At 45.7% G+C, this 111,113-nt stretch overlaps 2 protein-coding genes across 6 annotated transcripts; one reads left to right on the top strand and one right to left on the bottom strand.

Annotated features, from left to right (window-relative positions):
* Positions 1-46,476: 46,476 nt before the first annotated feature.
* NEK6 (NIMA related kinase 6) lies at positions 46,477-89,791 on the top strand. 5 transcript variants are annotated; one of them, XM_083876077.1, is made up of 10 exons: positions 46,477-46,564; positions 62,773-62,894; positions 69,638-69,778; positions 70,664-70,726; positions 71,828-71,938; positions 75,089-75,197; positions 76,445-76,552; positions 83,249-83,343; positions 85,586-85,699; positions 88,355-89,791. In XM_083876077.1, the coding sequence occupies exons 2-10, from the start codon at positions 62,802-62,804 to the stop codon at positions 88,463-88,465; spliced, it is 945 nt and encodes a 314-aa protein (XP_083732203.1). In that variant the 5' UTR covers positions 46,477-46,564; positions 62,773-62,801; the 3' UTR covers positions 88,466-89,791. The 5 variants fall into 5 exon arrangements, with proteins under 5 accessions (XP_083732203.1, XP_083732204.1, XP_083732205.1 ...); XM_083876078.1 differs by having other exon boundaries at positions 46,478-46,564; positions 62,770-62,894; XM_083876079.1 differs by lacking the exon at positions 46,477-46,564 and adding an exon at positions 54,007-54,022.
* A 1,085-nt stretch (positions 89,792-90,876) lies between these two features.
* PSMB7 (proteasome 20S subunit beta 7) lies at positions 90,877-110,621 on the bottom strand. The gene is made up of 8 exons (XM_083876080.1): positions 110,508-110,621; positions 110,295-110,388; positions 110,028-110,125; positions 109,600-109,740; positions 108,950-109,065; positions 102,834-102,892; positions 91,534-91,685; positions 90,877-91,045 (listed from the first exon to the last, which is right to left on the bottom strand). The coding sequence occupies exons 1-8, from the start codon at positions 110,567-110,569 to the stop codon at positions 90,934-90,936; spliced, it is 834 nt and encodes a 277-aa protein (XP_083732206.1). The 5' UTR covers positions 110,570-110,621; the 3' UTR covers positions 90,877-90,933.
* Between the last annotated feature and the right edge of the window lie 492 nt (positions 110,622-111,113).

Below are 111,113 nucleotides of genomic sequence, written 5' to 3'. Positions count from 1 at the left end.
TGCTTTTTTGGAGTGTTTCCCCAGGATTCAGATCATTGTGGCTGAAGGTGCCTGTTCTCTGGAGATGGAAGGAGGAGCACTACCCCAAAGCAACCCTCTGAGGAGGGGTTGTATTTCTGTTTTTCCTCCTTTCTTGGGCAGAGATCCTGGTACAGGTTAATCCTTGAGCTGGGCACTTCCACCCTTTGTGTTTTATTGTCGGCCGTGCACTTTGCAAGCCAAATTGATTAGTGTTCACCAAGGTAAGAGCCCAAGTCTCTTGGCCTCTGCAACAGGCCTTCCCTGACATTCAGACAGCCTCAGGGCATTTACTATCCTTCTAAACACTTTCCTTCTCTCCTGTAGAGCTGCCTTATTACAGCAATAAAAATAACAAGGTCCCTGCAGACCTCTTTATAAAGAACAATTTAGAGCCAGGAGTAAGTGTGAGGATTGGGATGAAAATAGGCTATCACAGTGCTAATGTGATATACAGGTACGATCCGTGTGTTATATTGGCACAGGGAAGTTGTGTGTCTTGGGAAGCAGGGACTCAATATGGGACTGGTTTAGGTGGCTGCAGACAGACAGAAACTGTGGGTTTGACACCCACCCTATGGGAAGAGCCTATCACAGCCTGGAGTGACTGTGACAGGTTCTGTCAAATGTAGGGAATGCAAACACCATAAAGACAATATTAATGTTTAGATATGTTAGATTGGAACAACAAATACAATATGAAATCCTGGATCCCATGTTACTCCCTCATTTCTGTGGGCATTTTCAAGTCCTTTTCATGGCCTCCATCAGAAGCAGCTAGGTTGAAGAGAGATGTACAAAACAAAGGCAAAAAGGTGAAACCACTCCAGATCCCACCTCCTACCTCAAGTTTTGCTGGGTCTGCCCCTCTGATCTGTGTTGCTTCAGATAGCTGAGGAGACACAGGCACAAAGCAATGGCATATCAGTTACTGAGCTTGCCCAGGGCAAAGCAGAGGGTTAAATGGCTTGCAGGGGTGGCAAGAAAAGGTAATTGAAGCTTTTGCTGGTGATCTGGGGGAAGAGGAAAGGAGAATGGAGTGCTGCCCCTTATGGAAGAAGTTTTTCTGAACTGAGAACCTGCTGGTGGTGGAACTGCTATTTTCTTCCAAAGGTCAAAAATCCCAACTGGTACACGGAGTGAAAGAAAGGGCTCAGCTGCAGCAGGGGCAAGGGCAGCCACACCATGGAGACAAAAGGCAAGAACTGCAGAAAATGAAAGGATTTTATTCCCATCTCCTGCTTCATTTCAAATGGAGGGTAAAGACAAAACAGGCTAAGATTCCTAAGGAGGATTTCAGGTGTCTCCATTGCGTGCACTTCTGTCAGGAGGGTAGCAGTTTGAAGGATGACTTGTGTTACTGGCACCAGCACAATATTACTGTATTATCTTTACTTTTGTTAAAAAACACCCTGTATGCATTGCAAGATGTGTGAAAACACAGCAGCTCCAGACATCAGTGAGGTGGAGCAGATAGAAATATAAAGGCTTATTAACAAAAGGTTGATATATGAATCACAGCCACATGTTTTTGTCCTCCTGCTCTACACACTTTTTTTTTTTTTTTTTTTTTTTTTTTTTTTTAATTTTATGTTGTTTTTCAGAGGAAGTGAGGTGTTCCTCTGCTTACACAGAAATTTTGAATACCTGCTGCAGGGCTGTTTTATTCTGTGATCCTTTCATCCAGAGTGGTTGCCTTCCAGTACCTCTCAATCTGAAAGGCTCCTGCTCTGCCTGGCAGCTGGAGCAGAAAGTGCTCCAAGCACGGGAGCCCCGACAAGGGGGCTCTTCTACTGACTTCCACTGAGGTGTGCTAGATTCCAGTGTTTGCTCTGCAGCTCAGGAGAGCAGGCTCTGCTGGGCAGGAGGAGCTGCCCAGCGCTGGGATTTCCTGTGCGACATCTGCCCTGCCGGCAGTTTGAAACACAGCAAGATGAAGGTCCTGGAAAACCCAGAAAGGCTTTACCTGGAAACCTCATTAAAGGGAAATGAAATTGCTTTTGCTCTAACCACACTCAGTGATAGCTGTAGCAGCTTGGCCTGTCACTTCCTGTTCCTACCCTGCTCTTGGCTCAAGAGCTTGCAATGCTGTGAGACTGCACCCAGAACCTTGGATGTTTACCTGTCCTGCATCTTCTACATCCAGGTGATTCAAAGCCAATTCTAGTGTTGCAGCTGCGTGGACATAGGAGAGGATTGAAGCCTGTTGCTTTAATTTTAAAAGTGTAACGAGAAATTACAATTCACACCAAGGAATTCAAAGCTGAAACTGCACTTTTCAAGGGGTGCTGTAACTCCTGGTGATCGCAGCGGGAACTCTTGGCCCAGCACAAGAGCCAGAGTCTCAAATAGACCCTGGAGGCATTGCATAACTTTATAATAAAAAAGATTGATGTGAAAAAGTGTTTTTGTCACTCAGGGAGAAAAATCCGATGACAGAGGAGGTGCAGTTTGCCATTGTCTGGTGGGACTCACAGAGCCACGCGCTCTGTGAGTGAACGTCTGGCCTCAAGGCTGTTGTGGGGATGGAGGAGGGAGCAGGAGGGGAGTGCAGTGAAGCAGCAGGATAAGGCTTTGTCTGAAGACTTTGAAATACAGGTGTACATAATGCTGAAAAAGCAGAATGAATGGTAACCTATTTTGTGGCTTTTTGATGTCTAACTTAGCTGCCAGTTCTGGTAACAGCTTTGTCAGTAGCTGTCTTACAACAGAAGGTGTGTTGTCCTGCTCGTGCTCGAGCTGGGAAGAGGGCTTGCTCTGGCCATGATGGCTGAAAAGCAGAGACCCCTGTCTCATCCAGTGACCCCCAGCACCAGCCTCAGAAGCTAGGGGTGAGTTAGAGCCTTTCTTTCAGCAGCAGACTACGTGTCTCACAGACCTCCTGCTCAGAAGTGCCCCACAGGGCTGAACTTCAGCTGAATGGCCGGAGGGAAGGGATGGTTTAGCTGTGGGCTTGCCAGTGTTTGCCAGGGGAACAGCTCTGCTGGTGCTGAGCTCCACTGTGGCAACAGGCTCTGCCCTGCTGACTGGGCAAGTGAGATGGGCACATCTTTCACAGGTCTTGTCCTCCTGGTCCCACCATTGGCCATGTACCTGGGCAGCTGAGGCCAGGGGGAACAGAGTCCTGATTTTGTTTGGCTCAGTACCACTCCATTCCATCCTCTTGTTTTTGTCCTGGCTCATTCCTTGGCTCCTCTAAGATGTAACTTGGCAGGAGCACAATGCCCAGTGCACACACTTGGCAGCCCAGCTCTTGCTCCATGGCTTGAGGGTTGCTAAATGAATGATGCAACTGACTTCTGAATCCAGGCCTCTCTTGCATATTGAGTTACTGTTGCCTCCTCAATATGTTTTTCTGTACTACAGGCAAGTCCCCCTGGTATTTCTTTCTGCTTTAGTGAGGATTATCTGCCCCATATAAAAAGCCTACCAGAGCTGTCCAACATTTGTGCTGGTCCCAAAGAAACTTAAGGACCCACAGGGCACTGTTTAAAAAATATAAAACAATGTCTTTCTATGCTATCGTCTACAAAACCTCCTGCTGACCAGCTGACTTGTACTCCAGGCAGTCACCCTACAGCCCCCAGCTCTCCCACTCCTCCTCAGCAGGACATGTAACACGCCAGGCTGTGGCCAGCAACACCTCATTTGTCCATAGCTGGAGGGGAGCGTGCAGCTCTGCTCTGTGCCTGCCCTGGGAAGGGGCGGATGCCGGGAGCCCCCCTGGCAGAGTCTCCTCCTCGACTCATTCGAGGCTTGCGAGCACGAGATTGCTGTAATATTGAGCAAGGTTTTCCAACACATGCTTTTCTCTGGCAAATCGCCACCCACAGAGCCGTGTGCCAACATAACACTTTGACTTAAAGAGGGAAAACTGCCAGATAAATGTTTTAGTTGCAGGCCTGTTTCATTGTTGAATTCTAAAATCTTGGCGACAGCCTTTGCCAGTGGATGGGGAAGCAGCCTTGCTGTCGATGCTGGTGAATAGGGACTAAAGCAAATGTGTTCAGGGATGACATTTGGTGGACATCACCCGCCAGCTAATTACGTTCTGTTCCCTGTTTCTGCACCAAAGGCATGCAGAGTGGATCAGGGACAATGGAGTGAGGCACCCTTTAGTTGTCCAGTGGTCACCAAGCGCAAGATTTCTTGTGATTTTGAGGAATATAGCAGTGATTTGGGAGCACTTTCTGGGCCGGCAGATTGCTTGCTCACGAGATGCTGGTCTTTCATGGTTAGGGGGATGCATCCCTGGGATCAAGCAGCACTTCACCAGGGCAGAACAGTACTAGACTAAAGGAAAATTTTCATTGCATTTGAGTTCCTGGAACAGGGGTGGAACACAGCTCTGCTCCCTCTGTTCCGTGCTGGAACCCACCTGCTGGGGTATTGCCATTCCTGGGCTCTGTTAGCCACATGCAGCCTCTCCAGCTACCCTGGACACAGAGAAAACGGGGTGTGGCTGCACAATCCAGGCACAATGTCATCAGTAGATCCTTCTGGAACAACAAGGATTAATATTACTTTGTTTCCCTCTGCCTGGATCTACAAGCACAGATGTGTCAGAACAATGTGTGCTCTTCTGCCCCAGACACAGAGAACCAGACATTAGCAAAATGTCAGAGTTAAGCAATAGGAAGGAAAAGGCTGAACTTCCCTGTGAAAGCATTACTTACAATAGAAAAAAACTACAGTAATTGTTATTTTCTAAAGAAACCCATGTTTGCATGGCCTATGTCTTCCAGGGTAGCCACCTACACAGCTTTTCTTCATCAGGGATCATTTATTTTGTTTTCAGATCATTGTCTACAGTAATTGTCTTAAACAAGAGTAACTTCCTTTCTCTTTATTCCCTGGTGGTCTTGATAGGTTTTAATTACCTTTAGGTGGTTCCCTGTATAATTGCACATCAAGTTCATTAATGATCACAATATGTTCACCTAATAGGTTTCCATTAAAATCCAATGGGTTCCCATCAAAATGAGTAATGGGAACTGACAGAAAACTCACTAAAATCCCAGTGTCTTTAGTTACAGTGAATTAAACATTGTGTCTATTAAGAAAGATAAAAACAAATGTCAAGACAAAAAAAAAAAGAATAATCTCACAAATTGATAAATTTATATGTACAGAGTTCTGCAGAAACTAGCAAAAGGCTCTTACTGCTTTAGGTCCAGTTAAGCAGTGAAGTTTTGCCACGTTGGCCATATCATTAAAGCTCAGCTAAATGAGCAGGAAAGAAAAAGCTAACTTCTTTGCCATGCATTCCAATTTTGGAGGAGCAGAGGAGTCTGGATCCCGTGGTGATCTCAGTTCAGTCCCTTTCCCAGCTGCTCCCCACGGCTCCTGGGGAGCCCCGGAGAGCGCACGGGGCTGGGTGTGCTTGGGGTGAGGAGTGAGAGCAGGCAAGGGGCAGCTGGGGTGAGGAGGGTAAGGCCAGAGTGCATGGCTAGAGCCGTTCCGGGCCCTCCTACCCCTGCACCTTCCACTACAAGCAGCTTCTGCCTCTCTCATTTGCTCCATCCCCTCTCACTTCCCCTCACTCTCAGCTGCAATAACCTCCTGAGGCCCTGCAGCAAACTGGAGGAGCTATTTTTCCATTCTGCTCTCTTGACCCTTGATCTCTTCAGTGACTGGCAGCCCAGGTGCTTTCCAGGGACTGTTGGAAAGGAGAGGTCATTCCTGCATTTTAACTAGGAATGTCTGGAGGCTGTGAGGTGGTGTCAGCCCTGGGGCTGTTTGTATCCTCTCATTCCATCTGGATCTTGTAGGATAAGAGCATCTTTGAGCTGACAAAGTGCCCAGGACAAACCTTTTCATCTGTACCTGAGCTGCCCTTGCAGTGTTGAGCTCCATTGAGTGATTCTGCTGCTACATGTGGGCTTCTGCTACAGCAAGCAGGACTTTGGAGAAAAAAATCAAACTGCTCTAAATTCCAGTAAGCAAATCTGTGACTCTTCATGGCAACTCCGCATTATTCCCAGGTTGTTTGCTATTTTCTCTGTTCTTCCTTCCCTGCTGCCTTCATTATCACACTGAATATCACCAGGGCAGCATGACAAGAATCTAGAGAGACACATTATTAGGACAGCTGTGTTCGTACCTCTGAACTGCAGCGTTTGTTAACAATTCTGAGCTTGAAGAGGGGGAGGATGGCAAAATCTGCTTTTCCAAATTAGAAAGATGTATTTTAACAGTGTGTCTGAGCGAGTTACATATTCCAGTGGCTAATAGTGACCACTCAGGGATCTCTCTATTGCTCTGGCACATAGAAGACCCCTTGGAGTGGCACAGACCTGGCAGGGGAGTGTCAGATGTGCCCCTCCAGAGCATCTGTCTGAAGTGTGACCCTTGCCTGGTCTTTGCACTGTAGGTCCAGTTTCCTATGCCCAGGCAGCCCTGGCCCCACAGAGCAGTGACAGGGCGTTGTAGAGCTCTGTGTACTCAGAGGCAGGACAGTGACTGGCAAACACAACTTCAGCAGCACTGACCAACAGGCTCTTTAAAACAAAGGGCAAACTTGGAGTGCAGCAGCCCCTGCTCTGGGCCACACTGGCAGACCAGGGGCAGGACGACAACTGCAACTTTAGGTAGGGGTGTCCAAGGCTGGGACGTGACATGCCAAAGGACTTGATTTGTGGTGAGTTCAGCCTTCATTTTGTTGCCACAGAGGTTGTGTGCCTTTTAACATTAGTTTGCAAGAAGGCTGCTGTGGGTGCAGAGGGCAGTACCTGCCCGTGTGCACAGACAGCTTCGGTGTGGGATCAGACTGCCTCATGCTGGCCCTTGAGGGACATCGGCTTGAGAAACAGAGCTCAGGACAGGAAATCTGGGCTTTACTTTTCCTCTTTTAATTCCCTTGTGTGTCTAAGTTAGGGATGCAGAGCTGCCGGACACAGACCTTTCCTTTCCTGTTCCAGCCAAGTGCCAGCAGCCTTTCAGGAGTTCCCAATACCCTCAGCAGGACACAGAAAGTGAACGGAACTGGCTTCCTGGCACAGAAAAGCTTTTGTGCCTGTTTCAGGCAGCTTCCTATAGTTCCATTGGTGCCAAGAGGGGAACCAGAGGAAGTTCCTACAGACAGAAATGTGTTATTACTATTTCCTGTTATGAAAAGCCACCAGTGTAACAAATCTTAGTGGTTTCATTTGTTTATGTCAAAATGAACTAAGAAACTTAATTTTTTTTTGTCATGTGTAATTAACTTATGATTTTTCTCTGCAGTTGCTGGAGGTAATTTTAATTAGCTCTAAGCTACAAACACATGCCTGACCTTAGAAAGAAACAAAAAACTGTTTTCTGGCAGTTGCAAGTAAATAAAATAGTCCTCTTCTCCTCTTGCCACTATCTTTTATTTAGTGCTACTAAAAGGTACCAGAATGTCAACCTTGGAGATTGATTCTCCTTCCTAGCCTGGAGACCCTGTCTGTTCCCGAAGAGCTGTTGCTGTTGCTGAAGTGCAGTAGGTTCCTGTGCCATGCTGATCTCATCTGCTTGTTACACTCAGTCACAGCTAAATAAGCATCTGCAAGAGAATGCAGTGAGGGCAGGACACAGAGGGCAGCCTGAGGTTTGCAGAGCTGCCTTCTCCCCTCCTCATTCCTCCTTTTTTTTCCATGCCCTTCCCTCATTCTTTGGCTGCAGATGTTTTCAAGCCATCCCGATTGCACTGGTCTCCAGTTGGTCACATTTTTTGTTGACTGGCTTTTTTTTTCTTTCCAGGAACACATGTGCTTTGCTTTCTCTCCAACTCTGTCACTTTTTATTAACTCAAACAGAATGTAGGGAAGCAAACACCTCTTTGAAAATACTTTCAGTCATTTGATATGATACTGTCTGAGAAATGCTGAAACCATTCCAGGGCTCGAAGAGAGCAGACTGTGGTGGTGTCAAGGAGAGTTCTCCAGCACGTGCAGCTGGGTGGAGAGCTCCTGTTACAGCCTGTCAAGGCTGGTGTGTCCAGCCCTGCTCTGCTCGCAGCGCTGCCGCTGGGTGTTCCAGCAGGGATTGCAGAGCAGCGCCTGCTGCCGCCTTTCAGGCCCTGGGACAAGGCGTGCACATCACGCCATTGCTTGCCCAGCCTGCCTTCCTGATAATCCCTGTCCTATTCAAGCCATCCCATCTCAGCTTGCGTGCAGTATTTTATACATTCGAAACACTAATATGGGCCAGACAGTGAACAGCTCCACAGTGTCCTTGCCAAAGCTGGGATCAGAGCAGCAGTGTGAGTGTGTGGCTCCAGCTGACCTCAGTGCAGTCCGGCTCATTTACATCAGCTGAGAGTCTGGAGTACTTGGAAGTACAGTGGGCTTGGCTTCAAAACTGAGGAATGGGGACACGGAGATCTGGACTTGCAGGATTTGCGGTTTCAGTGAACATAAGGCACCTCCTGGCTGCAACAGGAGTTGTGAATGCTCAGCACTTCTTAAAACCAGACCTGATATCTGGCTTAACACACCCAGTTACACAGGTGTGTGTCCTGCTCTGTGGGAAACTGCGCTCAGCTTTGGCATGGCTGAAGAGAGACAAAATATTTAACATTAGGAAGAATATTATTTTGTCAAGAGAGACCACTTTGCAGCACAGGCCAAACTAGGTAGGTGTGAAAACCACACACAGGAAGGCTGAGCTGTGCTGCAGAGCCTGACTTCTCCTGATGCTGCACGAGAAGGGAAAGCTGTACAACATGTGTGTGGAGCCCCAGCACTGCTCCATTTTTTATGGAAAAGCTCAGGTGTTGTCCAAGATCAGACATGAGATGTTGTTTGACACATATGACTGCCAGACCAGAGAGGAAAGAGTATGTTTTCATATTAACAGTTCTTGGCAAGCTCCAGATTTTTCAGCTTTTCATAGTTTGCAGAAGTGCCAAGAGCGGAGGCAAAAAGGGTGAAAAATATTTCATTCACCTTGTGAACTGTGAGTTCAGGGACACCCGTTATTAATTGAGTCAAGTGCAGAGCTCTGGATCCAACCCTGGGCAGGAATGCTCTCTTTTGAGACCTGCCTTCTTTGGATCTTTGAAAAGAAGAAGAATGCGTTCTGCATGTGAAAGCAGTAAGTGGGATGGAGCAAATGCAGGGACAATTTAGTGAAACTCTGCTTTCTTATCAAATTGAGCAGAAGATGTTAGTTTGTACATAGCAGAACTGAAAGGCACTTGCACTCTGGAAAACAGTTCATAAATTTCCTTGTGCTCCACACCCTCTCTGTAATGTCAACAGCAGAGAACCCCTTTTTATTGCCAAGGGAGACATATGCCCAAGGAAAGTTTTAAGGAGTCATAGCTACCTCGTGAATCTTCATTAACCTTCCGCATTTCAGCACTGCAGTGGTTTCCACTACTGTGACAAGTCTTGCAGAGAGACAATGTTCTGCAAAGCAGGAGTCTTAAGATAACAAAAAAGAGAGTCTTCTTTATACAAATTATACTTTGAATTCAGAGGTCAAAAACTTACCAGGGCAAAAAAAAAGTATTTGGCATCTCTGTCTGGATTGTCTCATTGCTCCTGTAGAATACTGAGTTTACTCGGTGGTTGTGGGTACCCAAACCTGGCTGCTCGGGCACCAATTGCTGCAGGGTCAGAGGAGTCCACACCGCGGGCAGCACCCGGGGCAGCACCATCGGCTCTTCTCTCCCCGGCAGCGATGGGGGAGCTCCGACCTCTGGGGAATTCTGGACGAGGGCACCACAGGCTTAAGCAACACTTTTCATTGTTGTAACATCCAGCAGTATAAGAGCTTTGTTTGGCTTGAAAGGCACAGGTGCAAACTGATGGGGACTTCAAGCCTTTGTGAGCAAAATACTTCTTCCTCTTCCAGCCTTGATATATCAGAGTTCCAGCTTTCAAAAGCAAAAGGTATCAACAAGCACGAACTGCACCCAGGCACAGAAGTGGCTTTGCTGAGCAGTGTGTTTCAGTGGAGTGATTTAGGGAATCTCTCTATGTACAACTTGTGAACTCTGGCTGAGGTTATGGAACTGCTGCATGAATGTTTCAAAGTATGTTGTTCCACATGTCACATATCTTTCAGATCAAGCATAATGGAGGTCCCTTATGTGTGAATAGGTCCCACTAATATGACAAAAAGGAGGGTTGCAGCCTCGGAAATGCCTCAGATGATTCTGTCTGAGAGCTGGAAGAACTGGAGAGCCAAACAGGGTGTAATGCTAGGCTTAAACACAGCAGAATCTGAGAAGTTAAGGAAGAATTCACACTCCCTCCTGCACAGAGGAAGGGTGATAAGGAGCACAGTGGAGAGATCATGCTTTCATCTGATGGAGAATGGTGTGTCCTTTATGACCCTTGGGTCAGTCACATTAAAGGATAACATTTACATAGGAGAGGAAGAAAGAACTAAAGATATTTCACTGTCCTTTGGAATGAAGAGCTATTTTCTGCTGTCTCCAAACACTATTTCTCAAGCATGCCTTCTGATGGCTTTCAACAAGCCACTGAGTTATTTTACACACTTTAAAAGCATTCCCGATGGCCACTTTTCAGTTGCACACATCATTTTTGAGTTGATTTAGTTTCAGCAGGCTCATGATAGGCTACTATGGGCACAGAGAGCTTCAAGTGGCAAGGTGTTGAAGAAGCAGACTGGTTTCTCTGAAGGAAACACAGTGCTTGAAGTACTTCAGTTCTGAAAGCCTCTCTTATCCAGTGGTAAGTACTGCTGGGAGTAATCAGCAGAGCTAATAGCATGTGCACAGGGAAAGATTTTGCCCGAGTTTCCCTATGCCCATGTAAATCCAGGTCCAGCTGATAACAGAAGATGAACACACTGTATGGAATGAGCTCCCCAGGTGCAAATGGCAAAATGGGTGTTCCCAGGACAGGTAACACTCACACAAAGTGAAGGCAAGCACAGACATTCAGGGCTCTTTGCAGAGCCCCTCTCCAGAAAACAGACCTATCTGATTTCTATTATGGGAAGGAAACCAGGTGGCAAGAGCTCAGCTGGCCACTGGAGAATGACCAGTATGCACAGGCAGTATGTCTCTGTAGTGTGCAGGAATGCAGCCAGGACATTCAGTTTGGGATGCCAGCTCTGGGAATGGGCACTTCCCAGCCAGAGCAGTGTGGTGCAAGGCTGTGCAGTGCAGAGCCATCTCTGAGTGCTCACACTGGAGGAACCTGTTCTTTGTGCCCTGCTGGGGCTCAGTGAGGGCAGACCCCAGCTGAGGAGCTGGGTAAACACAAGGGGCTGAGCACCACCACGCTCTGAGTGCAGCAGCTGCACAGAACTGGGCTGTTAAATCCTGCCCAGCACTCCTGCCACTGAGCCCACTTAGTCACGGCAGTGACTGCAGTGTAGGCAAGCCCCATTAGAAATAATGCATAAAGGTTAATGAAATACTTGTAGCTATTTTAATAAGTGATTAATCTTTTATTACATACTGTTATACAGTCCAGCAGAGCAATAGATTGCTTTTAATTGTAGCTTATCATTACCTATGGTAACTTGCACTGATGTGCTGGTAACCATTTTGAACACATGCTGCTTATATATATAACAGGCCAACCACTCCAATTCATTATTTATTAATGCCTTTTGAGCAGTGTAAAACTGGGACTGTAACATGGAGCATAATCAGGGCAGGTTTGCAAAGTATCTGTGATATTGCAAGACTGGCTGGGAATGCCTAGAAAGATAGCAGTGCTTGCTAAGGACTCTCACAGGTGGCTGCAGGGGAGTGTGAGCAGTGGGGCTGGGGGCATTGTAGCACTGTGGGAAATCAGGAATGCTGCCATGCTTATGTGGGAAATTCCAGCTCAACCCGATGAGTCTTTCCCTGCAGGAACCCCTAAATGAGCAGCTGACCTGGGTCAGCCCTAACACACAGTGCCCTAACTTTAACCCTGCTGTAGGCATCTGTTTTTGGCTGCTGCTGGAGATGGGACACTGGCTCCATGAACCTCTGCTGTGGGCACACACAGCTCTGTACCTCTGTCAAAACCTGCCAGTGCAACGAGTGTCTGTTGAGGCTCCTGCAAGCATCCTGCTGGGTCTCTGTCATGGTGTACTGTGTGTTTCCAACTGCAGTGGCAGTTCAAGGATGTGTGACACAAAAGGAGCCCATCTGCCAGTGCAATAAGGGACTCTCCCTTATGCTTGTGGTTGGATGCAGGCTCCCACTCTTCTGCTTTCAGTGGTGCCTGAAATTTGCCTAGCAGCCCCTTTAGTTTTAAAATGTAGATCAGTGATTTGGATTTACACACTGCCTGGGGTTTGTGTGGCTGTTCTTGCAGTGTGAACATGTGTGTTCCGTTTTGAGGTCTCTGTGCACAGAGAGCAGTTCTCATTGTTAGCTCTGCTTAAATAAAAGCTTGTGAAGAAACCTCTGAGCATGAGTCACTGTCCCACTCTCTGGGTCTTGAAGTTACTTCTTAGAAAATGAAATGGGGAGATACTGTTGCATCCCTCTGACAATTGTCAGCAAAGAGGGCGATGTGAGTAATGATCTAATTTTATCATGTTGTGGTTTGAAGAGGCATCAGCCTGGTTGCAGGTCTGCAGCTAGAGTTGGCACAGGGTATCTGACAGGCCTCACTGGGTCTGAGGCAAGATGGAAAACAGAACATGAAGGGGACACTCAGTTCAGGGTGCTTCTTGAGCCATCAGAGAAATGCTGGGTGTTCCAGGGCCAAGCAATCTGGTCATTAGCTCTTAGGAGAATTCCCAGTTTTCAAAGCAGTGTTGCTCTGAGTGGTCCTTTTCCCTGTGTGACCTTGTGGATACATGGACAGCTGTCTCAAACTGACTCCCCTTCCCAGGTATTCTTCAGCTTTGGTATTATACCTGGCTGGATGGGCTGGAATTTACCACATGATCCTTAAAAGCACTGAAGAAATGACACAAAGGACGGGATTCATGCCAGTTTATCCATCAGGATTACTTCCATCTGTTTGTTCCAAGCCCAGTTTCTGCTACTTTGCAAATCCCAAGGAGTTGTGGACATGAAGATTCCTGTGGAGCGGGTAGCCCTCACCCTGTTGAAGAGCCTGTTTTAACAGCAAAAATTTTCTTGAAATAGCAACATCAGTGGGCAGAAAAATGTACAAGAGGTTTGGTTTGCCGTGGCTTTCCTGAGGAACAAGGATGTGAGTCATCTGTAAATAAAGTATTTATAGGGATGGTCACCTTGGGGCAAATGTCCTGCCTAAGGATGCTGAGCTGGGACAGGTGGGGACAGCAGAGTGAGGAATAAAGACACTGGAACCTGCACAACCAAATTACAGCTCTGCCTTAAGAGCAGCATGGCTAACACATTCCTTTTTCTTCTGACTGACTCCAGGTCACACAACCCTTCTGCTTCTGCAGCAGTTTGATGAGTGTGTTTGTTACTAATCCCATCTCAGCGTGTTCTTTTTCCTTATGTCATCCTGCAATTTACTGCTTCTGAGAAACCACTGACTGATGTGGTGCTAAAAACAAGGGCAACACCTTGGATGACAAGAGTGTGCCAAGAAAAAGATTTCCTTTTTTTTCTGGAGCTGGAAAGAAAGCAGCTGCAGTTCAGCAAGCAAAAAACACTTTGGATCTCGGAGAACAAAATGCGAAACAAGTTTTTGTTATTTCAGGATCATGGACCCAGTCCTAGACCTTGTCTGAACATCTGCTGAGGCGTAAATTATCCTAGGAAGCCTTTCCTGTTGATCCTGGGTCCCATCAGGCAGTCCTCACAGTTACCCCAAACATCTTTGTTTAATGTTTCATTCGATATCCGTAGATAGGTCTCATTTTCACGCTGGAAGGTGGAGGACAGAAAATGGAAGCATACATAGAGAAAATGACCTCTCAAACATGCCCCCACCACTCTTCTCAGTTGGGCCTTAGGGTTTAGGTGCAAATGAGAAGCACCAGGGTCTCACTACCCTCTCCAAGTAACATTAAGTATCAATAATGGAAGTGCTTACAGATACCCTGTACAATTCAACCCTTATCTTTTATTTATAGCTGACAAAGCTCAGAGAAGGAAAAAATATCATCATACTTTAAATAATAGAAGGTAGAGGTATTAAAACTACCCAGGCAGTTACAGTAGTTGCAGAAATGTCTCCCAGCAGACCTGAGTGTGTGTACACTGACTGCATTTTTAATTTTTAAAACATATTTCTTTCAAAATTATTCAGCAATACAAGAAAGCCACTTTTATGGGGTGATAAATTACTGTAATAAAGTGTCTTTTGTCCAAACATACAGACAGAAAGCCATTGCAGGCAGCAGAGACAGGCGTTAGCCCCCAGAGAGCCCAGACCCATAAGCAGAGGAGCATGTTGATTTGTCTCACATGTTTTTAATTATTTTTAGAGCATTCTAGCTGGTTTTTAACTGCAATTTTGCTCTCAGTTAACATTTATATGAAGGTTTGATTTCTCTGTGAGTTTTGAATGCAGTATTAGACCTTTGCACTGGTTCTGGGGAGCTCTGCAGCCCAAGATAAATGACTTGGTACCTGTCATTTACGTGCAATTAGAAATAATTTCATAAGATCTATATTCCTTTAGAATGCTAAACTTTAGAAACTTCTTACAAGTATTAACTGAAAAAGAAATCATGAGTGATAATTAGGGGTCTGATCCAGCTCCCTTCAGGCCAGTGTGTTTTTATCACCACTATGTCCATCACTGTAGCAGGCTGCTGATATTGCAGACACAGATGGAGTCACCTGGCTCTCAGTGGACTTAGGCACCAGTGGACACAGGACTTTTCCTTGTCCCTCTGGAGAGGAGTGTCAATCTCACACCCTTTGCATCTTGATCAATCACCAGCATTGTTACTTCGTAAACCCAAGCAAAGTATCTTTAACCCCAGTCTTATATATCCCTTATCCATGTTCTGCACGTAATTCTTGCCCCCAAAGCTATGGCGTTTGAACTTCACAGAATAAAGTACATTTAATTGGACCTATTATTTTCTTGCAGAGGCAAAGCCTTTCAGATCAGGCTTCAGCCTCTCTGTGCCAATGAAAATACACATGCCTAATTATTTCCATTTTTCAAAGAACCTCAAAGGCAGCTGATGAAAGGAACCTTTTGCAAAAGCTCACAGCAAACAGAGTGAAGTCACCCAATGTGAAGCAGAGGAAGCAGTGATCTCCTCCTGTGTGCACGGGGCCAGCGACGCTCAGCAGCGCCTTGAAAGAGGGTGTCTCGCTGTTGCTTTGGAAAGGAAGATTGCTGGGAAATGGCTGAATTTATGTCACCAAAGAGGGTTTTTTTGAGTTTAGAGCTTTTAGGGTATCAAGTCTTTTGAGACAGGACAAAATGTTTTACCCTGCTGCTGACACCTGCGCTCACAAGGCGCACAGTGCACTGCCCAGATTATTTAGGTGTGTTTCTCCCTCAGTTTGAGAACAATTCTCTTCAATTGTAATTTTTATCCTGAGGTCTTTGCCTTCACTGACAATGTATTTTCCTTCTCTAGGTGTTGTGTATGTAGTGAGTAAGAATTTGCTGTTGGTTGCTGTTGGCTTGAAAGGCTCATGATTTAACGAGCAGCTCTGTTATCAGCTCACACTGTTATCAGTGGGAGCACTGGTTCTGCAGAGTTCCTCCCTCTTGTCCCAGTATTGCCCACTGGAGCCCAGCAGCCCCAGACTCCCCAGGCAGTCCAAGGGTCTGGTACCCTCAGCTGGCATCTGTTGGCCTTGGCACGTGTATGAGCTGAGGCTCCATCCTTTTCTCTTAAAAGGTAACACAAGTTTCCTCCATTTAACCGAGGTTGAAAATCATTCCCTATCGTTTTTATCCTACTCAGCTTTTAACATACTCCTGTCTCTTCAAGCATGGCATTTACTGGGCCATGGTCCCACCCAGGCAAGTCCCCAAGCCCTTCCCCGTTTCCGTGGACTGGAGGTGGGTCAGACAGACAGACAGGCAGGCAGGCAGACAGACAGACAGGCATGGGCAGAGAGGAGCCCTCCCGGCTCTCCCCCTCCTGAGACGTGGATTGAGTGCCCTGATGGTCTGTAAGGCGCTGTCACTGATCAGTGAGCTGGGAAATCTGCAGCAGCCTGACAAGACACTGCGGCGCTCCGAGGCCTCCCGGCCGCCCGGCGGGTCACGGCTCCCCGTGTGCGGGGCCCAGGGCAGCCCCGAGGCAGCCCCTCCTGCAAGGGGACTGCCTTCCCCCGGCCTGGAGAGGAGAGACACTCTCCCTGGGAGAGCTGCAGGCCTTTCTCCACTGCTCTGAGCAATGGGAGTGTGCCCGAGCCAGGAGGGTGGGCAGGGAGGGGGATCTCATGGAGCGCTGGATGCTGCCCGGCTCAGAGGGAGAAGGGAGCAGGTGGGAACTCAGGCTCCTCCTGCATTTTTTCATACAAAACAAAGAGCAGCTCCTCTTCAGCTCTCCACAGACACCAGTTTGCTCCATTTGGCTTCTGCTGGTGTTTCTTGTAGCTGCTCTCTCTCTGGCTGTCAATGGAAGATTGATGCAGCCACAAAGCTTTTGTCTCCCATCCTTCAAGGAGAGTGTTTATTATGAATTTATCAGCCTTGGAGAGCTTTATTTAGGCACAGACAAAGAGGTTTGTAACAACGGGACTAACTTGAAACAAAGACTGAACTTAGATTAAAATTATTATGGGTTTTTTGCTCAGTCTGCAATAATTTACTCAACTTTTACTGACTTTGCCTTGTCTATCAGAGGACATTTTTTCATCTGGACTTAAGCCCAGCTGGACTTAAGTACATGCTCAAAGCTAAATATGAGTTAAATTACTGTGCTGAATCAGGGCTTTTCTACTTTCTGAGTTATTTTGCTGTGAATGCATTTTTGGCGCACATGAATATCAACTGTAGCTGTTATGCTAATAAAGTTGAACCTCCTGATTTTAATATTCTATATTTCTTTTCATTCTACATGGAGACGGTGATGACTTCTTTTGTATCTGAGATTTACATGCAGTCCCATATTTTAACAGTGACACATAATTTACATGTGATTAGATCAAAGTATTTACTTCCACGAGTTTTAAAACAACAAAATCTGATATTGAATATGCCTATTTTTCGCACCTTTTAAGTGAATACAGAATAGAAATAGCAGCTTGAAGCAGCAGAAATTTGAAGAGATCTGAGTTAAAGAGAGAAATTTCACTGCACTCTTCTCCTTTCAACTGCTGCTGTCATGGCTGGGGAGTGAAAGTGGCAATGTTTTTAGAAATGTTTCATGAAATATTTTATAAGTGCAGTTTAAATTATTTCTAAGTTGGGTAATCTGCCAAAGCTTTACATTGTTAACAGAGAAGGAGAAATTACTGCAGAACGGAGTGGTGCGCTCTGGAAATGGAAAAGCAACTCCTGCCGAGAACCCACTGTGCTTCCCAGAGAGTGTATTCCAGCATCTCTCGGCTGTGTCCAGGAGCAGCACGACGTGGAACAGATGAGCATGTTTTCCGAGTGGCACGGGAAATCTGCAAGGAAATGAACCCAGACCAAGTGCCCTCCCAAACGGGATCCACGTTCCTTTGGCAGAATTACTGCTGAGCCATGGGTGTCGTGTACTGTCCATTTCCAATCAAATTCAACTGCAGAAATTCAGCATTCCTGAACCTGCTTTTTCCAAAACTCTGTACTTAAGCCCTCTTTCTGCCAGGTGGGTGAATTGTCCTGGTGGTTTGTATCAAGTCCTGTGTGTATCTTTCGTTCAGTGCTGGCCGATGAGTCCTGCAGGGATGGCTGCACCTCGTACCAGCTGCGGGGCTGCAGAGCTCACCGGCTGCACTGCAGCCTCCTTGCTCCTTTTTGGTTTGGACGGGGATGAGCAGAGCTCAGCCACTGCCTCCTGCTTCCCGAGCTCTGTCCTTGCAGGGAGCTGTGCAAGCAGCACCTTCACCGCGGGCCCGTCAGCACCTCAGACCAGTTCTGCTGCCGGGGCTGAAGAGCAGGGCCGGCGGCTCCGGGGCTGTCCTGCAGACTCAGCTGGTCGGGAAGATTGGTCTGGGCAGTGTCAGGCCCTCGCAGGAACGACCCTTCCTTGTTTCAGCACAGCTCGGGAGTGCGGACACGCGCAGGACTCCGCACACCTTGTGCAGGCCTGAGCCGTGCCGGGCTGGGCCAGGATTCACTTCGAACACTGAGCGAGCCCTAATTCGTTTGTCTTATAATTCCTCTCTTAACACAAGGGAATCGTCTCTCTCCACTCTCTGCCCGGGCACAAAGAGCAGATAATTAATTCTCTGGAGTAGGGATGAGGCTCTGGAGAGGCTCCAGACGCAGAGTCCTGCCCTTGGAGAGGCAGGAACAGCTGCACTGGCCCTCCTGGTTGGGGATTTTTTTTTCAGCTTACCCAGATAATAAGATCCTTTCTCCTCTTAACCTCTTACCTAGAGTGCAATTAGGGGTAAACTGAGCCGGCTGCTCTGTAAAGAAAGATGTGTCCTTAACCTGGTAAGAACAACTCCTTAATTATTAAGCCAGCGGTGGGAAGAGTAGTCTGAGTCTGTCTGAGCCAGGTGAGCAGGGGAGCCCGTGAGACTCACCTGGCTCAGTGTGAATGCCACACAGTGCTTTGATGAGATTTCATCTGCTCAACAGGCTCTGTGAAGCAACAAGCTCAGCGAAATGAGAACTGGCCAGAACACAGAGCCCATCCCTCCCTGCAGAGCTACTCCTAGAGCCCATTAGTGCAGTCCGTGCTGGTGCCCAGAGCCTGCTGGCAGTGCCACACATCCTGTCCTGCCCTGCCCAGGGCTGCTGGTGTGAGCACGTTCCACCCTGTGCATGTGCATGGTCATGCTGGTTAACCAAATCCAGCAGTCTCTGTGGTGTTCTCGTGGGAGCAGGTACAGTTAAATGGATCACAGGACACTTCCCACCTCTATTATCTGATTTCCCCTGAATGCATTTGTTCAGGCTCTGCTGCTGTTGTTTGGTGACAGCTGTGCTCACCGAACCATTTTCTAAAAGCAGAGTGCATCCAGTTAACCACTTCACCTGGTACAGTGGTGCTGAGGCTTGGGCTGGGGAGCTCCTGGGAGCTGCCTCAGTGGGAATTACCGTGGGAGCACAGGGTAAGGCTGGTACTGAGGGATCAGAGGGACCTTGCAGCACCATCATTCCAGTGCTGTGGTCCTGGGGCTTTTCTGTGCAGGCTTTTTGTGAGTTTTCTTTTTTTTTTTTCCCACAGGCAAGTAGCAGACAAGATAAGCTGCTACTGCAGCAGATGACTTACATAAATGTTAATGAGCATCTAATGTGTACATAATTTTCCTGCAAAAGGTGATCAAAGGTAGGAGAGTTTTGACAGGCCTCATTCCAGGGAGCAAAGTGAGGCAATCTCAGCCCAGGGGCCAGAGCTCAGCACTGGAAATGGTGCCTCCAAATGCAGCTGCATTCTGGCTCCATTTGCCTCTTTCAGGCTCCCTTTTTAATCTCTGTTTCAGCTGCCTTTCAAGTGAGCAGGGTTTTTTTTTTTCCCCATGAAATAAATACTACTCTCTGAGGCTCATTTTTACAGTGTGTTGCTGCTAGAGCAGCACCAGCCGATTCCCATCTCCTGCTGCACCACCCACCTGCCTGGATGCCATGAGGACCAGCAGCACGTGGGAACACACGTGTCCCTGTTCATGCCATCTCTCCCCTCCTGAGGCAAGCTGGGTGGCTGAAATGAAGCCCTTTGCTGTCAGACAGAGCACAGGGAGGATGTGAGAGACATCCTTAATTTTTGTGGAGGAGTGAAGGTGTCTTCAGCACAGCATCCAGCTATTCCCACAGACCATCACTGCTTTGTTGTGGGCAGTGTCAGCAAGTCCATGGACTAGTGAGGCTTTGGGTGCTGAGCTCCTCCAGCACATCACAGGGCAGGGTTAATGCCTGGCTTGGCTTCTCTAAACCCTGCTGGTGCCCTGTCTGTTGTGCCTGACTCCTCCCTGCCCACAAGCCTGCTCAAGACACGCTGTCTGCTTACTGATCTTACACCTTATCTGGGTGTCTCCTTAGCCTTCAGTAGAGCTGAAACTTCCCCACGCCCACCCGTTGTAAATCCAGACCTGGGGGCTGAATTGGATGACATTTCAGTTCAGGGCTGCAGCTTCCTGCTGAACTACTCCAGATGATAAATACTGGTTGGGCTGACATCTGTAAAGGCTTTACAGCTCCTTCTTAGCTGAAAGCAGGGCTTTTCCTCCTGATTTGCTGAGTCCTGGTCCCTGGAAAGAAAGGGAAAGAAAAGGGGACCCTGCTGAGCCCCGAGAGCACCCAAGCCCTGCCTGTCCCCTCTGGACACACCAGACTTGGGGCAGGAGTCCCTGAGTCAACCCAGCTGGTACAGATGATTAAAGGGACTCAAATGATTTAAACATCCCATTTCCCATTTCAAGACATCCATGACCCTGTAAGACAAGATCTGGGAGATTAATTATTGCAGATACTGTTGTCAGCAAATTATGCCTCTTTCTCTGTTGTCCCTGATCAGATCATGATAATTACATTTACGCTTTGAAATGACTGAGGTAGTAATGAGGAGCTCTTGGTCTGCAGTTTGTTTGTGACAGGAAGCTGCCAGCCTGTACAATTGAAGTTTGCATTGCTCTGGTTTGACATCCAGTGCACGTGATAGCATTTCCCTTCCCAAACCAGGGGAGCATAACTCATGGCATCAGGTGCAAAAGCTGGTTTATGAGCCCATAATTCCCTTTATGGAACATTCTTTCAGGGTGGTTTAGGACTTGCTGGGCTGTGATCATTCCTACCAGTAAACCGGCATTCCTGGGCTGTTCGCTGCAGGCTAATGTCAGAAGAACATTTTATCCCTCAAATAACAGCCTCTACATGGTTTAAAAACTTTCCTCTGTAATGAAAAAAGTAACAGTGAAAAAACTGAAGCATTAGGCCTTTTTCTTAACAAAGACACTTGGAACATTTCCACTAAAAACATTCCCTAAGAAAATGAACATTTTCATTCTAGCCCTCTGATAAGCACATTTTGCACTGACAGTACTTCTCATTTCCTACTCACTTTATGACCAGTCCTGGGTCTGATTCATTCCTGTCCATCCCACCTGGTCACTGGTTTCTGGTAAGAAAACAGGCTGCTAGATATGGGAATGGCTAATTTTTCTCTCCAGAGGGTGGAGAGAAAGTTCTTTGCTGCTTTTTATTGAAACATAAATAGCCTTGAACAGCTCTGCTCTCCTGGAGGCTGACAACTGACTGTAGGGGGACAATGTTATTGTTTCTCCGTAGGTATTTGAGCAGACACCTTGCAGCCTGAGCAGGAAGGAGGATCCAGGGGTATGTATGAGCATGGACAGCTCAGTCATCTCTGCTGTTAGCTCTGAAATTGAGTTCTGGCAGGAGAGCAGGAATGTATGACTAAAGAGAAGGAAGTTGTATCTGATAAAAGGCCAGGCATGGAAAGAGATGGCAATAGAGAGGATGTTTGGTGAGGAGACAGCCCCTGCCTTCTCCTGCCTGCCACACAACCCCCTGTGCTCCCTGTGGAAGCAGGGGCAGGGCTGCCCCCTCCTCCCCATCTTGTGTGTGGAGGCAGCAGATTGGTTTCCCTCCTGGTGCTTCCTCGAGCAGCTCTCATGTGGCAGCCTGCCTCGTGCAAATGAGCTGAGCTGCAGCTGGGCAACCAAAAGAGGTCCCAGTTTCCTCCGACAGAGCAGATCTGGCTTGCAGGTGGCCTGCACTGAGTGCCAGCATGCTGGAAACTGCTACCAGGAGCAGGGTGGCAGCCGGAGCTCGCTGGACCTGCGGTAGCAGCTCTGTTATCCGGCGCTTTGGAGCCAACTCTGCTCCTCTCAGTTCCCAGGCACTGTGACATATGCTGTCTTAATGCCTCTGGCAAATTGGAATCAGCTTGGCTTTTTCAAAAGCCCTTTCATACAAAGGGCTGACATTTTCTGTGCTTTATTCTGGAGCTGGTTTAGGTTGTTAAAAATTATACCCAGTGGGTAAGAGCTGCCATACCTCCAACTGCTTAGTAGTGTGGCTACTCTGTATTTTATGATTCTCTTTTTTAAAATTTTATGTTGGTGTAAGGAGAGGGGAACATTGTTTTGAAACAAGTCTGTAACAAGATGTTGAAATAGATCTGGAAAAGTGCAAGTGGTAAATACCTGTCTGAAGAACAAATCACCCTGGCTCCTCAAGGACGAGGCCTCCAGCTGTTCAGTTATTCTGCCTGGATCACGGGCTCCAGCTGTAATTTCTGTTTCACTAGCTTAATTCTACACTTTTTAAATACTGGCTTTTGAAAAATGCATATTTATTCTCTCTCTGCCGTTCCCCATTAGCTGTAAATGCCTTTCAGTGGGTCACACTCTCAAGTGCACTTGTCTTTCCAAAGCTGTGCATGGTGCTGCTTAGGGACACTGAAGAGCAGAGAGGGAAGTAGGAGAGAGACACCCAGCATGGACTCGAGTCCAGTCACAATGCTAAGCCCAAATGGAGCAAACAGAGGAAACAGCAAAGCTCTCTTGTCCTGTCTGAATGTCAGCACACACAGAGGCACAGACACACCCTCCTAACAGCAACAAGTGCACTGCAGGTCTTCATACTCATCTTCCAACATACCCTGGAAATGCAGGAGGTGCTGCCTGCCTTCTCCTTGGATCTTCATCCACCGTTTTTTCTCTCCCTTAGTGGAGCAACTCCTCTTCACAAACCTTGTGGCAAGGCTGCTGTGGTCATTTTCACAGCAGAGAAACCAAGCAAGGCTGTGGAAAGAGATGTGGGGGGAAAGTGTGAATGGAACCCTCTTAGCAAGTCAGGACAGGTGTGTTCACAGGGTTTCAAAGTGGAGAAGTGGTAGAAATAGAGTGGAATTGGGAGAAACCGCATTGGGCTGGGAAGTGGGGTGTGCACTAGAATTGGAATAATTTTTCCCAGAAAGTGGCATTGTTTCAGCCCTGTGACTCTGCACTGGCCAGAGCACGAGCACAGCAGTGACTGATCTCCTCTTTCTCTGTGCCTGTTCCTGGAACACAATGCAGTGTCACAGCAGGGCTTTCACTCCTATTCTGCAACAACTATTTCAGACTCTCTGATTCCATATATTGATCACAGATATTCCAGACTGCAGCTCTGCCCTTTTGGGCTGAGGGTGACATTGGCCACAGGCTTGCTCCTGGTGCTTAGACTGGAAGAGCCTGTAAGCAGTGCCCGTCTGAAGTGCCTTGTGTGGGAGGGGCAGGTTGGGCTGGTGAATGAGTGATGCTGACTCAGGTGACTTTGAAAATTTCTTTTCCGATTCACTTATGCCAGAGACTGCTCCCCAAAGTCAGTCAAATAAATGCAGAGCTGCCCCAGAGGGACGAGTCAAAGGGAATGTGAACTGCCCTGACTGGTGACTGTATTGTGGAGCACAGAGTAACCTGGGTCTGGGCTGTGGGGCTGTCTCTGTCCTGAGCACCCACAGCCTCAGCTGAAAACAGTCCTGTCCCTTCCCTGGGCCAGGGAAACTGTGCCACATGCTCCTTAAACTCCTTCCTTATCAGATGCCATGTGGAAAATCCCTTTCCCCTGCTACCTTCACCACAGAGCCCCCCTAACTGTGGTTCCCTGCCACCATGTCCCCTCAGTGTCCCTCTGTCTTGCTTGCAGGGAAGCATTCTGTCCCCAGGGGAAGGCAGCTCCTGTCATTAAGAGACTGCATCCTTGGTTTCCTGTTTGCCTAGTTCTTGCATTAGCTCAGTCCCATGGGCCATGTAGAGGACCTGAAGCTAGAAGGGGTTGATTTGTCTTGTTCTTGCATAGTCTAATGACTGTTGCCTATTTATACCATGCTCTCGAGCTTTAGTGAGTCCACTCCGGTCCATTAGATCACCTCACTGAACTGGAGAAAATGAAACATGTCCTTTCTTTGGCAGTGGCTCTGCAAACAGTAAGAAAAGAAGAGAATTAAGCCTTCCCCAGCAGGGAAGATTGCTCTCACAATTATTTACTTTGAGCAGGCATATCTATATTAATTTGCTTTGGGTTTGCTTGGTTTTCTTGATGAAGATTACAGAAGACGAGTTTTAGAGGAAAGCAAATTGCTTAATTGCCGTTCAATACTGGGGGTATGTCTTGGCTTTCTGCATTTGCAGAGGTTTTTAATAGAAATACTAAGTTTGGGATGAACGAAATATGGTTGGAAGTGTGTGTGTATCTGTGGGTATGTGACTAAGCAGCAGCTTATAATTAAGCCCATCATTAAGTGAGTTAGCGAGGAGGGCTGAGTTGCTCCACCAGCCTACTCCTCCCTTTCACAGGCATGCATGAGTGTGTATTTGCAAGGCTTTGGTTGCAATTTCCTAATGAACAGTGGGAAAGAAATTATCACACACTGTGCAAAAAGCATTTGGGGTGTTTCTACCTGCAGCAATCCACAGGATTATGGCAGTTCAGTTGCATTTCTGAAGGCAAAAGATTTTTTTTGTATTTCCTCTTTTAACTTGAGATTGGAAAACCTTAAATGGAATATCTTCCAGTGATTGTTTGTGTTAGTGTGATTCTGGCAATGCACAGATTTCTGTGGTCTTGTTTTTTTCTTTTCAATGTTCTGCTGCTGAGCATACAAAGCAATAACTTGTTATTGACTCCTTTGGTAAATTTAATAACTATTAATGAGACTCAATGAGAGTTTTGTGGGGTTTCATTTCAACTTTCAATAGAACTTCAGAAGTACCTTTACATTAAGCTTAAATTTTAGACTGTCCTTCAAATTCTGATTTTCATTAGAGAACAGTTTAAATGGGGGCAGGTCGAACAGAAGCCTCAGTGAGTGTCACAGCCCTACATGAACAGGGGCACACTCAGAGCCAGTGCCCAGGTCCCAGCCTGGTCTCAGTGTGGGGTGCAGAGCAAAGCGGGGAAAGGCAGCATGTGCCAGTCTTAGCTGTGGGAGCTCTCAGCTCCACAAGTCTGACACTGGAGATGAGGCAGAGTTCATTTTTTCCACGCCTGGGCCAGAGCCCAGCTGCCCTCCTGGGTGTCACTCAGCCCTGACTGGCACTACCTTGCAGTTTTTCTGACTTGACTAAAAATAGGCAGTCCAGGAACCTCCTGAGAGAGCTGGCTCTGCAGAAGTCTCTCACTGAGCTTTACAGAGCAGCAAATGCTGGGATATTTTTGTTTAGAATCTTCAAATGGAAAGAACTACCTTAGCCTGTGGGATTTCCCCCTTCAATGCCCAGAGTAAAACATCTCCTGCCCTAGTCATCCCTGGGCATCTTGCAGAGCCTCCTTATCTGGGACCACGTGGCAGCTCTTGCAGCTTTGGTTGTTAAGACTGAGCACAGCAGATGAGCGTTGGACCAGGGATTCCACTGTCCTGTGGATCAGGGACCCAACTGTCCCATGGCCCTGGGGCTCACCAAGGGGATTGTCAGCACGTTCCTCACTCTGCACAAGGTTTTGTGACTGAACCTCCCTTGGTGCTGCCTCCACCCCACTAGATCAGCTCTGCAAAATGCCTAAATGCATGCTTCAAAGCTTGATAACAGGGTGATAGGTGTTCTAGAATTACAAAACTGAACCCCTTTATTTTGCCCTGTAAGCTGGAATAGACACAGATAATTTCAGCATTTCATAGTGTCATCTTCAGTTTAATACACAAATTACTTAATGTGGAGTTGTGACTGCAGGAACACATTGCTGTTTCCTGTCCTGGTCTTAGCAATATTGAATTTCCCCAGCCCTACCAGGACTCAGCTCCTCATGCCAATCACAGAGATTGGTCATTAAAAATGGGAGACAAGAAAACAAGGAGCTGTTCCTGTAAGCTGTGTGCTGCAGCTGATGGGAAAGGCAGGAAGGAGGAGATGGGCTTTGCTGCTAATCAGCCAGAGATGCTGCACAGTGCAGAGACAAACCTCACTGTGCTCGAGACAGCTTGAGCCACAGCCCTTGCTGACGCTGGCCCTGGAACTGTGTGTGTCCTTGCTCAGGAGCAATCCTGACATGTTGCTGACACATTTTCCTTCTCTGCCCACAGATCTCCCACTCCCCGGGGTGGCTGCCCTGTCCCAGGCTCAGCAGAGGCACAGGGAAGGTTGGACAGCAGACTGGCCCCTGGGGTGGGGGAAGATGTTTCTTTGGAGTTTAGGGAAAGCTTTTTGTTCCATAGGCAGGAAAGCAGCCATGAGCCATGTGCTGTGCCAGGGCTGTGCCCTGATCTCCCAAGGGGCTGTGGGGTCACAGCCAGGGCCTGTGTGCCCAAGTGCCATAACACAGCTCTACTGCAGCAGCACAAACACTCAGCCCGGGGCCCCTCTAGCAGGTTGTGGGAGCACAGCAGGCGCTGCTCCACTTTGACAAGCACAAGGAGTGATTAATGAGCCAGGGAAAACAGGGTGACACATGCAAATACTAGAGATCTACAGAGGAAATTCTGAGGATCAAGTCCACCTTTGTAAACAGAAATATCTCTATTATTGTGGAAGACAAGAAGGGAGCAGAGAAGCTCCGTGACTTCCCCAGACAGTCTCTAATGATACTTTCTGCAGTTTGCATCAATCCAGATTAAGCTTTGGGCTGACACAGACGGGTCTTAACTAGGCTCTCCTCCAATGGAGTTGCGTGTTCCCTGTCTCCCGCTTTCCCTGCTGCTGAGCTGGGCTCCACGCCTGACACACAGTATCTGCACATCCCCTTGAGCAGCTAACCCTGCTCCCCTGATTGCTCTGCCAAATGAGGCTCTGGTTTCACTGTGATCAGGAGTGCTGCATTGATGAGGACAGCCTGTGTGAGGGAGGAAGTGGGTTTGGTCTGTAACTTCAGTTGTTCCAGGCAGAAATTGGAGCAGCTCAGAGAACTGCTGAAGGAGGCATTCTTGGTCTCCCAGGGTACCTCTGCCAGTGTAAGGCCACTGACATTGCCAGCCCCCGAGAACTACTGCTTCATTGTGGACTAAGCCTTAAAAACACCTCCCAGTGTGTGAAACAAATCAAAGCAGAGTTGTGGGAAATGGGAAATGCCACTGTAGCAGCCTGGGATGTGCTGAGCCAGGGTGGGATGAATGGTGCACAGCAGTGCTCCTTCCACTGCTGTGCTGAGAGCAGGGAATGTGGCTCCTGTTCTCTCCTAGCCTAGAGAAGTTCACATCAGGTTCTGCAGGAGCTGCACGGTGCACGGACTGGCCCTGTTAGTGCAAACCTGGGCATTTGGCAGTCTCAGCAGTGCTCTGCAGGCACCACTCACTAACAACTGCTGCTTCTCAGAACATCACCAAGATCTGTATTCTCTTTTGCAAGGAGATTTCATTGAGGCCTCCAAAGAGGAGAGCAGCAATTATTCCTCTGCTCTCCATCTGGGGAGGAAAGCCTTGACCTCCTGGCACATAGTCAGATACTGGAAACAGTTTCCTGCCAATACAAACTTCTGAAAATTTCCCAAGTCGCATGAGAGGGGAGATGCTTTCGTATGAGATTGCGGAGCTGTTTTGGAGTCCATTTTCTTTGGATAGCAAATATTAATTAAATATCTGTACTTTGGTGCAAATAAGGTTGAATAAACAGGAAGTCCTTGACCCATACTGCAGTTTACTGGGACTCATCCACAGACAGTTGTGGATTCTTTTGCATCAACCTGAGTCTTCTCTCCCTGTGCCTGCTGCTCATACAAGTTGTCCCAGGACTCTGTGGACGCCACAGAGCTGTACAAAAGCAGGATCTCAGCACGGCCTGGCAAACCTGGAGAATTGTTCTGGAGCAAGTGGGGACATGAGGAACATAGTTAAACATGCCATGTGTCAGTCAAGGATGCTATACCTTTAGCAGATAAGGGAACAAGGTAATTGACTTTTCCAGGCTTGTGTTACCTGGAAACTTTCTCCCAGCTGGTGAGAGTCTGCAGTAACACCGAAGTGTTGGTAATTGCGATCAGCACGGTGCACATGCTGCTAAGGTGAAGCCTTCTACTTCTTGAGAAGGCGTGAGCTTGGAAGGGTTCTGGGCTTGATTGTCATTCTAGACAAGTGTATCCTGACATCCTTTCCTTTTTACTATAAATCAGAAGCAAAATGAATAAATTAGTTATTGAAGTTCCTTGTGGGCTTCATTGATGCGATTGCAGGTGGAAAAGACAGGTAACATAACCAGAGGGAATTGGTGTCAAGGCTGCTCCTTACAGACCCAGATTATGTCACCAATCAGCTGGTGAAATAAAGAGATTTCCCGTGTATATTTAGTAAATCAACATGACAATGTCATATACAATCGGAGTTAATTAGGCAAACCTTCTTGCTGTGTATAGCGTATCTCATGCCTTAGAGGTAGAGAGGCTTCCGTCAATGCTGCAGCTCTGGAAGTGTCGGGGGAGCGGGCTGGGTGCAGCTTGGTGTTGGGAGGCCCCTCACCACCCTCCTCCTCCTCCTCCCTGGGTAATGCTGAGGGTGAGCTGGGGCTGGGCAGTTTCATGTCAGCAGCCCTGAGAACGTAGAGGCCTGGCCTGTAGCACAGGGTGCTGTTGGCAGGGGCACCGCTGGGGTTTGACAAACAGACAGGAATCACCATGGAAGCCTCGTGTTCCATCGGATCTGGGCACTCCCCAGGCGTCCTTAGCACCCCGGGGCTGTGAGCTGCTGTATTGGCAGAAGCCCCTCGTGTCCCTCAAGACCACACTCTGCAGGATGTATTCTGGCCTCGGGGTCAGGGAGGGACACAACCGACACGAGCCCCTGCCCTACTGGAACTGCTCACAGCTTGCTCATGGCTGCAGGGAAAGGCTTTCCATCCCCGAGGGCCTTTCCTCTCCCTGCCCCGGGGAGGAGAGGCTGAGTGTAGGGCAATGGAGGCTTGCCCAAGGTCAAGCCGTGTCAGGGCCAGGAGCCCTGCACCATTTCCTCCTTCTGACCGTGGGACTCCCATCTGGTTTGATTCAGCTGTCAACCCTGGAGCAGAGAGTGGCAGTAACAAAAGGCTTTTTCAGACATAATCCCACTAAACGGAGACAATCCTGTTATGTTTCCAGGCGACAGGAATTGAGACTTTAGTGCCAGAGTATGAGGACTCTGCCCTAAGGGCTTTGTTTCAGGACTTAACGTCAGGTGATCTCAGGGCCAGCCTGGTCTTTGTGCCCTAAAGCAGCACAGATTAAGCCCTAAACATGTATTTTTAACTGAGAAAAGCCCAAGAGGTGTGATAGACAATCTGGGATGGGGGGGAAGCACCAGACCAGCATCCCAGTAAGGGGGATTAGTCTGGCCAGGACAATAGAAGCCGTGAATCTCCGAGGGGCATGGCCTGATGTGCCAGCTGAGGGCTGGGCTGCCCTCCCCATGCCAGCTACACCAGCCTGCCAAAGTTCAAATGTCTGACAAGCATCACACTGCAGCTCCTGTATTCCCAGCCCATGTGTCCCTGATCCCCAGCAGAGGCCAGTTAATACCCAATTAACAGGACTCTTTCTAATGAACTGAGCCTTAACTCCAAGCCACTTCATCCTTTAATCTCTCCCAGCCGAGGGGAAGGGCTTGGCAGGTGTCACTTCAGGCTGGGGTGACAGGGCAGATCTGGCCTGCCAAAGCACAGCCGCATGTCCCCTGTCCCCTCACCGGGGCCTCCTCCCCGCGACACCATTTACCCCAGGCTCTAGAGAGAACGACCCTGTTTCCATGGGCCCTGCAGCTCTGGAGTTCATCTCTCCTTGTCCCTGGAGCTAGGATCTGTTACTTCCCTGGCCAGGGCAGGTATCCCAGTTTATCTCAAATGACTGTCTTGGTCAGTCACACTCTGTCAAAGCTGTTCTTTTTTTTCCCTGTTCTCTCTTCCCCTTTTTTAGCCATGCTCAGTGTGAAGGACCCAGTGGCACTCTGTGCGCCCAGGCAGCCTCTTCATGGCATTTGGTCCCCCAAAGGCATCAGTCAGCAGTCCCTTGTGAAAGGCTCAAGGATGCAAGGAAAAATGGACCTCACAAAGTGGGAAATAGAGAGCAGGAATGCATTAAACGTTGGCTTCTGTCTCTATCAGGTGCATGCAAGAAGCTGGGCCAAAAAGTATTTGCTTAAAGTCCAGAGCAAATGGCTGGAGCAGATCACGGACTCTGTGCCCCAGCCTTTGGTTTCCTCAGCCACAAGACAGCTCCATCCCCATGACTGGGACAGGAGACAGTGGGAGAAGAATATGATTTCCTAGATCACAGCACCTCTCCAGATTTTTGGGGAACTACTGGCACAGCCCAGATGCTGTGGCACAAGCTGCTGGCACTCCTGGTGAGCCTAGGCACTCCTCTAGCCTGGGCTGAATTGTGTCCGTTGCCCTGATGGGACACAGAGCCAGGCAGTTCCTGCTGTGTGACACTGCTGTACCCCAGCCTGGCACAGAAAGGTTGGAGCTGTTCACTCACTTGTTTTCTAGAGCTGAGGAAGCAGACTGGATCCTGAGGGGTTGCTGAGGATCCTGTGGGATCTATGCAAACATATTGCCAGAGCAGCTTGTGCAGGTCCCCCCACTTTGCAGCCAACAGTGTCAAACAGCAGAATTGAGTGTGAAACAGCTTCCCCGCAGACCCCATTAGCCTGAGCTGGAATTGCCAACATAAGGCCAGGCCCCGCAGCCCTGGAGAGATGCTTGAGCTGAATGCTGCATCCTGTCAGAGCTTCCCAAAGCAGGAGGGAGTGAGACTCTGAGCAATGGCAGTGCCCTTTTGCTTTTAGGCACAGGGCCACCACTTGCCCTTTGCTTCCAAGCAAAGCCCTGGTCCCTGCCCTGTGCCAGCAGGATTCCCTGAAGGAGCAGGCTGCACTGAGGGTGTCCTGCCTCTGGTGGGGTGGGGCTTCTCTCTGCCTTAATTTTCTCCCCGATGAATTTCTCCTGTGCCTCTAATTAAGCTTCCTCTTCGGCTTAGGACTGTGGACAGTCTGAGCATTTGTAAATTAGCCATCCACCAGACAGGCTTTGTCCAGCTCTCAGCCCTCTAATTACTCTGCTCAGCCCCCAGAGAGGAGAGATCTGCAGCAGACAGACTGAGCAGAGCAGATCAGGTGCGACAGACCCTGCCTGCTTGTACAGCAGCCCTGGGAAACATGGTGCTGCCGCCCAGCACAAAGAGCAGCGGGGACACAGCCTGAGCCTGGGCCGAGCAGAGCTCCATGCTTGTACGTTGGGAAGAAGAAAACTCTTTACTTGCATATCTGGGCTGTGTCAGAGCTCCCCGGGCTGTGTGTGCCACAAGCTGGTGCTCCCCCATGGCACAAAGTCCTGCCAAAGCACAGAGCTGATGGCAGGTGCCCCTGGGCTGTGCCCAGCCAGCTCTGAGCCGATGTGCCAATGTGCCACTGTGACTCTCTGATCCCAAGGAAAAGGAGATGACTGTCCCTGACTGAGGAGGTGACCAGCAGCTGGAAGCACCAGAATAGGTGACTCCAGTTTGCTGTCTTACCTCAGAGAGCTCACTGGGGCAGGACAGCACCGTGAATGAGTGCAGCAGGCTGCTTTGGGAGAGTTTGGACATTTAAATAACACAGCCTATGAGATTCAGTTCAGCATCTGAAGGAGACACACTGCAAGTCATTTGCAATCTCCTCTGCAGCTTCTTCACCAGCAGAGCTTGAGCAGTCCTTACTTGAGTGTTTGGATTTGTTTACAGAAAGTGTTTGGACAATGCGGCAATTCTGCGTTTTCTGTTATTTTAAAAACAAACATGCAGCCAGAAGAGTTGGGCTCATACACTGGGCTTTGCAAGACAAGGACTAAAGAAACTTGTCTAGCTGGGCTTGACTGGGGAGGCACTGGGAGCACAGAGCCCAGTGACTGCTGCTGCAGGTAGAGGCCCAGGCAGCCCTGCCCAGTGCCTGGCACTCACTGCCACAGACACAGCGGAGGAGAGGGGCATCTTTGGGGGCAGCAGTGTGTTTGCCCTGTCCCCCTCGGGGCAGGGCAGCTGCTGCAGGATCACTCTTTATGCAAAGATTAAAAGAAAAAAATGCTCTTCTCTGAGCTTGCTGCTTTGTCTAAGTCTTGAATGATTTTCTGTCACTAGGTATCAAACTGCAGTTGAAAGGATTTCCCGTTGACATTTAGCAGTATTAAATTACAAAATAACCACAAGTCAGCCACTCAGTATGATATAAACAGTGGGATTTGACAGAGCTTTTTCTTGCCTTGGGGACCAATTTACTCATTTTTACAGTCCCAACTCCAGTCATCCACTGGTAATGCACAGCGCCTTTTGGACACCACCTATTTGGAATTAGAGACACATATGGCAGAGTGTAATTACCTATTTACTCTGCTGCTGAATCAGCAAACTGAGGCTAGTTAACATTACAGCTCATAAGCCCCTTTCATAAACATGGGTCAGTGCTGGAACTGAGCAAAATTAATTCAAAAGAAAGAAAGAATTTCTCTCGAAAGGGAAGCCAAAAAAATCGGATGATTTAACCGGGAAAAAATGGACCCTCAATGCTTTCTGTAAAGGAAGAAATCTGAGGAACCCCGGCCAGGCTTCTGGGAGGAGGGGCCTGGACCATCGCTTATTCCCACTGGTGTAAATCGGGAGTAGCTGTGGAAATGTCTTGCTGAAAATCTAAAATAAATGAGAGGGAAATCAGGCACATTGGCCAGAGCTCCGGCTCAGCTCCCTGAGGAAACAGGCAGCTGGTCTGAGCTCTGGGCTCTGCATCCTGCCACCCCATGGGGTCCAGCTCCAGCCAGGCTTTGTGCTGGCTTTTGGGGCTGGGCTCTGAGTCCCACTTGTTTGTACCGAGAATTTTTTAGCCCCTCGTCACCAGCTGTGACGCTGGGGCTGGATGTGCCCGGGGCCTGGGTGAGCACCCCCCGCTCCTGGCTCGCCTTCTGCCCCCCGCCACAGCCCTGCCCCGGTTAACAACCAGCGGCAGGAAGAGCTTGGCGACACCGTGAAGCTCAAACATTTCCTGGTGAGTAAATGCGGCACAGCCAAGCTGGGGAGCGCTGCCCGGGCAGGAGAGGTTCTGCTTGGCTGGCACAGCACAGGGGCTTCCCCAGCCTGCAGCCACGGAGAGTCCCAGCCTGCGGCACCCGGAGAGCCCCGGAGCGCCCGGAGAGCCCCAGCCTGCAGAGGAGGCACTGGTGGCGTGTGGAGGAAAGGGTTAACTTCACCAGTACCAGCCGCTCCCAGCAAGAAGCAAGGAGCAGTGTCCTGCCCTCTGGGCAGAGCAGCCGAGGGGAATCTGTCCAAGGGTAACTGGATCTCCCAACCGTGTCTCAAGGGCGCTGAAGGCTGCTCTGTTCCTGTTAAGTGGTTCATGTGTGGCACTCCGTGGAATTTCAGCACCCATCCACTCCTGGCTGCAAGATCTAATAAATTCTGTCTTAATCCAGGCACTGGCATGTGGGTGTGGGTGTCTTTGTTCCTGGCGTTTGCGTATTTACAGTCTCCGAATACGAAGCATCACAACAACAGAGCTTTGTGTCCAGCAGAGCTCTGTGGGACACGACTGGCAATGTTGTGGAGTAGAAAAATGTCCCTGCCAGCCTGGGATGTGGGAGAAGTGCTCCAGGCTTCAGTAAAGTTTGCCAAGTTGCAGTATGACCTGTGGGGCTGGTGGCTGAGGAGTGGGGAAAGGTGACCCTTGGGAGGGCAGGGAGGGAACTGAGCACCTCGGATGTGGAGCTGGGTCTCTGCAAGGGCAATGAGAGCCCCTTGTTCCTCTGGGCACTGCAGTGGTGAGCCAGGCTTGGCAACAGCACAGCCGGTCAAGGGCAGGGGAAGGAGGCAGCTTCCCCTCCTCTCCAGATGTGTCAGACAAAATAATGGGAATCTAAGCTGCCAGCAGAAAAGCGAGAGACGCTTCTGGAAAGCACCATCTGAAGCTGTAGGAACATGTTTCTCCTCCCACTGACTTTCAGAGCTTTGCAGTGATTAAGACACATTGCTGCCAGGACTCCTGTGTAAAGCTGCTCTTAGGTGGTTTCCCTGTGGGACAGGGTGAGGTACAGGACTTGACAGGGATCTGAAGCGAGATAGGAGACAAAGTGTTGGTGCCTGGCTCCATCCACAGCTGGTCCTGGCTGGGGTGTTTCTCCCATGGGGAGCTCCGTGGTCCTGGTGTGGAAAGCACCGTGAGCTGTGCTCTTCACAGGGCGGGTGGTGGCACGTTGCTACCCCTGGCCTAATTTGAGTCTCACTTGTCTCCTGCTATTCCAAAATGGAAAGGAGCCATTTTAATTTCCTCTCTCTACGTTAAATTTGCCATGGTGACCAGTCACTGCCACTAACAGAAGGAGGGAACTGAGCCTGTCGGGAAACAGTTTTGTTTCTTGGTTTGGTTTGGTTTGGTTTGGTTTGGTTTGGTTTGGTTTGGTTGGAGGGGAGGAGACCAAAACGAGCAAATGACAAGGACTTGGGAAGAACAGCTTGTTCTGGGTGAGGTACTGCCCAATAGGAGCAACAATGCCTTAGAGGTAGCTGGTGAAACTGTCCCAGGACTGACTGACCTGTCCCTCTCACTGAGCTGAGGCCTCATTTGTAAGAATGAGGGAATGCTGGGGAAGCTTCTCTGTGGCTGCTGGTTGGACCTCTCCTGCCTAGTGTGTGTGCAAGGCCAACCCCATGGTGCATCTCCAGTTGTAGAGGCCTTGTTTGGTACAAGCAGAAAATAACACAAGATTTCTTCCTTTTTGCCGCATCCTCCCTGCACAGGGACTGAGGAGGAGGAGGAGGAGGAGGCTCAGACCATAAAGCTGAGCAGCAGGACTTGCATGTCCTTAGTCTTCCCTCTGCTAATATTCTCTCTGCTTTTCTACTTGAAGCATTAATTTCCCAATCTGTAAAACAGAGATGGAAACTAGAAGCCTTGCAGGAATATTCTACACATGTCAGATGGAGTTTGTCTCATCTGAATTCACATCTCCCTGCCTTGTCCCCCCAGCCTTCTATCTTTTTCTTTCTCTGTGATTTCAGATACAGTCTTATAAATCTTGTTCCAGGCTTAAATTAAATGACTGCTCAGAAGTCAAATCCCATCTGTGGCATGCCCTGTGACCTGGCAATCTTCCTTTCCATCGCATGAAGCTGGCAACATCCCAGGGTCTCAGGAAAGTTCTGCAGAAGGATTGTCAGCCTTCTGGGATTTAGTTTAGATCAGTATTTCCACCCCCAAAACCTGTTTTGGGGGGAAGGGAGAGAAGAAAGCAGTTTGATACAGAGTTCTAAATGGGCCATGTAAAGTCCATACACTTAAACTGTGAGGAAGTCTGTTTTATGTTGGAATTTGTTGGATCCTCTTAAAGGCTGTGGAAACTTAACTACAAGAAGTCCTGTTTCTCCCACACTTGCTTTCCCTGGGTTCTGTGTTCTCTGAGCATCCTGCCCTGGTGTGCTGCAGCCACTGGCAGTGGCGGGGAAGGGGCTGCAGTTTGAAATCTTGAAACTGTGAGAAGTCTCATTTTTACCTCGAGTGAGTGTTTTTTGTTTTATTTAATCCCAGCGCTTTGAAGTGTTTGAGCACTGCACAAAATGTACCTGAAGAATGTGGAGGAACAGAAATAACAACAGGAGGCTGTTACAAGAGCAGCAGGAGCTGTGATTGCACTAGGGCAGGATCAGGCTCTGGCCCCACTGCACCCCAGTAGGAGTGCCAGCAGCATCCCCACACAGGGAGACAGGGTTGGGACCCACTCCAGGACTTTTCCATGGGAATTCAGCAAGACCTATTTTCTGATGAAGCTGAAGTTGGCAGCACATGTAACCAAGCCAAGGAGTTCACTCCAGAACATGGTGATTTTTAATAAAGTCGCAATTGCTGCTCTGTGCTAAATGAGTCATTTTAAAGTCAGTCCCTCATAAAACAATCGCTTCCTGATTTCTGATCCCAGATCCTGCTTCCTTCTATACATGTCTCACCAGCCCAGCATACTTTTGTGGCATAAACACCACCTTCGCTCATATTGCTGCTCAACAGTTACTGCTTGTTCTCAGCGATTCCTCAGCAGTGAAATCCAGGCCGTGCACGATGCCAGGGAACGGCGTGCTCAGAGGAAGGGCCAGCAGCATCTCACATCCAGCCCCAGCGGTGTGAGCCGCCGTTCCGGTGACAAGTGCCCTGACATGTGCGTGTGACACCGCCCTGCTGGGCACAACGGGTCCCCTGTTCCCTGGGGTCTGGGCCATGCCTCCTGGCCATGTGCGTGGCCGGCCTGCAGGGCTCAGCACAGACACTCTTTCTAGCCCACTGGTCTTTTACAAACTTTGGCAAACTGAATTCGGTGTTGGAGCCTCCTTCAACTGCCTGCCAGATTACATAAAATTATTTAAAATTGGCCAGTGAGCTAAAAAGATGGGGGTGGAGGAGGTGGGGGAGATGACAGATGGATGGTGTGAATGCAGGAGTCTTGCGTCCTTAGGAAGCCAGGCTTAAAACATTCAGGAAACTGAAGAGGTCTCTGATCCATGAACCCTTTTGTTCCGAGGCACTAATCTATCCAACCAACCAAGCTGTTGAAATGCAGCATGGTTTAGTTTTCTTTGTTTATTTGCTTTTTGAGGAAGTGTGGGCCAAAATGATGGTTGAGAGTATGGCACGTCTCACATTATTGACTGCGGATCGCAACCTTGTAAAACAGCATTTTTGTAAAATACACTGTGAGCATTTGTAACCTGAACGCAAACTGCCAAACACACGTTCACACAACTCTGGAATTTGGTTTAATATGTATATATTTTCTTTTACAATTTGGACCTAATGAAAAACATGTGGTTTGTGCAGAGTAAAAGGAATAATAGAACTTTGTGTCGGCTGCGTCGGTTCCTGCTGGGCATTACCGACCGCATGTGCTCTCTTGCTGGCTTGTGACTCCAGATAACTGCGGAATGACTTGAACATGTTCCTCATCCCCACCCAAACCTGAACATTGCGGTTTTCAAAAACACTGTTGTCTTGGCGACCTTCCAGATCCTTTCTGGGCATTTAAATTTTGGCTGAAACTAGTGGAGCAAAAGCACATTCCAAGTGTTTTCCCAGGCCTCTAGCACAACACCTGACTGCAACACCGCTTTCCTCCCAATACTTGATTGCTTCAGTTGTCTTTGCTCTTCTTTCAGCGGCAGTGGCACCCCTGTGGTACCTCCCTGTTTCCTTCCGGTTTAAAAGAAAGCCCCATATCTGCCCAGCATTTGAGCCAAGGGCACCAAAACGTTTTTGTTCTGTGGTTATTCACATCTGAAAACTGCAAACAGCGAGGACAGAGATGCTTCATGGGCTCTCCAGAGAGCTGAGTCAGCACTTTCAACTTCCTGAGTGGTACAGACTTACGAGGGCATGAAACAGGGTTGCTGCTTTAGAAATGGCACAGAAACCCTGCAAATGCAGAAAACTGCTCAAAGAAATGTAAATTTGAATGAGAGCCATTGAAACACACAGGAAAATCCTTCATTGTGAATGTAAATTTAAACAAAATCGTCTACCTCCTGCCTCCCCACACAAAGGAAACCTGCTGCCTCTTCCCTAGGAGAGTGTTTTACCAAGCTCATGTGAAACTCTTTTTACAACATCCCTTTGTCTCTCTTGGAACCTGACCAAGAACTATAAGCCTTTAAAGAGTGCTTTTTGCTTGTTCAGGCCCAAGGGGAGTAGCTGAGTATAAATAATAGATTGGCCTCTTCTGTCTCCAGTGTTTCTGTTCTGCTGCTCCTCACAGGCACAACCTGGGAAAGGTGTGGCAGTGCCTGCAGCAACACGAGAGCAGTTATCTGGTCTCCCTTGAAGGAGCACGATGATAAAGTGAGAAACAGCTGACAGGACCAGAGCTGGTATGTGCAGCCCAGCGGACGTGACGTTCCAATTTTGGAAAACTACAACTGGAGAGACTCGCTCACTTGCTGGACCTTGCTGCTGTTTTCCATACAGGGAGCCTCGGGAGAGTAATGTCTTATCTGTCCAGCCTGCTCAGCAGAAACAGCCCCTCATCCAGGCAGCTGATGGTTAGCAATTAATACCTTTGGAGCATACACCTAGCTAGGGAAAAGTGTTAGGGATTTGCAATATACAGGCGGGCAACATGAATTTGTTTTTCCAAGGTGAACAGCTCTACATGTTATCCTAGAAAGTCACAGTTGTCCCTTGTTTTCAGTTTTGCCAGCGTTGCATTTTCCATGTCCCCCTTGCCTGTGAGCAGCAGTGTTGTAACCCCAGGGGTCTAAGCTGTCCTGCTTCTCACCCGCCCTACTCCCACCTAGCCCTGCCTTTCTTCTCCTTTTATCTTGTGCCTCCTCAACTGTTAAACCCACCTCCCCACCTTTCCTAACAGCTACCCTTTAACAGTTGTCTCTTCTCCCCCAGTGTCAGATTCTGCCTTGAATTGTCAAATTGACACTGGCAGTTTGTCAGAACCCCAGTTCCCACCCGCTCCCTCTCCATTGCCGTGGGTTGTGGGGAAGGGAGCTAGGTGCTGTTGTATAGTCTCAAAAGGAAAGTCTGTATTTATCTCTTGGCAAGCAGAATTAGGAAATTGAGGGAGAGTATACAAGCTTCTGCTTTCTCCTACTCCTCAGTTCTCTTCTTGGTCTCTCTGGGCAGATTAAGGCTTTTGTGCTGTTTTTACCAAGGTCAGTGATCTATTCTATTGTATTCGCTGTTCTCCACTCAATTAGTTGAGGGCATTTAACATGGATTTTTCATATTTGCATCGCAAATTCCAAATGATCCATGAAAGGCAGCTGTTAAGAAACTTCTGAATTCATTATCCCCAGTCTCAAAAGAAACTTTGCCAGCCATTTGACTGGGGCCCTGTGTAGTCAGTATGATAGGAAACTGTCAGTCATTTGTAGTCTGCATTGAAGAATTAATGTGATGCTGTGGCATCTGGTTTCCATTTTACATTCCCTGCAGCCTCTTCTTTATCTGACTTGCCATTTACTGATAGTTGTGTTGACCTATCAGCAGTTGGAGCCCTGTGCAACAGCACCCCAAGGCCTTTGTGGTCACAGTCCTTCCACATCTCAGTTCTGTGCATCTGCCCCTGCACTGTGGAGAACAGCCCACAGCACCCTCCCAACTCCCAGGGACATGGCTGGGACTGGCTACAGGACGCACAGGGGACAGCTGGAGACCACTCCTTGTGTTCTGTGTGACACACGCATGTGCAAACACACTCCACAATCACATGCACAGAGCTCCCAGCTCTGCATTTCCACCCCGTGTCTCAGCTGCATTCCTTGCTGCAGGAACAGCATGGCTCAGAGCCAGAACCTGCTCTTGCTTTCTCTGCTCTTTCCTTCCTTCCTTCCTTGGGCTTCCTGGGTGTAACAGGCTGAACACAGTTGTTTATTGCTTTTGTTTCCCCATCTAATCAGATCTCTTTCCCTGACATTATGCAGCTCAGCACAAGTACTCCAGGTGGGATGAATCCAGTTCAGTGCCCTGCTCCCACCCTTGGCTGCTCCTATCACTAATGAACTGCAAACAACCATGTTCCTCATGTTCAACCTTCACCCTGTCCGATGCATCCATAATCTAAATATAGGCCATAATTATTCCACTGGCGTCTGTTGGCCCATTGACAGAACTGACAGTGGCAGAGGTCAGGAGACCCTTTGCACCTTTAACATATTAACCATTAATTAACCGTTTCCCTGCCACTGATTGTTACAGTCTCCCTAACACCCAGTAAATGCCTGGGGTTTGTTCTTTGGCTGTTCCAAAGCTGTTCCTTAGTCTGCTCCATTCCTATACCACCGAATGCTGATTATTTTCTTCCCTCTAATTGGGACACTTGGTTTGTTTATCTGGTTGTGCAATCAAAATGTGAACCCAGGATGCTCTTTTCCAGCCAATGACCTGCATCTCCCCCAGATGCAAATCCCAGCGCCTGAGAAAATGAGTGCAGGAATCGATCTCTTGGCCAATGCACTATTTCCATGTTGGAAGCAGAGGCACTGACTTTCCATATTATTATTTTTATGGCCCTGTGGAACAAACAGTTGAATATGGTGCTGTGAGAGTGAACAGTGGGGGGAGAAACTAATTTGTACTGTAAGTAATTTGATCGCAAATCATTTAAAGAATGTAAATTGTAGGGGAGAGATGTCACTCCTGGCAGAAGGTCGCCTGTGTCACCTGTCAGACAGTCCCCAGTGGCGATCATGAAAATTTCTTTGTGGGATTATTAATAAATAAACATAATGCTCTGCATTTCTTCAGCACCTTTCAGTGCAGGAACAGAAAGCACTTCAACTGAAAGAACTATGCTCGGCAAGTATTTTAACTTCCTTTCAAAATACTATTTTAAAGGTTAAATTTGTTTGAATCTTTCCCTCATAAGATGGTATCAAATTTAAATGACATTATTTCCACCTCCACCCCAGCTCATTTTGAGGTAAAGTGCAACCTCCGTTTGACATCTTGATGAATTAAGTGAAATGACAAGTCTTTAGTTCTGAGATGTACTTTAAGTATTTGCAGTGCAGTAGCTCCTGGAAAGCATAACAGTGGTAAGGAATCCAATGTACTCCTACAATGGACAAAGTTTTTGTCCCATAGAATTTGTAGTTTAGTTCGAAACTACGAACAGCAGTAGAAGAGAAAGAAGGCTGGAGGTTGAAATGGTTGTGGGCTGTCCCACACCGACAGGAGGTTACGATCTCAAAGTTGCCGTGCTGTCAGTCTGTGTGCAGTGATGTATTGCTGCTCTGCCAAAGGGCCCTGGCTCTGCACCTCGGTGTGTGCATCCCCAGAACTGTCCACAAGCTACAGGAATACCTGGAACAGGCAAAGAAAAGATGGAAGAAGAGCTGTGTATGTTGTATGATCCCCGTGTGTTCTGCTACCAATAGTGCCTCATTTTTCATTTGCATTCTTTTGTCTCTGTGGATCCATATGATTAGTCTGAAATGTAAAACCACCCGCAGCTTTCTCTGGGCAGGAGTCTCCTTTTGTCCTGTGCTTTTTTGCACAACACCAAGCACAGCTTGGGTCCTGACTCATGAGTAGGACACAAAAATACTTCAGTTACCAATCTGTCATTGAAGTTTATAACAAAATTCATCCCAGTTTCCCTAGCTGTGAAATGATACAGCATTGGCACTATGAGCCAATCTTCAGAGTGAAGGAAGAGAACAAATCACAAAAGAAAAGTATTACCCAGAATAGATTCCTCAGAAACTATTCCCCATGCAAGGGGCTGGGAATGGGAAGGTGCATGCCTGCAGTGTCTGGCAGGGTCACCCTTGTAACATCTGGCTGTGAAAGCTGGGGAGCTGTGCCAACTCCCTTGGAATAACAGGCTGAGCTCACGAAGACAGAGCTGTGCATTCCTGCGAAACTCGCCCAGTACACTTGGAAAGGGTCACCAGGAGGAATGTCAGCAAAAACAGGGGAAGGGCCTAGCACTGTTAAAGCCAGAGCTGCTCAGTCTGGCTTCAATTGCTTTTCTCCTTCTCTTTTCTCTGTTTCTTTCTTCCCTCCTCTTCTCTGTCTGCTCAAGGGGAGGTGTTTGAGCCTCACTAATGACCAGGGACACTATATAAACGATATAAACTGTATAAACAGAGATCAACTTAAGGTAGTTCATTAAGAAAACAGGGAGACAGAGCAATAAAACTTGTGTCTTGCTAACACAATAATAAAGCAGTTATAAGGGTTTATCTTCACTATCAGCTTAACATATGGTTTGAGTTCACACCTGAGCCCAGGCTCTGCAGTTATCCTGCTGCTCTGTGGCTTTAGCCCAGTGAGCCACATTCACACCCTGCGCAGGGAAGTGAGAGAGAAGCACCTGAATGCAGGTGCTCCAAAGGCCAGCACCAAGGGCAGGGTGAGCTCTAATACCAGTGGTTAGTGGCAGCTCCAGGATCGCACAGCTGGAGCAGAGGGACAGCTCCAGGGATGGAGCTGCAGAAAGGAAAACGCACGAGTCAATATTCATCCATATATTCATGATCTGTAGGCTTGGGTGCTGTGATGCTCATTATCTAGGCATGACCTTAAAAACTGCACTTGATTGAGAACACGGCAGCCCATCTGCTTGGCAGCACGGGCTGCTGGTGGCCTCACCCCAGCACACTGCTCCCTGCATGACTTCTCTGCTCTGCTGGAATACAGATTCCAGGGCACAGGCTTCATCTCCAAACCCTTTGCTGGGACTGAGACAAGGCATCCACAACTGTCTCTCTCAAGAGTACAGTGAGTGCTACCTGTGTGTGCAGGACACATAGCTTATTCTGTGTCCCAGCTCCAGCTCTGTATAGCAAACTTCCTCCTCGCCCCAAAATGAGCAGCAACCACAAGACTAGGTGCTTGAAAAACTCCATCTTCCACTTGTGCTTCCACAAAAACAACAGTAATGCCACCCCACAGCCCCTGTGAGGCAAAGTGGAGCTCATGCCATAAGCTCTCTGCAGCTGGAGTGGTGTAGGTTGCCTGGATGTGACAGGGAGAGTGTGCTGAGGCTGAGGTGTTCCCTCCACTGGGATGGAACACCTCTCCCAGCTGTCCTCTGCGTGCAGGACAATGAGCAAATTCATGAATGAAAACGCACAATTTCCTGCTCTTTGAGAAGAGGACAACAGGCCTCTTCCACTTTTTCTGCACTGCCCCACCCTGGTTTCAACTGACCAAAAAAATGAATGAGAACTGTTTGCTGCCACTTCATCATTTTAAACACACAACCACAGGAAAAGAGGAAGCAATGTTCAGTTTTCTGTCCTTGTGAAAAATCCTTCTGCTTCTTCCTCCAGACACCTTCCTGAGCCTGTTTTTGAGCATCCCTTCTTCTTTAAAAGAAAACGTGTCTTTCTTCTAAGCAATTAAACTCTATAAAAAAGGCCATTTTCCCCATCATACTTTCCCATCTCCCCTTTCCTGGATGGCAATCACATCCTCCAGATCTCATGCTGAGAAGGATATTCTGCCACTGGTCACATCTGGTTCCCTGATGAGATCCGCAGGCGGCCGGGCTGGAGCGTTTCTGACTCTCTGGGTTCCTTATCTTCCCCAACACCAACTCTTTTTAATCTGCCTTGATTCTGTTTCTCTCCTTTCAGAGCACGCTTATCAGTTTGAGACTAAACTGCTGCGCAAATGCTCATGAGATCAATCTACAGATCTTAAATATGGTACAAAAGAGGTGTTTCTGTGAGCAATCTGTTGGAGAGATTTTGTGCTGCCTTTTCGCCTCGTTCCACGCTGGTATGCATTCCTTCAGCATTAATGCTTCCTCTGGGACCCAACCTTATGGAAATCTGAGCCGGAGCGTGCAGGCTGCAGCCGCTCTGTGGAACTCAGCCTGCATGGAGGGAGCTGCAGCCCTGCCTGTGGAAACAGGAATCCACTGCCTGCTTTCTCCAGCTACTGCTGGGAGACTGACTCTCCTTAAACTCTACAATTTACATTGGAAAAAGAAGATTATTTTGGGTTTGGGGGTTTTTTTTGTTTGTTTGTTTGGTTGGTTGGTTGGTTTTTTGTATTGCCTTTCCTCCCCTGAAAAATAACTTCTAGCAGTCTGCTCACTGTGTGCTATTAGGAATGGAAAAGAAATAAGTCAATAGGCATATATTAAGTCAGTAAGGCCAGAAATTTATCAATAAATGGACTGAGGATGGAGGATACAGTGACAGTTTCATTTAGCTCTCAGGATAAAGTAAATCAATCATATTGACTGTATGTTGATTTAAAATCCTTAAGGATTTGGGTCAAGATCATTCTAGTTTTCCCTAGACTACTGAATCTCCATAGCCACAAGTAAAACAGGAATGTTCCTGGTTTAATGCTCTCAGCCCCAGATATTACAGTGCTCCCGTGCTGTGCTGGGCTCTCCTGGATCAATTCTAATGAAGTGGCCTCACTCCCAGTGGGTCAGTGCTACAACATTGGATTGTAAATAGTGAGGAGGCCATGGGTGCTCTACAGCCTTGTGAGTATTGGCTATAAATGCCTTAGAGGCATAAAAAACGATTTCTCTGTATTTTAGGTTAAAAAATAAATAAATTATTTAAAATATATTTATTTATGTAATTCTCCATTCCTTACAGACTTGCAGCAATTACTGAGAATTCCTTTGGACCATTGAATCGGTGCGATTTTAAGAATTGTAGATTGAGGTGTACATCAACTCATCCTTGAACTGTATAAAATAATTAGCTGATTAAATGAAATGGTTAGCTGGGATCTGTGAATGATGCAACCCTCATTTAGATGTGTGTGTATAAAATAAATTTTTTACGCTTCAGGAGACTTGATCTGTGTCTGTTCTTACAGACTCTGTAAGAAGTACAGAAGAAGTAAAGTAAGCATCTGAAAGTTCTCACTTTGGGAGTTGTTTGAAAGAGAATTTCACACAGAACTGTAGCACAGATATGAACGAAAGTCTATTTCTGTCAAGACTTAATTGAGGAAATTTAATTTTCTTTCCTAACTTAATTGCTGTTGATAATTTAAATTAATTCTGTCTGGTCTGTCTAATTTAGCCATGAAAAACCTGGATCTTGGAGCTGTGCACAAGAATGTAGCAGATCTTTAAAAATGGCTTTTCTGAATAGAAAGACAGTAACTTATGGTGGCCTAACAATAGATATTTCTTGGTTGTTGTTTTGATGTAAAGCACTTAAGTTCTTCTACCTCAATCCACTGACATTCTCATTTTAAGAGAAAGAAATGCATTTTTGCAAATGGTACCATCAACAGACTTTGGGAAAATTGAGTTTGGAGAAAAAAAATTGAATTAATTTTGTTTCTCTAAGCACTTTCCCATGTTTCAGATTTTGTACTGATAGATTGATGATATGATTTGCTTTAAAACCAGGTGGCCTCTTAGTTTCCATCTGTTGTGTCTATTGCTCTGTCTCTAGTGAGAAGCATTGCAGAGCTGTGCAGGCATCTGCACCCTGGAGAGAAACTCTGTGCCATCAGAAATGCTCCGGGAATCCACTTTCACTGTCTCTTAAATGTATCAGAAACTCAAGCCCCTGGATCTTGTTTTTATATTCACCCAAACTGAACACAGTGAATTTCTATTAGCTAGGTGTAACAGCTTTTTTGACAAAACCAAAACTGAGCAACACTTCCAGAAGGAACAGTTAAAATCTTCCCAAGCCACCATGGCAGTTTCTGGTCTCTCTGGATGCTGGAGGTGGCACTGCTTTAGCAAGAAGGTTTTCCTAAAAGTATGAGTTTTATCTATGGATAAAAGCCATTTGAGCAAAGATCTGCCATCATCAGGTTCTGTAAAACACAGAATTATTTTGAAGTATGTAAGTGGAGTCTGCTGGAAAAAGTGAATTCTTTGAACCGAAATGTCTTGGGCAGCACAGCTGGTTTAGGTGTAGGTGATGCAATCAGCCAAAAGAGAGGGGACAGAGCAGCAACACGCCACGAAGGCTGCAGGCATTTCCTTGGAAGCCGCATTTTCGGGAATATGGGGCAGAGAATGCAGAGTGGGGCCTTTCCTGCTGCTCCCACAACAAATCCCCGGTGCTGCGGGGCAGGGAGTCACCGTGTGCCACTGCCTGCTCCAGACAGCTGCAGCACACCTCAGGGGACTGGGAAACAGCGGGGCCAGGCCAGGGGACACCGGGGGAAGCACAGAAGGACAGGGCTAGTCCAGGAGGGCTGGGCTGAGCTTCCCCTTCCTGCCGGGACTGCTCCATGCCCACTGCCGGGCCACTTCAACTCCTCTGCCTCGCAGGAGTGATGATTAAAAAGGAAGAAAAGCTTTTTAAAGCACTGTTTTAACTAGCAAAGGGCTGCGTGGAAATGGTGGCAGTACCAAAGCCGGCGCGGCGTGTTTGATTTGTGAGCTGCTCCAGGGCTCGCTGGGCTCTGCAGGCGCTGGGAGTTTCCAGCCGTACCAGCGAACATCTCCACACAGGTTTGACAGAACTGACAACAGTTGACAAAACAGGAGCAATTGCCTTGGTCCCCAGCCCCACTGGCGCACAGGGACCATTGCTGAGCCTCGCTCATTTGCCTTGACTTTATTGCCAAGTTTGTCTTCACTTGTGAAAAAAAAAAAAACAACAAACCTGTTGAAGTTCAAATTCAATTTATGTCGAGCACTCATACACGTCTTAATTTGCGAATCGAGGATTTTCTGTCCCAAAGCTGGACAGATTTTGGAGCCAAACCCGTTGAGGCTGGTTCGTGCAGGAACTGGGGGCCCGAGGCCGCGAATGGGGTCGCGCTCCGGGGCGAGCGGCCCGTCCGGCGTGCTGCAGCCCCGGCGGGGGCGGATCGCGGGCCCGGGGAGCCGGGGGGAGCCGGGGGGAGCCGGGGGGAGCCGTGGCGGGGTGCCGGGCTCGGCCGGGCGCTGTGGGGCCGTGGCGGGGTGCCGGGCTCAGCCGGGCGCTGTGGGGCCGTGGCGGGGTGCCGGGCTCAGCCGGGCGCTGTGGGGCCGTGGCGGGGTAGCGGGCTCGGCCGGGCGCTGTGGGGTCGGGGCCGCTCCAGGTGCGGGGCCGCTCCAGGTGGCGCCGATGGCGCAGGCGCGGCCCCCGCGCGCGGCCCCCGCCCGGCCTGCGTGGCAGCGGCGGCGCGCGCGCCCGAGCGGCGGCGCGTGCGCGGGAGGGGAGCGCGGGGCGGGCGGGAGCGCGCGCGCGCGCGGGGAGAAGTTCCGTGCGGGACGCGGCGCCGCTCGCTCGGTCCGTCCGTCCGTCTGTCCGTCCCGCGGGGCTCCCGCGCCTCCGCCGCGCCGCAGGTGAGCACGGGGGGCCTGCGCTCCGCCGGGACGGGCCGGGCTGGACCGGGGGTGTGCCCTGTGCCCGCCGCGGGCCCCGCGCCGCCTCCGGACAGGCTCGGCCGGGCCGCGGGACCCAGCGAGGGGCGGCGGGGGGATCGAGCGGCCGTGAGGGAGTGGCGGGGCCGGGCCGCGAGGCCCCACGAGCCCGGGCGGGAGCGGGACGCGGCCGGGAGCGGCACCGGGCGGGTCAGCCCCGCCGCCGCCGCCGGACGGGCCGAGCGCGGGCCTTGCCACTTGAGCGAAGTTGAGGCTGCGATACAAACCCGAGCGTTCGCGCGCGTTGGTGTCGCTCGGAGGCTTTGGGGAGGTTTGGGGTCCATTTTAGCAGCTGTGCTCCCGGCCCCGCAGCCCCCCGAGCCCGGGATGTGCTCGGTTGTCTCCTCCAGGGGCTCCCGGGCGGGCGCAGGGACCCCCCGGCTGTGCGGGAGGCCTCGGGACCCTCCCCGGCGCTCCCCGCTGGGACTCACCGCCGGCCATCCCCTGGTCCCGGAGTGCTCTCCCTTCCCAGGGGGGAACCCCGCGGTGCCCCCGGCCCGGGGGATCACACACGGCTTTGGGAAGAGCGCCTGGTGGAGCCGAACTATCAAACACCATCTTTTCCTCCCAACGTGTTCCTCCCTCCGAAGTGTGACTTGTGCTTGGTTAGAGTAACGGTGGATTTCTGAGCCCATCTGTTCGTCTGCCTGTTCGCACACATGGAATATCTCTGCCTATGGTGATTGCCCATGGCGTTATTGCAGGAGAAGGAGTTTGATAGGAAATATTGTAGCAATTAGAAGTCCGGTGATGCGAGTTCCTGACACATTGTGACTGTATTGCTGTCAGTTCTGTGTCTCCTTTAAAAGTTCATTTTTTTGTGAATCACTGTAAGCAACCGTTTAACTTCTGCAGCATTTCTACAACCTTTACATTTGAGAGATCTCTTGATATTGAGTCAAACTCTTTCCACTGTTATTTTTTTCCTGTAGACATTCTTTGTGACAGTCATATTCTGTTAAGCAACAACAGAAAAAAAGAAGGAACTGCTTTTAGATAAGACTGTTGCTGCCTGTTTCCTCTGGCTGTGAGTCTTAGAGACCTAAAAAAATGGAAGCTGTGAGAAACTTCTATTATGATGGAAAAAGAGCATCTTCTGTGGGAAGTGAGATTCTAGATGGAGTGTGAGTGAACTGCAGAAAACCAAATTTTTGCTTTCTCAACACCTGTGATGTATAAAATGCTTCTGCTTGTTTCATTTTCCCCTCCTTCCTCTGGAATTCTGTTTCTTGGCAATTAGGTATTTTGTGAGAGAGGATGGATGCATAACTGGAATGTGAGTTTTTATGTACCTTTTCAAATTCTTCACTGTTCATTTTGTTGGGGAAAAAAACAAAACAGATGAAGACTAATAACTTGAACCTCAAGCCCATATTAGGTTTTTTTGCAGTACTTGCCCTCTGTGATTGACTGAAAAGTTTTATGTCAGTCTATAACACTGAAAGATATATTAAAAATATTGAGCCTACTCTGGCTTTTTCTCATTTCTTGCAGTTATTGAGGCTGTACTGGAGAAAATAGTGAGAGATTCTGAGGCTTCTCCTGGTTTTAGGCGTTATTCACACCTACCTGTTGGTCTGAAGGGCTCTTGCAATGGCTTGAAAGAGGTTTTTTTTTTTTTTTGCATATTGAACGAGCTGTTGTTTACTCGGAGTAAAATGAGTGTTTTTCTTTGAATGGGGTAGGAGCCAGAAATGCCCGTGTGGGTTTTTCTCCTGCTCTGCTCTCTTAGCTGTAAGATGGGGGTGATTACCAACAAGTCCCCTTCCTGAATACCTGCAGCTTTCTAGATGTGTAAAGGATTAATTAGTGGATGTATTTTAGCATCTTTTCTTCTTTCATGTGGTGTGAAATACATTTGACCTCAAGGCTATGAAAAATGTAAAACAACCATCAACCTGGCAGAACCCTGCAGCAGCCAAAAGCTGGGGCAGGTGGGAGAAATCAAATGTATTCAGTCTGAATCTAAAGCCAAAAAATGGACTGTGGCTGGAGGAGCAGAGGAAGTGCTTGCAGGAAGACTTAAAAATGAAATGACAAAAGTGGGAATCTGGGATTTGTAGGACGTTTACTTTGTCCTAAATGAAAGTTTAAAGGGGTCCTTAGGGAAAATGAATTTAACAGCCCAACTTGTGCTTTAGTTTTTGTCATTTTAACTTGCTTTTCTTAGAGGTTCTTGTTGCAAAAGAGGTTGTTCACGGTGATCTTCAGCAGAGGAGAACATTAAGTACACGGAACCTCATTTTAGAAGTTGGGCTCACCTTCACCACTGAACAAACCTGTTTCTAATTGCAACTTCCACAGCTTTACTACAGCTCAGCACTTGTGTAGACAGAGAGTGGTTGTGATGTTTTGTATGGTTTGAGCACAGAATTATGGTTGGGGAGGTAGTGAATGGCCATTCTGCCCATGACACACACTCGTGCATTTGTCTTGGAAAGTCACTGAACCAGTCTGTTTTACCCTTTATGGGCAGATTGTGACTAATCCAATGTCCACCTCCCCAGGTGCTTGACTGGGTTGTTTGCAGGAAATTACGTGGTATGTGTCATTGTAGCCAATATAAACACAAGATGCAGGAAAAAAGTCTTGTAATATTGAAGGCAAAAATGAAATAGTCATGCAGCTGAAATATAATTTATGATGGCCTTGATACCACTTGTCACTGAAGATGCTGAAAATGCAGCAGGAGAACGGTGACAGGCTCTGTGCCTGTGCCACACTCCGTGGACTGGACAGAGTGGCCTTTCCCAGTGTGAAATCACATGGAAGTTAAAAGTTGTCTGAAATGGCAAAGTGAACACCGTCCTGTTAAAGGCAGAGGCCTTGAAAATGTTTTTTTTTTCTGTTTCCAGTTGCTGTTAAGCTGTGTTTATTGTACTCACCTTTTGTAAAGGTTTCAGTACCGGCACATGCCGGTGCTCAGCTGCTTTCCACTGGCAGTCAGGGAGCTCCTGGAGATAAGAGCAGTTTATCTAAAGCTGATGAAAACAGTGGGGAAGGTTCGGTGTTGTAACAGCACCAGGCAGTCCTGAGTGCCTGAGCTCACCTCACACAGCTGGAGGCTCCCCTGGCATTCCCCATCCCGTGGGCTGGCTCAGCTCACAGGGAATTGGTGTCAAACCAAGGAGCCAAAAGGAGTTGGATTAAGTAAGAGAGTTGAACACTTGGCTCTTTGTGGCTGCTGGAAGGGCAGGTGGTGCTTTCCCAAGCTGTGTCCTTGCCTTTTCTCATGGTGGGATTGGTGCTCTGAGGGATCCAAGCCTGGGTTCAGGGATGGGATGTGTGCCCTGGGAACAGGCTGGAGCCTGGGTCTCTTCCACTTGTGACTCCTCTGTTTCACTGCAGAGCTGTCTCTAAAGTTCAGTGGAGGAAAGTGTAGTATCTAAGAGGTGAAAGAAGAATTCAAAGTGTTCAAACCAAGAGCTGATGTTGTCAGTATGTTTCTTTTCAAAGAAAAAAACCCAGAAGCCAATTGCAAAAAAATAAATTTGCATGCAAAATCTAGATTTAGGTCTACCTTAAAAGTCATAGTGCTTTTTGGAATTGCTGCAGTGTGTCTAAATTAGCAAGAAAATTAAACTATATAAAATACTTCAAACATTTTTTTCTCACAGGTTTTGGGGGTGGTGAGGAGCTGTGTGTAGAGTTGGGCAGGGAGCTGCTGTCTTGAGTTGCTGAAATGTAGGGCAGGAGAACTGAGGTTCTGAGTGTGTGACCAAGTGGCAGCTCTAGAGCCTGGAGGTGAAGTTTTGTTTAAAAACAGAAAAGCACAAGGATTTATTTTAATAGTGGTTCGAATGCAGAAGCCTGTGAAACTGTCAGATCTTTTTACAGGTAGATAACTATTTTTCTCTTGGCATATTTTTATATGCACCTTGAATTGAATCAGGATTACTTCAAGTTCTAACCTGTGCTAAGTATTTAAACATCTGGACTTGCTATAAGCGCCATTGCTGTCCAGACAGGAGAAGTCTCTTGGATTGTTTTTTAACATTTTAAAATATTTCAGCAAAAAGCTGTATTTTCTATTCTGTTAAAACAGTAGATGTAGCTTCCAGTGTTTAATCTTGTGACATGGCTTATAACATGGTATGATACAATAAATTGGAAATAATTTTACAGTGTCAGTGCAATGAAAGAAATTAAATTGCTAAATTATTTACTTCAGCTTAGTGTTACTTTAGGCATCTACTATCAGGGATTCCAGGCAGTGAGCAGCTGTCTGTCGCAGATGGGAGAAGAAAAAAACCCTTAGCTTCTTCCTTCTAAAAAGGTTTCCATATAAACCCCGTAGTAATGTAATACAACCTTTTAGTCAAATTTGAGTTTCCTGTTACACGTTTAAGTGAACCGACCGCAGACTCATATCTATTTGAAACCAAGTGGTGCAAGTGAATGTGACCCTGGGAATTTTGTACTCCAAAGCATTCTTGAAACCTCACAGATGCTTGTTGAGAAGTCAGATGTATTATTTATTGCATCTTAAAAAAAAAAAAAAGAGAAAAAGACCTTGCAGGTAGTTCATGACTTCTGTAGTCTGCTGTGTTTTGGTAAGATCAGGTGATATTGTCAGCCCTGTGCTTGTCCTGTGTTTCACCTGAGAAAATCAGGTATTTAAAAACTATCAGCAAATCCACATTTTTTGTAGAGTCCAGGTGTAACTAAGCCTGAAAAAGGGTAGGTTTAAGGTTGAGTGTTTTCTGCTGAGATCTTGAGATGGCACAAATGGAAGTTTTGCACAGAACTGCACGAAGTTTGGGATTATAAATTGGATGTACTAGTTTGTTCTATGAGCTAGTTCACCATGGCAATTATAAACTTATTAAAATAGTTACGACATGTCAGATCACAAAGTGCAGAAGGTGGTAAGATCATTCTTTTTAAATTACAAAGTTGTTGTTGCTGTTGGCATCCCGCTGTCTCCTTTATGGGGATTTCCTTGCTATCTTTCTTGTTTTAGCCCCTCTGGACTATTTACAGGCATTTTACAGTTCTTAGGCACTTCTTAAAGTTTTTGTGCTTATTTGTTTTGAGTGACTTTGGTCTCCAGTTCTGGACTCCAACCTTTGAATTGTGCTTCTCACACTGAATCAAAGCAGGTTCCAGCCCATCCCCTGTCCTTGGACAGACTTCGGGCACCAGTCTGGACACATCAGTGCATTTGATTTAGGAAAGCAATTAATTTTGTTATTTTATCTAAGTATTGGCTGGTTTGGGTTGTAGTCTGGAGCAGTTCTCTCTGTGAAGTTGTTGAGCTTTCACTGTTGGGTGGTGCAGTGGTCCCTACTCGCCTCAGCTCCCTGAGGCTTTCTGTGCTGCACCTCTGGGTGGGTTCATCTAATCCAAGGTGTAACAGGCTTTTTTCTGAATTCCGCAGATGGATGGATTGTTGGCATAACACCAGTTGGAAATGATGTTGAAATGTTGATTTCCCAAGTGTGGGGATGCTGCTGCTGTTCAGAAAGCCCTTTTGGAAGTGAGCCCCCTTAGCAGGCAGGGACCACTCCTGGTGCTGTGTTGCTGGTGGCAGGAGGACGTGTGGGAGTGTATGAACTCAAGCCTCTCCCAAACCAGCCAAGCTGGAGGAACCAAGGGTGATAAACCTGAGTGTGGCAGTGCTGGAGAAAAGGGCAGAGATTTCCCTCTGAGCAGGGTGATAACATTTTGCACTGCACAGCTCTTTCCAAAATGAGTGGCTGTTGGTGTGCCCCCCAGCCAGGGCAGCAGTGCCAGCAGATCTGAGGGACCTTCCAGGGGAGGTTGCAGTGTCTTGTTTCAGTGCATCCTCCCACCTTTCAGCCCAAACACCCTTTGGTGTTTGATGTGGTGGGACTCCCCGGGACTGGTTGTGTTGTCCCTTTGGGGGAGGCTGTTGCCATCCTGCTCCTCCACGCAGTGTCTCCAAACGAATCACAATCTCCTCACACGTGGGTGGTATTACAGGGACCAAAAACCACACTGATAAGGGCTGTGACCCTGTCCCAGCTCAGCCTGCTGACAGAGCAGGTGTTGCTCCACACCCTGGGGAGGATTTGCAAATCTTTCATTTTGTGGAGCTCAGTGACAGATCCTGTTCTCCAGTTACTTTTGTCGTTGTGTCTTCGGGAATCTCACTTGCTGTGAGGTGGGAGGTATCCATCGGCCTGTTAAAAGCTCATGGTGTGCATGGAGTGGAGTTTTCAGTCCCTGCTGGCAGAAAACCTGGGTGCTGGGTAGTTGGGAGTGCTGCCCCTGAAAGAGCTGGGGTGCTGGGGGTGGCACAGCCTGAGCTGTTTCCCCCCTGCTCAGTGGTGCTCACTTCCCACATCGCCGCAGTCTCCTGCCTCCAGTGGTCCAGGATAATGTGAGTTCCAGTTTTTCTTCTTTCCTTAGAGCCGACTGTCCCCTTTGACTTGGGAGAGTAACTTTTTTCTTAACTTGGTGATTTTTAAACTGTGGAGTTGGAGAGGAAAATTGCTGCAGATGGTGCAATAATTGGGGAATGCCGACCTACAGGATGGATGACAGCTTCAAAGTACATTCACTACAATCCTTTCAGGAATTTCAGTTGAAGTGTCTTGTCCTGTTCTTAACCTTGTGGACACTTGTTGCTGCCATCCTGAAAAGGGGTGGGTTTTCTCCTTGCTGGAACATTTTGTTTGCATAGGAACACTCTGAATGTGAAGCCTCTGTTGGAGGGTTTGTGATGGGCTCTGGTTCTTGGGGCAAATCTCTGTCATTGCAGTGAGGAGACAGGGAGAAAAGCTGTAGGTATTTTAAGGTTTCTTTCCCCTAAGAGTAGAGTCTCAGGGTACATAGACATCAAACATGAACACAAAAATTCCTTTTTCATGGAGATTCTGCTTCATTCTTTGTGCTGCTAGTGTTTCATTAGCTCTTCTGTCAGAGTTGTAAAAAAATGAGAGTCTCAAAAATACTAAACTGTAACAAAATTCCCCAAGGAACATTTAAAAGGTTTTAAAAATACATGACTGTATTTTAAGGAAGCAAGTAAGTCACAAACCAGTGTCTGTGTGCCACCTTTTAATCAACTGGGAATCCTAAGGAGTGACTCTCAGCTGTCACTGTGCTAAGACTCAGTGCTGCCTTTTGTGGAGTCTGTATATACTGAACTCAGGGCCATGGAGTAAATATTCTTGCTGTGTGCTCATAATCATTCTGCTTAGAGTAAGCGCTTCTTGGGTGGGTATTACAAACCTGTTAATCTTTATGGTATTTATAGGATAATTTTTAACTCTCTTGAGCTCTTTACTTCCTTGTGGGTCAATTACTCTATTCATAACGTTATGTCAGATGTAAGAACTTTACCATCCAAGAGTAAACAGTGTTGGGAATGGTTCTCTACCTGTGTTTGCACTTAGTTCTTTGTATATTAAGGTATGCAATAACTTATTCTGTGACTGACTTATTGGGATTTCTTTTAGTCCCCCTGGTTTGCACTTTGAAGTGACTGTAATGTCTTATTTTAGCTTTTCTGCTTCATCACTAATGCAAGAAGAGGGACTGTTCTGCTTTTGCACTTGCTTTGCCACGTGGCTTCCAACTTCCCTGGTCAGGCATAGCTGCACCTGGATTTTGCTGGACTTGAAAAATTTCTTTTGAGGAGTAGTAATGTGTTATTCACAGGTATTAATAAGGTGTCAGCACTGGGGAGGTTGGGGATGAAATGCAGGGTGGGCAGGACTCGTTTCCATGAGTAAGCTCATGGGTTTTAGTAATCTGATACTACAGAGTTTATGCTTCAACACTGAAGCTTATTAGAACAATAGAAAATTGTTACAGAGGGCAAAATACAGTGTTGAATGTGGTTTGTGTCTTATACAGAGCTTGCACATTTAGCTATAATTTTCTTGAAAAGTTAATTCCCAACTTCTCTTCAGAACATTCTGTGCAGGCCTTTCTATAGGGACAAAAAAAATTGGACCCAATTTAAATAGACAAGTCTTGTGAATCCTGAAAGAATTTGGGCATTTAGCCCAGGAAAGGGAGAGTTCTCTGCAAGAACTTCATTAACCCTGTCATCAAAATAAGTAATAAAAGTAGCTCTGCAGACATTATAAAGAACAGATCTTTGTTTTACCCTGTGGCCTTGATCTGCAAGGTACTGGTGGATGAATCTTATTCTTTAAGGACAGCTGCCTGTGTGGGAAGGGAGATGGAGATGTGCTACATACAGGGATACAGAAGTGGGGATATGAATTAAAGAGCTGCATTAATTTTTGGAAAACTTGTGGCATTGGTTCAAGATCCTCAGGAACGTGCAGAGAAGCTGGCTTTTATTTAGTAGCAATATTGATAATACAGTCTTACATGGCATAAGTTATTTTGGGGCAGAAAAAACCCCAAATGATATTTGTAGCATACCTATTTTTGTAAGTAGAGAAATGTTAAATATTTTTACGTGGAGAAGAGTTTCTGCTTCCGTTTGGCTGTTGCTTGCAGGATCCAGATGCTGTGAAAGCTCTTCCTGAGATGCCAACATCTGGCTGCCTGCACATTTTGGGTAGAGTTTTATGAGGTGGCTTTGAAGTTGCTTTTGGATTTGAATCACATGAATCTTTGGATTGGCTGGGCTGCACAATTCTCAGCATCATTTCCTTTTCCTTCTGATTATGGGAAATGTAAATACTTCAAGCTGTTGTTGTGATGTTTTGAAGTTGGGGGAACATATTTCTATTTTCCTCCATTCCTTTTCCCTGGATTTGAGACACAGTTTGAGTTCTTCAATAGCCAAGGGCACGGCTGTAGAGAGAAGCTGCAGGAGCAGAGTTGGTTCCAGCAGGTTTTGTGGATTTTGAGCCCATCTGACATGGGATTGCTCTCGTACTTTGATCTACCTTTCTCAAACATTTCAGAAATTATTGTATTTCAGAAGTATTTTTGTGAGTTTGCTTAATACTTCTTGAGTGCTTGGAAGTGTTCTAATTAAAAGATATTTATAAGTGCTAAGTGGTGATGTTTCCAATCACATATGTACATAAGACAACTTGTAGAAAACTTTGTTAAGATTCAAAGTTGTATATTTGTTGAACTTTCTGAGGATGGGCAGGGCTGAATGGATCCCACATTCAGGGTTTGGGGCGGTAGCAGCAGAGCTGATTATATATATATATATATATATATATATATATATATATATATACTTTTTTTTTTTTTTTTGTACTTTAGATCTTAGTTCTGTTTTTGTCTTATGGGCTTAAGATTGTCTGTGCACTTGTGCTCCTGTGTGGGATGGGTGGTCACTAAAGGTATCTGATAGGAACCAGCTGTGCTGTGGAAGCAGTTCTGATTCTTCGTTGTGTCTGGTAGAAACTTATTTTAGGGGTTGGTTTAGATTGAGGGGTTTCACCACAGCCTCAGAACAATCCATCTGCCCAAGTGCTTGAGTTTTGGCTCTTGGTGTTGACAAGAGTTCTTCAGATGTTGCTGGAGAGTGGAGCTGTATTTTAAGTGTCACTGTCACCTGGCTGGGGGTGCAGTGAAGTCATTCCCTCCTGTGCCAGGAGCCAGCCTGGAACGGAGGTGGCAGTGCTGGGACAGACAGCGTGTGTTCCCGTGCCTCCCTGAGATGGGACTCATTTCAGTTAGCATTTAATGATGTGAAAATGTCTGGCAGTTTCTGTGAACATTTATGTTATGAATATATTTCCAGCCTATATTTAAAATTCTTGCCTTCATCAGAAATGAATGAATTCCAAGAAGGATAACAGAAGTGTTCTTAAATAATTTGGCTTCGTGTTTGAAAGCTTTATTGCATTATAAATTAAAACGTGAGCATGTTGTTGCATGCTTGGTAAGCAATACAGTAAAATTCCAGGTAGATTTGGTACGTGTTTATTTTTGACATGTGTTTCATTAGCAGCAGTGGCGGCCTGAGAGATCTGGCTCTAATGGTTCAAAGGTGATAAAGACAAATACAGTTAATTTTCTGGAGGGCTCAAAATTGCAACTGCGAGAATATAAATGAAGTTGGCTTGTTACTTTATCTGAAACACACCTAAGTGAGAACTGGTTGGGGAAGAATGCAACTTGCTGTTGCTGTACCATGGTCGCAGGATCACCTCTTCAGAGGAAGTATTGTCCCTTTAAATGCTGCTGACTGCTATCCATCCTCAGTTTTGGATGGGAATATATATTTGATGTTTACATCCAACACAAACATCACACATAAATATTTACATGTGGTGTTGTAGTAGGAAATTGAGTGCAGTGAAAGAAGGGGTAGGAACAGTCCAGTTAAGCTGGTGAAAAGGAACATTTACCTTAAAATATAAATCACCAAGTGCTCTTGGCACTGATCCTGGAGCTGTTTGATAGCAGCCCTGTGAAACCATCCCTTGGAATGGATGGATCTGCAGAGTATCTGAAATGCATCCAGAAGACTTAGGCAATTATGTTTTTTTGGTTTAGGACCAAGTTCTAGGGAGCTGGTACTACAGCACAGTGAAAAACCAACCAAACAAAACCCAAGCCTTAGCTCAGTTAAAACTTTTAAAATTTAAAACTAAAAGTAAACTACCTACCTACCTGGTGAGAGATGGGCACTTGAAATGTTCTCTCAAAAGTGTTGGATTAGCTCAAGTGGCTAATACAGTTCTCAAACACAGTGATCCAGCCAAGCACACTGTGCTTGACCTCGCTATTTTTAAGCCATTGTGCTAGATTTTTCTCCAAACTAGAAGACGGAGTATTTGAAATTATAATCCTTGCTTAGAATGGGAATGTGGACCTGAGCTGAGTGTAGGTAGTGGTTGGAAACAGAGTGGGATGTTTCATACACTTAATTATTGGCAGGAAGCATTAGTTTTATTGACATCCACGGAGAGATGACTCTGCACAGCTTTAAATAGTTGTCTTAATGTCATTTTGCTTCTAGGTATGGAACAGTGAATTATGGTGTCTGTCACAGCATTTGTTTAATGAGTATCAGTTGTTGACATGGTATGAAAAAGCTCCAGGGCTTTTCAGCCATTTCACTCAAACATTCTCAGTTAGTGGATTTGGGGTCTTTGAGGAGCCCATCCCTTAATGGCTGTTAAAATCTGGTTTTCACAAAGTCTTAACAGGAACCCATCTGCACCTGCTCTCAGGGTAAATCCGACCCTCTGAAATGTGAGGTGTGACTAAAGCACTGTTCTCTTCAGTGGTCAGTTTGTTACAGAGACCCTCATCCTTTCCAGGGAGTTATAAATTGCAGGTAACTCACAGGGTCATGTTTCTGTGTGTGAATCTATAAATGCAGTTTCTTCGTGATGCTAGGCCTGAAATTCAGAAACCGTTTCTGGGTGATTTACTGGACTCTGTTTAACAGTTTTTGTTTGAATTCCCTCAGTGCAGCCAGAGCTGTTGGTGAGAGAGGTCCCAGTCCCTCTCGCAGGGCAGGAGTGGCCATGCCATGACCACCCACCCCCCTCCACAGGCAGCAATTGCTGACTCACATTCTCTAACTGTGCTCTTGCAGTGTTCTCTCCTCAAGCATTTCAGTGCTGTTCTCGTGTTGTTTCCTTTAACATTCATATTCATAGTTTTTTCACTGTTGGCAGGTGTGTATTTCACATTAACATGAGGGGTTTTTTGGATGTTAGGCTGCTATTTGCTTATGGTAATTTCCAGTCATCATAAGGTGACTGTTGAGAGAGATGAGCAGAGAGGAAAAAAATTGTCAAGCATTTACAGTAAATACTCTCTGCTTTTGGAAATGCTGTCAGAAGTTTAATTGTTAGGTTCAAGTAAGTTTGTCATGTGCCAGACAGAATCAGTCTGCTGTAATGAACTGGTTACGCACTTCACCAGCAAAAAGGGAGAGTGAGAAACCAAGGGATGCTCAGGATTTCCTGTCACCTTCCACTGCAGAAGGAACAGGGTAGGCTTTTTAACCTAGCCTGTAATTAGGTTTTGCATGGAAGCATATATTACTGTGCTCGCTTTGCCAAAGCTCTTCAGTATGATGGATGAGATTTAAAGGTTGATCTGACTAAATTGCAATGAGAATACTAACGACAAAGATATTTCTGTTGTGAACTATTCCTACCAGACGCCATAGCTGTGACAGAAATGGTGTAAAGTAATGGACAATAAAAGTCACTCGAAAATAATACTCTCCTAGGACTGGGCTGCCTTCCCCAGAGCACATACCCTGAACCACAGCGATAATGTAATCATAAGCCCAGATCATCATTTAAATATATTGGTAATCTCATAGAGTATCCTGGCAGATTTATTTTATGAGCAAGGAAGAGGGAGAATATTATTGGGCAGTAGAGAGGAAGAAAGTGGTGCTGATGTGGTTGTGTTTATTCTGTAAAACAGTTTGCATTGCTGCAGCCTTTGGGGAGCCTGCAGTGAGCAGCACAGTGGCTCCCAGGGCAGTGCATCCCCGTGGATTTGCAGCTGGCTGGGGGCCTGCTGGGTGTGCACTGCTGCATGTCAGTCCCTGGCAACTCCCTGTGCGTGCTGAAAGATGGACATTTTTGCCGTAGGTTAAGTCATGTACTGGACTGTTTTTAATCAACTTGTGGATTTCTGGAACCATGGATGACTTCCCATTTTGTTTTGGTTTGTTTTACACGAGGTACCCAAACAGAGCTGCTTGGCTCCCCCCACAAGTCCCTGTGTAGGAGGATAAGAGAGGTGTCCAGTAAGTGAGGGAGAAAGCAGATTTGTACATGTCCCAATTCTGTGTTTTAACACTCAGTTGTATCTTGTGTGTGTATATTAATGTGTGTGTGGTGGGCAGCAGCAGGGCTGAGCGCTGGGCACACACAGCAGCTGGTGTGTCATGCAGAAAGGTGAAAAGTGCTGGTACAGAAAACGGTTGTAACACTGAACACAAGCTGCTGCTTTGCTGCCTGCTCAAGAGGTGCACGGGCCTGTCATGTTGATTATACATCTGGGAGCAAATAATTTGGCCTGCAGTTGAGTTGGAGGCATCCCGAGACACATGGTGATACCCGATCAGACTGGTCACAGCTGCTTCACTGAGGAGCACCCGGGGCACCAGGGCAGCTGGGACTGAATGCCAGGATGCTGATTAGGTTCTGCTCCTTAATGAGTGTCTCATAACTAATGATCCTGGCCTTTGCTACCAAGTGCCCTGGGCTGTTCTGCCCTGAGAATCCCACCTGTCAGGTACCTGCAAGGTATCAGCGGTTTGATGGGATTTTGTGTTTTGTTCTCTGCTGATTAGGTGCAAGAGATGAGGTGTAAGGACACTCAGGTACCCAGAGAGGAACTGCAGCTGAGGATGTGGCAGGGGAGCTGTGACTGGACAAGAGGGTTTCTGTTTTCCCTGTATTTGGAAAGACTCCAGGTTACCTGTGAGTGCCACTGCATGGAGCAATGACTGTACAGCTAAAGGTGACAGTAGTATGGGGGAAGGAGCTGTTCATCCCACATGGGCAGCCGTCATTTTTCTCATGATGGTAATGATGATCCTGTACTTTCTGGAAAGATATGTGATGCTTCATGCAATTTAAAGATGTTTTGATTTATAGTCATAGTCAAAACTCAGTGTGAAACTGTGTGATACTGCAGAACTTTGTAGGAACTTTAAAAGCAGGAATAAAAGGAAAAGTGTAGAGCTAAGACAATGTCAAGGAAAAACAGGCCAGCATTAAGAGTGTAGCTTGCACCTTTTCTGATGTAGTGCAGTGCCTGTTTTTGTTGGCTGCTATTTGCAGGTTCTCTGTGAAGCCCCTTCCTGGGGATTCCCCTTCCCTCTCCCTGCCCAGTGCCAAAGCCCGGAATAGCCGAGCTGACAGCCTGGGGCAGGACACGCTGTCCCGAGGTGTCAGGGCTCCCTGCTGTCATCTGAGCTCTGCTGGCTCTCTTTGCAAAGCTGCCACTTTGTTCTTACTCATTCCTCTGCTCCAGCTGTAGCACTTCAAACAAGCAGTGCCCCAGTGGAGGCCCTGCCCCTGCTCATGGCAGCTGGGCTCTCCTGGGCTGTGAACTGCCTGCCCCTGGTGCTCCCTCACAGCGAGGGGGTTGCTCCTTGAGTTTTCCTTGTGGCAGCTGGGGAATGACAGTTCCCTTTGGAATACCTAGACTGGGCTATGATCAGATCTCTCAGGTTCCCATGATCAGAAGTAAATCCCCTCCCTGGTTTTGAGCATTGGTCCTTTTGAAGGCAGGCCACAGTGGATGCCCAGTTTGGTCAGTGTTGGGCTGTGGACGCTTCAGTGGCACTGCCTGGATGTGTCTCTGTGCTGGGAATGGAGCATGTCTGGATCCTGTAGAGCTCAGGGCTGAGCAGCCAAGTGTGGGAACCAGGGTTTGTCTGTGTGTGTGGACTTGGAAGAGAGAGGGCATGTGGCTCTCCCTTCAAGTAAACAGCTTTTCTTCACATCTTGAATAATAAAATAATTAAGGTAGTTCCAGCAGTGTAACATAAGGTAGGAATTTCATAGGGCACTTTAAAGTCAATATTGAGACATAGTTTTATCTAAGCATTTTCACCTGGTCACTAATAAACCTACAGATGCTTGAGACTGAGAAGATCCTAAAATCAAATTTTTTCATACTAGCAGTGATTCTTCTTTTCCCACTGGAGTTTCATGGCACTGACTTTGAAAAACTGTTTTTATTGAGAGCAACCGTCTCAATAGGTGAACATAATGTTCAACTGTTTAATGTAGCAGGAACTGCAGCTCTTTTGTCCTGTGACTGTCAGAGTGAAAGTTCATTTGCTTGAGACACAAGAGGAGCTTCTCTCTGCTTTCCTCCTGTGTTACGGTAGCTGGTGTTGGGAAAGATCTGCAAGACCTAAGGGTTTATTTCACAGACAACTGTTAAAAGAATTGAGCACTTGCTTGCTGCAGAAATTCTTCTGCATCATATTTTCTCTCCCACTCCCACAGATATTTAAAATACCTTTGTATTTTAAATTAAGAGTTAGTCATTGCCCAAGTGCCAGGCACACACTATTAATACACTAATGAGGTCAGGTTGTTTTCTTTCACTGAGAGAATACTTGCCAAAACTTTTGAAATAAGTTTCTGCAAATGCTTGTGTTGGCCACTAAATCTTCCCTTGTCGCCATTAGGCTTCAGTTGGTGCCAAGGACGGGAATGGTGTGGGTAAGGGATGTGGGTTTTGAGTGAACCAAAACCTGTGTATGGTTCTTTGTGGGGAAAAGGACATGGGTGTATTTACTGTGGCTGTTCTGTAAATGCTCTCACTGTGTTTTGGGGCCTGACTTTGCTTGGGGCCAGAGCCTGGTCCCAGAGCTGGTGTGGAGCAGGGAGTGATCCAGTCCTGGTTCCCTGAGTAGCTGATAGAATTACCAGAGTTTGTCCCCAAGTCAGGCTTGAACACAAATAGTTCAGGTATGGGCTTTGTTTCCTAGAAGGGCTGGAAAACCCAGGTATGTTCATCTCTTCCTTTTCTGCAGGCAGAGGAGGTGTCTCACAGCTGCCCCGTCACTGTTGGCCACGGTGTTCCTGAAATGTGTGCACAGCCCTGTGCCAGAGGAGAATTAGTTAATCTGGGATCAGTGTTGTTCCAGCACTGGAATGTCTCAGCTGCCTGATGGGCACCTCTTTACAACTTCTGCGTGTTCTGGTACCATTTTTGAAGGGGAGCAGACTCTCATTTCTGATTGCTGTGTTGGGCTGGCCTGAAACTGCAGCAAATGAATTCATTAATGGAATTTTCCCTTGTTTGTCTATTGTTCCTACAACACTTCAGTCTCGTTTAATCCAATATAGTTTCTAGCTCCTGCTTCTTGTGTTTTGCCAATCTGCATAAAAGCTTGTAATTTTGGGATGGGGAAGAAAGGCTGTAGGTAATTTTTTGTTGTCTTTGACCAAAGAAAGTGGCAACAGTCTGGAGGGACTTTCTGTCACTTTTGTTTTACAAATAGAGATGGGCAGGGCTTTCTGGATGTCCCCTAAGTGACTGGGCACCATGAGTCCTTGGGGAAGTGACAGTAGCTACTCTTACAGGTGACAAAAGCAAACAAACCACACAGCAAATAAACCCATTTTCTGCTCTTTTGTTTATTGTGGGACAATCCTAGCAGTGTTTGTGGTCTTGGTGGTTTTGCTGGAGGCGGGTGGCTCTGAGCTGTGCTGGACCCCTGAGCAGTGGCACTGACACCAACCTCTGCCCTTTCCTTTCCTCAGCAGAACCGAGAGGCAGAGTCTGGTATGATACCATGGAAGGGCAGCACAACCATCCTCATCACCTAGGGGACCAGAACAACCCTCTCTGCAAGCTGCCAGGGCAGGAATTCCAGCATGATCCTCAGGTAAGTGCAGGTGTCTCTGACCCATCTCCCTCTGTCTTTCCTTACCTTCATTCTGGAAAACTCTACTGATTTCTTACCATTTGACTGCCTTTGCCCCCCTCCTTTTGTTCTTAATGCAGTTTTTGCAGTTTTAGGGAATATCTAGTTTGGGATTCTGCCAGCCAGAGTTTCCTGAACCCACTTTTTGATTATAATGAGAGAAAAAGGAAATAGTTTGAATTTTGCTTAAAGCAAGTGTTTTTAAATCATCTTATAAAAACATACTGAGTTGGCTTTCCCTCGTCTTTGATTCTTTGAAGAAAAGGCCAAAGTAAAATAGATGATTGTGTAAATGAATAAATGTATTTTATCACCTTTTATAGTTTCATAGTAAGTGCTGAAGACGTAATTACCGAATAAAAGAAAAAGCTCATTCTACATGGAACTGTAGGCTCCCTATGAGTCTCTGGAACTCATCTTGCACTGTATTTTGTCCATACTATAATAAACCCTGAAGTTTCACTGTAGCAGCTCCTCTTTCTTCCTGCCTTTCTGCAGAAGGGTGCTAAAACCGGGATTAACCCACAGTCTGTGTAATCATGAAACATGGATTTTGTGAATTCTGGCTGCTTGACTTTCCAGCCTGTTTTCTGTTGATCAGAGCAATTCAGTTTTGCCCCTGTGTTACTTCAAGGAATAAACCAAAAGCACCATGGAAAGGTGTCAGAAGGAAGAGAATTGTGGCTGTGGGGAGGGCTGGGGGTGATCCTTGGCTGTGGCCACCTGGGTGGCAGATCCAGAGGTGATCCAGGGGCCCTGAGCCACAGGCTGTCCTTGGGAAAGCTCTGGCAGGGCCCAGCACAGGCTCTGCTCAGGGAGAGTTTTTTGCACACAGCGAATGCACTGCTGGGAAAGTAGCATGGTGTGGAGCAAAGCCCCCTCTCCTAATGTAGCAATTTGTCATATTAAGTCATTTAATAATAATTGAATCCCCTTGATTAATCTCCTAGAATTAGCCAGTTGCATTTTGAGCAATTAGGGTTAATTACTGCCTCATTTGGCAGGATAGTGCCCCTGTAATTATTTCATGAACAAGATTAGGAAGTGTTCCTGTGCAGCAGATACATTCATGGCATCTTGGAGCACATGTTAGAATTTGTAATGACATAGTTAAGTGTAATTAGTAGCTAATAATCTGTGTTCTGCTGTGATGCTGATGCTGAGTGGGCTCATTTTGCTGTATGGTCATTGTTCAGTGAAACCTCCCCTCAACTCTGGTAATACCCAAGTTCTGTTAATGGAGGGCTCTAGTTAACTGCTCTGAGAATGATCTAATTTGGAATTAGAATTGCAGGAAGACTTCCTTTGGTTTTGCTGTCAAAATAACATAAGAAGACCCGAATAAAAAAAATATGCAGTCTACCAAGGAACTGGAAAAATGCATATAAAAAAGGTAGTGTTTAGAAGCCTTACATTGGTATCATGATGGGGTTGCTGATGACATATTTCTGTTTCTCCATTTTTCAGGAATATATTTATATATAAATTTTTAAATCTCTGATACTTTTTACCTGGAAGAATCTGAAATTACATCCTTTCTTTCTTCTGGAAATCTGAATAATGCAGATATGCTGTGTAATAGTTTGTGTGGGAAGGAGGGAGGTTTGGGAAGATAAAATTAACCAAGCTGGTCTTATGAGAAATGTCATTAATGGCAGAGATGAAAACTTCAGCAGAAAAAACCAGAACATGAGTTCTTAGAGTCTTGGATGAGGAGGGAGCTTTGTATGGAATGGCCTCCCCTTCCTTCCAGCCCTTTCATTGCAAACTACTGTGCCAGCCCCCAAAAGACCAGCAACAATTTTCCTGTAATTATGCTGCTTCCTAAAGCTTCTTTTTTTGTCAATTCTGACAGAGGTGTTGTTTCTGCTTTATAACTCATCAGTACAAAATATGAGTAAGCATGTCAGGCTGTTCTTTCAGTCTTTAACTGCTGTAGTTTAGTTAATGAAACCTTTGAGTGCTGCTGGGTACTTAGGAGTTATACATAATACAATTTTTTTTTAAATTGTCCAATAAAATCACAGTTTTGGCTTTTGGCTCTCATACCTGCCCAGAAATACCCCAAGGAAGTTCATCATGAAGAGGGAGAACATTTTCTAGTAATGTTCCAGAGTGAAGGTGTTAATTATTTAAGTCTCCAGATTACTTAGTGTTTATAGCAGTGAGTAATAAAAGATTATTTAGGAGTAAATCAGTGATATAAAAATATAGAGGTGTAATTTTTCACTTAGTTTTCATACTGAATAAACACAGTAACTCACTTTTAAATAACTCTTTTATATACTCACATCTTTGGAGCAGAGCTGTTAAGAGATTATTTCTATGGTGATTTTAATTTCTTTGTGAATGTCACCTTGTCCTACTATTGCCAGGCTGGTATTTCTCTCTTCCCTTGTCATGTTATAGTACAAATGTCTGGATAGGCACAGAATATCTGGATATCAGGATAGATCCCAATTGTGCTGACAGGGATGCTGAAACTTTGAAACTTAAGCCAAGTTCTTCAGCAAACTTTAAATTCCAGGTAACAGGTCAGGTGAAGGATATTTTATGACTGTGTAGTCTAATTTTGAAGCTCAAACTGAAAAACCTGATGTATTCTTCAATAATTACTTGGCTACCTGTTTGAAGGATAATCCATATTTTAAAAGTTTCCTCATCTCTTGCAAGCTTAGAAGTTCTTTCTTTAATCAATCTGTTCTAATGTGTTCTCATAAATTCACCCTGGAATTCCAGCCTCAAAGTATGCAAAATTCTTTTCAGGTAGGCATTATTGAATGGAGGCAGGTGTATAATTTTGGGCATACTAAAAGGGTTTGAGATACTGATGTTGATAGTAAATCATTGCTTCTAATGTGTGCATGTTCTTCGGGAGGGGCTGGAGCTCCCCCAGTACTACTGCAGATGTCTTTTAAAGGTGAAATTAGTTACAGTAAATGTCACTCAGATGAAGTATGCACTTTAGAAGCAAGGAAACCATTCCTTTAAAATTAATGATGCATTGCAAATATCAGAAAAAAACCTTATATCCAGCATAAAGATAATTAAAATTCAGGTCAGAAGTGTATGACTTAGTCGGGCTAAATTTTTTAATGAGATTTCAGAAAATTAATTGGGCGAGTGTGTTTTTACTCTTCTAAAGAATATTTCGTTTTGTGGCTCTACAGGAAAGCTGCTTTTATTGGCATCTGAAGATTGTACTGTCTGGCTTTTTAACTGTTGGTTAACTAATCTTAACAGTTTTTAGGTTGATTACAAATACTCTAAATGCCTGCAGCCCTTTGTGCAGGGCTGACTGGTGCCTGTTTTCCACATGCCAATCAGCAGTAAAACAACTGACTTTATTATTAATTAACATTAGCACTCTGGGTTTCTATATTGTGCAATTAGCAGTGGACCTTCCTCTTTCTCAGCCCATTCTTGGATTCCTCGTGCCTCTGTTCAGGTGTGTACAAGACAACTGAAGCTTTTATTTCTTTGGGGATTTTTTAGTGTTATGAAATCTTATCAATTCTGTTCTGCAGACAATCTTGTAACACCTCAGAATTTAAGCCTAAAAGCCCTGCCAAGATTCTCCCTGAAGTTCTGTGACGAGGGCTGCCCTTGCCTGCTTTTGCCAGCTTTGGAATTTGTGCTCTGGCACCAGTGGTTCCATCTCACAGAGCACATGTGTGCCAGAGGAGATGTCCAGAAGAGCTTGTTCTTGGAATAATCTCTGCATTTCTTCTTAAAAATGAATAGATTTTTTATTTGCATGAGGAATCTTTTGACTTTAATCTTTGGTGCTTTTTTTTTCCCCATGGAATAGGAGAAGAATGAGACTTCCTTGCGTGCATAAAGAGAACAGCCTTTGTCTCAAAACAAGTTTTTCCCAGACTGGGCCCTTCCTACAGCTGCCCTGGGAACAGAAATGTGCAAACAGCCCAGTTTTAGTAGTGTCCAGTGGTTGGGATTCTTTTTGCTTGGTTGGTTTTTCCCCTCCCCTTTTCTTTTTTTTATTTAGCTTTTCTTTTAATTCAAGCTTCATTGGTGACCTTGATACCTGATCTGTAGAGGCAGGGGCTTGATTTTACTGCACTTATGGAAACCTGAGCCTAAATCTGTCCTAAAAATGAGAAAATGTATTTTTAGTGGACAAGTTTGCAGATGTTGGTGGTACCTTACTGCATACAATTTATATCTGTACATGGAAACTCTGAGGTTCACAGAAATAAAGATCACAGGTTGTTTGAATGAATAGGGATTGGTTCTTTGATAACTTTCTGAAAAATTGTGGTGGTTAATTGTGGAAGGACTTGAAAGCAATGTCAAGCCCATGTCAAAAGTCATGAACTAAATGAGATGTGTGTAAGGCCAGGCTAGAGGGGTGTTCTTCTGAGAAGGCAGGTATTTCCCAGCTGTTCTGGGTGGCCTTAGAACAGGACTCTGCAGAGTTTCCTGCTTACATTCCAGTTCAGCAGAGCATAAGAAAAGGTGAAGTTTAAACATCAGGGAAAGAGATAGTAGGGAGCTTTCTGGTACAGTTTGGGCTCACCTGAGGATGATTCATGGTTTGTTCCATAATCAAACATCTCCTGCCCTCTCTGAAAGCTCTGTTACTTTAATTAGGTCTGATAGGTTGTGATAGCCCATGCAAATCTAGGTCATTGCATATGTAAATGTGCAGCTGCAGTCCTGGCAGTGCCAGAACACATCAGCAGAGGTGTCTAGGCATGGGCAGCATCACCCCCAGCAGGCTCCAGGACTCTGCATGGCAAAGGGGCTGGGGTACATTCCCCTTGCAATTGCCTAATATTAATTTACACTTAAGCGCTCTGGGTGTAAGCACACACTTTACCAGTTTAGGAAAGGCAAGTGGAAACTGTCCTTGATTTCAGTGTGGATTTCTTTCTGAAAAATAAAGTTTTGTGTAGTAGTTGCCTCATAAAATGTTAGAAGTGCTGCTCCTATTGTGAATAGTAACTCCAAGTTAGAAAAGCTTTTGCTCAGACTTTCTTACTGTTCAAGAACAGCTCAGGAGGCACGTGGTGAAGGAAATGCTGTGATTCCTTTCTGTTTTTAAATTAGGAAAAAGTGCTTTGTAGGTTTATGTGCTGACACCTATGTTTTGTCTGGGGAAAGTGGTTTGTCTGTACAGGTCAAGGAACTGGCTTAGCAGCTTGTGTGTAAAACAGCTGGGAAGCAGAGATGTTCCTGGTGGAGAGCAGGCAAATGGGACAAATCCCTGTGTGCAGATTCTGGCTTTGTCAGTGCAGGGCACTGATGTTTGTTACGCTGCCTGCAATGAGCTGAGTGTTCCCATCCCCGGTGACGGGATTGAGGAGTGCTTCTGTTTATCAGATCCCTGCAAGGAGAGGTTGCAACCAGTTTGAACTGAGAAGGCTGCAGGGGCTGCTTAATTGGAATATTTGTTTGTCTGCTTTCATCCTGTGTTGCCTTACTCTGGTGATAATTTAGTAACTTAGAGGAGAATGTATGTAAACAATAAAGCAAAGCAATTGTAGCCTTCTGCCTTTATCTGGTACGTGTAGAATACCTGTTCCCTTATCACTGAGAGGATGCTCCCAGTTTATTGGATAGTGTACACTACCAAACTTGGAGAAATAAATCCTTACACTTTAATTTTGGTTTGGTTTTTGTTCTCTCTGTGAATGCAGCATAATTCCAAGCACAACACAAGCACTGAGAGCTGACCCAAACTTTGATTGCAGTTAATAGCTGGTGACTTGTTCCAGAGTGTAGGGGAGACTGGAGAATTCTTACAGGGAACCATGCCCTGAGCTGCTTGAAAGAGGCACTTGGAGAAATGACCTTCCTCTTTCTGTGGGACTTGCCTTCAGAAATACTGCAGGTCCTAACGCTCGGCTGAAAGCTTTCCCTGCATTTCAAATCTCGATTGCAGCCCTCTCCCGCTGCATTAGGAAATGACAGTGGTAGCAATAGTTGTTCCTTAAAACCTGCATTTGAGATGTCGATTGCAGCCCTCCCAGACACTTGTGCTGGGCGTGGCTGCTCGGGTCTGCCGCAGGCGATGGCTCAGCCTTGGGAAGCCCTTCCCTACCCCCAGCCTGTGCTGGGAACTTCTCTTTTTGTGCCTTTTGATGCAAACTCTGAAATGGCTCGAGATGCCGAAACTCGGAAACGTTCTACTTGGCACGCGCACTAACTTTGAGTAATTAATTTTCATAATTTCTTTTTTAAACATTGTTTGGCAGCCGTGCTAATTACAGAGGAGACCAGCAGGGCTCTGGGGAGCACTGGCAGTCCGTGGAGCCCGTGCTCCTCGTTAGGCTGCTCTCCCTGCCTGCCTGGCTGTTTACCTGGGACTGCTGGGCTGCACCATCGGCATCTCCCCACTGACACGGGCAGACAGAGCTGGTGAGAGGCTGTGCAACCAGGGAGAGCAGTTTGGGATTAATTAGTTACTTACACAGAAGGCAAGACTTGAATTCCCTTTTTAAAGAAGTCGTTTGGCTTCCTCCAGCCTGTGCTAGTGCTGCATCTGTGAGGACTGAATGTGTTTGTGGTGGGGTTGTTCTCCATTCTGATCTGAGGTGGAAGTTGTGGCCGCGAGCAGTGGGACCAGGAGGGGCTCTCTAGGGTCCCTGACTGCCTTTCCTTTGCCAGGGACATTTACCAGCAGTGGGAGCAAGATGGGATGCATGGCTCTCTGGGGTCCCTAACTGCCTTTCCTTTGACAGAGACATTTAACGTCGTACCCGTATCGCTGCACCTTGGCAGATTTTCAGATTGAGAAAAAGATCGGACGAGGCCAGTTCAGTGAAGTTTACAAAGCAACTTGTCTCCTGGACAGGAAACCTGTGGCACTGAAGAAAGTGCAGGTGAGCATTTCAGGGCAGGAGGGGAATGTTCCAAGGCCTGCCAGGAGACCTGGAGGCAGTGAACTCTGCCCTGCAGGGACTCCATCCCTCATCACCACGCACTGGGTTCCTGTGTCCAAGTCAGGATTACATATCACTAGAGCCATTTCATGTTTATTTTAAATGTCACCTTTTGCTTTATGAAAAGGGTCCACCAAATTGTTATGAAATGTGTGAAACAGTGAGGCCTTGTGGCTGTGCTAGTGCCATCCAAACGCAGCTGAACCATGGGAACATGGAAGGGAAAAAGGCTGGAGCTTGCTGGTGGAGTAGGACAAGAATTTTTGAAAACTGGGATGTCAGAAGTACAGATTTTTTAAACTTGGTTGGAAATATTCGGCAGTATTCAGAACAGCATTTTGTTTGAAGAAATTTGCCTTTAATCCTTCAACAGGTCCTCCAAACTCTTATTTCCAGTGACTTAGTGATCATTGCAGAATGAATATTAATGCTCAAAGTTATTGTTAATTATTACAGAGAAATCAGTGGAAGCTGTATCTGTTTAGAAGAGAAAAGTAAACATTTTGTCTTTTATTTACTATATGAAATGAATAACAACCAAACCAATGAAAATCACAGCAGCAAACTCACAAATTTGTATCTTTATTTTTTGTGCTGCTTAGAATATTGCCAGTGGGTTTGAAAATTAGTTTTACCCCAATGTTATCTCTGTGGTGGTTTCAAAATAAAGAAAACATTGATCTTTCTTTGATCTGAGGATTGTGTGAATACTCATTACAGTAGAGGATGTACAAATTGGGGAAGGAAGCACCAACTGCTTGTTAAAGTATAAAGTACTTTTTTGTTGTTGTTTCATTTTTATTTTCTATGTTTTTGTGTTTAAAGATTTTTGAAATGATGGATGCCAAGGCAAGGCAAGATTGCATTAAAGAAATTGACCTCTTGAAGGTAAGAATTTTTATAATGACTATTTTCTTTTTTTCTTCTTTTTTTCCTCCTTTTTATGAGTTTTGCTTTTTGTTTGTTTGCTTTGTTTTGTGAAAAAAATTGGTTTTAGGTTGGCAAATAAAGCTTACACAGTAAAGGAGCAAGCAATTTTGCTTGTACGTGTCATGTATGTGTGTGTATAAATATCACACATGAAAAATGATAATTTAGATAAAGGCTGTGAACCCAGAGTGTTTAAGTGATTAAAACAAGTAGTGATTTTAATGCCTTAGTAGCTTATTTTAAATTGTGGGTTAAAAACATAGACATGTTGCACTTTAGGTATCTATTTTTAGTAAATGCAGCAAACTGCAAAATGCTAAAAATTTAGTTTAGCTAGTCAAATTTCATTCTAAAAGTATTAAATAATTACTCCTGTGCCTGTGATTTTTAGGGATTTCTGTTCAAATTCATGCAGTTGTAGCCTGAGTCTGTGGGCTGTAGGGAAGAATAAACATGAGCCAGTTGCTCAATAGTCCTGGAGGAAAATAATGACAAGGTTTACATTCAGAAAGAGGATCTGTCATATTTTTGGGTTCTAGGAAAAAATATTCAAGCATCAGTTGTGAATATAAGAATGAGCTATACTGAAATGAAAGAAAAGAATTAGTGAAGAAGTCAGCATAAATGATCAGATAATAAACTGACGTGCAATTTGTGTGTTATTGTCCTCCTTCAAAGTTTTAATTTAGTTTTGTTGTTCTTTTAATGAGCAAAGAGACCTTGAGTACTGTAACCAACAGCTGGGGGTTTGCTTCTATTTAAAGGGGGGAAAATCGTTTATTGCTTAACAAGGCATCCTTCCGGACATGGCTTTTAAATGGTTTGTTTTGCAAGTTTCCCATAGAGGAGGTTGTTTCACCCTGTTGTCTGGAGTTGCTCTTTGCTAAGGACATCCTCAGGGTGGGAAATGCTGTTCCTCATGGATTTTGTGTGGAGCAGTTCAGCCCAGGCTGTGGGTGCACCCACTGTGCCCGTGGGTGACAGGAGGTGCAGGTGCTGTGTCTGGGAATTGTCACGGCCACCTTGTCACCGTTCCTCTTGCATTCCCTCCCTCTACAGCAACTGAACCACCCCAACATCATCAAGTATTTGGATTCTTTCATTGAAGACAATGAACTCAACATCGTCCTGGAGCTGGCTGATGCTGGGGATCTCTCTCAGATGATTAAGGTAAAGACATCTCTGTCCTGGAGGTGCTGCAGACTTCCAGGATTAGGCAGGCCTGACCCACAGCTGGGTTTGAAGCACTTTTTTCCTCCTCTTGCAGCTTTGCACACCCATTGGTTACTTCCAGACCTGAACCAAAGTGTCTGGTGGTGTTTTAAATACCCCAGGCCATGGCCTGGGTTTGTGGTCACTGCTGCAGAGGGAGGCGTCCGTGATCTGGTGGGACACGGTGTTATTTATGAAGTTGATTTACTCAGCCTGTGATTGATGGGGACATTTAATTACTGTTGGTTCACTATTCACATCGCCTGTCTGCCACTCTGAAGACATTCAAGGAAGTCTATTGACTTTCTTTGCAATGGGGATTTGGGTTTGAAGAAATGTTTCAAGTACTTGTTCTTCTTTTATGTTGCTCTTAGGAATACTTGTATTGCTGCAAACCAGCTTTAGTTAAGCTGTTACCAGCTGCTTTTATATTTTCTTTGACATGTTAATCTTTAGACATACATCCCTTGTGAGAACAGATGCGTTATATCATGTTTGTTAGCACTCTCAACCTTCTCTCCATGTTTTACCTGGTTTTTGCCATCATTATTTTGTAATTATCATAAATGGATGTTTGGGAAGTTCTCCTCCTCTTTGTTGTCACAGTTAAAATATCTTATTAACAGATTTGTTTTCTTTGCCAGCAGAGCAATGAGGCACTAGGCCAAAGGCTGTCAAGCAAGTTACCCATTCAGTCCACGGTCAACGGCTGAATTTGCAGGATCCAGGAAAATCTGCTTGGTCTCACAGGAGAGCCCTTGGGCGAGTGCTGGGAGCAGCAGTTGGCAGAGTCACTCCTGGGGACAGCCCCAGGTCTCAGTCCAGCCTCACTCGGGGGGAAGGGGGAGCTGGGGGGGCACAGCTGCTCCTTCTGCCCAGCTCTGCCTTTGTCCTGCCTGGTTCCTTGGGCCTTCTGCTGGGGTTTGCCCATTTCCCACCATTTCCTGGGAAACTCACAGCTCATCTTGGGCTTTTTGTGGTTGTGGTTGAAGATGGAAAACCCCAGGGACTGTGAGAGCAGGAGTTTTGGCTGTGTGAGACCTTTCTGGGCTCTGCTTGAGTTTGCAGTCTTGGCTGACAAAAGTTTTTACCTACAGAATTGTAAGATTCTGTGATATGAAATATTTGTAATTTTTAGTCATCTGTAGTTTTTAGTTTTAAAATACTGACAAATATATTCATTTGCTTATCAGGGTTGGCTATTTAATTTTTAAAAATAATTTTCTGTGTCATTATAGTAAGAGTTACATTTTCCAAAACATAAGTCTTGGATTGGTGCCGTTCCCAGTGCTGGACTGTGCTGGTTTCCAGTGGCCACAGCCCTGTGTTCTCTCTGTATTTCAGGCATGAAGCAGATGTATTTGTTTTTTTCAAGGTCACATAAATTAAGGCTTTCAACTCACACAAATCTAGGAATTCAATTTTTTATTTCTAACAGAAGTTAAAAAAAAAAATACCAAGCCCTAAACCCAAGAAGGAACAAAATCTTCCTCCTCCGTGCAGCTCCAGTGCAGCAGGAGAGTTTCCCCAGCAGCCTCCCTGGGAGCTGCAGCTCCAGTGTGGATTTAGGGTGGAACAGCAGTGGCAGCCCTGGGAAGGTGTGAGGGTGATAAAGCCAGGGCCTGTCTCTGTCACACCCCGATGCCTGCATTATTTATGAGGGATGTAGAGCTGCAGGAAAACCCACCGGAGAGTTGGGACTTGCTTGTAAATGTCAGGCAAACCTTATTGGACATGACATTTAGAAAATTATCACTTGTGGTCTTGCATATCCACTCTTAAATATTTTAATGAGAATTAAATAATTTTATTGTGTATATAACACTTTCTCCCTCACCCTCTGTAATTCTTCTGTGCTCTCTCTCGAGTTTTGGGTTGAGACTGTTGCAATCTGTCAGATTTGCTGCCTGGGGAATTGCACAGTCGTGCCCCTTCACAGCTGATCTGCAAAAGAAAATTTGCCATTGCTTGAGTCAAACACGAACTGGTAACAGCATTTCACATGAAATAGAGAACGTGACAACGGACATCAGATGTCAGTGCTGGGAGGGGAAAGCATGAGCTGCAGAAAGGGGCAGCAAGGCATTCCCATCCTTTATTCCTGCTGCAGATGGGAATTCTCACAGGTGCCATGCAAAGGAAGTGGTGAGGCAGGAGAGTGTGCATGCTCTCAGTGCCACTCAGTGTGCCAGGGCATGGGCAGCAATGAGAAACCTCTGCAAGTGTTGAAGTGTGTTTTGTTAATGCTCTGGCTGTAGAGCTGGCTCAGTGGGAAGCCAGGGACCAAGGATCCAGAGCCTGCAGGTTTGGGATGCCTGGGTGCGGTGCCAGACACGGCTGGTGTGCCCCCCCTGCTCAGGAAGGAGAGCAGCTGAAGTCTGTAATGCTTGGCCTTCACTGAAGTGTGCAGCTGGCTCTTTATTCCTGTAGTGGCTTGAAGAAGACTTCAGCACTGCAGAGAGCCAGGGCCAGGCTGCACTCGGTGCTGTTGCTTTGTGCTGCCCATTATTGTGAGAGCTCAGAGGAGCCAGAGGTCCTGGCACAGGGACCCCGCGCTGCCCAGGCACACCCAGCTGGTCAGGAGGGTCTGTGTCACCAGAGAGTGCTCTTCATTCACTATTCCTGCTATGCATCAAATAGAATACATTATTCTACCTGATCACAGAAGAAACATGGATACTTTATTGATGCTTGGGCCATCTTTTAAAAAAGGGAAGTAGATTTCCTTGTCCTTGTTAGTAGACAATGCAATAATGAATGTTTACAAGGGGGTTTTTAATGGTCTTTTGTTTCTTAAGGCAAAATATTTGAGACATTTGTTGTTTTGAGGCGTTAAATATGCTTTGCAAGATAATTAAGGAGATTAATGCTAATTGTAATTGTGTCCATTCAAAAATGTCAAACCTATTTAAGCAAATTTTCATAATAGTTGTTAATTAGTGAAGTGCATTGAAGTTTCCACACAGAGAGGAGGAGTTAAAAGCTAATCAGAAGAAAAGTCATGCAGCTGCAGATTTGGAAGAATTGAGCAACCTGCAGCTGACTAACACAATTCCAGGAACGAGTCGAATGATCTTTCACTGATCTTTTATTTATTTCCTCCCACAGTATTTTAAAAAGCAGAAACGGTTAATCCCGGAAAGGACGGTGTGGAAGTATTTTGTGCAGTTATGCAGTGCAGTGGAACACATGCACTCCCGCAGGGTGATGCACAGAGGTAACATTAATTCAGTCTCTTTTCACTGAATAATAATATAATGTTCCAATTAGTAAGCGCCTACATTCAAAAACAATTATGCTGATGTTCAGCCAATGCATGTTTAGAGAGGCTGGAGCCTGTGAGATGGATTTCTCCTTCTGTCTCTGCCTCATTGTTAAAGCATTCAGGCTGAAGTGAGCGTGGTATTAGGAAGATGAGCTGCTTTGTATTCCAGACACTGATATTAAGTAAAAGTGTCAAACTTGCCATTAGAAAAGTGTCAGAAATAAAATGCTGAGGCTCTTGGATACAGTGAACTCTAAGAAATAGTCTTCATTATATTAGCTGTGACCTTAGAGAGTTGAGAAGAAGTTTTCCTGTCTTGCAGGCTTTTCTGAAATATTAATACAAATATATCCCACACTCTCATAACCTGTTCTCTATTTTCATTAATTATTTTTGAATCTCTTGTCTCAGAACATCTTATAACTTTGAGCTCTATCCAAAAAATTACACCATTGCTTTCAGTGTCAGTGAAGTGCTTTGAGAAGGACTGGACTCAGAAAATGCAAATTTCCCAAAAGGCACCAGCACCTATCTTGGCTGCTTGCCATTTCCTTGCTCCTTTGAAGGAGGGAATTCTTCACTGTATTTTTCAGCAATGTGGTATCATTTTTGCCCCGTTACACATCCCCTGTTGCAGTGTATCAGTTGTACCTGAACTAGCTCTGTAATTGGTGGCTGAAATGGAGAGCCTCAGGTTGAGTCTGCTTTAACATAAGGAGAGAGCCTCTGACTCAGTTCTGGCATGACTGCTTGGGAAACTGGGGTTGTGGTGGTTTCTACCCTCCATGAACCAACTGGGCTGTGTAGAGCCCAGAATTTTGGTATATGTGGACCAGTAATTGCCCTTTGCATGAGGGGATGATGGTGGGCAGTGCAGTTTCCTGTGGAAAGTGATCATTCCCAAAGAGAACTGGGCTCATTCCTTTGATTTCCAGCAGATAAAGAGGTTGCTTCTGTTCTGTTGAGCTGTTTCCTACATTTTCCCTCATTGGTATTTCTTGTATGTGGGAAGTACACTCTGATTTTTGTGTCTGTGCAGAGCTGGAAGCCTTGGAAGATTGAGCCTATCAAAGCTCTAAAGAAACACAGTTCTGCTCGAGCCTCTTTGTACCCTGAGCGCTCCAGGCGATGCTTCTATTGCTGCATTAGAACCAAATAACCTTTTGTGGCTTTGACCTTTTACCTTTTTCTTCTTGCAGACATAAAACCAGCCAATGTGTTTATAACAGCCACAGGGGTGGTGAAGCTGGGAGATCTTGGATTAGGCCGGTTTTTCAGTTCTAAAACCACTGCAGCACATTCCTTAGGTAAGCTGGTACTCGTTAAGCAGGGCCTGGTGTGCACTGCCAGCTCTGATGTTCACACTCAGGGTGTCCATCCATCCTCCCATGGTGGCACCAGTGGGAGGCAGGGGATGGGAGGCTGCATTTCCAGCCATGTCTGTTTTAAATGCTCCTTGTAGGCATTAATAGCTATCTTCTTTTTTCAAATCTTATTTTTTCCTGGAAGGGCTGGCCTGGTGTGTGTTTTACAGCAAATGCAGCTTCTCCACTCTGTAGAGCACTTTGACTGCTCTGTGCTTGCTGGAATTCAGTGTCCCCCCCAATACCTTGTACCTTTTTACCTTTGCTGGTCAGGACTGGGGCTGGGACTGCCTGAGGTGGGTGAGCCCTCATAGCTCATCTGTCCCATGAAACCTGGCCTATGCTTTAAACATCCAGCTTTTCTTCATGTCTTCCACATATCTCAAGGTTGTCTTCCTCATTTTTATACCTTTAACATTAATTCTAGTGCTATAGAAAATGACATAGTTATGCGGTTCATTCTTCAAGTCTTACGGTATAAAGTATTTCATAATTGTGTCTGTAACCCCTTGAGAGGTGACTGATTTTCCATTTTTATTAATGGGTCTGAATTTTTTGTACAGTGAAGGAGCTTTGACTTTTGGTGCAATATTTAAGCTCTTTTAAACTAATGTCTCTCAGTTGACTTTGGAACACATGATATTTGTTTCACTATTTGTGTTTTGGAATTTCTCCTGCTGAATCCTTTTTTAGATGTGAACAAATTTCATTGCTAATACTGCCAGCAGCACTGGGCTACCTGCCTTGTTTTGTGTGTGCTTAAAAAATAGGAGGCATTTCTATAGTTTACTTTCATAAAATAGGAGATTTCAGATTTCCCTTTGTATCAAAAGCTGTCCTAGGATATATCCCCACTGTACTTAATAGACGAAAATAAATCCTCTTCACAGGAAGTTACAATCACATCATCTGAACAGGCCAAAATATGATCATGTCTAATTATATGATCTTATCCAGTTTGACTGCTGCACTTATTATATTAATAAGAATAAATTGGGGGTTGGAAACTGGCTGCACATGTAAGCCAAGCTTGTGACCTTTACCAGGGCTTCTCTCTCTTAATTGAGAAAGCTGGAGTAGGAAGAGCTCAGCCCCTGGTGTACAAACCCTGCCCTTCCTCACATCATCAGCATCCTGCAAACAGCTGAGAGGTGCAGGACACTGAGGGAGCAGCAGTGAGTGAGACTTGGAAGTGTGGGAGGGATGGACACATCACCATTTCCAGCAGTTCTTGGATCCAGGTGAAAAAGAATATTTTAACAATCAGAAAATAAGCAGTTGTGAAGCTTCTTTCTTTTTTTTTTTTTTTGATAATTTGCCAGAGATGGAGGTTCTGTAGCAGCAGGAAATGGGCTGATGTTGGGTTTCGTTTAATGAAGACATTTGCTGCAGGAGCTGAGAGGGACGAACAGCCCAGAGCAGAGCGGGGCAGGCTGACGGCTGGGCTGCGGAGCAGAGCCGGGCACCTCCCGGTGCTGCGTTACCCCGGCAACCGCCCTGAGCCATCATTTCTCTGGCTGCTGACCCATGAATTCAATGTGCGGCTTATGCAAATATATTCATCTCATTTCTCCCTTTGGTTGTATTTGCTAGCAGCAGACTGGCATGAAAGGGCATCAGGCAGTCCCGACCCGGCTGACAGGTGTAGCAGGGGCTCGGCAGTGTCCGCCGCCGCGCCGGGAACGGAGCCGTAATTAGAGCAAGGAACAGAATGAACGTCAGATGAATTACCAGGCAGCAGATCATATTTGTCAGGAAGGATTGCATACATAAAAATTAAGTGACAGTACATGCCGAGGTAATGAAAGAAAAATGAAAGATTTGCCTGTACACAGCTCGTGAGATGCCGGTGAGCGCCGCGCTCTGAGCGCCGGCAGGAGCCGCGAGACTGTGGGGCAGGGAAAGGCCTGGCCCCTGGAAACCTCCACGGGCACACCTGCCAGAGGGGCAGCACAGACACCTCCAGCCTCTCCCGGGGCTGGCACAAGCAGCAGGAACCAGCTGGGGCTGCAGAGTTCACAGGGCACCACCTCAACTGCCCCTTTTCCCTGGAGAGAAGACAGGAGATGCTTCTCCATAGGCAAGAGCTCTTCCTGTACAAGGCCTACTAGGAAATTCGTGTTTTAAAGGTATTTGGTGTCGCTGAGGTGAATTTTACTACTTGTTACAACATGGTGGTTCATCTTCCTTCCATAATTTTAGACTTTGGCAACCTGAACATTAAGCTGGTAGATCCTGTTTTACTAGGAGCTGTAATAAATACAGAGAATTTACATTAATATTGAAATGGATAACTTTTTTGAGAGCTGGTGTAATGTCCATTTTTAGCCAAATAAACTTGGCATTAACCAGACCTCCTGACTGGCTTTACATTTTGAAGAAACAAGAGGAATAAGAAAAACAACCAACCAAACCTCAAAAGACACCAATTTTACACAGAATACTCTTGTTTTGGAGCAGATGATTTATTATTTATTCTTGGACAAGAATATACTTGGAGCAGATTTTCCTTTTGGGAGATTCACGTAAGTCAAATCTTCCCAGTTTAGAACATGCCAATAGCCCTGGATTGGAGTACATGGGGGTGTTACATGTTCCTTCTGGTTCCTGCTTGGATGCGAGGGTGAACAGGGAGGAACTGAAGAGCTCTTCAATAAATGGACCATTTGTCTGCCTTTTTTTCTTTTGCTTGCCATGCCAGTTTGCCATCTGAAGCGCAATCCCGGGACTTGGAGGGGCTGGTAATCAGGACTTGGTAAAAAAAAAAAAAAAATGGACACAAGAAATCCACTGAAAGTGTCACCAGCCAATATTGTGTTGTGTGTGTGGAGTTCTTGGGTTGCCTCTAGTGCAATATTTGTGGAAGAAGAGAGAGAGACAGGATTGCTGCAGGTGGCCTGTGCTATTTACATGTGAAAAACTCAACCAGCCAAGCAAAAAACCCAACCCAGCCTCAGAACTATAAGGAGTTCCGTAGGGTTGTGTGATTCAAAAATAATAATGAAAAAAAAAAAAAGAGCTTAAGGCAACAGGTCTTGTAACAACAGTGCAATATTATGCACAAAGTATTTATTGTTTTTCTCTAAGAGTAAGTAGATTTCATCTGCTTTTTTGTTTTTGTTTCCCCCATGAAAATTAGTGGGGGCACCTCACACTGAGATATGAAGGAATTTATCTATTTGAGTGTGTTTGACCACAGTTTTACTTCATCTGGTTCCCAAATTCTCCTGGGAAAAGGCCTGAGCTGCCTTGTTGGAAATACACCCCGAAGAATGTGAAAGTTAAGAAAAGGATGCTTGAGAACTCGACTCCTTTTAAATAATGCTGGATATTTTTCTTGGTAACCTACAAGTGTGGATAGGGAGGGGAGGCTGAGCCAGGTGAGAGATCCAGACTCTCATTTTCCAGCAGAATTGCTTCCCTGCTGTGTGTGCACCACCAGATAGTACTAAAACATACTCAGATGTATTTCTCAGCGATATGTATGTTCATGGAACATGCACTAGTGTTGCTCATGCTAAAGCTGAGCTGATAGTTTTGGACTTTATTACTATTTGAAAAACTGGGCAGTTTTTTGTTTTGCATGTAGGCATTTAAAAAGCCTCAATGTACGCAGCCTGTAAAAATAACTGGGAATATCCTGCACTGGTTTCAGTCTAATGCAGTCTTGCAGTCTGTGTAAAGGTGTGGGAGAGCCTCTGCTGTGCAAGGCATGTCTAACTTGCATCAAACTCAGTGAATGAGGCTCTGAGAGCCTCCTAAAGTATGAATCAGGTTTGGTTGTGCCCATGCGCAGCCAGGGATGAGTTTCTCAGGAAGCATCACTCCTGGCTGAGCCACGTTTGCACGGGTGAGAGGGATGGAATTTCAATTTCATTTCTGGAATAACTTTGCCACCTTTGCCTTTGTGTTTTCCTGGTGAAGTAAGAGACTCTGCTCCCAATCTTAACTGGGAATAATTAGCATTTCCCTACCTTTGGTGTTGCAGCTGTCCCAGGGCTGTTATAGCTGCCCATGGGCAGTGCTGGGAGGGCAGGAATGCTCTGGCATCACTGAGGTGGCTGATGTTCAAATGAAGGGCCCCAACTTCCAGGAACAGAGCAGGAAGCTCCTTGCTTAATCTGCCCTATGGTTTTGTGACCTTTATGACTCCAAATGCATTACTCTACCACCTGGTGAATAATGTTGAATCTGAGCAGTATTTTGTATTTTCAGCAGGGCAAATGCTGAAGAAAGTTTCTGATGGATATTCTCTGATTAGACTGTTCTTGTCAAATTGACTAATGGGATGCAATGGTGAGCCCTGAGTGATTGCACTGGAAACCTTGTGCAGTTTTCTAGAAGATGCTCATTACAGGAGATTCCCATGTAATGTCGGACAGGCCATAAAGAGAATTGGCCTTGTCAGTCTTTTATCATGACAGTTATTTAAAAATTAATGCATCAGTTTTGAAACGCAGAGACCTGCTTGTTTGTACATTTGCTGACAAGACTACAGTAATGATAGGTAAATGCACAAGGTGGACTCCACAAAATGAGCTCAGGCGTGGAGTGCTCCCGGAGCCATTAATGGGCTGGAGCAGCCCGGTGCCCCCTCTGGGGCTGGTGATGCACTGAGCCGTGCCACAGCCCCTGTCACTGCTTTGTCACCACTGGCACCAGCGCAGGCGTGATCTGAAGCGACAGTGGGGCTGCCCAGCAGAGCTGCAGCCAGGGCAGCAGGGCCCTGCTCTGGAGCCCACACGTTGTCATTTGCTCCCTGGTGCCCAGGCAGTGACCTGGAATCGCTGAGTGCCCGAGCAGCCGTGGCTCCAGGGCCCTGGCACTGCCCTGGGCACAGCTGGGGTTGGGGCTGCTCCGGCCAGCCAAGGGCTCCACAACTCCCCAAGCTCCTGGAACACAGCAGCAGCAAGGAGGAGTTACAGATGGGGAAGTGTCTTACACTGCTGCTCAGTGGGGACTTCCAGAAGTGTCTTCCACAACTTCCTGGAATGAATCACCATTTCTTCTGCAGCTGCATATTTTTCAGCAGGAAAATGAATCAGTGCTATCCCAGCCAAGTCAGTTCTTGTGCAGAAACCTGGCAGATGTGTGGGAATTACTTGGAGAGCTGTACTGGCCATCGTGTGGTTGTTGCATGCACATGGGACAGAGCCATGGAAAGCCTCTGAATGAGTCCTGTCTGCTCCTGGTGTCCAAGGAAGTTCCTCTGTGTAGTCCAGTAAAAATCCTTCACTAGCAGGGCTCTGGTCTCCTCCCTACACAGGGGCCTTTCAGGGGCAGTTAAACCCAGGCAGCTCTGTGGCTGTGCCAGTGTGACCTGTGCCTCCTGAGCATGGGAACAAAGTAATCTCCTTGTGTTGCTTTTCCTGTGTTGTAGTTTTTATAGAATTTGCAAAAATGTAACTTCTCATTAGACTGCTCTTCACATTGAAAGGGAGGTAATTTCTAAAGTGAATGACCTGAAAGCATGAACTGAGTCCATCACACAGGGCAGCTGAATGCTGAACGTCTTGAGGGTCCACATAAATTACCTTCTCTGTGCTGGGTCACCTGTGCAGGTGCCAGGGCCTGGGGTTTGCCTCTCAAGGCTGTTGCTTTGTGCCCCAGAACTCATTCGTTCCCCACAGTGTGCAGATCCCTCTGTAGGAATGCTGGGGAAGGTGCTGGCTGTTCTTCCACCTCCAGCACCATTCTTCAGCTTATTAGTCCTGCAGCTGTCTTCAGGCAGCATTTCAAATGGAGAAATTGTAAACTGAATGTTACAGGCAAATTAAACATTTGCCATCTTGTGAGGAAAGGTCTTTAATTAGGAGAAGGATACACTGGAATGCCAAAAGGAAAAAAAAATTGACAGGGGACAGACAAGCAGGGGAAGCGGGAGAAAAGAGCATATACAGTCCTTGGATGTTTTAATAAATGATGTATCTGAGGATTATTTGATGTAGTTGAGACTGCCAGGATGTCTTGTATTTTCAGTACCACAAATGAAATTTATTTAGGATTTAAAAAAGAACCTTTTTGAGGTAAAGAATTTATTAATAATTTCCTGTAACTTCTGTCCAAAATACTGAGTCAAATTTCTTTTGATAAAATACAGACTTGTGGAAGTGCATAGAAATTCCCCAGCTTCTGACATAACTGCAAGTTGGAGCAGGTTTTTAAAGTTTGGAATGATTATCTTGTTTTTTTCAGACAGATTTTGCATTCCTGGCTCGTGCTGGGCTTAGTTGTGTCCCCTGCAGTGTCAGAGGCCCCCTGGGTCACTCTGCCACTCTGTGCCCTGTCAGGTGAACCCTCAGGGATGTGGCGGACCCCCAGTCCTGCTCTGGTGTCACAGTCATGGCACCCAGTGCAGTCTGGTGAACAAGAGGATGATCCCTTCCAGTGGCTCTGTCCATCCAAGACACTCTGAAGGTTCTTGGGAGCCTGGAAGGAAACAAAATGTTTCCCAAATGTCAGAAATACGAAAGATATTTTCAACCATGTTCACCATTCTCTGCTCTGTATGTGATGATATATTTGCTTCTAATCAGCTCTTTGTGCTACACCTGACCCTGTAATGAAGTCACTCTCTGTATGACAGAGGTTGCACAGTCACTTGTGAGACAATAACCCCTGGTTTGTTTGTTTTTGCAGTGGGAACTCCCTACTATATGTCCCCAGAGAGAATACACGAGAACGGCTATAACTTTAAATCTGATATCTGGTCTTTGGGCTGTTTATTGTATGAGGCAAGTATCTTCTCACTTTTTTCCCCTGGGTTTTCCATAACCACACAGTTTGGGACAGGAATTGAGTAGGTCAGTAGTAGTCAACTTGTTGAGAATCCTTAGTGAAAGCTGACTCATTTTGTGTTTGTCGTGCACCTTCTGAGCATGAACGAAGGGGTTGTGCCACCCAGCACTTGCACAAAGTTAATTTAGGTCACAGCAGATGTGGAGGATGAAGCAGCTCATTGCATCCTTCCTTCCCGCTGGGACATTTTGCTTCTCAACACAGCTTCTGGTAATCCATAAAATTCGGGAATAAACAGAAATATAATTTACTTTGTGAGCACATCAGATGTAAAAACTACTATAGTCGAGCACGTACTTCAGCTGGTTGATTGAACAAACATTGTAGGACATGAGGGGATAAAAGGAAGTTTTCCCATCACATCTCTAAAACTCAGAGCTGAGGCCTGTGGCCCTGCCCTGGGTGTTGGCCTGGCCAGGTCTGTTGGAGTGGCCCCAGTTGGATTTCACTGCCCGGGTGCAGTGCTGGGTTGCTCTGAGTCACTCCAGGCTGAGCTCCCAGAGATGGGATTCCAGATTTATGCAGAGAGAAATATTTAGCGTTGTGCTAAGATATGTTTTTGTTACAGGCAATATGGTCCCCTTATGGCACAGGAGTCTTGGTAGTCCTTGTATTTCAAGAAGCTGAATTAATTGCACACTAAACATAATTCTCTGGTAGGAGTAGCAGTACTACAGTAACATCTGAAAGATTTGGCATGTGAAGCGTTTTTAAATTTCCTTCCTACGTAGGTAAGCCTTAACTTAGGAACAGGAGCTGTGAGACATTGCAGATTCCAGGGAGGACTGGACAGGTACCAATTTTATGTTCAGTAGTTAAACAACTACTTGACTTCTTAAACTTTCTAGAATTTTGAAAATTAAGCATCAGATCTGTGTGTCTTTGAAGGAACTGTTTTATCTGCTCTAATATCTTGTAAGGAGAATGTTTTTCCATTTGGCTTAGAAATAAGGAAGGGATGATTGTTTGGGTATGAGTCACTTCTGATATTTCTCCAGATAGATTGTGTAGATAAGCCACAGAGAGATTTAATGTACAAATTGCCTTCAGAGACACGTGTGTCCACTGGAATCCACTTAGGGAACATTGAGGGCTTTGGGACATGATGCCACATAGCACCACTTAACTTTGACATTGATAATCATACAGTGATTTTTATTAAATCTTATCAATACAGTAGTAACTGTCTTCATCCCTCACTTCCTGTAGATATCTGTCAGCAAGACAACTTGGAGGGGATAAAAATAAGTTGTTAATTCCCAGAATGTAGCTACAAGCAATGACTTCAGCAGTTCTGGCAAGACGATCAATTTAAACACTAACAGGGATTCCCATCTCTGGATGTTTGAACCAGTCATGCTGCGTGGTGGGCGTTTTCCATGGAGATCTGGCTGGCCTGGGGTAATTGCTCTAATCAAAATGTCAGGAGCAAACCCCAGCGTAGCATCACAAACTGTAGTTAGTGAGATACTTGCAGTGCCTGTGGTCATGGCCCTGCAGCCCTGACTGCTGTAGTCACAACTGGGTGCTCTCTCTTTTCACTTAAATTCCCTGCATTTACCATCCTGAGCCCCACAGTGTTTCCTTTTCATTCCTTCCGTTTTGCACACGAGCACTAAACTAAACCTAGAATGAAAAGTTAATGGGAATTGGAAAACCCCTCTCAACCTCACTGGCATTATTGATGTGTGTATTGAGATCTTGGAGACCCTGTTTAACCCTTGCTTGCTTTCTGTGTTTTCCCTAATGCCCCCATTAGTGCTCTCCCTGGAACAGTCCATGCTGGGTTCTCCAGTTTGTTTTAACTGATGGAGAGCAGTTTGCCATCACTCCTACTTGGGGAGTAGTCTCTAATTGGACTCTAATTTTTCTCCTACTGATCTGCCTACTCCTGTCACGACAGTAATGAAGTAATAGTGACACTTCACCCTTTGCCTTAAAATCTTCCAAACGCTCTCACCCAGTGTTGGGGTTCTTTGGGATCCTGTCAGGAGACTCTTGACCCTCAGGTCCGTCGGTTTGTGAGGAGTAACTTGGTGTTACTCCTGATAGTAGTGGTGAGCAGATCCCTTGCTCTGCTCACTGGCAGAGAACAGAATTGGCTCTTGCAAACTGGCAGTACCGAGGGCTGTCAAATCCTTTGTGTTTCTGAAACATTTTCTGGTTTTTCCTCTCCAGATGGCAGCTCTGCAAAGTCCCTTCTACGGAGATAAAATGAACCTGTTCTCTCTTTGCCAAAAAATAGAGCAATGTGACTATCCACCTCTTCCAGCTGAACATTATTCTGAAAAGGTAAATTGGGAGTGTGGTTGCTGGGGAAATGGGGAGGTGCAGTGAAGTTTTCTCCAGGCACAGGGAAAGGGAACGCAGGAGGAGAACCCCCCCCCATATCTAGGGAAAAACAGGAGATGGCCAGGGGGTCCTCGATACCTGGCTGAGGAAATTATTTTTGTGACGAGTGAATATTGACAACTAAATCAAGACAAAAAAGATTTCCTAAAGTGGGGAATATTGTGAAACTGAAAGTCTGTGATGCTGGCAGAAACCAGTAGTAAACTGTGGGAAAGCCCTCTCCTTCTTTCCTTTCCCATAAAACATTCCAGAGAAGAGCACTCATATGTTTATTTATTAAATCTTCAGTGTGTGACAAAGTGGGGAAGGATTCATTTTAAGAAATGAAGAAAAGCTATTTAGTTTAATGCAATAAGCACCTCTACAGCAGCTGCACGGGGGCTTTTTAAGTCCAGCTTTGTGTGTCTGAACATGAAGGATGGGGGATGCATCTGAACCAGTGCATAAACCCCATGTCCCAGTTCCTGTTCACCCAGCTGCAGACACATGTATTGGATTTCCTCAGGGTCTCTTGAGATAAGCTTGACTTTCTTCTGCCTCACCTAGACAAAGCAGCTGGTTTTCCTTAACCTCCTCATTCCTTACAGTTACCTTCTATTTGAAAGGAAATGGCTAATGGAATTCTAAATGTTCACTGTATCCTATGGGGTTTTTCTTTTGTTTCACTCTACCTCAGCATCCTGAGGAGGAGGCAGGATGCCGGGAAATACCGAGCAGCTGCTCTGGCCTCCACCCGGGGAGGGGCCCTGCACCACACTTCACTTTTTGCTTCATTTTTCCTTGCCAAGTAACTTGTGCAAAACGATGCTTTGAGAACTAGTCTGTAGAAGTGAATTTTAAAAATTTTTTGCCCCAAGCCCCGCAGCAGCGTGCCATGCTGCTGCAGCCTGCATTTCAGGATATGCCTGTTGGCAGCAGGAATTAGCGTAAGTTGACAGATGTGTTTCCTGTCTTTACAATTACTGTCTGTTTGTTTCCCTCTGGCAGTGCTGAAGAGAGTGTGTAGTGCAGTGATACAGTCGGGGTGAGAAGGATGGTTTAGAGCTCAAAGGTGCCGGGTCCCAGAGAACTGCAGATGGTTCATGCACTATTAACGGGATGCTGGCACAGGCTGTGCCTGTAGGTCCTCAGCTGCTGCTGGTGCTCACTGCAACAGCACAAACAGGGAATTAGAATGGGGCTCCAGCACTAACAGCATCCAGTGTGGTACTTCCTTGGAACAAGGAGAAGGATCAAGGCAGTGTTTGGGGCAAAGTCCCTGCTTGAGTTTCCTTTCAGGGATGTTCCTCTCCTCTGTGGCCTTTTGTGCCTCACCAGTCCAGATCCCCCTGTGACCAACTGCATGCTGCTGGAAGTGGGAGGAGGAGCTGGGATCCAGCCAGGATTGGTTTTCTATATTGGGAACAGATTTGCTGGTAACTGGAGATGCTGGCTGGTGGTGCTGATCCAGGCTCGGCCTACTGGTTCCTGTAGGTGCTGGTGAATGCCTGTGAGGACAGAACTGCCCAGGCTGTTCCAGTGCTGCATGCACAGGGGAGCACAGCTACTGTTTGCACAAATGGTACTGATAGCACAGGCCCTGGGCAGAGCTCTGGAAGCATTTTCAATTGTTTGTGGGAGTTTCGTGGTCAGGATTGATACGCGTTCAGTCTTTGGGGTCTCAGGGCTATGAAGGCAGCAGTGTCCCTGCCCTGAGCTGGTCAAAGTCACCAGAGAATGGGGCAGGGCCAGGCAGCAGGACTGGGTTAGGAGCAAGGTCTGGGCCTGGCTCTATCCAGAGCTGGAAACCTCGGGTATGTTCATTACTGCAGCTGAAGCCGTGTGCTCGATAGCTCTATGGCCGTGCTTTTAATTACCAGTAAAATAATTGGCACTGTGGCTACTGGGAGGATGTGAGAAGATCAGAGGCTCAAGGCTGTTTTTCCTGATGCCTCAGGGGTACGAGCAGCTTTCAGTGTCTGTATAATTAAAAGCTACAATCTTTCATGTGCACAATAAAGAGGGCTGGGAGGTGGGGAGACTCTAGCCCTTCTGCATTTTATTTATTAAACATAATCAATGACCAGTTTCTCTTCTTCATAAAGATTTTTTTTAGAAAGCGCCAGGGTCTCAAAGCTGTGTCCAGTAGGTGCTGGTCAGACTCGTAATGCTGAAAAGGCTTGAGCAGGTTTAGGGCTGGGGTTGGTGTGGGAAGGGCAGCACAGCTGCGGTTCCTGAGAGCTCTACTTGGGCTCTCCCTTTCCTCACTTTCCTTTCACTGCCTCAGGTTCCTTCTCACTTCCCACCTCAGTCACACCTTGGAAGTGATCTTAGGTTTCCTTCCTTCATCTGTGTCCTGCTTGTGGCACTAGTGCCTCCCTCTGCTCCATGCTCTCCCCAGCCCTGGCTGCACAGGCTGGGTCTTCCTTCAGGATGTAAAATATTCTGGGGTTGGGGTAGATTTAAATCTTTAGTGAAGATTTGGTGGAAAAGGTTACACATGCCTGGATTCTGCCCTCTCCTGGCATGGCCTCCAGAGCTGGGGCTGGCATTCCCAGCCTTGTGCAGGAGGACAGCAGCAGTTTCACTCACTGTGCCTGTTGTGGTGTCTTGCAGCTGCGGGAGCTGGTCAGCATGTGCATATACCCAGACCCAGATCAAAGGCCTGACATCGGTTACGTGCACCAAATAGCCAAACAAATGCACGTGTGGACCTCGAGCACATGAGCGCCGGGCCGGGGAGGCAGCACAGCTCAGTCTTACTTGAATTCTTTTCTCAGCTGAAAGCGACTGGTGCCAGGTCACACAGGTGGGAGGTTGAGCACTCGCAGCAGAGGCTCCATCATTTGCAGGTTTATTTGACAAGGACTCTTACAGGTGGTCGTGCTTTAACGTGAAGATTCTGTGAGGTATTGCAAATGATTCTTTTTATTTTTTATTTTTAAGGCAAATAATGTTACGGATGTAGATCATTTAAGGGTCCTTAAAACTGTCGTGTGTAATCTAGGATAGCAGCTATTACCGAGGGCTCAGCGTTTGCCAGACCTTCTATCTTAACTGTAATGTGAAATATTGAAATAATTCCTTCAGTGAAATCACTTTATACTAATGTAAGGATTACCATAGATTTTGTGTAATTTGTATAACTGCTACTTTGCCTCTTCTGCAAATGGTTAATAGCAAATTCAGTTTTTACTTGGTATATTTTAAAGCAGCCATTTATGTTTTTATTAATTTCCTCCTCTTCAGACTTACGAACTGGGAAGGGTTGGGGGGGTGGGAAACCCTTTTGTTTCATGATATCTTTTTTTTTTTTAAGTTGAAAACTTTATGAGTATTTTGCTGATGCATTTCTCTGTCAGAGATGAGTTAAACATGAGCCTGGGGAAAAGAAGACCAACATGCCAAGCAAAACCCCTATCAGCCTTGCTTCTACAGAGAATTGCTCCTTTCCCTCATTTTTCCCTTTTGGAATGGTTCTTCTTCACCTCCAGGTTCTTGTTTAAAACCAGTATTTCTCAAAGCCAACTCAGTTTTGGTGCAGAGACTTTTACATGTTCAACAGTACATTGGGTACTATCAGTGGAACTTCAGCAGTGTTTTAAACACTCGGAAAATTAAAAAAAATAAATTAAATGCTTTATGTATGAAATTCTGCATAGGATCAGCCCCTTCTCTCAAACTGTGAAAGCTCATTACAGAATGTGAATGTTTATAAAATCTCAACCTGATCTGAAGGAGTCGTCTTTTAACTGCATAAAAATTGTCAACCAGCTAAATTCATTCATTGAATCAATGACTTGTTTGGTTATGTCAATGGAAATACTCACTGCTTTAGGAACAGCCATGGATTCACGTTCCAGTGTCTCCATTCCATGTGCCTGTCAGGAGGAGCAGGGCTGCACTCGGTGCTCCAGAGGAAATCCTTCAGCCTGTGCTGCTCCAGCGCCGCTTCCACGTGGGACAGGGGCTTGTGCCAATGGATACATTTGTGTGTGACACTTCAAATGCAGCCTGTGCCTGTTTTGTTTTTGTTTTTTTTTTTTTTTTGTTTTCTTAAAGAAAGCTTACAATCCTTAACTTTTTTGAACTAAGATTAGGGTTAAGGGGGTTACATACATATATATGCTTTTAGTGGATTTTTTTAAACCTACTTTTCTCTACTTTAAGGAAAACTGCAGTGCCATCTTCACCTACTTCCTGTAAAATTTGGGAATATTTGTGTAGGGTACCAAGAAAAGCCATTAATTGCTGTGAATATGGTTGGTACCATCAATGCAAGGTGCCATTTTACTGAGGCTTCTCAGCAGAAAGTTGAGGCTGCTACTCTCAGGAGAGATGTGGGAAATTCAAAGCAGCAGGAGAATGTCGTGGAGGCACCAAATTGCTCCCACCATTTCCATGCCAACCAGCTTGGTTATTTATACTAGCTTCTTTAGCACTTCCCAGGGTTCAGCCTGAACCTCTCTGGTTCCACTGCAGCTTTCCTTGGAGCCATGGCTTCCAGGGAAGCTCAGCTCAAATATGAGTATCTGGAGAAGTCTGGTCACTTTCTTGCTACATAAAATTTTGTAGTGCTTATAAAGAAATGTATTTCAAAAGGTAATTTTTTGCAATTGTGCATTTTTAGATAAATAAAAAAATTGTTTCCAAAATAAACACCTTTGTTTAAAAAACAAAAAAGTCCAGTATTAAGGTCTAAGTGGAGGTGAATAACAAGACAATCAGACTTGAACTGATGCTGGATCTGCCCTGAATCTACAGCAAACAGAGACACAGTAACAACATTCCCTGATGACCAGTGCTGTCCCTGCAGTGGGGTAGCAGGAGAGCAGTGTCTGTTGGAGGGGGTAAGAGCAGCAATTCAGAACCACCAGTGCTCACTGTTTCCTGACATTCTAATAAATTAAAACTTATCAGATTAGACTTCTGCAAAGCAGTTTTACTCCTGCTGTTTTGTTCCTGGAGTGAGGTAACAAAGCAGCTCCTTTCCTGCCCCCAGTGCCAGGTGCTACCTGGAGGGGAGCACAGCTCTCACCAGCTCAGACCCACAGCCCTTCAAGGCTGCACAAGCCTCACCTGCTCTAAAGGAGGAAGGGAGAAGCAGCAGCAACAGCACCAGGTACAGACACACAGAGGAGATTGGGCAGAGCCTCTTTATTCTGCACCAGCTGCTCTCTGAGCATCCACAGGGCTCAGGATGTGTCCATGGTTTGCACGGTCTCATCCAACACCTCGAGCTCCAGGTGTGCCACATTCTCTGTGAGAACAGCAGTTGTTCCTTTTTCACACTTGTACCTACCAAACCTAGTAAAGAAATGGGGGAAAATTAGTCTGGAAGATGGTACAGAGGAAAACTTGCATTTACAACTTTAGAACTGATCAGCTTTAGAAGTTTCCTGTAAAAGTCCAAAGTAAAAAAAACCTGTGCTTACTGCAAAATTTATACTAATTGCAATGATTGACAGAGTTTCAGATAATCCACCAACTCCAGGAAACTGTTTGCAAAAACACTGCCATGTAACTGGAAAGGTTTTTATCAAAATCAGTGGGCTCTCAAAGTGGTGGGGAACATTTGTGCTAAAAACCAAAGAAAGAGCAATTTACTTATGTTTTGCAACTCTAGAATAATTCTACTAATGTATTAGTTCTGTTTAGCTGCTGCTACAGCCGCTCATTTGTGCTGTTTACTTGAAAGTCCTACAGACTGGAGATCACTGACAGAACTTGGTGTTACTGAAAACAGGCCTTGCCAGGCAGAGCAGGGACCCCTCAAGAGCTTCAGGCTTGCTCACCTGTCCCCCTTCTTGTTGGCCACATCGTAGGGACGCAGGAAGTCCAGCTTGCTCTTGCTGATGACGCAGATGTCGATGTTGCTGCCGGAGCCCAGGTCGTTGTAGATGCCAGCTGCGATGGCATCTCGCACGAGCTGCTTGGCCTCCTCCTCCTGCAAAAGGGAAAAGGCTGTCACTGCCGCAGTGCTGGCACTTCCCAGGACTGAGCAGCCCTGTGCCTGTGGAGGTTGAGCTTGGAACACTAAATGATAAACCAAACCCTTCAATCACCACCTACTGCAGTCTAAATGCTGCACTTGGTTAGGTTTCTACCACTTAAGTGAAACAAAAGAGCAACTTTTGCTACAGTAATGGATGTAATTAAGACACAGTTACCAGACAGAAGGAACTGGAGTGCAACAGTGCCCATTTTACAGAACAGTATTCAGGAGTATCTTTTACACAGAAACATTTCAAATTTATCAAAATATCTATTAGAATACGACACCAGATCTGTAAATCACATCCCCCCCTTGCCAGTAACACATGACTGGTGCTTCTAGGCAATACGAGCATTGCTGGGACTGGGAGCCTCCCCCCGTCATTCCAGCAGCACTGGCTCCCTCTGCCGCTCCCGGGCAGGGCTGGGGCTATTCCAAACGAGCTGATGGAAAAAATACCCACGCTCAGCTCAGCACCATCAGGAACCATCTGACATGGCCTCAGCTCCTGCTGTAACCCAGGCTGGGGAGCACAAAGAAATATCCCAAAATAACTTCCTTGATGTATCATTTTAAGTCATGTCACAGCCAGGGCCAGGCTTGTGTCAGTGCCCACGTGTGCCTGTCCCTGGGGCAAAGGACACGTTTTCACTGACAGAGCCCCTCAGTCCAGCCTGTGCCTTGCAGCCTTCCCATGCAGGCCTTGGAGAGCCCAGACCAGGAAGGGGACATCCTGCACCCTCAGCTCCACTGAGCCTGTGCCCCGTCATCTGGGCAAAGGGTCAGAATGCAAGGATACAGGTTGAGTCTATATAAATATATATATAGACATATGCATACATCATATACATACACAGATCTTTTCAGTAGCCTAGAAAGTACAAACCAGAGAATAAAAGACCCCTTACTTTCAAATGTGTTTTACTTACTTGAGAGCTGCCTGTTCTGATACAGAAATAATAAGACTGGAACACACCCATGGACACAGACGTGTGGCCTCATCCCCACGTTGTGTGCAGCAGTAGCTGCTCAGCTCACCCAGCAGATCCTGCTGGAATGCTGAGGCTCCCAGGGTCTCTCCTCATTGCTTTGCTGCTATTTCACACCTTGGAATAATCTTATGCCACCAGACACCAGGAACAAGAGATGGGGTCAACACTGTATCTGATAAATGCAGCTTTTTCCAGTGTGCCTCATTTTCACAGCCTGTCTGTGCCAGGACCCTGCCATGTGACAGCAGCAGTGCCAGGAGTGGCAGCTCCCGCCTGCAGCTGCTTCAGCCCCGAGTGCAGCTCAAGAGGAGCCCAAAATTAGCTCAGCTCCCGCACGCCTGCCCCGGGCCTGCCCCTCTGAACACGGGGAATGACAGTATTCCTGTGCCAACAGCCACAGGAGAGGGCACAGCCTCCACTGAACTGCAGAAATACCACCAATTCACTCCCAGTTTTTACAATTATTACTCATAATTAAAAAAAAAAAAAAAAATTGAATTATGCTTCCTACCAAGCTGATTAGAACAATACAGCCACGCTGCAAAAACAATTCCTGTACCTTTCCATCCGTGTTTTGGGCAATAAAATCCTGGTAAGCAAGTAATTCCTCACTTAACTTGACAACTAATCAAGACTGTCAATGATTAGTTGCAGACTAAGGTTATTTTAGTACTATAATGAAAGTAAGTAAACCAAAGAAGTATGTCTAGATCTGTTTTAAGAACTAAGTGGTAGCAAAAGCAGAGTAATTTTAAGCTATATTAGTGTTAGATGTAAGAAAAGCAACTTAGGAAAACTACAGCAGGTTGGTGGAGTTTGTTCCACTCTTCCTTTTAATTTCATCCTTCTAAATCAATACTGTAAACCTCACGGATTCCTCTAATTTAAATCTGATTTGCTTTTAAAAACGTACTCAATCACCCAACTGTTACCAAATAGTTAAAAAAATACCCAATAAAGTGCAGTTGGATGAGCTGAGCTGTAACTGCACTGAGGCAGCCTAAGCTGTAACCTCTGCTCCCTCATGACACAGTGCAGTTCAGTCTGTGAACATGGAGTAATTGTCATTAGAAAACCCTGCCTCAGTGCTGCTTCCTGCTCCTCTTTTTACTATTTAGAAAGATGAACAGAATAGCCACAAGAAAAACCCAAAGTATTCCTTACAGAGATCCTGCATGGAGTTCAGCAAGGACTGCTATTTACAGCCACAAAAAAGGGGGTTAGCAGGAAAGTGCTGACACAATCTCAAGTACAGGGCCCTCAATGAGTCACTGTAATAATTAATCTTAAAAAACCCTAAAAGTTCAGAGTATATAAAAGGAGCACTTCCTGCTTTATGGTTGCAAAGACCAAGCTAACTGGGAATATCCTCCTCTGGGGCCCCCAGTGCTCCTTAAATGAGATTACAGGCGAGTGATGAACTGTACGGCGCGGCAGCGGTGACAAGCAGCACTTTATGGAGCGATCTGTCTGTCCCCATCACACAGCCCACAATGTGTCCCTGGACTCCAATGTGCAGCTCCATTTACCTCCGCGTGACAAATGGGCAGCGCTTGGCAGAGGCGCAGGCAGGTCCAGCGCGCTGTAATGGTCAGCACAGCTGTGCTGTGGGACACAGCCCAGTTCATTACAGTGACCGCCATCCCGCCTTCCAAAGGGTGCCTGAGGAATAGGGCAGTAAAGGCTAAAATAAATAACTCGGCGTGGAAGGCTAATCTGAAACACTGTTTGATAAATTATTTATAACGCAGACAATTGTCTGCATTTAATATTGGCACTACTGGTAGCATCTTTAAAAGATGATTTATGTGTTGTAATGCCATTAAGCTTTATATGGGCCCACTGCTGGCTATAAAGTCTGCTGAGATTTAGAGAATGAGTTTTAAACTGTCACTGCAACATCATAGCAGATAGAGCCTGTATTAAATCTTTACTTTAAACCTGTTATCTGGAGAGTTGCAGTTTGCAGACACTCAGAGCTGATGGATTACCTCTCACAGCTGCTGTGCCACGAGTCCCAAACAGCACCGAGGAGCAACTTTTACACATTATTCTTGTATATGACTTGGATCAACTTTTCTTTTCTCACTTAACCAATTTCCAAATTTCAAGTGCTACTGAAGGAAAAAAGACTTTCCTACAGGAGATAAGGCTACTTCTACATTGTATTAATACTGTCTTCACTAATAACCTGTAAACAAGTTTATCATTGTGTTCCAGCAGCAAAAGGAACAGCTAGTATGACTTTGTGAACATTATTTCGTCACATTTTGTAACTTCACAAGCAACAGGAGATGTCTTTCCCAGATTTTAAAACTTTAGAAATTACTGATTGTTTTTTTTTCTCTTACCAAAATAAAATTAATCCCTTCTGCAGGTCACCAGGACGCTGTTAGAGATGCAATACAGAGTGCAGTTCTCCAAAGCAATTCTTAGAAAGATTTGAAATGCAATGCACAGTCGGTATAATATGAACATAAGCAAGCGTTTTTGTAAGAATAAATAAATGCAAAAACGTATCATAACAGTCTTTTACAACAAGATTTGTTCAAATACTATAATATAAAAAAGTTGGTGCTACTTAAAGTGAGAATCCCAAAGATTTGTGTGGGAAGAGAAGGGAAGAAAAAAACCCAGAAGCTTCAGGAAGGACAATGACAATAAAAAATAAATCCATAAAGGAGTGCTGGGAATCTAGGGGTAGAAAACAATACCTCTTGGAGGACATAAGCACCTACAGGAGCATAATTAGAGTCTGGAAGAGAATCAGCAGCATATGGGGAGTGAGGGGCTGGGGTGGAGGTCACTCTGTAACTCAAAGAGATGCTGAACTCTGCTCTAAGTCTAAAGAGAACATACCTGAGAAGCAAAGGACTTAGTATTTCTTGTAAGGGAAGGCTGGAAGGCTCCAGCAGCAAGAATAGATTTGGTTTGGCTGTCAGGAAAGGGGCTGCTGACATGTGTCATTGAAACCACTCAGGTTTAACAAGTCTTCCACCAAAAAAGTGCATTTCCAGTGCTGCCTCAGAATAAGGAATGACACAAATTGTTTCTTTTTTTCTTTTAATTAGACCTATGCATTTTATGTTCAGGTTCGTTGTGACTGAAGTGTCAGTAAATGTTTATTTTTCTAACCATTTTCTGCTAAGAACTTTCCAAATAAACTGCTCACTAGTCCCTAATTATTATTCTTAGAGATAACAGTTTTTTCCCATTCTGAGGAAGCTGCCTGTGAGCGCAGGCTCATCCCCACCCCCTCTCTGATATCATACACCACCAGTATAATAAACCACGTTAATATTTCATACCAGGGTGAAATATGCTGGAGTATCAATTCAACATCTGCTGTCTTTAGGGTACTGGCGTCCCGCAGAGACACTTTCAATTTGTAATTGAGTTCTATACTGAATTAATCAGCAGTTTATCTTTTTTAGTAAAATAATGTCTTCCCCACTAACCTGGATTTACATTAACAATTTATGCCAAATTACCTGCCAAGACAAGAAACTTATATGATTCGGAACTACTATTCAATAATATTAGCTGCTGTATGTCATTCCCTACACGGGGATTAGTACAATCCATATTTCCAATGGCACAGAATTAAATTACAAACTCTTCTCACAACTATGAGATTTCTTTTAATACTATTCCCATTCTCTGAACTAAGAATGATTACAAAAACTCATTCAGTCCATTACTTAGTAAAGTTCATGGGTTTTTAGGGAACTGATCCTTAAAATGGGAACTGACATAACAGCACCAGAGCTGTAAATCCTGCCAGGCTGCAGCTCCCCCTCTGGCCCTGCTGTGCTGCTCTACAGCAACACACCAACCCTTAGCCACCCAGATATGCAAACCCTCCAAAGACTACTGTTAAAGTTACTTTATGTTACTGCATATAAAAAATTTAATATCAAGCAATAACACGTCTGGCTTCAAGTAAACTGAACTCTGCTCATCTGACCATTGCTTTACCTCTGACAAAAGGATGGAAGGGAATGAAGGTCAACATTTTATTTGGAAAAGAAGCCTTGGGCTCTCTGGTAATATATCCTTCCTAATACACCAAAATGCTCCATAAAGCCCAGGCTGGCTCCCACCTCCCTGTCCTCTCCGTTGGCTCACAGCAATTGCCCTCGGCCCCGCCGGCCCTCGCTGCGGGAGCAGCATTCGGGCTTCATGCCATGTGAAATATTTTCCAGTACATTTTGCCTGTGTTCTGCAGTTATGAGAGATATAGAAACTGCAACAATTTAAACTAGAACACCTGCTCCTGAGAAATGCATCAAAAATAATTACCTGTCCTCCCCTACCCTCTGCAGTGAAATGATCTCTTAACACAGAGCCCTGCTTCTGGCTAGCTTGTCTACATTATTATGGACAAAGTTTAAGTGTTACTTTCATAAAGGTGAAGAAATTGTTGCTCTTTGACATGCAGCAAATTTACACAAAGATAACATTTATTTCCCTTGATACAGTCTGCAATTAGCAAACTGGAAGGCAGCACTGCTGGGTATTTCTGGGAACTCGGACTGGTGCTGCCAGCAGTGTCCCACTGACTTCAGCACACAAACCCAGCTCTCATTCTTCCAGAAAGCAGCCCACAAAACACATCTCCTGCAATGGCAGCCATGCCAGAGCATACCTAGCTGGCATATTCCACCAGCCCAGATTTCCTGTTTAACACTAGTTCCACAAAGAAAATTGATCCTGGGCACAGTTCTGTGAAAGATGATGAAAACAGTACAAACTGTCCAACATGTCAGGCAAAAACCAGGCTGCCACAGGGTAATTGTGATCTAACCTAAGAATAAGAAACAGGTATGATAAGCCTTTATTTTCTGGCTGACTGTATGCACTAACACCTGATATTTACCCACGGAAATCCACGTCTCCAGGAGACATGAACACAGCTATGTCAGGAAAGCTGAAAACTGCAGTGCCACAAGCTCTGGCAGCAAGGAGTGAAGATATGCCACTAACAGCCTCAATTCCTGTCACTGGATAATGAAATGCACAGATACACAGGGCATAGAAACACAAAGTCCTGATTTTTGCTCACCAAGTCAGATTTCGTCCATCTGCCCCCATCCCCCCTATTCAGTTAATTCCGTGTTTGACACCAACAGCGGTTCAAGTATCTCAGGCAGGCTCTCCAGCCTAAGTCCCATAGTCTGGCTTGATCTCCATTGTCTGCTGCCAGAGTGGAGCCCACAAACCTCCCAGCAAGCGGTCACCGTCCCGCGGAGTCATTAAAGCTGCGGTGTCAGCTGGCGGGATCAGCCACGGCTGCCACACCTGAGCCCGGGCGCTGATCACCATCCCTAATGAACACGGGGCTCATCTGCAGCCTGTCACTGCTCCCCAGCCCCCGGCGCACAGACACGGGCGACAACGCTGCGGAGACAACTATTGTCGAAGATTAGAGACTTTTGACAGATTCCAAAAATAGCTCAGTATTGTTGTCACTAGTTAATAAACAAAAATAATTCTACCATATTGAGGGACAGTAGGAAATGTGAGCACAGGAACATTTGAAGGATCTATGTGTCAGCTGCTTAAAAATGGAAGAAAGTGACATGTTTTCATAATATTTTCTAGTGTGCCTGGTGCATTTTTTTACTGAAATAAGAGGTGCACAGTGAAAGCTGCATTCAGGCTACTTTGCATTTCAGTACCACAAAGATCCTAGAGCACATGGAGCATCCTGAGGAAAGCACTCTCTGTGCCTCAGCTACTTCACTCATGGATTAGGGGCTACTCAGAAGTACCTCAAAAACCACTTCTCGCAAACCTGCCCACCAAACTGTTCATCAGATTTCCCAGCCCGTGTAGGTTCCACCCAAACAGGTGAGCCAAAGCCTCACTGCAGAGCGGTCACCAAAGCACACCAGGGGACCACCTGCTCTGGTGGGACAGCAAGCCACAGGTTTTGGTACAGCAGCACCAAGAGTGCCTATGCTCCATGTAGAACACACTCAGAACAATCCTCTCTTCTTATTCATCTCTTCTTACCCTCCAGGGTATTTTTGTTTTCATACAGTACCACTTGATTTCCTGCCATGCTTAAGAAATGGTACAATAAATGACTGTAAATATAATCTCACACATTTGTGGTGATCTATCCTAGAAATAACTACAAAGTATCTGCCAGATTATCTCCTATCTCCTTTCTTCCACCAGTTCTACTCCTGAACTCACTACTCCAGGATTTACTTTCTTTTCCTTGCAAAAGTCCTGTTTTCTGTAGCTTCTGATTATCTGCCTTTTGGAACCTCTTTTTATTAAACCTGGCTGTTTTGATGAAATACAGAAAAGAAATGAAGTTACAAGCAGCCTTTCCTTGCTTAAACAAGAAGTCTACAACCTAGCCCCACTGTGCATCAAGTAATTCTACAGACAAAATGCTTTTCAAACACCAGAAATCAAATACCAGAAGAAAATATATCCCCCTCCCCATCTCCTGAGGAATTCAACCACCACGGGATAGATAAACCCAGAATTCCAGCATTTAATACTGTAGACATTTTTTTCCAAGCTCACAATGCTTTCTCATATCCACTGACTCAGAGTATTTCTTTGCTATTGTTTAACACCAGAAGGCACAAACACATTTACAAAATTACTGTAAGGTTTAAAAACCAGTGGTGACTCTATTGGAAGAAAAATTGGCTGCATTGAAAGATCTAAGCTCGAAACACTCCATTAGATGTGCTGTTCTTCCACTTACGTTTTTTAAAGTAGATCTATAGCTGCCCACATGACAGATTAATATTGTTCCACAGTAGTTAGGTGCTTGGCATTACATTTTTGAAGCATCTAGAGGCCTTCAGGGCTGAAAGTGTTCCCATCCTCAGCGATCTATAATGGTTCCTCTAGAGGCCAGCACTCCTTCCCAACAAACCCTGCCTCCATAAATCAGGCTGCACAAGTGGCACTTGGGGACGTCACCATCCATCTCCACAGCTCCTCTGAAGGATGTTGGGTAAAGATCATCTCCCAGCACTGCAGCCAGGGAAAGGACCATCACAGTTGGCACTGATAAAGCATGTGCTACTTAAATCTGAAGACACACTAAGTCTATGGAAAAAAACACATCCTGCTGGTGTTAGCATGCCTCAGGCACTGGGAGAAGCTTCAGCAACTCATCTTCAAAAGGCAGAGAGCCAGGGCTCTAGAAACCTGCAAAAATTGGCTAAGCCTGCAGTCTTTTTTTATTTTTTTTTTTTTTTTTTTTTTTTTTTTTAGTTGAGCATCTTCAAAGTCTACGATTCTAACTGTAGGGCACAGCAGCTGCCACTGCAGATTTGATCCTCTCAGCTTTTGGCAGCTCTCAACTTGAAATTCTAGCAAAAGAATTTTTCAAGTTGCTATTATTGCCTGTCACGGATTTATAAATATTGTGCACTATCTGCTGTGGCATGGCTCTCCTGGGACACTAGTGCATGCCAAAAGCATAACAGAATGAAAAACAGTTCCTATTCTTCAAATAAATGCTAATTTTTTTTAACTGTGGTCACATGATGCGTTTGGTGATCAGCTTCAATAGTACAGAATATATATCAGAGGCAAAAAAGCTGATTGTCTTTTCCAGTAGTATTCAGCTGCTACTTTCATTAAGCTTGTTTAATTACATTCCAGATGCTAATTTGCAAGTTGATACCAGAGGGTGCAGGACAGTTTGCCTTTGAATCATTTTTCTGTGATGTGATGGTCTTGAAGCACACCACTACCCTCCAGTAGCCCTAGCAAGCTATTCTGACAATTAGTGCAAAAGAAAGGAGCATTGATCTTGACAGAAAAAAAATTATTTTCTACATATTTTATTAAATTAATCTCCAGCAATTTTATCTTCATTGCCATTTCATAGCAAGCTTTATGAAAAATATACATAGCATACTTCAGATTTAATTTGGATTAATTTCAATAGAAATATTTGTTATTTTATTAATTTACTGAAAAAAAATCCCACATCTGACTTAAAATGTAAATACAAACTCACAGCCATAATAGAATATGAGGAAGTGTTTAAGAGTACAGTTGAGCTTTATCACATGAAACTTTGCTGGTTTGGTTAATACAATTTCTGAACTGTTATTAGATAACAGATTTTTCAGGAAAACCAAAGGAAGGGTTAAGGTGCATGCAAGTCTCAAAGATCTAAATATCTACTTCAACAAATTGGTAGGCTGCATTTCTACATGCTTGTTATAAGTGACTATCTGCTGCCACTTATGGTTGTGTGTGAAGACAGTTTAATGAGGATGACCTTTCTAAATAGGAAAATTTAGAGATTTACCAGTTTTGGTGCCTTTTTCGGTTGCTCTTACACAAGAAATGACTTAAAATCCAAGCTTGAAAGCTAGCTGAGAATAAATGAAAATTTTAATTCCACAGCAAAGCTCTTTGCCATTTATATCTTGTGAAGGGGACTACTGTGCTGTAGCTGTTGCTCCCAGGGATTTGCAGTCCGTGTTTTCAGTGGAATGGCACACATGCCAAGTGCACAGTCACAGAGGAGGCTGGAAAAGGAGACGCTCTCATTCTTACAGCAGCACAAGGGGAGAGGGAAAAACAGAGTCCTCCTCTCTCTCTCTCTCAAGTGGCTCTATCAGCCATCTGGTGTGAGGATCCTTCCCAGAGACACTTGGGAGCCTATTAAACATATTCCAATATTTCTGATAACCATTGTAAATATACTAGAGGCCAAAAGTCCAGTGTCTTCAGATGTGCCTGAATCACAGGAATCCTGAACTCACTGCATGGCCCTAACTTTGCACACCTACAACTCTTGCTTAGGTATTGACAGGAGAGGGGCCAGGGATAATTGGAAAACTACTTATTACTAATGCTGAAGCAATTAACTGACAGCAAACTTCTCAAAACAAGATGGAGAAGGTGACTGGTTTCTTAAAAATCTGCGGGAATTGCACACTGATTTGTCAGGAGATGTACCAAGGTACAACAGATCATCTCACATTTTAAACTTCATTTACCAGCTTTATGGAGAGGAACTGTGGATTCATGGGACCATCACCTAATACCACAGGGCACCTGAGGAGGAGGAAATGACCCACAGCAGCTGCATTACAAAAATGAGCAGCATCTGAAGACCTCTGCTGATAGTAAACTAGCTTTTTCCTTTTCTACATCATTCAGTGATACTGAAGAGCTCCGAGCTTTGTTTTATCTGCCTTTTAGGCTGAAATGATTGCAACTGTTAGTGCTACAAATCAATTTTAATGGGTTTGATTTTCAATCTTGTGTTCAATTCTCATTTTTTTCTTTACTGTAGAATTATTAATCAATTGGAATGAGAAGGAGCATTCACAGAAAGTCTGAGGAGATTAATGTGGCTTAAAAAGACTTGACATTCCTGAGACATTTTATGAAATACAGCTACAGAAAAACCTGTAGTTGTTTTGTAGTTAATTTCATCTGGATTCTCAGGGTTTAGATTAGCAGTATGGTATAACCAAATGCGAGAAACACTGTAAAAATACAAAAATAATGCAATGCATTAATTTGTAACTGAAGAGCTTATTCTGATCTTATCATGACACTCCAGCTTTTAGCTTTCCTGAATGATTCTTTACAATGACAATCAAGTACTTTCCATTTTTTATCAGTGTCGTCAGCAAAACACAACCTTATGAGTCTTCTGATAATCAGCTTTTAAGTAGATATTAAAAGTGCAAACATAGGTCTGAACATACCCAATCAATCAGAATTGTTTTATGTACTACCTGAACACTTACTTTTCAACTCTGAAAGAAAAGGACAGACTGACAGAAAAACAACAATATTGACTGTGCAAGGGCTGGTAAATTCCTGAAGTCAACTATAACCAGTAAGCTATATGTTTTTAAAGCCTGCATCTACATTCAAATCACACATTTTCTCATATATAAATACAGTTTCTTGCAAATTTATGTATTTTACCCATCAATTTTTACAGCTTTACAGTGAACTGACATGAGTACATTTTAAGTGCAGCAAAACTAGAGCAGATTTACCTTTTTTAGAGTTTCAAACCTCCCAAATTCTCATGATGATGAAGATTGCTGAGGGAAGAAACACTGAGGTTTAAAAACCCAAGACTTACCTCCATGTTGGGTTTGTATTTATCTTCAAACACTGCCATGGCCGCGAGCGATCCAGAACCTGTGGTGACGACACCAGGACAGCCCTTTAGCCTGTGCATTTAGGTATGGCAAATTTTTTAGAGAAAAATATAATACATTTCAACAGCACAAACCAAAGTGAAGCCCACCTTAGCTTCCTCTGCACTGTACAGTGTCTACACTAAGTCAAAATTTAATTCTGGGGGTACAGCTTGTGTGCACAGACTTGGCACAGGCCCATCCTGATAGCCCTTCCTCCCTACCTTTTTCAACATGAGATATAAAAACAAGGTTAAAAACAGAGAGTTAAGGGAATGGCACAGTTTGCAGTCCCTACTCCTCCATCCCTCCCGTGCCACTCCCATGCCTGCTCCCCTTAGAGGGAATCTCCTGGAATGAGGAGATGGCTCCAGCCCTGGGGATGAGCAGCCCAGCAGTGGGAACAGGGCAGGGGGCTGTTGCCACCAGCAGATTTCCCCTGTCGTTAAACAGTTAATTGTGCTCCTGCTTTATTACATTATTATTATTACAATAATGAACAGTAACAGCTGAACAAAGTGCCAGAGACAAACTAGGAGTTTAACATTCCTCTCAACAAAGGATGAGGTACAAGAGCAGTGATGGAACAAGAGCCATCTCTGCCCAAAGCACTGTGACTGCAGGGTAATAAATGTGCTTTTCAGGAATTAACACAAAAAGCAGGATGGTACCATTTGAAACTGTAAACTTGCTTTGTTCAGAAAGAGTGAGCCTTCAGGAAGATTTTCTTGTCTGTCGGTGGCCCTACCCATATTTCAGAGAGCACTACTTTTGGGGAGTGAATAAAGTTACCTGCAATTTTTTACTCCAATTAGAAGATTTTTTGGCATTTATTACTTTTTAACTTGTTTTGCATAGTGCTATCTGTTTAGCTGGGTCACAGAGAAAGCCATATTTCCTATTTAAAATGATTTGTGTATATCGCTTGACCACCTCAATGGTTTAGTGAAAGCAAAAGGCAGCGATTAAACAGTTTCAAATGAGGTGTCCTGCTGATTTTATCAAGTCTGCTGAATGTATAATGAAAAAGGAGAAGCTGACAGTGACACTGTTGAGAAAATACAGACTACCTTAGCTGAACCATTTAAGGAGGTCCAATTATAGATCAAATTTAAAGGGTTGAAACAGCAGATTTACAGACACAAATCAATGAACATGGTAATCCCGATGAATATGACAGATATTCCTGTTACAGAATATTGCTGTGGTTGAGGATCATTACCTTTACAGTACCAAATACATCACATCTAAAAGCAGTAGGACACTCTAAGTGTTTACTTGTATTACAGGCAATGACTATCCATTTACACCTTGGAGCAATACACAACTCCATTTTTAAATGATGAAGCTGAGAATAAAGAAGATTTTTAAGCAACTAATAGCAAAACAGAACTGCTGATGCAAACAGCTGATATCATGGAACCAACCACAAATAAAAGGAATTTTACTGACCCTTCAAACAGGGTAAAAATAAAGCGTACACCAAAACAAATAAAGGAACCTGGACAATAAAATAATAATTCTTCTGGAATGACATAGGAATATTTCTAATGAGAGGGAAAATAAATGTGGGCTATGGTCTCAAACCAAGCCCACATACCCAAGTGAAGGCCTACCATGAAGTGAGTGGGAAGCCTCAAAGCTGGAAAACAACACTATTCTTGGGAAAAGGTTGACAAAATCAGAGTACAAAGACTAGAAAACGTGAAAGAATGTATAAAATGTAGTATCTGGCCAAAATTACTACATTAGCTATTTAGCTGGGGAAAAATGATTTTAATTTCTTAAAACTTCTACTGACAAATAAAAAATTATTGATAACACAATCGCATACATGGCTCAGGCTGAATTCCTCCAGCTCCTTTTAAAAAGAAGTTCCCAAAAGAACCTATGGGCAGGAAATCAGTAACTTAAAGAAGAAAAAGGAAAAAGGCAGGGGAATCTTATGTTACAGTACATGAAATCCTTTATACATAAATAATTACACTTAATTATTTATCTCACTATGTTACCAAGACACAAATAAATGCCAAATCTATCAACCTTAAATAAATAAATCCACGCAAATTTTTAGATTCGTTTAAAGTCTTAACTAAACCTACATGTAGACATTTACATCTGAAAAGCAAGATCCTAAGAAGGTTCTAGCAAAACAGGAAGCTGGAAAAGCTGAATAGACGTGCTTCATTTTTTTCTCTAGTGCTTATAAATCCTAAACAAGCCTGCATTTAAAATTTGTCTTAGCAAAAGCCTCCCAGCAGAGCTAAGCATTCTCTAAAAGAACAGATTTTCCTGGTCTTAAATAGTACTATGAAAATTCTCCGCCGTTCCTAGCACCAGATGTAAGCCCCGTGTTTTCAGAAACACCAGTCAGTGCACACATGTGAGTGTCTCCATCAAAACAAAGCATGTTTGACAACAGGAACTGTTGTGGAAAAGCCTCCTGGCATGCAGACATTCCCTGGAGCACAGAGCTGAGCACAGCCCACCTGCACCGCGGGGACTGGCCTGGATGTGCAGCCAGGGACAGTCACTCTTGTGGTGAGAACTTGGAGATCCCACTGCACCCACCTCCCTCTCCTTGTCGAATTCCACTCGCCACCCAAACAACCCCACAATGTTCCAACCACTCCAACTGCCTCGTGAAAGCTGCATTGTCACAGGAGAGCGGGCAATAAAACTGAGAACTTAAGTAAACACTGCAAGTACGGTTTTCTTATTGCAGTTCCTATAAAAACACAGAAAACTTGGATATTAAGGGTCTATGGAGAACTTGTTTGTGTGGGGGGAAACAGCTGCTCTCTTGTCTGCGCACTCGATGCCCACCAATAATTCATTTTTAACAAGCATGCTTTGCCTTTATGCAGAAACAAGCTTCACAATTCCCAAACATAAAGTCTGGGGAAGGATAAAGTCCAAACACGGTAAAACACCATCCATTAACTTGGGATGGATTCCCTACCTCGTACACACAATAACTGATTTAAGTCAGTACCAGTTCAGATTCAGCAGCAGCTCAACCTCAAATCCATTAAAACCTCCAGGAAAGCCGTGTGACAGCGTGTCATTAAACAGTGTCTTTACCTGAGCTCAAACTAACACCAAACCAGGTATTTGTTTTAGGTAAGATTTCAAACTAAGCTCTGCAAAAACAGGAATTTTTTTTTTTTTGTTGGATTTGTTTTTTCCACATGTTTAAAGTTTATGTCTCTTCTCTATGTGAGCAGTAAGAGTAATTAAAACAAAGGATAATTGGCAAAGTCATAATTTATTTGTATTATACAGCATTCAGGAAAAAACTCTTTGAGATCTTTAAAACTCACTAATTGCTAAGAATGCTTACACTTAACATCAAGTAAAAAATGTCATCTCAATTCCAAAGAACTTACTTTGCATATATTTTCAGTAAGCAACACTTTAGAACCGAATATTCAGGAAGCATTAATCTAATACCTACACACGTAAAAATGTTGACTGCAAACAAATTCTACAGAACTACAGAAGCTGAACTACTCAGAGGCAAATGCTTCTCAGTCTCCTGGTCAGTGTGAACCAGGTAAATTATGAAACTGTGAGAGAATTTACTGTTCTCTTCTTTAAGTAACACTGGTCATTTCCTGCATTTTCCCAACCAAGTTATTAAATTTTCTGCATGCAACTATAATAAATTGACTTTAAAAATACCATCTGGTCTTCACTTGAGCAGTTGTACCACTTCAGTGTTGACTTAAAGTGAAAGATAATTATTGATACATAGCAAAAAAGTGCAGGTCACGATAACTTCCACTGTGAATTACAACTGTGGGAACTTTTCTAAAGCAGATGCACTGGATCTTTTCAGCAGAACCTTCACTGAAGGCAAGTCCTCACTGCCAAGTACAGTCCATCTCCTCACCCAAGGACCTGTTTGCTGCCACACCAGAGGATGTGCAGAGCTTTGAGAGCAACATTTAGCACTTCCTCATCCATCACTGCCAAGGCTCCCTGACAGGGCATTTATTCACACGCACTTATTGTTATTCAATTTGCTGCTCATCCCCAGGTAAGAATTCTGTGATCTTGGCAGCCCCTTGGACTGGGATCATTTTTCAGCCTGGCTCCTGGCTGGGGGCTGGCTCCCAACAGTGGGAGCTCTTGCTCTGCAGCACGACACTGCCACTGCATGAAGAGCTGATTTATGAATATGAAGCACCACTGGCACCAGGGGAGCAGCTCCAGCCACGAGAGACTCCTCAACACTGCGCCTTGCTTCCAAAAGCTCAACACACTTCAAGTGCTTTAATTTTATGCATGCATTTCATTATAAGCCTTGGCCAGAAGCTTTCCTAGACAAGCCAAGCAATCAGACAATCTTGCATCGTTTGCTGAAATCCAATTTTGTCCTTTGTCAGCATAAACAGTTTAATTTGATGTTCTCACTCCTGAGTAAGCACTGTGTACCTCTTAAATCTCTCTAGCAAGGCAGGACACCACTCTGTCCATGAAGACAGACCAGCACACCAAAATAAAACTCAACTTCTCAACCACCTTTCCTATTTAATACTGAATTTCCAGAAGTTAACTGGCCAAATGTACTACCCTAATTTATTAAACTGCCTTTAGAACATTTGTGACAAAAAAAAAAACAAAAACAAAAACAAAAAAAAAAAAAACCCAACTCCCAACAAACAACAGATTAGTCTAAATAAGACTGAAATACAATTCCAACTCTATCTTCAATTTGACTTTTCATAGTTTTTCTGCTGTATTGATTCTATCTTCCATTTATGATTTTTTACTAAAGCATATCCTGGTCACTGGAGGAGGTGTCTGCGCACCAGGGGTGGGAGGGTGAAGGACCCTGATGCTGAGAAGGGCTTTGTCTGACACTGTGGCCAAAAGGAACGTGTGGGCACCAGCCACACACCTGGCACTGCCCACAGCAAACCGAAGTTCAAGCTACACAGAACTTAATCCTCTGATATTCTACTTCCCACTCGTTTGAACTTACTCTGCTACCATGCTATTTTTTGTGGAGGGAAAGAGGAGCTGCCGGGATTTCCTGACAGGCCGCAGTTTAAAGCTTTTAAAACCTAGGCAGGAAAGCCAGCATGCTCGGAGTGCAGAGCACCTATAGTGGCTCCCGCAGCCCCGTTCGGGCTGGTTCCTCGGCCCCCCGGTCTCCACAGCCCCTCATGGCCCCCACAGCTCCCCACGGTCCCCCATGGCCCTCACAGCCCTCCACGGCTCCCCACGGTCCCTCCACGGCCCCCCACGGTCCCTCACAGCCCCCGGGCCGTCGTTCTCGGGCCGCCGGCGCCCCCCAGCGGCCGCGCGGCGCAGCTGCAGAGCCCAGCTCGGCCCGGCCCGGCCCGGCCCCGCTAATTGCCAGCGTTAATCACGGCCCCGCTAATTGCCAGCGTTAATCACGGCCCCGCCACACCGCTGCCCGCCTCGGCTCCGAGCCCCGCCATCCCCAGCAACAGCCCCAGCAGGTGTTGTGGCCAAAGATGCCGGCCAGAAACAGAAAATATTAATGAAAATCTATAAATGTGTGTTTTCCAACCACGGAAGCAGCATTAAAGCTGTGCCAGGCACAGGCTGATTTACTAATCTGACATACTTTATTTTCAGATCAGTTTTCTGATATACTTATTTCAACTTTCCCTTATGCTTCCATGGCTACCGAACAAGCTTCTGTTTAAAATAGTTTGAGTCCTCCAAAAAACCACAAGTCCCCCAAGTGAAATTTGTACAAACCACGAGTTAGGGCATACAGCAAATCAAGTTTCTGAGGATTTTCTTTCAGCAAGATTTTGGGCATCTCACAATTCCCGTGCTTTAAGGTATGGAACACGCACAGCAACGTTCCCAATACCAGTTTTCTGCTAGCCGAGTTTTATCCCAACCCACGTTTGTGAGGGAACAGAATGGTGCACCTAGCCTTATAAATACAACTTTATCTTTGTAGTCTGAGGGTCAGGCAGCTCCCAACAGACAGATGGGATGTAACTAAAGCCATCTGAAGCACCAATGTGAAGGGTTCCCCGTGCTTTGGCCCCGCAGGAGCACCACTCACCCATGGTGACGTAGGGCAGCTTGTCCGTGGATCCGTGGGGGTGGATGCTGTACAGGTGGGGGCCCGTGACATCCACTCCCCCCAGCACCAGCGCCGCACCGATGTAGCCTTGGTACCTGGGAGCAATGTTTGTCTGTCAGTCTGCAGCCACAACTCAGCTGTGGCTGTTTAACACAGTGCAGCCATTTGGGAACTGTCCTGCAACAGCTCTGCGTTAAAAACGCTGCTTTCACCAGCTGGCAGCAGTAAAATAAGAAATGTACTAAAATACAGTTTATTTCAGTGTCCAGCGCACTTTCTGAGGCAATGATTCTATCACAAATCACAGGAAACTTCCAGTTTTACAAGATTGCACTGGTCCAGCCTTCTCACCACAAGGATACACAGCAGTTTACACGGTTGTGATTATGTATTAAACTAAAAAAATACCCTCCTATTTTTGTTGTGTGATTGCTGCACAACTCTCTAAAACACCACAGACTCCATTTCTCTTCCATCTCACTTAAGAAGCCCACAAAGCAAAGAGCAATTATGAAATCTTCCCTGAAGGTTAAGCAGGCTGAGACAGGATGCTCCTTAAGCATTATTTGGTGGTTTTACCAGCACTATTAATACATATGAAGAATATATAAAGAAACCCAGTCCATTACCTGAAGAGCATCTGCTTGAGCATCCGATTGGCCGTGACAACGCGTGGGAGCCGTCCCGTGGACAGGGAGTGCAGCTCCAGGTTGGAGGAGATGAGCTGAGTTGTCATCTCAGTGTCTGCAGCTGTTCCAGCACCGCAGCAGCTGAGGAACGTGAGGAGCAAATGAGGAAAAAGGAGACAGAAACCTCCATACCAAGAAATTTTCTCATTGTAAAGCTGAGCGAATTAAGTTCTCACACGGAGCATGAAATGAAGAGAGCCTGCTTAAAGTGTAAATGGAATGCCATGAACCCCCCGAGCCTTCCTAATAAAATATCATTTTGAAACAGTGAGTCAAGAACACGGTTCAAAACCCCACTACCAACATCACTATGCAATCACGTACACAACAAACAACTTACTACCCAGAAAAAAACCTGCAATACTTACTAGATATTAGGGGAAATGAAGTGTATTTTCGAACAGTTCTTGTCAGCAACAACCATCCCCTCAGTTGCTCTCGTATCCGCTCCGAGGACGATGCCATCCTGCAGGAAAGGAGAATTATTCCCAATAATTCGCGGCAACCTCCACAGGGACCTTCCCGGGGGCACTCGGGGGTTGGGGATGGGGCTGGGCACACCGGGGGTGACTCAGCAGCGCGGAGCCTCCGCCGCGGGCCCGGCCCGGCCCGGCTCCCCGCCCGCCTCACCTCACCTTGAAGATGACGCCGGCGATGGTGGTGCCGGTCTTGCGCGGCGCGGGCACCCGCAGCCCCTTCTGCACCAGCTCGGCCTCCAGGTGCGAGTTCCTGCAAGACAGGGTGGGCAATGGGGCCGGCTCGAAGGCTCCCCCCGCCGCCGCCCCCAGGCCCGGCCCGGCCCGGCCCGCTCCCTCCCCGGCCCCACTCCCGCTCCCGCCGCCCCTCACCGAGCGCAGTTGTCGAAGCTGAAGCCGCCGGCGGGCGCGCGCAGCACAGACACGGCCGCCATGTTCCGCCGGGCACGGGCGGGGACCCCGAGCGCTTCCGGGGCAGCGAAATGGCGGCGGGGCGGGGCGGGGCGGACTGAGCGTGGGGTCCGGCCTGCTCGGGGGGCGGGAACGGGCCCCGGACAGGCCCCAAACCCACCCCAAATCTACCCCAACACCGACCCCAAATCTACTCCAACACCAGCCCCAACACCGACCCCAACACCAGCCCCACAACTGGCCCAACACCGACCCTAAACCGACCCCAAATCTACCCCAACACCGGCCCCAAATCTACCCCAACACCAGCCCCAAAACCGGCCCAACCCAACCCCAAACTGGCCCAGAACCGCCATGCCAGCAATGGAATGGCTCTGTGGGGGAAAAACAAAACAAAACCAAAAACAAACAAAAAACCAAACAAAAAACAAAAACAAAAAACCAAACAAACAAACAAAAAAACCCCCCCACCAAACAAACAACAACAACAAAAAAAACACCACAAAAAACCCCCCCAAAAAAACCAAAAACCCCACAAAAAAACCCCAAAAAACCCCAAACAAACAA

This window comes from Zosterops lateralis (genome assembly GCF_965231275.1).
Source record: "Zosterops lateralis genome assembly, chromosome: 20".
In the NCBI taxonomy this organism is placed as follows: domain Eukaryota; kingdom Metazoa; phylum Chordata; class Aves; order Passeriformes; family Zosteropidae; genus Zosterops; species Zosterops lateralis.
Note: the sequence above shows the minus strand (reverse complement) of the source record. Positions and strands in the feature narration are given on the sequence as shown.

Bases quoted from the DNA above. Each gene is read 5' to 3' on its own strand.
- NEK6 (XM_083876075.1), top strand. From the start codon at position 62,158: ATGTCTCAGCTGCCTGATGGGCACCTCTTTACAACTTCTGCGTGTTCT. The intron at 75,198-76,444 runs GTAACATTAATT...TTCTTCTTGCAG, and splicing joins CCGCAGGGTGATGCACAGAG to ACATAAAACCAGCCAATGTG. The intron at 85,700-88,354 runs GTAAATTGGGAG...GGTGTCTTGCAG, and splicing joins CTGAACATTATTCTGAAAAG to CTGCGGGAGCTGGTCAGCAT.
- PSMB7 (XM_083876080.1), bottom strand. From the start codon at position 110,569: ATGGCGGCCGTGTCTGTGCTGCGCGCGCCCGCCGGCGGCTTCAGCTTC. The intron at 110,389-110,507 runs GTGAGGGGCGGC...CCTGTCTTGCAG, and splicing joins AGCTTCGACAACTGCGCTCG to GAACTCGCACCTGGAGGCCG. The intron at 91,046-91,533 runs GTGAGCAAGCCT...TTTCTTTACTAG, and splicing joins GCCAACAAGAAGGGGGACAG to GTTTGGTAGGTACAAGTGTG.